General features: G+C 36.5%; 2 protein-coding genes across 3 annotated transcripts; one reads left to right on the top strand and one right to left on the bottom strand.

The window, feature by feature from the left end:
• Nucleotides 1–24,010: 24,010 nt before the first annotated feature.
• Nucleotides 24,011–142,126, bottom strand: LOC128869677 (uncharacterized). Of its 2 annotated transcripts, none has more exons than XM_054112290.1 (6): nt 142,036–142,126; nt 66,651–66,729; nt 26,575–26,868; nt 26,266–26,442; nt 25,970–26,084; nt 24,011–24,659 (listed from the first exon to the last, which is right to left on the bottom strand). In XM_054112290.1, the coding sequence occupies exons 3-6, from the start codon at nt 26,675–26,677 to the stop codon at nt 24,500–24,502; spliced, it is 555 nt and encodes a 184-aa protein (XP_053968265.1). In that variant the 5' UTR covers nt 26,678–26,868; nt 66,651–66,729; nt 142,036–142,126; the 3' UTR covers nt 24,011–24,499. The 2 variants fall into 2 exon arrangements, with proteins under 2 accessions (XP_053968265.1, XP_053968258.1); XM_054112283.1 differs by lacking the exon at nt 142,036–142,126 and adding an exon at nt 108,016–108,226.
• LOC128859893 (craniofacial development protein 2-like) lies at nt 49,564–54,820 on the top strand. The gene is made up of 2 exons (XM_054097071.1): nt 49,564–50,758; nt 54,690–54,820. The coding sequence occupies exons 1-2, from the start codon at nt 49,564–49,566 to the stop codon at nt 54,818–54,820; spliced, it is 1,326 nt and encodes a 441-aa protein (XP_053953046.1).
• Nucleotides 142,127–144,179: the final 2,053 nt, after the last annotated feature.

Genomic DNA, 144,179 nt, shown 5'->3' with positions numbered 1-144,179 from the left:
TGCCCAAAAATTGGTTACAAAAAATTGTCTGCTTATATCGAAAAAGGAGCAGCATTCCACTTTTTACAGTGTTCACGTTGTTATTTTTATTTACACTCAATAAAATCCCAGAGAAGAAGACCGTAGAGCATTTTCTCTGTAAATGTTCGGGTTTGGCAACTAGAAGACTAAGGTCACTGGGCGCTCCTTTCTTCGACAGCTTGGGGCAGTGCGTCAACCTAAATCCAATCAATCTTCTCCATTATATCAACAGCTCTGGTTGGCTGTAGGTATCTGCCTGTTGGTGGTCTCATAATGGTATTAAAACGGCGCTTTAGTGCTACTTGAGGAGTGTCAGGTGCACTTCAACCATTTCCCCTACCTACCAATAAAATCTCTATGTATTAAAAAATTACTTTTACTAGCCACTCCGCCATTTTCAACAAGTTTTTGTAAATTTTTTACGACTTCCTAATTTAATTTTTCCTTTTTATAAATTTATATATTCCGGTTCATATTCCTCTTTCGAGTAGTACGACCAGCGTGTCTAACAGCTAGGCTACTATGGCCGCAAATAAACAAGAAAAGAACAAAGGAATTGCTTAGTCTCTCAAGAGACAATATCTCGAAGGTCGTGGCTTGTTTAACCGGTCACTGGCTATTTGGCAGGCATTCCTCGAGACTAGGAGTTTTCTCCCATGAATATTGGAGAGATGAGGAAGAGGAAGAAACAGTTGAGCACTTCCTTTGCAATTGTCCAGCCCTAGCTAAAATCAGAGCAGGTTGTCTAGGTAAATACTTGTTTAATTCTCTTACAGAACTGTCTGGCGTGGGGTTGGCATCAATACTACGCTTCATAAGAGCCACGAAATGGTTCCACGAAGGAAGATAAATGAGGTTCCCGTGTAGCACAGTGGTATCACAACGGACCTGTAAGGTCTAAGTGAGTTGGTCGTGCAGACCGACTACCACCATAACCTAACCTAGCCTAGTACGACCAGCGGGATCATTCAAAGGACGCTAGGCGAGCTTAACTCCTGCGCCACAGGCTGTGACTTAAGTTTAAACACGCGTAAAACTGTAATTATGCACCAGATACAAGGTGCAAATTTTTACCCTCCAAATATTAATTGATCAACTCACTCATTTTCACCCAGTGCAAAGTACTTGAGGATAATTTGGGCTTAAAACATAGCTGGAAATTAATCATTGAAGAACGGGCGAGGAAAGCAGAAATTGCGTTACATGAGTATGCCTCTAAACGTATGATAGGAAGAAGGTGAGATCTTCAACCTAAGTATCATTATAGTTGTATAAGGCGGTTCGCGATCAATTCCATCATAGTTTGATGGAAAGCTCTAGGGAGAGATTACAATACCAAATTACTTCGCAGAATACAAAGATCAACCGATGCAATCAAATCATGTTCTAGGGAGGCTCTTAACGCACTGGCACACGTTATTCCGATAGATCTACATATCAAGAGGTGCTTTTAGATAGTTGAAGAGGGCTGCTGGGAGGACTTATGGCCATGCGACAAGCTCAGTACACCTCGGACAGACTACATCGCCAGACTCTCTTTCCATCTCCGAAGGAATAGAGTCAGGAACTCTCACTAAAAAAACTTCGACACTACAGTCTATACAGGTGGCTCTAAAATGGAATCTGGTGTTGGAGGAGGTATATATTCCTATAGACTTCAAATTTAAAAATCTGTATATCAATTTTTTTCGCTCTGGAATGTTGCTACAACTGTCCTCTATAGCAGGAGTCTCCAAACTACGGCCCGCGGGCCAAATCCGGCCCGCAACATCTTAAGACTAGTGCCATCAATATGGCCCACGACAGCTAATGTTTTATTCTTGTTACTATTGCTGTTATAATTTTAGTGGAGCAGAATGAAAACACAATGATAATTATTCGATTTTATTTACTTGCACGGTAAAACTTTACGACAGAAATATGAAGTACCTAAGCATATTAATAACTAAAAAATAATTATTTGAAATTTGTCCCAGTAATAAAAGAAAAAAATGCTAACGAGATTTATGTAGTTGTGATTTTCCACCGACCATTGTTTGTAGTTGTGGATTAATTTTACTTGTAGGAGTTATTAAAAGAAATTTAAGATGCTGATCGGTTAATTTAGATCTGTAAATATACTTTGTGTATTTCATCTTGGAAAACGTTTTCTCACACAATTACGTAGTACCAAAAACAGAAAACAATCCACGAGCAAACTTATGCAAATTATCAAACTGTGCCAGTGGAAGACACTTATAAAATTCTAACAAAGATGAATTTTGATATTTGTTCTTAAACATATCACTGCACTATAAATCAATAATTTCCATTTGGATTTCCGGAGCTAGAGTTTCAATGTCAGAATCAAAAGGATTTTGAAAAAGCTTAATTTCATTCGCAATGGCATGAAAGTCTGAGAAACGACTATCGAATTGTTCATTATTGTTCAAAGTACTTAAAGTTTCGACTGCAAAATCGACGGAAATTCCCTCTCTGTAGTGTGGCTGAATAGTTCTTCTTCTTCTTCTTAATTGGCGCTATAACCGCTTACGCGATTTTGGCCGAGTTTAACAAAGCGCGCCAGTCGTTTCTTTCTCGTGCTAACCGGCGCCAGTTGGACACACCAAGTGAAGCCAAGTCCTTCTCCACCTGATCTTTCCAACGCAGAGGAGGCCGCCCTCTTCCTCTGCTACCACCAGCTGGTACCGCATCGAATACTTTCAAAGCCGGAGCGTTTGTATCCATTCGGACGACATGACCCAGCCAACGTAGCCGCTGGATCTTTATTCGCTGCGCTATGTCTATGTCGTCGTAAAGCTCATACAGCTCATCGTTCCATCGTCTGCGATATTCGCTGTTGCCAACGTGCAAAGGTCCAAAAATCTTACGCAGAATCTTTCTCTCGAACACTCCAAGCGTCGCTTCATCGGATGTTGTCATCGTCCAAGCTTCTGCGCCATACGTTAGGACGGGCATGATGAGAGTCTTGTAGAGTGTTAGTTTTGTTCGTCGAGAGAGGACTTTACTGCTCAATTGCCTACTTAGTCCAAAGTAGCACTTGTTGGCAAGAGAGATTCTACGTTGGATTTCAAGGCTGACATTGTTATCGGTGTTAATGCTGGTTCCCAAATAGACGAAGTCTTTTACAACCTCAAAATTATAACTGTCAACAGTGACGTGGGTGCCGATACGCGAGTGCGCCGACTGTTTGTTTGAAGACAGGAGGTACTTCGTTTTGTCCTCGTTCACCACCAGACCCATTCGCTTTGCCTCTTTATCCAGTTTGGAGAAGGCAGAACTAACAGCGCGGTTGTTAAGGCCGATGATGTCAATATCATCGGCATACGCCAGCAATTGTACGCTCTTATAAAAAATTGTGCCTGAGCGATTAAGTTCTGCGGCTCGCACGATGCTCTCCAACATCAGGTTAAAGAAGTCACACGACAGGGAGTCACCCTGTCTGAAACCTCGTTTGGTATCAAACGGCTCGGAGAGGTCCTTTCCAATTCTGACGGCGCTGTTGGTGTTGAGCAACGTCATCTTACATAGCCGTATTAGTTTTGCGGGGATACCAAATTCAGACATCGCGGCATACAGGTAACTCCTTTCCGTACTGTCGAACGCAGCTTTGAAGTCGACGAAAAGATGGTGTGTGTCGATTCTCCTTTCATGGGTCTTTTCCAAGATTTGGCGTATTGAGAATATTTGGTCGATGGTAGACTTTCCAGGTCTGAAGCCACACTGATAAGGTCCAATCAGTTGGTTGACGGTGGGCTTCAGCCTTTCACACAATACGCTCGCTAGAACCTTATAGGCGATATTTAGAAGACTAATCCCGCGGTAATTGGCACAAATTGCAGGATCGCCCTTCTTATGGATTGGGCAGAGCACACTTAAATTCCAATCGGCAGGCATGCTTTCATCCGACCATATTTTGCATAGGAGCTGATGCATGCACCTTACCAGCTCCTCGCCGCCATGTTTGAATAGCTCAGCCGGCAGTCCGTCGGCGCCCGCGGCTTTGTTGTTCTTTAGCCGCGTTATCGCTATTCTCACCTCGTCATGATCGGGTAGCGGAACGACAATTCCGTCGTCAACGATTGGGGTATCGGGATCTTCACTTTCTCGGTGACATGCGCAGCTGTCACTGTTTAATAGGTTCGAGAAGTGTTCCCTCCATAATTTAAGATTGCTCTGTACGTCGGTCACCAGTTCGCCGTCTTTGTTCTTACAGGCTGAATAGTTCACATGTTTTAAATTGTGTGAAACATGTTTTACGTAATTGCGATTGAAATAGTATTATTTTCTGCCTGAACGATTTGATATTGGTGTATAAATCAGGGAGAAACTGATTTTCTCCTTGCAATCTCAAACTCAGTTCATTCATATAATTTGGCAAATCGACACAGAATGCTAATTTCCAAAGCCATTCACTATATCCTAATTCGGTGATGCTTCTCATTCAAAAAAATTTCGATCTCTGCCCGAAGTTCAAAAAAGCGCTTAAGGACTTTTCCGCAACTAACCCAGCGTACGGCAGTATGATATGGCAAGTCATTTTTTCCAATCTCTTCAATAAACTCCCGAAATTGTCGATGATTCAGCCCTGTGGATTTGATGAAGTTGATAACTGATATGACTGGTTTTAGAACTTCAGACAAATCCAAAAAATGTTTTTTATGGTGTCGCAGAGTTTGAGCGAGATCTGTCAATTAGCTTGTTTTTGGCATTTAATTATATCAGTCAACCGCAGGTGATTGCGATTTTCACTATGGATAAAAATATGGAACAAAAAATGGTCTTAAATTTTGTGTTTTGAACGGGATTTCGTGTGCCGAATCGTTGAAAATGTTGCAGAAAGCCTATGGCGAGTATGCATTATAAAAAACACGGTTCTACGTTTATCCTGCGTATTCAAACAGGTGATGATACGTGCGTATATGAGTTTGATATGCAAACCAGTCAACAGACCGCTGAATGGCGCTATCCACATGAGCCGAAGTCCAAAAAACCAGGTCAAAGTCGGTCAAGAGTGAAAGTGCTGGTACTCGTTTTCTTCGATTATCTTGGTCTTGTGCACTCAGAATCCGTTCCAAACGATTTTAAAAGGTGCTTTTATGACTTGACTAATCATTGGCATATGTGTAGTGCTTCGAATGGAGCCTATTTTGAAGGCGACTAAATAAATTTTGATAATTAAACAATTATTTTGCGTTTTATTGAACAATTCCCGGTACTTTCTTGACAGAATGTATGTTACTATTCGCAGTTTTCTCTTTTAAGGGCAATACCGCTATTCTTCCGGATAGCCAAGCTGCAATCCAGGCACTGGATTCAGTTATAACAACCTCGCTGCTGGAATAAAGTAAGAATAGCCTTACTATCTTGAGCGAAAACCAAAACGTTACCTTAATCTTGGTCCTGGGACATCGGAACATTGACGATTGATAACGAAAATAGCAGATGAACTGGCAAGAGGAGGATCTGTTATTAATAACGTTCTATTAGAATCGGTATTCATACCGCTGGGTGCAATCAAGAATACCATTTCCTTAAAATCGCTCCGAATCTCGGATTCTAGATGTAGAGACCATGGAGAGACATGCAAAATTAGTAAAAAGTTATGGCTCACCAAAAAACCTCAAGCAAACGTCAACATTGATAAACATGAAACGGCGGTACGCCTGGAGACTTAGGGCAGTCCTAACTGGTTTTTGGGCTGTCGCACAGTGCGGCCGATTCCCAAAAAGCTGGCCAAAAGTCGAAAAAAAAGTTTCTAGATAGAGTTTTTTTGTCTTTGGGTTGGCTACAGTAATGCCTTGAGTAGTGAAAACCGTACATAGCAACGTCCTGTACCGTAAGTATCCTCTGTATTTTCAGTCGCAACGTGGCCTTCGTTTGAGCATCGTATTACTGTCGATGAATAGTGAAAGTTGTACACATTTGAAAGATTTTGTAATGGAGTAAATTGAACAAAACCAAATGGAATCATCTTCGGAAGGTTAGTAAAATACGAGAAATCTTCAGTACATATCAATACCTCGACACAAAATTTTTAGCTGCAGCAATACGTAGATACATTTTTTGCAATTTTTTTTATAAAATTTGAGTTTTCAAACTGTATAGTAATACAACGCCGTCATATGCTGCTTTGAAATCTATTAAAGGTTACTCAAAAAAGTAATGGTTACTGAATAAAACAAGATTCAGCTGCTACCACTTGCTACCTTGCGACCCCGAAAACATATAAATTTACATGCATTTTGATTATGTTCTAGAATATACGCTATTTCACGTGAGGGGGTGGCCAATAGGGGTTGAAGGGGGTGGATTTTCAAAATTTTAAGATAAAATTCGTAATCAGCGACCCCGACAACCCCCGAGCAAGAAATTTTGAGTCAATTACTTAATTTGTTGAGTTTTGGACAGCTTTTCGGGAATCGGCCGCACTGTGTGTCGGGGAAAAAGCAGCCAAAATGGGCATCCCTCACAACATACACTGCCACAGTTGTAAACAACCTGAGAAAGAGGAATGGTGTTTCCATTTCCTCTGTGAATACCCTGCCCTATGAAAGGATTGAATGTTAATCCTGGGCAAACCGCTGTTCGAGAGTCTCGAACAACTGTCTGGCATAGACGTCAACGGTTGTCTGTCATAGCATAAAATATAGATAGATATAGACTTACTGTATAATCTCATAATTATTTTTACAATTTCAAGTTATAAAGTGTCATTAATTTCTTAGAAAATTAGTTTACCGGATATTACTTTGAATTTAATTTTTTTTGGAGCAAAACGCTTTCCTAACTCCTTCTATTTGATATTGTAAGCAAAAAGAGTTATTTGAACGAGCAACATGCACAAAACACAATGAAAACCAAAATGCGCCATATTTTGCGTTGTCTCAAACTTGACACCAGAAACTTACTCTCCGGTTCAGTTGATTAAAGGCAATAATTTTGATGGAAGAAAATGGTTTTTAAAGCAACGGCATTTGATGCTACACTAGAGTTTGAATAGAGGCACTCAGCATTAAAGCTGTGAAAAAGCACCGTTTTTTAAGCCTTCATTATGTTTTGTCGAAAACTTCTTAATTTTAATAAAATGCGAAAGCAGAAAGGTTTGACACATTGCGGAAAAGAATAAATCAATATATTGACCTCAGAGGGACTTTCAAATTTCGAAATTGCCAAAATAATAGTCCAAACGTTGTGGATATTTACGTGAAACAAGGCGACTCCTATGGTAAGAACTACATACAAAGGCAAAACTGCGATGACTTTGACACCCTTGCTTTGTATAGCCTGCAGTTGACATCTCCATCTGCCGTGATGATGCAGCCGAGGTAGCAGAAGCTTTCAATGAATTCCACCGGGCATCCAATATCTGCCTTGTGTTATTGTGGTTAACCTCCAGTTCGACAGTCGTTGCCAGCGCGGCAAGTTTGTCCGCCTTCGCTTGCATTTCAGAAAGTTTGTGAGAGAGGAGACAGATGTCATCGCTGAAGTCCAGATCCTCAAGATGTCTGGTGAAACTCCATACGACGGCTTTTTTGTGAAGGGCCAGTTGGTTCATGACGTCATCAAGGACGATGGCGAAGAGAAGGGGCGACAGGGGACAACCTTGCCTTACGCATGCGTTGGTAGTGAATGGATCGCTGATGTCGCCTTTGTGAAGCACTGCCATTTCGGAGCTTTCGTAGAGGGCTTTGATGAGGCAGATTATCTTGGCGGGAACCCTTTCTACTCATTCCAGCCATATTGCGTCTCGTTTGATAGTGTCGAAAGTGTTTTTAAAGCCTACGAACAGCATGTAGAGTGTGTATTGCCATTCAACTGATTGTTCTAATATACTATATTCCGAAGTGTGTTGTTGTGGTCAACACAGCTTCGGTGGGGGCGCAAACCAGCTTGTTCGTCTCTTAAAGAGCAATCGATATCTTTGAGCCTGCTTTGTATGATCACGGTTACAATTTTGTAGATAGTGCTAGGTAGGATTATTCCTCGCCAGTTGCCGCAGTCACGCAGGTCGCCTTTCTTGGGCAGCTTCACTTTGATGCCTTTTGTCCAGGACGGATTCAACTTTTCATTGCTCCAGATGGCGGTGATGTGGGGATGAAGAATTTCTGCTAATATTTTTGGGTCGGCAATCATTAGTCCAGGCTGTATGCCATCTTCGCCAGCAGCTTTGGGACTGGGGCAGGATATTGTTATTTTATTGCTGGTAGTTGTGCTGCCCACTTCAAAGCTAAAGTTTTCACAAATGGCGGACATAAATGGCATTGGTTTCGAAATCCACTTGAAAAGCTCTTTCGTGTCTAATATTTTCATATGAAAAGATTTATGGGACAACTTGTACAAACACATGCCCCACAAAGTCTGCGTTCACCCTACAATAACTTTTTAGTGAATGAAACACACAACCTGATTTTATAATTTTTATAAATTTGTATATATTTATATGTTTATTATATGTTAAAGTTTCAAAAACAAAAATAAATTTCAAGATTCCTCACATAAGTTTTTAGATAACGGTGAATAACGGCTGTAACAAGTAAATAAAGCGACCATAAAGTCTGCGTTCAGTCTTAAAGTCTAATAAAAAAACATGATATGCTATATGCAAAAATTAAATTGAATATTTAGTTGGATATCCACGTTGCTTCAGGACTTCACTCAGCCTATTTGGCATTGAACTTACTAGTTTCTCTGTTTTCTCTGCTGTTATCTTCCTCCATTCTGCCTGCATGACACTCCGCAAAACCTCTTGACTAGTAATCGCTTGCTGACGAATTCTTTTTTCCAATAGATCCCACAGATGCTCGATGGGGTTAAGATCTGGGGACTGCGGCGGTGTTTTAAGCTGTTTTGGGGCGTTGTACAAGAGCAAAAGCTTAACGATCTCGGCTGTGTTCTTGATAAGCCGAGATTTTCTGCACTTTGCTTTAAATTCCGTTTTAGTATGTTCAAGCATCCCCATTTATCCTTCGTCGAATCAATAAATTCTAACTGACCCACCCCATTTGCCGCCATGCAGCCCCAAACCATAATCCCGCCACCTTCGTGTTTAACCGTGCCAACGAGATTTTGCTTTTCAAGAGCAGTTCCAGGTCAAACAATTTGACGGCCTTTTATACCGAATATACAAAATTTACTTTCGTCTGAAAATATTACTTTCCTCCAGAGCTCGGGAGGCTTATTTATGTACTCATTAGCAAACTGAATGCGTTTACGTCTGTTCACAAGAGAAACATGGTATCCAGCTTGACGTAGAACTTTTCTGGCAGTTTCAGCGCAAATACTTTTTTCAAATGTTTGATTTATGTTTTCAACTAATTTTGAGGATGTAATCCGGGGGTTAACCTTTGCCAAGTTGATTATAGAACGCTCTTCCCGGGTCGATAATTTTTTCGGACGCCCTGACCTGGGCTTAGATGTAAAAATTCCAGTTTGCCGAAAATGTGTTACAACTCGCTGAATAGAGGAATATGTTCTCCCAATAGATTTTCCAATATTTCGGAAACTTTTTCCGTCTTTCCATATTTCTATAATTATTTTCCTCTCAGAAACCCTTATTTCTTTTCCCTTTCCTTCCATGTTCTTTAATTATCTCCAGTTATAAATAAAATGTTCAACTAAGCTTTGTTAACATTCTGTCGAAGTAATGCGCAATCAAAAATTAATATAAACAAGGAAAAATATCTTAAAATTAACGGTATCATTAAAATAAACAGGCTGAACGCAGACTTTTTGGTGCCACATTTACATGCTGCTGAAATTATTTTCCCGTTATCTAAAAAGTGAAGTGAGGAATCTTGTTTTTTTTTTTGCCCTTAAAAGCTGTGAATGTAGTGAATAAACAAAATGTAAAGATTTCAATTTAATCATAATATTCTATTTTGTTTTTAATAAATTTAAGAAGGTTATTCGGGTGAACGCAGACTTTGTGGGGCATGTGTATATAGCAAATTTTTTAGAATGAGAAGAGGAGTCGTTTTAACCATGTTTGCTATCCTTCCGTTTGTCCGTGCGCACGATAAGTCGAGTAAAATTTGTTCAAGATAGTTGACTTTTCATCTAGAATCTGGAACTTGAACTATCGACTTGTCAAAAACTTAGTTTATGGTTAGATATTTGCAGACCGGGTAGTAAACTAACAAATCTACTAAACTCACAATCTATGAAGATTAATATTTTCGCTATCCAAATGAGTTTAAACTATAAGGGAGAAGCCTTCAGAGCAGATACATTCGAAATTATGAATCTGTTAATAAAATCAGACCCAAATCTCTTTGGAATTACGTTGAATTTAAAAAATCATGCTTATAATAAACCCTCTGAAGTTTTTTTTTAAGCGGACACATGCCGCATCAACTCGTGGGGCTGCTAATCTTTTTGCCGCTCAAACTATGTGAAACAACCGCCAACCTCTAAAGGTTTCTTTTTAACTGTGAATTCCACAATTAATCTTGAGGTTCTCTCTATATCTCTTGGGCGGTGCGAATGATGACATTTTGCACATCAAAACATTTTTGTAGACAGATGTCGACGGATTTTAGTCTTACCTGTTTTAGTACTGTTTGGCTTTTCCAAACCCACTTCTTTCAATTCTTAGTTTTTTTTTAAGATCACTTTTTTGTAGAGTTGTTGTTATTGTAACATCCTACTGTGGAGTGTTTATCGATGCTTGGAAGATAACTTTCATTCGCCCTATTTTTAAAAGTGGTAACAAAAACAATGCTGCCAACTATAGGCCTATCGCCAAATTGTCAATTAATTTCCACCAACACGTTTTCATGCCCGGTAGATCCGCTATTGCAAATCTATCTACAGGGTGTCGGGTGGCATTACTAAATATCCGCACGAATAACTATTATACAGATCCATTAGTAAAAGCACTCTCAGCTTATCGTCAAAAAATGCCCACAGCTGAGATCGCCTGATTCCAAAACGCTCTTTTATGGAAAATGGTTGCAAAAGAAATGATTAAATTTCATAGATATTTGAACTGTTTTTTTTGAAAGTGGTATAAGCCCATTTTTTCATATATTGAGATATTTAAGGGTTTGCGTTTGAATCAATTTAAAAATACTGACCAACTTTAACAAATTCTAGAGATGTTTTTTACGCTATAAACGTATTAAATTTTATTATTAAATAATAATTACTAAAATTATTTGTCAAAATGACTATTTTTTTAGCTCCACATGGACTTATACCACTTTCAAAAATAATATATTACAAAAAATAAAAACCAGAACAAATTTAAGTCCATATTTTTATATACATTAAGCTTACCTGAAATTGATTTTTATGTAAAAAGTAAAAGCCAAAACGAAGACATTTAAATAGAAGAATAACCAAGAAGTTTATTTCAGTAACAATAAAAATATGAAAATGAAAAGATCTTCATTAAGATCTTTAAATAACAAAAGAAGATATTTTAAATTTAGTTTTCTTTAACAAACTTATAATATCATTATATTTTTCTCTAGTTATGCTCCTTGAACTTTCATAAAGTTGTAACATATTAATTGTGCTGAAATTTTTTCTACTTCCTCTTTTTCCAATTAAAAAATGTGTTTAAAATTACTATTTTTATAAAATATATTGTGAGGTTCATTTATTTTGATCCTCATCCAACATATTTTAAGCCAGTTAACAATTTCTCCGTCCGTATTTTTTTCTGTTTGATATTGCTTCTTCAAGAGGTTTGGTTGAAACAAAGTCTTCTCCTTTCATTTCACACAAAATGAAGCTGTTTTTTTCGGCAAGTCTTTATTGCATTATAATAGTCTTCAGCAGTGTATAATTGATCCTTTTTCTTTAAGGCTGTTTCCACAACTGCAAAATCTCTATCGTTTGGTGAAATGAATGACCCGACAGTAAAAATTTGTGGTCAATAACATTTATGTTAATATTGCGATTTTGTCCGGCACACATGTCAACTGTATGCTAGGATATGATCTTGAGTTGTTATTGTCTGAATATGCTTTAGACAGCAAGATGCTACTTCTTCTGCACCTCTAGATGCTGTAGTTTCGTCCCATGCATACATATGAATTTTATTGTCATGAAAATTATGAAAGCCTTCATTAAGAATATACATGATTCGCTTATTGTATGCCACAGAAACTGTTAATTCGGGATATGGAAGGGCCTTTTGTAGATCAAAGGAAAATGCAAAATATTTATCTGCGTTCGTTAACGATAAGTTCTTCTTCTTTTAAAGTTTTTCTAGCCAGTTCTGACTTTTTCAAATGTAGGCTATGCTCTTCTAAAAGCCTACTTTTTTCATTAGGCTCAGAGGTAGTTTTATTTTCATGTTTAAGTAATCGCAAGTATCTTTATGTGGGTGATGAAAACTTAAATTACAATTATCCTGAAAAATATTCCTGTATATTCGCTTGCTGAGAACTGTTGTATGGTTTTCATCGCACTTTTCAACATACTAGTTGTACATTTTCCTTAAGTTTAGATCAGAGCTCAGGTATTTTTTGTTTGGATTGTTAGAACGCGTGTAATGACTTTCATAGTGTGGAAAACCTTTTATATGATCGATTGCGATTTCCACAAGTTTCTCGTCACTCTTTCTGCAAGAGCCTTTCATTTTTCCACGTAAGTCATTTCCGATTATCTTTGCTTTGAGAAATCTATGTAGTCTGCCTATAGATATATCAAATGTATCTATAAACAACTTTTTACATACCTCAATGCTTTCCATTTCAATATTTAAAAAGTATTTATAACTACAATCTCTGGCTGACCCCTTCACATTTCTGACTCGCCTCCTTTTTATTGGCACACGCTGAGTAGTTGCACTCAAAAAATTTCTGTTTGTTAAAATCTCCCATTTCCCAAAAGGAGTTTTTTTTCTTTATTCATTTATAATTGGCGCGTACACACTTTTTTTGGGTGTTTGGCCGAGCTCCTCCTCCTATTTGTGGTGTGCGTCTTGATGTTGTTCCACAAATATAGGGACCTACAGTTTCAAGCCGACTCCGAACGGCAGATATTTTTATGAGGAGCTTTTTCATAGCAGAAATACACTCGGAGGCTTGCCATTGCCTGCCGAGGGGCGACCGCTATTAGAAAAATGTTTTGTTTTTATTAATTTTGCATTCACCGAGATTCGAACCAACGTTCTCTCTGTGAATTCCGTATGGTAATCACGCACCAACCCATTCGGCGACGGCGCCCAAAAGGAGTTAAAGATAGATATTCGCGAATTCTCTGTAATACGCTTCTAGCGCAATTTCTTACAGTTGCAATCCTTGTTTTTGAATTTCTTAGCAGGAATAATATTTCCAGTTTTTGAATAATATTTTTCGCCTCTCTTCCTTTTACTTTTCCTAATCTTCTGATCATTATTTTCAAAAGATGATCGAAAATCAATAGCAACACCTTCGTGAGTCGATGAATCACTTAGTTCCAAAATTCTAATTCTCTTCTTAGATTGTAGAAATCTTGAATTAATATTGCGCAAATTGCTTTCCTAATCCGAATCATAAATTCGTCCTCCTCATGTAATATTCACGGGTCTTACTTCTATAACAAACAAAATTTGATATTCCCGGAAAAAAAATTATTACTCTTACTTACCAACATCACTATGAGACCAAATTGACAAATTATCGTTTTCTTTACTGGCAAATGAACTCATTGTAGCAAATAATATAGTTACATGATCACCCTATATACTCTTAAATCTAACTTAATCTTACTCTTATATTTAATTACTTATGCTAACTCTTATTTAAACCAACAACTGCTTTACATACTTTCTCACACTCTACACCCACACGCTTACTCACGCCCTCAACGTACACACAACATGCATTCCTACATTCATTGCTAGTTTTACTTTCTCCCATTCTCATTAAATGTTAAATATTAGTTAAGCTTTAAGCTAAGAAGAGACTTTGTAAAAATTGGAGTTAAATAAAGTTCTTTGACACAAGAAGACGTTTTTACTTCTTTTCTACATTATTTATTCAAACTTCCTTCAACTTACTGCTTTAATGAGAGTTTTATTTAAACGTACTCAAGCCGCAATCTTTTAGTGTATGAACTGAACAGGTCGTAGTAGCATTGAAGAAGAAATAAGCAATAATAATTTCAATAAGAAAGTTTTTTTTTGTGGAATGGACTTATTCCACTTTCCAAAGAAATATTTGTGCGATAGCATTGCTCAGCAAAACTGTTTTGGTTTATTGTAGTCTAAATAGAGGTCTATTGAAATAATGATTTAACTGTGAAGGTTTCTATAGGTTTCCAAAATTACCATTAACTCATTTTGGACTTATACCACTTTCAAAAAAAAAGTTGATTTCTCAATAAAAAGTATTTTTATAGCTAAGAAATATATTTGTTATTGTAAATTTTCTAGGTCTAAGATATTATTTTGTATTTTTGTCGACATTCTAATGTTTTTAATACTACCATAAAAATTGTAATTTGTCATTGCAACCCAGACAATACGCCCACGCAAAAAGACCAAGCACTCACACTATGATATTACACACTTAGGTGCCTGTCAAAAAAATAGGAAGAAGAAGAGTTTTTTTTTACTTGTATTTCTGTACTATGCGAATAACGAAGCTAATGCGGTCTCCTCCCCGCTCGTACGCTCAGTGATTAGGGAGAAACTTTGAATTTACAAGCTAATTCTGCTATTATACAGGGTGAATGCAAGATTACGCAAATTGAAGTGGAAGCAGAGCTTAACTTTGTGTGACGTAAATGCAGTTGGGATGTGTTGGGGAATTAAAAGTATTGTACACAAAAATTAAAAGTTAGATTAGGTTAATGTACACTTACAAGAGGATGGAAAAGAGAATTGACTACCTTCAAAAGGAGAAGAGAAAGATGAAAGCGTTTCGATCTTAGTCAATATTATCCCTTTTGGCAGCTATATTTTCAATGGAATAACCGGAAAGAGCGTCGTCTTGAAGTTTCCAGGTTATGTAACGAGTCAGTGGATATACATTTTTCGATTAACTTGCATTTCTATTACCAAGCACAATTTTGCAAAGCTGAGAATTCGCCATTTTATTTATTTCAATAAGGTATTCGAGTGAAATTATGAATTTTAATGAATTTGAGATTTTCTACTTAACATCTGGCCAAAGCGACGCCATCAAACTGTCTACAGAAAATAAAATCTAACTTGAGAGGCCCTATATATTCATTATTCCCAATACTTTTACTCACCTTAGTTGAATTTATTTTCGGGAATGAATTCAAGAATGATGGAATGAAAGGTTACGCAAATTGAAGTGGAAAAGAGCTTAACTTTGCGTGACGTAAATGCAGAGAATTAAAAAGTGGGTGTCAAAAGAGTAAACTTTTGTGAACGGAACTGAAAAGTTAAGTTAGGTTAAATCTAAAAGAGGATGGGAAAGAGAAATGAAAGAGAAGAGTTCGAAAAAATTGTTTCGAAACAACAAAAAATTTAAGGGGTTTATACCTTGTGTTGGTCTAAAAAATCGTAAATTTCTTTTCTTCTTCTCCATATTCTAAAAGTACATCATTTTAAAAATATAAATTCAAAAAATCATAAAGATCGGAGCACTAGAACGAAAGTTACAGACCGTGGAAGAGCGTGACCTTTCTTGGAACGAGAAGTGCACGCAAAACTTTAGAGGCGACTATCTCGAAGTCGTGTTTTTTTGAAGATTACCGTCGCGGTGATCATTATTTATCAAAAACTATTTGACCGATTTGCATAAACTTTTTTTTAATTATTCGAAGTTACAACCTCGTGTATCTGAACGATTCACTTTTTATAAATAAAATCGTTTTTTGGGGCAGAGCGGTTTTCATATCGAGAAATTTTTTTTTTTTTTTTGAGTAAATAAACCGTTCAGATTCACTAAAAAACACTTTTCTACAATAATCATTTAATTTTTTTGATTTCAGTTGAGCTGCTCACGCGCTACCGTGATCACCGCAAGCCTCTTCTAAAAACGGCGTTTCGGGGGAGGGGCGATATTAACAATAAATAATAAAATTTTTTTTAAATAAAAACACCAAAATGTATTCTTCGAGAGTTACCCCCATTTGAATGAAAATTCTAAAACATATTTAAAAAAAATATGACAATGGCCCCTTTTTTCGGGCTCACCAGGTATATAACCCCTTAAGCAAAACTCTACAATTGCGTCAGCTCAACAGCTGATTCCATCAAAATCCTTTGAGAGCTGAGTCCGCAACTCTCTGCATGCTTTCAGCCGTGGAATGAATCAGGGCTCTTGCAATAAATAAAACAACCGTCAATTTTATTAAGTGGATATTTTTTTTATTTTAGAATTTTATGGATATCACGCGCTTCCTGTTTCAAATTGTTTACCTTAAATACTTATTTCGACTTGAATGTACTTATTTATATATATGTTAGTGTGTATACACTGCGTGTGCGTGTACTTTAAATGCAAATCATAACAATGTTTAATCAACAAACAAACGACTTAATGGAACGTTTAATGAATTTGCGAATAACTGCATTGAATATTTAATAACTAGGCAATGTGAATGTGTCCTTTTGAGTTAATCACTTAACAGTAATTTTTTGTTTTTTTTAATATTTTTTTTTTTTTTTTATTTAATAGTAAACGGTATTAAAAACTGTCAATAGTATAATATAATTCTTTTAATGTCGCAAATATTTTTTTTTAATTTGTGTTGTATTTGTTGCATTTTGATATTCGCTATTTTTGTTTCAGTTGCCGTATGACGCCACTTATTTTTTGTGCACTAAACTTTTTTTTTTTTGATTTGGTATTCTGCTTTATTTGATTGCACTTGATTAGTGTTGATTTGTTTTTTGTTTTTTGATTTCTGATTTTTTGTAATTTTTTGTTACAAATTTTTGTTTGAAGCTACAAATTTGATTATGCGCTTTTCGTATTCAACGTGTGTGTATGTGTGTAGGTGTGCACTTTGTGTGCGTAAATTCAATTTGCTCTTGCAAAAATACTTCAATGCAAAGAATGCTCATTTATTTTTCATATTTTTGTGTAATTAGTTTTTTTTTTGCAATTTTTTAACGCATTTTTTCATGCACGTTTGTGTGTATGTAGTCATAAGCCAAATCATTGTACCGTTGAATTTTGTTTATAATTTTCAAATATTAGAAAAATAGGCTACTTAAATCTATTGAATGCCTGCAAGTGTATATATATATTTTATATTTATGTATATACGTGTGTGTGTGTGAGCGATTTGCGAGTGCGCGAGTGGCGAAATCTTAATGAATTTTTTGTTTCATATATAAATTTTTATTTTTTAAATATGCATTGTTATTTATTATTGCTTGTTTCGTGCTTTTTGCGTGATTTGTTTTTTTTTTTAATTTATTTTTCATTTATTTAATTTTTTATTGAAATATTTAGAAAAAGACATTTATTGCTATATAAAGTTTAACAAAAGCCGCGCTTAGCTTATATACAGTTTCTGTGTGTGTGTGTGTGTGTGTGTTGAGTTTAGGAAACCATTAAAGCTCAATTGGTTGAAGCCTTTTTGACGAATATTTATCATTATTACATGAATTTAATTTTATATGCATTTAACGGGACTTTCAAGCGGTGTTTTTTCCCTCGAAAGACCCTCTACTTATTTAAGTATGTGTGCGAATAGTAAATTTCAATGTTTAAGGTGAGTTGAAAGCGTTCAAAGCTGGTTTTTTATTTACTTATTTCACAATTTTTACTTCGCCCGCGAGCCTCGGCAAGCATTTACTATAGTAACAGAGTATATATGTGTATAAGTTTTTGTTTTTAATGTATGTACATATACATATTTAAATCTATTTTAAGTGATATACCTTTTATTAGTTATGCAGCAAATTCTTGTACCTGTTTTGTGTCATAATTTCGGTTTCATCGAACTTTTTACTATACAAGTACATAGTTGGCGAAAAATTATTGTTTTACAAATCACTTAAAAATTGATTTTGAGTTTTTTTTCGTTTTTAATTTTTCTATAATCCTTTTTTAATAAAATATTATTCTACTAGCTTTACGGTTTCATTTTCGTTCTACTCGAAGTTCATCTAAATTCATGCCTACTATTCAGTATTCCAAATTCTAGCTAAATCCAGTTTAAGTTAAAATTTTAAGTGTAAAAAAATGAAATAAAAAAATAACTAGACGCATTTAGCTTTTGTTCTCTCACGAAAATGTTTACTAAATTATTGTATCATTTTAAATAACCCATTCTGCCACTTGAAGCAGCCTCTCCTTCGTCACATGTCTGATCACTGTCTATTGGGGACGCATGCCAATTTAGTAAATTTCCTGGCAAACGAAGTCTGGTTTAGGCGTAATTAAGGTTACGATTAGGCTAAATAAGATGGACTGCACTTGTTGGTATTAATTTGTGGGGATTGGTTAATGAGGCTTCAGGCATTCACTTTTGCTCAGGCACGTGATTATCATCGCAGTGCTGTCTGTTACTTATGCCTGAAATTATGCCGTCGCCCTGTCACCAAGAAGTTTAGCCTAGCTGACGATGTTGAGGGTTTTTATAATGTCACAGGACTTTCGGAACTCTTCTTTAACCAAAAACTAATTATTAGAGGGATTGGAAATGATTGTCTGACACTTAACTTGCGCACAACAGAATGCAATAAATGGAGTGAAATGGGAGCTATTTTCTGACTTTGCGAGAGTTGTCTAGACAAAAGCTACAGCGAAGTTAGTTCATTTTCGAAGCCTAGGAAATTATATATTGTAATTGTCAAAGTTTTATAGTTTTTCTCCGATTCAGGAGGTGCCCAAATATGAAAAATGCAAGAGCTTCTGATTTATTGCTAAAGCAGCAAGTGGCCGTGAAGCTGTTTCTATCCAGATATTCAGCATTACTAAGATAGCATCTCGATATCAGACTTGAGATCCAACGAATAGTCTCTCTTGCCAACAAGCGATACTTTGGACTAAGTGGGCTAAGTAGACTAAGTAGTACGATAAAGTCCTCTCTCAACGAATAAAACTAATAATCTACAAGGCTATCATCATGCCCTTCCTAACGTATGGCGCAGAAGCTGGGACGATGATAATATTCGATGAGGCGTCACTTGGAGTGGTCAAGAGAAAGATTCTGCCGAAGACATAGCCCAGTGAATAAAGATCCAGCGGCTACGTTGGCTGGGTAATGTCGAATAGAAACAAACTCTCCAGCTCTGAAAGTATTGGTTGCGATACTAGCTGGTGGTAGCAGAGGAAAGATCAGCTGCGTTGGAAAGATCAGCTGTAAAAGGACTTGGTTTCACTTGGTGTGCCGGTTAGCACGAGATAGAAACGACTGGCGCACTTTGTTAAATTCGTCCAAAATCGCTTAAGCGGCTAACGCGCTAATTAAGTAGAAGAAGAAGAATATAGCGGAATTTAACTGAAAAAATATTTACATATATAGAAATCTCTAAATATTCGTGCCAAGAACCATATTCAGAGTTACAAATTACTTTAGTTTGATGCAAATTTTTAGTTCTTGAGGTTTCGAAGTCAAAACGACACTTAGTTAGTATGGTAAGGCTGAGTTCGGAAAATCCTAATCTAGAACTAGAACGTGGCTAAAATTCAAGGGCCGATATTGAATGTAAACCACATCTAAACGTCAAGTTTTTTTCTGAATTTCGTTTGACATTTTTCAATTTCAGACTAACTCAATCGAGCAACGTGTTAAAGTTATTCAGGTTTATTATGAAAATGGGCGTTCAAATCAAAATGCATATCGCGCAATTCATCTTCAGTGACGAGGCACATTTTCACCTCAGTGGATTCGTCAATAAGCAGAATTGCCGCATTTGGGCGAATGATAATCCAAGAGTGATTACCGAAAAACCAATGCACCTACAAAGAGTGAGTGTTTGGCGCGGTTTATGGGCCGGCGGCATCATTGGGCCGTATTTTTTCCAAAATGAGGCCGGTCAGGCAGTCATTGTGAATAGTGTTCGCTATGGTGAGATGATAACGAACTTTTTATGGCCCGAATTGGAAGATATGGATGTGGACGATATGTAGTTTCAGCAGGACGGTGCCACTTGTCGTCACACAGCTAACGAAACAATGGCTCTTTTGCGCGAAAAATTTGATGGCCGAATAATCTCACGTCGCGGCGATGTCAATTGGCCGCCAAGATCATGTGATTTGACACCGTTGGATGCCTTTCTTTGGAGTTATTTGAAAGAAAAGGTGTTCGTCTATAAGCCAGCAACAATTCAAGAGCTAAAGGATAAGATAATTCGGCACATTAACCGCATAGAACCTCAATTATGCCTCAGCGTCATCGAAATTTGGACCATCGGATGAAGGTGTGCCGCTGAGGATGCGGCGGCCATTTGACCAATATTTTGTTCCATACGTAATTGAGCCATACAAATATTATCATAATAAAGAGAAATGACAATAATTTAAAAAAAAAAAAATTTTATTTTATTCAAAATCAACACCGGCTCTTGAAACTTAACCACCCTTTATAAAGAAACCCCGAATTCGCTTCGAATTTATTATTTTAGTTCAATAACCTTCCGCATTAATTATAATTTAAAAATTATCATATGTTATTTTGATATGATTTTCCACTATTTCTCTTAAATATATAATATATGCATATCTACGCAATGAGTAACAAGAATATTTTTTAAATAACTATAATAGTACGATTATGTATAATGAATTTCGTGTATTCTAACTACATAAGGACTAATATTTTGCTTAAGAAATATCATAACTGAAAAACATTTAAATGTATTTCTACAAATTTCGCATAATATTTATATTTGAAATTCACGCAAAGTCTAATCACTGTCCAACATGTGCTTTCGGTATGTGCTCTCAGAGTGTTTCTTAAACATGTGTCCAGTGTGAGCAACAGTGCTCCGCAACATTTGTATGGACCACCGTTTTGGGGAGCAATGTTCCGCAACATTTGTATAAGTCACCACTCCCGAAAACAATTACTAACACTATTTATACATACGTATCTGCAAGAATGTTCTGCGACATTGGTATCTAATTTAAGGATCTTAGCCACATATAGGCAGCTGCGGTGGCCCATTCTCTAGAAAACTTTTCAGTTGTATATGGATATCTATCGCTGATGACAAATTTGTGTAAACTGGAATATGCTGGCTTATATATTGCCGTTTATTGTAGTCGTAATAGAGAAAAACTCAAAATCAGTTTAAGTTTTTGTGACAGGAGACCCAGGAGTATTTAATTATCAAATTATGGAAATTTACTGACCGTTGCTTCTACATTAAATACAGTGATAAATTTTCACTTATGTGTAAATGCATCCAATAACAGCAGTAGTTCCTCAAGGCAGCGCACCAGGACCACTGCTATACGTCTTATTTATCTCTGACAGACCACTCCCAGACGAAACTAACTCAACTATAGCAACACGACACAATTTTATTCTGATTCTGACAAAAAGCTCTCAACCGTAACAACTAAATTACAGATCTACACCAACAATGTAAAGAAGTGGTTTGATAAATGGAGTTTAAAAATAAATGAGAAAAAATCTGTATAAGTAATATTCACGACCCTTAAGGAAGCTTTGCACGAGAGTGTTGACAAAATCGATGACTGGTGCTTGAGACAAGGTCTTTCCGTTAATCCGAACAAAACAACCATAGTCTTGTTTACGAGAAAACGGAAATTGAATGGACTCAGTCTTCCAACAATGAAAGGTGTGACACTTGGTCTTTCCGATGAAATTAAATATCTAGGAGTAACCTTGCATAAGAAGCTGACTTGGAAGACACACGTTTCACTGAAGGGGAATCGCGCATTGTGGACTTTTCAGCAATGCCGTAGAGCCTTTGGTAAAACCTGGGTCTGGAACATGCTGTGGTCCTATGGATATACACAGCACTTATCAGACCAATCATCACTTACGCTTCTGTGATCTGGTGGCGACGGAGCTTGGTCCAGTTCACAATCCGGGAACTATATAGGCTACAAAGAAGTGTATGTTTATGCATCACGGGTGCCATGTGTACAACCTCTGGTGATGCCCTAAATGCTATGTTTAATTTGCTCCCCCTGGATCTTAAGATAAACAGGAAGCAATAAAAGCAATGTGTAAACACCATAAATAAGGTTTCTGGCACGAAGGCAGAACTTCGGGACACAGAGAAATCTTTAAGTTGCTATCTGAGCAGTATCCACCGTTTTTGGCACCTAAAGATGACCTGATACCCATAGTTTCATTTGGAAGGAAATTTGATGTCTGATGCCCATTGCGGGAACAATGGAGCAATCCAGAATGCGTGCAGGGAGGTTTGACGTATATTTTCTTTACCGATGGGTCCAAGAATGAAATAGGGTCTGGAGCCGGATGATACTTAAACGATAGTAATAAGTATCACTATGCTATGGTTGAAATGGCAACTGTTTTCCAAACAGAAGTTTTTGCCATCCTGAAAGTAGCCGAATGGATAATCGAGAAGAGATGGAGCGGAAACAGATTGGAGTTTTCAGTGACAGTCAGGCTGCACTGAAGGCACTGGAGAACACGAAGCAAACCTCAAAGATTGTTCAGATCTGGTTCAAGGAAACGAAATTGCTGACGAATTGGCCAACCGTGGTTTAGCGGTGCCCCCACAGGGGCCAGAACCAATCGGAATCAGTTCCGAAGGAATCAAGAATTGGATCAGCGATTATGTAGGCAATCTACATAAAGAGCGATGGTCCGGTCTAGAACGCTGCAGAACTGCAAAGTGTTTTGTGACAAGTCCGAACGGAAAACTGGGAAACTTTCTACTAAAACTTAGAAGGAAAGACATTCGGTTGATGGTCGGTATCATTACAGGACACAACCCATAGGGTCAGCATACGACCACCATTGGAATCATTGAGGACCCAATGTGCCTGTCATGCTTGGATGAGGCGGATAGCACTGAGCACTTTCTCTGTGAGTGTCCTGCCTCTGCTAGAGCACATCTACGAGTTTTGGGTTCCGATGTCATGAGAATGAGTAATATTCGTTCTCTAAAATTGGAGGATATTTACAGATTTGCCAAAGAATCTGGAAAATTCTCACAGGACTAACTATCTCTATCTCTATTTCTGTCTCTACTCTTTCCTATCGCTTTCTCTGATACTTTTCTCCTCCCTCCTTGACTATTTACCACCTCTTCAGAGCTTTAAATACAATGGGCTTTTTAGCTGTAATGTTTTAGGAGCCACCAAATCTCCTAGTGCTCCTTGACTCGACCTTTTCAAATTTCAATTTCAATATTCACGACAAGTTCAAAGGTTGCTGCTATGCCGAGTAAGCTCAACAAGAAACATTACAGTTATTAAAGCATCTGCCAAATATCTTGGAATCCATCTGGATACAAGTTCAGTGATAGTGATAATGCAATTTTTGCTCACTATGAAAAGTTTATTGATAGCTATTATTATTTTTTTTTTCACTATCACTAAATTTTCAGTGATAATGGATTTTATATATTACCTATCACTGAGTAGACAGTGGTAGTGCAAATAGAGGGGCCTACAGTTTCAAGCCGACTCCGAACGGCAGATATTTTTATGAGGAGCTTTTTCATGGCAGAAATACACTCGGAGGTTTGCCATTGCCTGCCGAGGGTAGAAAAATGTTTTTCTTAATTTTGGTGTTTCAGCGAGATTCGAACCTACGTTCTCTCTGTGAATTCCGAATTGTAGTCAGGCACTAACCCATTCGGCTACGGCGGTTAAAAGTAAAGTATATTTTCGTAATTTACTTATAAAGTAAACTGATAGCAATTGTAATAATAAAATAATCTACACATTTCTTGCTAAAAAATGTATGAAGCTTGTACAGTGGGTACGCCGGCCGCACCCTTAGACTTTAGTTTAATTTGTTTCACTAAAAATGCAGAAGAAAAATGTTATACTTTGATGTAATATTCTAGTTATGCTAAATATTTAATAATTATTTACATTAAAAAAAACACATTTTATAATTTAAGAGTATCGAGTTGAAATTAAATATAATTTTCTAAGGCGATTATTTTTCGTTTTTTTGTTTTTTTTTGAAAGTTTGAAACTTTGTTATGCAAATCACATAGGAATTTTACTCTAGTGATTATATGTCACTCAATTTGTTGCTAAAATTTTAGAAAAGCTAATACTTTGGTGCTATTTGTTAGAAAAAAGTAAATTGTATGCTTTGATGTGAAAATATGCATACATGTATATCTATGTACGTATTTTATACAAATTTGATTTGATAAAAATTAATTAAATAACTTGTCAATTCGAATTGCTTGCAGTGAATGTGGTTAGTAGTATACATATATACATTGTGTATGTGTGAGTGTGAGTTTGCTTGTTTTTCATCTACTTGTACAGTATAGCAATATAATAACGCTTAAGCCTATTTGTAAATTCACATTGTGTTCGTTACAATTTCTCGCCATACCCTCAGCAAGGTGCTGCCAACCCAACCGCTGGATTTGATCAACTTTCTAGTTTTTTGTATACTCTCTCGCCCACTGCTACCTGATTAGAGCGAACAGATGCTGGTGTAATGCTATGAATGTTAATAACGCTAAGCTGCAGTGTTGCCACAGTGTTTGTGGGGGGCTTTTATAGCTGGTCGCTGCATGGTTGCATGCGTCCGCATCGTGGCAACTTTGTAGGCAGCCGTGCACATACCTGCGAATGAATGGACAAGAGGGGAAATAAGAAACAAGAAGTATATGTACATAACGGGATGGACATGTAAACAGGAATAATGATAGCTTGCAACTCATACAACCTTTTTGACTCCCCTCCTTAACCTAGCTACAGATGTGCAAGTACAATTGTGTTCATAATAATAGCAGTGCGGCGCATTGCAAAGTTTTGACTATTTATTTATTTTGCGTTTAATTTTTTTTATTTTCTAAAAATCAAGCTTATACTACAACAAAAACAATTCAGTTCACCTTGAAAAATTGGAAAAAATGCAACAAATTTTCACAAAAATTTCAAACCTAAAATGTTTTTTAGCGAAATTTCGAGAAGGCAGTTTTCTAGCATATTGAATTGCGGTATACAACTTGCCAGTTTAAAGTAACTCAAAAGTCGCGCAGATTTTTGAATTTTTTTTTACTTGGTAGTCTTGCGAATTCTTTTTTAGTTTTAGTGCGAATTTGTACAAAAATATTTTACATACCATAAGGCTTACATTTTTTGATTACAATTGATAAAAAAAACATTTGATCGACAGTTAATTTAGGGCAAGGTTTGCTAGAAAATGCAATAGAACTTTCACAAATACCGTTATTTTGAATCAACTGATCGTCGGGTTCAAAAAGTTGCTTGAAAATCACGCTGATATTTGATAGTTTTTTCCTGGCCCTACGCTTTACCCGGAGTTAAAGGATGTTATATGTATATCTTTCTGGCGGTCTTGTGCACTTTCTCCAGAAAAAAAATTTATAGAAGAAAATATCAGCGAATTTTGAGACACTTTCAACTTGCATTTTGTTATACCAAAATTGAATTGAATGCATTCCCAGAATTTTTCCAAAAATTCTGTCTAAAAAATTTGAAATTTAAATGAACATATTTTGAATTTTCGGAATTTTTTAGCGAATTTAAGTTGTATGGTTTTGATGGAGCTTTTCTTTTTTTTTTTTTTTCTTAAGAATATAAAAATGACATAAGAATAAATAAATAGTAAACACATTTTGTTTTTTGTTTTTCGAATTTTTAGTTGTTATAAGACATCAAATGGTTTTATTCTTATAAAAAATTAAACAAAAAAAATGTAATAAATATTAAAACAATTTTTTGTTATAAGATTGTTTTTTAACGTTTTAGTCGTTGGAAGTTACAAAATTCCAAATCAAATATTTTGTATATATTGCAAACCTAAAACAAACAATTTACAATATAATAACAGTAAATAAATAAACTATGCAACATGCCGCACTGCTATTATTTTAATCACCGGTGCATGCACCACATCTTCAACTTACCTGTTGTCATAGTAGAATTTGCCACAATGTGACATCCGTATGATTTCCGTGTCCGTGGTGAGTGTGCCGCTATCCAACGCACAACCCCGCACTGTTATCGATTCGCCAGTGTCATCTGCACAAGTGCAGCGTCAACAGAACATGCCAAGGATGAAGCATAAAGAATGTGGATTGTGTATGAGCGTGTGCGTGTGTATGTGTGTGTGCGGTAAACGGAAAGAGTATCAAAGTTGTATCAACTAAATGTTCAGGTCTATCTAAACTACATAATTACAAATACAATTCAGCTGACCTACCATAAATCCCCGCAATTTTGATACAGGCCGTCGCCGGAAAGAGGCCGTCACGTCCCTTCCGTCCGCCCATGCATGGTGATTCTAGTATGGCGGTTGAGTAGTTGTTGTGAAAGGGATCGTCGCAAGCCTTGTTGGCTCCGTTGAAAGACACGCATTTGAAACAGTCAATACAGTTAGCTGCAGAATGAGAAAAAAAGTAATGAAAAAAGGATATGAAAAAACGAAAACCCATTAGAGCTGTTAGGCAGTATGACATTGCAGACCATATTGCATGTAAACTGCTGTAGGTGTGTATGTGTATGTGCTTACCTAGTTGTATGCTATGCACTGCGAGTAAGACGACGACACATGATATGATTTGAAAATTCCAGTTCGCTCGTAGTATTTCGTTTATAGGCGGCATGTTTTTCATATGCCTCTGCGTCGCTGCGTCACTGCCCTTCCCGCTGTTTTATTATTTTTGCTGTGTTTTCAGTTCTTCCTATAAATGCAGTGCACTTTTATTTAAAGCTGATTTAAGTCTCTTTTTCAACATCCTTTGTGTTACTACAACTCTCTTTGGCGAATTTGAAAACGTTGCTGATGTTGCATGCTTTTGGTGAACTGCAAGAAGAAAGGAGAAAGTTGTATGCAATAATTTGGTTAAACACAATGAGTGTCGTGTTATGTGTGTAGAATGCGGAAATGCTTTGGACTGTCACTTAGCAGGAAGGGGCTATACATGTTTTTACATAAAAGTGATTTGTAAGCCCACATGGCCTTAATTCGCCAACGACTTTTCACACATCATTTTATAGTGTTTTCCAATAATAGGTGTGACAGGTGAATGGATTGCGCTATCGAGAGATGATTAACGATTTTTTATGACCGGAATTGGATGGTATTGATCTGGACAACGTTTATTTTCAACAAGACGGCGCTATGTGCCACATAAGCAACGAAACCATTGCTTGTTGATGGGAAAAGTTTCCGGACCGCGTTATCTCTCGAAGAGGTGATCACAATTGGCCACCGAGATCTTGTGATTTAACACCTTGAGATTTTTATCTTTTGGGGCCGCGTGAAACAGCCCAGGATCGATTCAAGACCTGAAAGATGGAATTCGTGAGGCTATCGAGGACATAGGGCAGCCACTTTGCAATTCGCTTATGGAAAATTTCATGAAAAGGATATTGTCCTGTAAGCGTGGTCGTGGTGGTCATTTGCCTGATGCTATTTTCCACTATTAACGGGATGCCTTCCTCTTTATAATGAAATAAACATCCGATCATTTAGATTAAAAAATAGCATTTTTCTTTAAATATCAAAATAATATTTGAAAGCCCTGTATAATTTTTGGATAAGTATTTTTTGATCCCTTAAGGGGGGAGCCTGCTTTAGAGGCTTCAAAAAATCGATTTTTTTTGCATAAATGTCTTCCCATACTATCCAAGAATGTGTCCTCATAATTTCAGAAGCAAATTCAAAATATTTTCGAAGTTACAGAAAAAATTGTGAGCAAGCGTCGAGCAGGTATACGAGCGGCCGGATCGCCCGAAATGCGATTTCTCGGTTTTTTATTTTTACGAGTTTTCCTAATTGGTGGGAAAGATAGGGAAAAAGTTAAACGTCCTATCGAAACGAGATAACGTTGATTGTATTCGGAACTAAATTCTGTTCTAGTTGCACCTAAAAAAACTTAAGAATGTTATGATTAACCCACTTTTTAAACAATCTAAAGTGAATTTGTTTTTCCAAAAAAAGATTTTTTTTTTAATATAATTAGCGAAAGATTTTTGAATTTCTCACTTTTTGTTTAATTTTTTTGGTTTAACTAGAAGCATAATATGACATATATTTTAATGAAAAAATTTGAGAAGACTGTTAAAACATATAACAATAAAACCTGAAAGTTTCGTTTCAATCGAATATTTCTTTCCTTCCCAAAAAAATCCACGAAAAAATCGATTTTTTGAAGCTTCTAAAGCATGCTCCCCCCTTAACAACTCAGTAGTGTGTCACGGATATGATACCGATTTCTTGCCTTTATAAAAACGAAAGTATTAATTTTTGAAAATTCACTTTCTATGTAATCTAACCACAGAGTTTATAAGTCTAAAAATGCAATTAAAATATTGTTTAACAAATATAGTTTGGTATTTATTGACAATAAACTAAAGTACTAACTCACCAACACACAAGTGTTTGATAGGCACAATAGGGGAATTTAACAAAACTTGTAAATTTCCCATTTATGTAATTGGGAAATTTTGCACAGAGTCTGGTTAGTACGCACTTTCGATTAGTTTTCTTCTTAAATTCAAATTCACTCATGAAATGGTAAAAGGAGTCAAAGTAGGGATGTTGCTGTTGCTATACACTAAACACACTTGACGCCTTAATGGAAACAAACCGGTAAAATAAAGGGTGATTTTTTAAGAGCTGTAGGAATGTTTTTCTAAAAACACACGTAAAATTCAGAAAAATTTATGCAATTTTTATTTAAATCGATAGTACAGTCCATATAATTTAATGGACGGTTTGATGTCCACTAATGTAAATTTGGTTCTAAATTTAGTCACAATAGCTCGAATAGCGGTTTCAGTGGGTCGATTAAACTGACCATAAAATGGAAGAAGCGCGCGATAAACTTTCTTAACAGAGCACCAACTGTTTAAAAAGATGATAGCTAAAAAATCACCCCTTAAATATATAAATATATAATTGGGTGTTTAGCTGAGCTCCTCCATCTATTTGTGGTATACGTCTTGATGTTGTTCCACAAATGGAGGGACCTATAGTTTCAAGCCGACTCCGAACGGCAGAAATACAATCGGTAGTTATCCATTGCCTGCCGAGGGGCGACCGCTATTACAATTACAATTGCGAAAAATATTTCAAACATTTACTTCTTTAACCCTTAACTTTAATTTAAAAGTATATTTCATTCAATTTAAAATTGTAAAACAAATTGTTATCACTCGTATATGCGGTGCGACTATTTTTATTACCGTAACTGTACACGTGCGCTTTTTCATTGTTATTGGTATTGCATTCGTCATCTGTTTATAACCGTTACGCATTATAAATCACGAAATATCTAGTTAGGGATTTTACTGCCCCTTTCTTCCAGTTGCGTTCATTTAATGCGGAATGTCTGCTTCGAATGTTCTGTTTGCTTCCATCCAAGATGGTTCTCTTTGAATTCATTTTGTTATTTTCATGTTTCCATTGTTGCCATTGTTCAACATAATTTTCAACTCCATTTAACTTGATAAGCGCACGTTGCGAGAATAAAAGTATTTAATGGATCCTAGAGTGGTAACAGTAAATGGCAGGTTCAACCACCGGAGCTGCGTGCCATTCGCTATTTACTGTTCTGTGATGCATTGTTTGCGAGGAGAATTAAATGAAGAATAGTATTTGTGCACAGAAGGTGACATGTAACTGGAAGCGCAATTGGTGACTTTGAAATTCCTTTAGATAGGAATAAATGATTTCAGTATAAGGATTTCAAGGAGTTGTTAAGGGGCCCCGGTGGTCTAGAGCTCGAAAATTTATGGTATATTAGGATTTTTTTTTTTTGCAATAAACTTAACTTTAACTTCTTTTACATGCAAATTGAAAAAAAAAAAATTAATTTTATAATTTTGAAAATGGCGCTGAAATTGACCTTCCCGTAAAATTGGACCTGGACGGCGTTGTCTATTTTGCCTCTTCTATTTATTTGAAATACTAAAACCAAAAAAAAAAATATTAATCAGTATGACTGTAGCTATGTCTCGTACTAGAATAAAAAGAAAAATTTGACAAAATGGTGCAGTTTTGAATTTGACACTCTAAAAGTCGGGCTTTTTTCAGTTTTTTAATAAAAAAAATTCGAAATAATTGAATTATTAATATAATATGATTCTAGTACGGGCGATAGCCATTGATGTTGTGAACAACATATTGAGGGTAAATAGTTTGTTTTTTTGTTGACAACACTAGGCCGAAAAAAGTCGTTTCGAGATAAATAAGTTTAAAGTTTGAGGTACAGGGGCGGACGGACCGCTCTCTTCCTAGTTAATGGGATGTAGAAGTTATAATATTGGGAATTTCTGCATGAAAATTTCACAGTGTATTCTTTAGATATTATAATATACTTTCGAAATATCGAAAAAGAAAAAAATCGATTTTTTGAAATTTCTACACCACCGGGTCCCCTTAAGTATCCATTCAACTCAAACAAAAAAATATGACTTAGTGCTATTTTTCCAAAGGCTATGGGTCTGTAGTTTCATTGCGGACCAGAAAGAAGGAATTCATGTTTGTATTTTGATTTGCTGTTTTCTGAATTTCACCTTCGTATATAATTTTAAGGATAATAAATTCCATTTGAAGCAAGTAACGTCATTAACTTAATGGCTCTAAGTTCCACCATGGGGTCGGATCATTAGCTGATAGATATTCAATTTAGAAGGTTTTTACCCTATGATCAGAAAGTATTGGGAATGTTTAAATAAAACAAAACAGAGTTAAACTTTAGGCAAATTTATTTTATCTCCTTCAAAATATGACACTTCTGAAGCAACACACATGTACCAACGTTTAGCTCAGTCCTCCATGCACCCCTGGTAGGTCGACGAAGGCATGGCATTCTCTTTGATATCCTCAATCAACTGAAACCTCCTTTCACGAAGAGGTAGCTTCAACTTGGGAAATAAAAATAAGTCGCACGGGGCCATATCAGGGGAATACGATGCTTGCACGATGGTATTTACTTGGTGCTTGGTCAAATAATCCAACACAATTTGGGCTCATTGCGATGGCGCGTTATCATCACGGAAAATCCAAGAATTGTTTGGCCACATTTCTGGCCGTTTGTGACGCACAAAATCTCGCAAACGCTTCAAAACGGATAAATAATATTCTTTATTGACTGTCTGGCCCGATGGAAGGAACTTAAGGTGCTCTACGCCTTGGTAATTGAATAAAACAGTCAACATCACCTTCTTTTTACTTTTTGATCATTAGGTATATGCATGAGTATTATTAAGAGCATAATTATATATATATCGCAATATATCTCGAATAAATTGTTGATAACAACATTACTGATACACTTTTCCTTTCCCATCGTCAGAATCAAAGCAAAATATCGGAGCGCCCATGGAGGATGCACATAAAATCTCTTCATCCTGCGTCGCCATCCGATGAAGTTGTTTTTCAGAATGTTCACAGCACACATTTCGGTTGCATATATCACAACATTGTTTCTATGTTCGGGATATTTTTGAAGGACAAATGTGACAAGGCTCCGTTCTTTTTGCCACAGTTTCAGGTGATTGTGACTGATTCCTGATTTGATCATACCAGATTTTCCATCGCGACTAAGCGATATCGCGATAGTCCTTTCTTATTTTGTCTCCGTATGTGAGGGGTTATCAATTCGATGGCAATTTCTCGTAGAAAAAGCCTTCTGTGAATTATTTTTCTATTGCTTCCAATTAGTATTAAAATTGTTTCATAAAATTAGCAATGGAATGCCAAAAATATCTATAATATTTTGAAAAAATACAATCGGTCATTTATTTGATTTTCGCCGAACGGAATATTCATGAACTATCTAGTTGAGGGTATCTGCACCTTCCTTAGTGGAATTATAGTACACATTTTTTTTTTCAAATTTATGTGTGTTGTTCACACCTGTTTATTTTGAAGTAGATACGAAAATTACTGCACGATTTTTTCGGTACATACGAAACCAATGTCATGTTTTTATCAAAACCAAAGCCATTAGATTCAATGACACGATTTCTATTGGGCTACAAATTTTTTGGTACAACAACTTTAGTTTTTTCTAAATGCTCTAGTAACAGTTAGTTCATTTTGTGTCAAAGATTTTACACCTTCAAGATTAGTAAAATAATTATCAAAAGCAAAATTTCTGTTACTTCGGAGGTATATTTCACATAATTGCTGGACTATATTGTAAGCTAAATTTACAGCTCTGTTTTGTCCTTCTTTTCCAAGATATGGTATACCATAAAGAGAATAGTTTATTATTCTAATTTTTAGCTAGTATCTTTTTAAACAGTTGATTTAAGCAGCTGACGCACGTTTCGTGTTTTGTTTCACTGTCAAACATCTTCAGTTTAGTCTATAATTTAACCACGAATCGTCTTACAAACGAACAACGCTTGCAAATCATTGAATTTTATTATAAAAATGCGTGTTCTGTTAAGAAAGTTTATCGCGCGCTTCTTCCATTTTATGGTCAGTTTAATCGACCCAATGAAGCGGCTATTTGAGCTATTGTCACTAAATTTACAACCATATTTACATTATTGGACATCAAACCACCAACACGCTTACGTAGAGTGCGAACTGAAGAAAATGTCGCAGCTGTGTCGGCCAGTGTTAATGATGACCATCAATTATCGATTCGTCGCCGTTCGCAGCAATTGGGCCTCTGTTACTCAAAAACATGGAAAATTTTGCGAAAGGATTTAGGTGTGAAGTCTTTTAAAATACAGCTGGTGCAAGAATTGAAGCCGAGCAACCTACTGCAACGCAGAATTTTTGGTGAATGGGCTCTTGGAAAGTTGGCCGAAGATCTTCGAAAAATTGTGTTCAGCGTCGAAGCTCATTTTTGGATCAATGGGTACGTAAATAAGCAGAATTGTCGATTTTGGAGTGAAGATCAGCCAAAAAAATAGCAAGAGCTACCAATGTATCCAGAAAAGCTCCCAGTTTGGTGCGGTTTATGGCCTGGAGGTATCATTGGGCCGTACTTCTTCAAAGATGCTGCGAATCGTAACGTAACTGTGAATGCTGAGCGCTACCGTGAAATGATATCCTACTTTTTTTTGCCCATAATGCAAGAGCTTGACTTGCATGATGTGTGGTTCCAGCAAGACGGTGCCACATACCACACAAAACGCGTAACAATGGACTTGTTGAGAGGCGAGTTCGGTGAACATTTAATTTCACGTTCGGGACCTGTCGATTGGCCACCCAGATCGTGCGATATAACGCCTTTAGATTATTTTTTGTGGAGCTATGTTAAAGCTCATGTCTATTCAGACAAGCCTGCTTCAATTAACGCATTGGAAGACAACATTGTAGCATTTATGTGTGAGATACCGGCCGAAACATTGGTAAGAGTATGCCAAAATTGGACTAAGCGGATGGACCATTTGAAGCGCAGTCGCGGTCACTATTTGCATGAAATAATTATCAAAAATTTAATTACATGGACTGTACTTTCTATTTAAATAAAAATTGCATACATATTTCTGAGTTTTCTTAAAAAATCACCCTTTATATGTATGTATATGAGAGCGGGTCGATTTAAAAATCGCTCATTGCTCTGTGAAAATCGTATCCTAGGGATCAAAATAAAAAACTTTGCCGAAGGAACCATACCTCTAAAACGAATTCTGATGTCCCCAAATTTCAAAATATCACCATGTTTGGCCTTTGCATGAAAAAATCAGCTAAATGACTATGTTTTTTCTTTATTTTTATTTATCCATAATAATATTTATTATTTACGAGGGGTGCCTTTTATATGTCGGGATTTGTGTGGTATGTGGTATGGTGAATTCAATCGTGGTCGTAGTTCTCTCCAAGACGAATTTCGTGAAGGTTGTTCAAAATCAGTTGTTGTTCCGAAAACCATTGATGCTGTGCGCGAACTGATATTGCAAGATCGTCATGTGACCTATCGTGAGATTGAGACAATCTTAGGCATTAGTGGGATCAGCATACATTCATTATTGCATAAACATTTGACTGTCAAAAAAAATTGTTCTCGTTGGATCCCACACAATTTGTCAATCGCTCAAAAAAAGGCTCGTGTCGATTGGTTGAAGGAAATGCTCTAAAAATACGATCGCGGGGCTTCGAAACACGTCTATGACATCGTGACAGGTGATAAATCATGGATTTACGCGTATGAGCCCGAAAGTAAACAGCAGTCGACTGTATGAGTGTTTCAAGATGAGCCAAATCCAACAAAAGTTGTTCGCGCCCGAAGCGCTTCCAAGCAAATGGTCGCCTGTTTTTTCGGAAAAACTGGACATGTTGCAACCGTACCACTAGAACAACGCAGAACAGTAAATATGGGGTGGTACACAACCATTTGTTTGCCAGTTGTCTTCCAAGAAATTAGGAAAACCAATCGCCAAAGACGGATCACTCTTCACCAGGACAATGCGATCTCTCGCACATCGGCTCAAACAACTGCATTTTTGAGCACCCAAAACATCGAATTAATGAGTCATCCGCCGTATAGTCCTGACTTGGCACCGAATGACTTCTTTTTATTCCCGTACGTAAAAAACAAACTGAGAGGTCAACGTTTTTCGACACCTGAAGAAGCGGTTGCGGCATTCAGAACGCATGTTTTGGAGGTACCTCATTCAGAGTGGCAAAAGTGCTTCGACAATTGGTTCAAATGCATGCAAAAGTGTATAGATCTTCATGGAGAATATTTTGAAAAACAATAAAGTGATTTTCGATGATTAAAATTGGTTTTTGTTCTCTAATCCCAAAATATAAAAGGCACCCCTCGTATTTATAATAATATCTCTTTTTTCTCTTAAAGAATTTATTTAGTCAGAAAATATGTAATATAAATGAAAAAATTAATTTAAGTGAGTTATAGAAAAGAAACTAAAAAGTTCGACCCAAATTGGGGGGCATCAGAATTCGTTTTAGAGGTATAGTTCCTTCAGCAAAGTTTCTTATTTTGATCCCTAGAATATGATTTTCACAGAGCAGTGAGCTATTTTTTTGCCTCCCCAAAAAAGGCACTAAAAGTTCGACCCAAATTGGGGGACATCAGAATTCGTTTTAGAGGTATGGTTCCTTTGGCAAAGTTTCTTATTTTGATCCCTAGAATATGATTTTCACAGAGCAATGGGCGATTTTTTTTTCTCCCCACAAATCGACCCGGCCTAGTGTATATAATAATATATAATATGTACATATAATATATAGTATATATATAATAGTAATCGCATTAGTATTTTTATTCGCTTTCGCAGCCACATTTGTACTCGTATTCGTATTCGGAATCGTTTTCGTATTCATATTTGTTTTCGTATCCGTATTCGTATTCGCATATGTGGTAGTACTTGGATACGCATTCGTATTCGTATTCATAATCGCATACATATTTGTATTCGTATTCGTTTTCACTTTCATAATTCCACTCGTATTCGTTTTGGTATTTGCATTCGAATCCTTTTTTTTTCTGTTTTTCGTTTTTCTTTTCGTAATTGATCTCCTAATAATATTCGTATTTCTATTCGTTTCAGTATTCGTATTCTGTTACGCATTAGTATTCGTACTTGGATTTGTACTCGTATTCATTTTCGTAATTTTAATCGTCTTCGCATTCATATTACTAGGGGCACTCCTATTCTTTTCATATCCATATTTGTATTCGTATTCGTTGTTCTTTTCGCATTCGTACTCATAGTCATTTTTGCATTCATTTTTGATTTCGTAATAAAGCAACAATTTCCTCTTCGGAAAGTCACAGCATTAAGGCATAACAGCGTCGCCTTTTACAGTATTAGATGGATTTTATTTTTATTTTTTGTGGTATGCGGACTTGGAGGCTAAATCTTATAAAGATACTTATAGCCCGTGCTATAAGCGTGTCCGATTCGCAAAGCGGCTACGAACTAACTCATTCCCATGGCAGCCGGTTCTACGTTACCGGAATGACTCGGGTTTTTCCCGACCAAGGGCTGCCGCCCCAGTATACTAGCCCTGTCTAGTGTACCGTATCCCACCCACCATCCCACTAAAACTTCCTCTCCACTCATTCCTCTTAGTTAGTCGCTGGAGCCATATTGAAAGTTTTCTTTCGCAAGGCAGATAAATTAACCTCTTGTTACGTCATGGGTTCGTGCAGTCTGATCATCTTGCCGCAGTCCTATCATTACTGATTTTATGTAGTTGCTTCCAGTTTCGCACTTTTCAAGTGAAGACAACATTTGTCATATGCGTTCAGTCTGCAGTTCAGTTCTCGTCCGACCAGTCGCCGCAGTTCTGTGGATTGCCAGTATTTTTATACTGCAAATTCATGCCCTTCGATTTTATCGACACAGAATTGGCAGTATGGATCGCTGATATGTTTAAATCCGTGCAGTACTGTCTGAAAGACGCATGACTAGCAAGGAAGTCTTCTATGCGATTCAGTTTCCCATATTTCCGTTCACCCTAGGTTCGCAGTCTGGAACTATGTCGTGCGTCTACGTTGCGCTTTGTACTGTGTTCCAACGGCTTTATGATTCACCAATGTTTCTTTCTGCCAGTCTTATCCTAACCTGATCATTCTGTTCGCGGCGAAGCCACGTTGCTTCCGCTAGTTTAACTTCGTGGTCATTGGGTAACCTCCCAGCGATTACAGCGGCTACTTCGTCGGAGACTGTACGGTAAGCCCTACACACTCGGAGATTGGCAAGTATTAACCTTGATGTATGGTTAGGCTCTCCAACGTTCGGCATAATTCTGGAAAGGCAGTTAGGTACACACCTTAGCAGCTTCGTGTCCAGCCTGCTTGAGTTGCTCTGTGAAGCATAGCCTGTGGTCTATGAAAGTGACAAGGTACCTTAAGTGGGTATTGAACTCTATTGGTGACTTCCTACTTTGCTGGACACCCGTTTCAACTTTCTCTGGCTGTTTAGTAGTACTAGTGCGGTTTTGCGCTCCGCTAGTTCCGACTCCTTTCCTTGGAACTATGTCTCCACCGTCGCGATCATTTTGGTGCAGTTCTAGCATGAATTTGGTGAATGTATAATATTTTTAGGTGCGTTTATTATTCGGCTCCAGTTCGCAGAGCTAAATACATTTTGTACGTACAGGGAAATAACCGCGCAATATTGTTTTGCGTTACCTAGCCAACTACTGCCCTGTAGGGTATGTTTTGCGATACTGCACACCTTGGCGATCGCATCAATCGCGTTTCGGTTTGGCCTATTGATTAGATTAAATGGATGGACGGATGCATATGCATGTGTTGAAGTGTGCACTGGGGTATTAAAATCTGTTAGGTGCTGTAGCTCCAGAAACGAACTATCTGCCAATCTAACTAGGCTGTGTGAATTACGTGCTTGTATTTACTTATATACACTGATCTGTTAACATTCTTAAGTTATTTTTAGAGAGGCTAGTAAGCTTTTGGAATGTGTTCCTAATATTTCCTCTCTTTTATCCATTATTTGCTTCGTTTTCTGTATTCCAATGCACTTTTCTAGTAGCTTCTTTTACTTTCTAAACTCTCCAATCTAGCAAATGAAATATTATCATCGCTATGCACGCGAATCACAGCGTCCATTGAATACCCAAAGAATTTCAAAGTCACCTGATTGATTTTTCATACAAATCGCTGAACATTGGAGCTCCTGATGGCAGTGCAGAAAATTTGAAGCACATTTAGACAATGTACGATTCTCAAAGCTTATCCATAACAAATCTAGGAAACTTTGATGAAATCTCTTTATAGCTCGTAAGAGAAAACTTCAAGTTTCCCAGCGCACATTTCCTTGTATCCGCATAGGTCTGATATCTCTTACATGTCTTACGTGATCCGAAGGCGGTGGCGTATGTCGATACAAGAGAATCTCGATTCATACGAAAGTATAACGATTCATAATAAAAAAAACAAAAAAAAAAAACATAGAAAAAAACAAAGCAGTCCGCACATGCTAAGGTTTTTTCGACGAGGCTTAAAATATTAATCGACATGATTTCCATAAAAACTCTGCGGCGACTCCAATGTTTTTTAGAGTTTTTAGCAGTGCTGTACTTTCATACAGCACCATGGCGGCAACAGATTTTCCTGGTACAATAAAATTCAGGATATTGTAGCAGGTTAAATCTCTATCTATCCAGAATCGACCCAGGCATGCTCAATACATATCCTGCATGTGAAGGTAACACGCCTAATATTAACCTCCTCTTCACTGCTTACCCACTCATGCATCTGACACCTCTCTCCCTTCAGATTCACCCCGTCGAAAAAGTATGTTTACTGAATCTCTCCCTGAAATGAAAAACGAGGATGGCAATTGATGTCTTTAGCAAAATAAGTGTGGTTTTGTAAACTACAACAACAGTAAGAACAAGAGATTGGATGTTCGAGAATGGGCTTAGATATACAACCTCGAGCCTGTTGTCACCACATCTTAGGCATTTCATTACAATATATGTATGAGACATTGTTAAACGACAGCCCAGTAAACATTTCTATCATTTGAGCCATACATACATACAAATTTTTTCGGTGTTTTATGGAAAGCAAGTAGGAATGTGCGAATTCATGTTTCCAAATTGATATACGGCATCTCCACATATCATAGCCTATATGACCGAAAAAAAGGCTTTCTATGCAAAAAAAAACTCGCTCTGAATGAAATAGCATTCGAGTTTTAGAAATGCTAATAAATTTTACTAATGAGTTACGCATGAACACAGTTTATTACATACTTATACATACATACACCCATCCATCTCAATTGCTGATAAAATGGCCAAGATAAAAAGCTGAATAGAAAGCAATTATATTTGTAAGCAAAGCGTGGAAAATAAATTGCTCTGGAAATATAATAAATCACGCTCACGCACTCAGCGAAATAAAGAATAATAAAAAGCAGAAAGATAAACTGTAGTACGTCACAGTTCGTCGTTAACCTTGAATGTGATTTTTACTGCCAGCGAATTGGAAACTTGAAGAACATAAAATTGGTTGGAGACTTTGCGTGTGTTGCAATAATGTCAGTGTCGAAAATGCCTATACATCTTGTAATCACCGTAAAACGAGCGTCATTAGCATGAAGTAATAATCGTAAGCGTTGCAATGAATATGCTTATCGGTGCTTTCTGCAACTTAAGGTGGACTAAGCACACAAAAGCAGCAAATACGGTGGATTATGTAGTAGCATAATGACTGTGCTTGTAATAACTGGGCTTTGTGAGATTAGCTAATGTGCTGCAGTCACTAAGAAGAAAAATGTTTAATATAAAGTCAAGAAACTCATTAGTGGGAAGGGTGGGAAGATATATCAAATTTTCGCATAAAACTTCAAAAATGTAGACATGAAAGTATGCTTTGATTTTTACACTAAGTGTTTTAATGTTGGGACAAGTTCGCTTGGTAACTGTGATTTTTTAATATTTTTTTTTTAATAATATCTAAAATAGTAAGTAATCAATAGGAAGGACTTTTTTTGTTATTAGGAAAAACTTTCATATGAGCCTGTAATTATAGATTTTATGTATTACTGATGCATGGTTGGGTTTGGTTGATGTAGTGATTCAGCAGGAATCCAATTAGCGCTTCCGCACCATTTTGTTGCCACATTCTCGCTACCAACAAGTTATACGGTGATTTTTTTACGACTATATCCAGTCTGTGCAATTGAGAAACCTCATGAGGTTATTTACCTCTATACCGGCCAGTTCTTCGAGGTTTTCAAGAAGCGCTTAGCCAAGGGTTAACATACATAGGGTAGGTCATTCACAGAGGGGGCGGAAGATAGTTTTCTTTTTCTCCAATTAATTACAGTTATGGCAGTATATATAATATAAGGTTGGAAAGCTCCTTTCACGTGCTAACACGTGTTTGATTAATTGTTGTTTGCTTTTATTCGTTCGTGAGTTATAGCGTCGCAAACATGGAGCAAAATAAAGAGAAAATACGGCATATTTTACAGTACTACTACGATAAAGGCAAAAATGCATCTCATGCTGCCAATAAAATTTGTGCAGTTTATGGACCCGATACAGTTTCCATTTCCACCGCACAACGATGGTTTCCACGTTTTCGTTCTGGTGCAGAGGTGATCGAAGATGCGCCACGGTCCGGAAGGCCTGTCGTCAAAAATTGCGATAAAATCGCTGAATTGATCGAAAGAGACCGGCATAGTAGCAGCCGTAGCATCGGCCAAGAGCTGGGCATGAGTCATCAAACCGTTATAAACCATTTGAAGAAGCTTGGATTCAAAAAGAAGCTCGATGTATGGGTGCCACACGACTTGACGCAATAAAACATGTTTGCCCTTATGGATGCATGCGAATCGCTTCTGAATCGCAACAAAATCGACCCGTTTTTGAAGCGGATGGTGACTGGCGATGAAAAGTGGGGCACTTACGACAATGTGAAGCGCAAACGGTCGTGGTCGAAAAGCGGTGAAGCTGCCCAGACGGTGGCCAAGCCTGGATTGACGGCCAGGAAGGTTCTTCTGGGTGTTTGGTGGGATTGGCAGGGAATCATCCACTATGAGCTGCTCCCCTATGGCCAAACGCTCAATTCGGACCTGTACTGCCAACAACTGGACCGCTTGAATGCAGCACTCATGCAGAAGAGGCCATCTTTGATCAAAAGAGGCCGAATTGTCTTCCATCAGGACAACGCCAGGCCACACACATCTTTGGTGACGCGCCAGAAGCTCCGGGAGCTCGGATGGGAGGTTCCTTTGCATCCACCGTATAGTCCGGATCTCGCACCAAGTGATTACTACCTATTTCTGTCCATGGCGAACGAGCTTGGTAGTCGGAAGTTGTCCTCAAGAGAGTCCTGTGAAAATTGGCTCTCCGAGTTTTTTGACAATAGGGAAGCGAGCTTCTATAAGAGGGGCATTATGAAGTTGGCATCTCGTTGGGAACTCGTCGTCGAACAAAACGGCGCATATTTGACTTAAATCGCATTATTATAACCAATTTTATGAACAATTGAAAATTCAATAAAAATGCCGCAAGACTTTTTTGCCAACCTTGTATTATAAGGGATACTCATTTTGGCTGCCTGTTCTCCTATGGGCCAGAATCCAGTTATCACTGTCGTAAGCCTGCAGGCATCCCTTCGTTTTCGTTTCATGTTTATCAATTTGAGCCTTTGTTAGTGGTTGTAGGTTGGCCATAATGTTCTACTGACTTTGCAGGTTATCTGATCCTAACATCTACAATCTGCGAATTGTAGGTATTTTGAGCCAGCATGGTGCAATCTTGATTACACCCCGTGATGGGAATATCGAATCTGTAAGAGTGTTAGTCAAGGCAGTTCCACCTCTCGCGAGTTAGTTCTGCTTTCGATTTCTTCAATGTTCCGATGTCTCGGGACCTATATTAGTGTAACGTTATGGTTTCAGCTTAAGCTGGTAAGCCTATTCTTACTTTCCACCAGTTGGTATTAAGGAGCAGTCGAGAGAGTTTGCAGCCTTGCTGAACATCTAAATTTCTTAAATTTCTTCTTCATCGACATTAAAATATTTTAAAATATAAAACAATTTGTCATGTTGCAGTGTCTCAAATGTTTTTTCGTAGTCTATAAAATATAAAATATCATCTTTTTGCACCCATCTACAATTCTCATAGGTGCTTGTTTACAAAAAAGATACCCATTGTTTCATGGAAAGCAAATTGAGTTTGTCACATTGCTTCTTCGAATTTGCTGTGAATTTTTTTGTGTATAAGTAGAGCTTTATGAAATATATTTAGAGCGTGACTCATTAGACTTATCATTCTATATTCACTGTAGTGATTAGCAATAGATTTTTTCGTTATAGTTTCACACCCTTATTGTTCCTGGATATCTTTGACGGTTATCCGAAATATATTGTAAATACCCGCCATGCGCTGCTCTGCCGTTAAGGCAACACATTTGGTTCTAAGCCATAGTCAAAATCTTTCTCTCAGATGTGAACAATAGAGAGCTTCAATTTTGTATCTTTACTTTGCGTGTTTATTCCCACTTAGTGGAGTTTGCTAAACCGCGAACATTCACTTAATTAGCAATTTTGTAAAAACTGTGCTTTTTATTTTCACAATTTTAGTAGTAATACGAAAAAAATGATAAATTTGATTAATGCAGAGTGAAGGTAGGCATTTCAAATTGTATTGCGAAAAAGCATTACTAAAAGTGATTGGGTAAAGTTTGTCTTCTTGCAATTTGAAAATTAGTTTTGTGACTTTTGAACACATTTTGGCTTATAGACACGCCCACACTTGTAAGCTTATGGATTTTATGTCAAACAAAACCTTCCAGGGAAGAACAGCTTCAAATGAAATAATCCTTGTGAAAATCGAAGCAGTCTAGCAGCTAGGAATCTATTTTAAAAGATGTATTATAGAAATGGGTAAATGTCAAAGTTATTTTAGAATGCCAGTCTGTTTCTGGAGGGAGTTGTTAATATTCTCAACAACTTCTGAGCAAACATTTTTCATAACCGCTAACTATAACCTATATCCTCAGACAATTTCAGTCGGTTGCTATACTAGCAAGGGAGCGCAACTTTTGTTAGCAGAAACTTTTTTTCCTAACTGTAATTAGAGAAGGACGCAAAGCTCAATTTTGGATCCCTTCTTATTTGCTTTGTATTTTGGGCTATGCCTTTAGCAAAATGTATCTTTAAATATCCTTCAATTATTTTTAATATATTTGGATATGTTAAAAAAAAAAATATACGTATATATAAACATACAGTATACGTAGTTATACAAAGGGGCGCAAAATTAATCACCCTATTGGAAGACTTATAAGTTTTGCAAATGCCATCGTACGGCAAACATATTTGACACTTATAAACTAGATTGCTGAAATATGCAAACATACAAACAACGAAGCTCGGTGAAGTGATAATAAAGATTTTCATGACCCAAAATCGTTTCACTTTTAGTAAAAAATTTATTCAGAAGGGAGATTGGATGATTAATTTTGCATGATTTTTTATACAGTTGCATATGTTTTGCACACATTGATTCAATAGACTATCAAATAATAGACGACCAAATACTATTTTTTATAAACAATTTTAGTATAATTAAATTTGTTGTTCTTTTTATACTTAGAATAGCATAAAGTAAATCCACAAATTATGAATAAAAGTATAATTATAAAAAAAAAATACTTTTCTCCTATGAAATAAAGTATATTGAAGGTCAAAATTCATTAAAAATTTAAATTCATGAGAAAATAAAAGACTGATAAAGTATTTCCATATAAAATTTATGACTTCAAATACAAATGAAATTTTTTGTGGATTATAGAAAAAGTTGATTTTTGTTATTATCAAAAAAGTATGAAAGCAAAACTGCTGCGATTCTCCGCAATCCGTTGATTATTTCAACAGAATTGCCATTTTACTTCAAAGGGTTGCTGCTCCTGCTGCGTCAAATCAAAAGGTCACGTGCAAGAAGTTTGCGGGATTAATTTAGAGTTGGCGTATAACGCACATGGAGAAATTTATGTCGCGTGTTCACGAGTCGAGGAGTCATTACCTTTGCTTATTTATACAGGTAAATAAAACTAAAAACTTAGCTTACCGCAAACATTTCCACTTAATTTCTTTTCCTTATAAATAAAAGGCAGAAATTCGGAACGAGTTTCATAAAATCAACAAAAAAAATGCGGAAAATGTTGCCGCTTTCAAAGAATTGGAGTTGGAAGGCTGAATGGGAAGCATAACCGTTTATGAAGCGTTACAATTAAATCGATTTTTGGTGGCACGCAGGTAAGTAAATAAATTAGAATGAATAAATAGTTATTCCTTCATAAGCAAATGTTACGTATACGCCATGTATGGCGAGACTTTTTTTAAATGATTTTTTATGTACACTCTTGCCACACTCTCATGCATGAAAGGCAATATTTAAGTTGCAAGTAAAATCCAAGCACCAAAAAGGGAGAAAATACTTTCGAGAGTTTTACGGCATTCTTTTACAATTCGTTTAACTGCATTCGGCTGCATTCTATTGGCATTTCTTTCTAACAGGTAAATATTCTACGTAACATGTTTTTGTTTGTTGTTTTTGTCTATGCCACATTTTTTCTGTGCACCAAAAGAAAAAACACTAAATAGTCATAAATTTTGAGTTCCCAACAATAAAATTGGCCACAGAAATTTTTTACTCACCTCTTTGCCGTTAAATATGTGTGCGTAGTCGTAAAGTCGCCAACACAATGGTTTGAAAAAGAAATTATTTATTCAGTGTGTAAATAATAAAAGCATTGCGAAGACGGTTGGCTAAAAACTACGGTCAAAGTTTTATGGAGTAGCTTAAAAAGTAAATAAATTCTGAATCATTTTATATAAGTGGAATGGCTGTGTGTTTCATTGTCGGAAACGTTTTAATGGGCATGAAGTTAAAGGCCAAAGTGTATAAATTAAATTTATTTAAATTGCTTGTGCGCTTAAAGGCATACGCAGTCCTTTCTCTCAGGCAATCAATGAGAAATTACCCACTATGGCTCAAATGCAGAATATCAATGATTAAAAATCAGCTGGAGTAGGGTAAATAAAAATAATTTGAGCAATTTTTGTTGTACTTTTATATTTCTTGATAATTTAAAATAAAAATATTTCTCGTAAATCTTTTGTTGAATGCTGCTGAACTGGTAATCATTGGTCGTAGGGGGAGTAGTACTTGATAATTTATTGTTGTGCTCAATGTGAAAAAAAGTATGCTAAATTTGTTAAACTAAATTTCAGCAGCAAATGTTAGAGCATTCAAATTAGAGCTCTTGATTTAGTACGCATATTCCTGAACAGCCCAAAAGTATGAGCAACTAGTACCCACGCATTTGTTATCATGCTCATGGGGCAATAATTTTTCAAAGATAATTTTAGATCTTCTTATTATAGGTCTTCTTTAAATGAACATGGTAATATATAGCTCCATTATCGGCCGCCGTAGCCGAATGGGTTGGTGCGGGACTACCATTCGGAATTCACAGAGAGAACGTCGATTCGAATCTCGGTAAAACACCAAAATTAAGAAAAACATTTTTCTAATGGCGGTGACCGCTCGGCAGACAATGGCAAATCTCTGAGTGCATTTCTGCCATGAAAAACTTCTCATAAAAATATCTGCCGTTCGGAGACGGCTTAAAACTGTAGGTACCTCCATTTGTGGAGCAACATCAAGATGCACACCACAAATAGGTGGAGGAGCTCGGCCAAATACCCAAAAAGGGTGTACGCGCCAATTATACATACATACATACATTATCAAATTAGATTAATATATCAACTAAACTAATTGGGGTTAAGTGGTGCACTGCCTCTACGCATTTCAAATGTCTCTCTGCTGATGAAACTGGAAAGGAAATTCAGAGAACGGCCAGTTATTTAAGTTGTAGAAAATTATCATATAACCACAAATTCTTCACTCTAAATCTGACGTGCATGCTGCCAAAACAGGTGGATTTTCCACATTTCTGTGGGTACCACTTGGAAGCTGTATTCCTTGCTGGTTTAAATGCAGGTTTTTATTTCACCAGCTCGAAAAACCTTAAGTATATTCATAAATTACAAGTCTAAGAAAGATCAGATGAAGAAGATCTAGTAATTTGACCAGATACTCAACAGCTTGAGGCGCTTCTAAGAACAGGTGTCTTTTGCAGCCGTTCACTTCCAGACAGACTCTGCATGCTTTGGGAGGCCTTTAACTTGTATATGTAAAAGATTTTTCGGAAAAGCTTAAAAATTCCTTTTAGGTAGAAAATTTTAATATTAAAGTGCTCTATAAAAATATTTGCCCGAAAATTTAAATGGAGGCTACAAAAGACTTACTTGTTACGTTTAACGTCAAAATTGTGAAAATTTACATCGAACAAAATAAATCTGTTCGCGAAGTTCGTAGAGCAAAGTTGTAAAAAAGACGCCGAAATGTCGATTTGTTGTCGTTTTCAACTGGTCTTTCGACTACGTCGAAAATCTTTCCTAAGGATCATGGCTTACATGCCTCCCATCACGTGCAAGAACTCAGGGCAAATTACCATTATTTGCGTAGCATTTTTGCTGATAAAATAGTAAAAAACTGTACTGATCGAATGGACCATGCAGCTTATAGGCATGGCGGACATATGGGAGATATCATATTAAAAAAATAAATGTCTAAAATTATCTATCAAATTTATGTTAAAAAATTATTCCAGCAATATTTCGTTTTAAATTCTTAAGCGCTTAAAAAACAAAAATTTTATAACATTTGTTCGAAGTTTATTTTGTAATGTAGCCCACACAGGCTTAGCAATTAGTTAAAGCGCCTATGTACATGCCTCATACAACAAATAAACCTCCCTCTATATTTTCTGTCAAATATTTTTGTAGAACCCTTTAGTCAACAAATATCTTACTTAAAAGGGCTTTAGAACTTTTTTGTAAATAAGTGTCAAGTTTACCCATAAAAATACAAGCTAGGGGGCCAAAATGCTCCACAGAAATATTCCTCTTAAAATTCTGCTATAGCATATTGACAATAATACTTTTATGGAAAATTGACTTACAAGAGTTTTTACACTTCATTATTACTAGGACCAAAATTGTGACCCACTACAAATGAAAATTAGATGCCCTGTATTATAATTTTCTTCTCCAAAAGATATATTTTCAGGGATATTTATAGGACGCTTCTTGATTCTAGACATGCTGTGTAATATTAGAGAGTTCTTCTTATTTCCCTTTGATTTTTCGTTCGACTTTTATATTAGCATGCTCCGAAGATAAATGTTGCTAATCGCTTTATTATGAGCAATGCGACTTTTTTGTTATAAAAAATTGTTTGCATCCCCACACGCTTTCCCTACAGGGTATTTCTTAACTTTTATACCCATATAACCTTCAACATCTTTTATGCCATTACTTGCAGAATTTTACTGTTCGTTATTGCGGTGACAACTTGTTTATCTGTGGGCATGTATATATTGTCACTTTTACAAATATTTTGTGTGGGATGTGGTAGGTATGGTGTGAAGCCAGTGACAGCTATGGTTTCGGTTATGACAGGAAACAGGTGTCAGCTCATAAAATAAAAAGACTGCTGGGACAACTGTTTTGTTCAAGGTAAATTGTGATAAAAAAGAGGGAAATGATGTATGTGGGAGAAATATATTGGGAAAGGGGAAGATACGCGGAGGATTCTACTCTTAGTACGAGTGAAAACGGAAAATTGCTAATGACTAGATTTTTATGGAGTTCAAAATTAAGTGACGAAAATTAAAAATGTGTTCAGATGTTCGGTATAAGATCTGAAGATAAGATACCTTTATATAATATTCCATCAACAAATTTTTCGGTACCAAAAGATCCTTCAAAGTTGGGTTGACATTTGTTAGAAAAATTGGAGAAATTAAATTTTGGGATAATTTTAATAGCTCGGAACAGTTGAACTTGCATTTTCATATTATTTGAGGATCTTTTCAGCAAATTGGTTTATAATATAAACAGAAAAAACTTCAGTTTAACCCTTTAATGGGTCTTAGACATATTTCTGCCAACCACAAAAATAGTTATAAATTGATCAAATTAGGTTGCATTACTTGACCTATATTTTTGTAGAAAGTTATAGAAACTACGAAAAATACTCAGCACGCATGAACAAAATAGAAAAAATATTTAGCGCCTAATAAGCGGAAAATAAGACGACAAGTATCTTATGAAATGTTTGTATTAGCGGTTTTTTCATTTTATGCCACTTTGAAATTTACAGTTCTCCTTTAATGTAAAATTCTGGGATTAAAAAAAATTAAATAATTGGCGCGTACACTTCTGTTTGGCCGAGCTTCTCCTCCTATTTGTGGTGTGCGTCTTGATATTGTTCCACAAATGGAGGGACCTACAGCTTCAAGCCGACTCCGAACGGCAGATATTTTTATGAGGATCCTTTTCATGGCAGAAATACACTCGGAGGTTTGCCATTGCCTGCCGAGGGGCGACCGCTATTAGAAAAATGTTTTTCTTAATTTTGGTGCTTCACCGAGTTCGAACCAACGTTCTCTCTGTGAATTCCAAATGGTAATCACGCACCAACCCATTCGGCTACGGCGGCCGCCAAAATTCTGGGATATAATGGCAAAAACCATGTCTGAAATCATGCAAAATTGTTTCGAATATTTATAAGCAGGGACCGAAAATAATCATGATTTTTAAATCTTCAATCAAAAAGTTCAAAAGCTTCCTAATATCGTAGACGAGTTTTGAAAATACATTTTTTATATATTTTTTATGAATATTTTTTGGCACATCAAAAACTCAAGAGGCCGCGCCGCGCCTTATCTAAACTAAATAGAATTCACTGCAACTCACCTCACCTCAACTGGGTGAGTTAGGGAGAGTTGAGGTGAGACGTACTATTTTGAGTTTTTCAATAAGCCGAAAAAAGTAAAACTCAAAAATTAATTTTTATTTCTGAGAAAAAAAAATCGCTCAAGAAATGATCGAACAAAAAAAACAAAAACTCGAAAAACAATAATTATTTCTGGTTAAAAAAATAAAACTCATAAAATAATGATTATTTCTGATCAAGCAAATATGACTCAAAGAGTAACCATCATTTCAGAGCGAAAAAATTACACGCGAAACAATTTTTATTTTTTATTAAAGAAATATAACTCGATATACGATTTTTATTTTTCTTAGCAATATTATCTATGGCGGCTTTACATAAAGAATCAACTATTCTGAATTATGAGTACAACGACTCTGCGCCTTCAATGCCAGATTGGCACTCAAACGCCAAGTACAGCTTCCGTCTTTTAACGTTCTTTTTCTTTCTTTTGCAAACAGAAGGGCAACTATAGTTGAAATTACCATAATACATCAGCTAAAAATTAAACTGAGAAATATCTTATTTTCATTCAGATTATTTAGAAATATTACTATGTTATCTTTAAGTTGAGCTAGAGGTAATCCCCTGAATAGTTTTAGAAAACTGTAAAAATCATATGCTAATTCTATGGATCAATTAGCACTAATGGTGTAAAGAAAAAGGTGTTTCTAAAAGCGGTCGCCCCTCGGCAGGCAATGGCAAGCCTCCGAGTGTATTTCTGCCATGAGAAAGCACCCCATAAAAAACCATCTGCTGTTCGAAGTCTGCTTGAAACTGTAGGTCCCTCCATTTGTGGAAAAACAAGACGCAGGCCACAAATAGAAGGAGGAGCTATGCCAAACACTCAAAAGAGGGTGTACGCGCCAATTATATATAATATTATATATACATAAACAAGTGGTGTAACATAATGTGATAGGAGTATATCATAAGTCGAAAAATTTCAATGATTTATCAGCTTTCTTGCTTCCTAAAAAAATTTTCTAATAATGCTATATCTAATAAAACGTTTTCGAAAGCGGTTTTATTAATCTATACTCTTATTTGAAGTACCTTCTTTATTTAAATCTTCTATACAATTTTTAATAAATCCCATTTGTAAGCGCAGTGGTTAGTTTTAAGAATATAATATTTTTGATTAGGATGATAATAGGGATGTATGGGATTTAGGGGATGTATGGGATTTAGTAGTACAAGGCTGGGTTTCGGATAATGAACCCCTCGGATAATGAACCCCTCAACGTTGACGACCATCGCAAACGAAAACCGGACTACGATTTACGGATATGCACCTGGAATGTCCGAACCCTAAATAGGGAGGGTGTCTCTATCCAGTTGGCGGAAGCCCTCGAAAAAATTAAGGCTGATATCACCGCCATCCAGGAGATAAGATGGACAGGACAAGGCTGCTCTAAGCAAGCAGGCTGCGATATCTACTACAGCTGCCATGCGGAGCGGCGCGAATTAGGATGCGGATTTGTTGTAAGCGGGAGGCTTCGATCCCACGTCTCTAGGTTCACACCTGTGAGCGATAGGCTAGCCACAATCCGTATCAAGGCACGGTTCTTCAACATAAGCCTGATTTGCGCGCACGCCCCAACGGAGGAAAAGGACGATGCCATCAAAGACAATTTCTATGCGAGACTCGAGCAAGTATATGACCGCTGCCCAGCCCACGACGTGAAGATCGTACTCGGAGACTTCAACGCAAAGGTTGGGCGAGAATCTGTCTTCGATCCCACCGTCGGTCAGTTCAGCCTCCACGAGACCTCATCGAACAATGGTCTAAGGCTGATCTACTTCGCTGCGGCGCGAAACATGGTAGTTAGTAGCACCAGATTCCAACACCTCAACATCCATAAGGCCACCTGGCTGCCCCCTGATCAAAGAACGCGCAACCAAATTGATCATGTTGTGATCGACGGAAGGCATGCTTCATGTGTGCAGGATGTGCGAACGTTCCGTGGAGTGAACATCGACTCTGACCACTATCTTGTCGCAGCCAAGATACGCATGCGGTTATGCAATGCGAAGAACGTGCGCCCCACTACCCAACGAAAGCTAGACGTCGCTAAGCTGCTATCACAACGGACTGCCGAAACTTTTTCCGCTCACCTCTCGGAGTTGCTCCTCCACAATTCTTTACCTGCAGACGCAGGCGGACTTTGGGCACATATATCCCGCTCTATGCGAGCTGCCGCTGAAAAAACCATTGGGTTCCAACGCCCACCTAAACGAAACCAATGGTACGACGAAGAGTGTCGCGAAGCTACTGCAGCGAAGAATGCAGCTTACAAAAGAACTCTGCAGTCAGCTGCAACGCGGGCCGTGCGAGATAACTACAGGGAAAAGAGATCGGAGAGGCGCCTCTTCAGACGCAAGAAACGAGAACAGGAGAAGCGTGAGCGTGAGCTGCTAGAGGAGTACAGGGGCAGGAATGATGCTCGAAAATTCTATCAACAAGTCAAGAGTCTGACACAAGGTTTCAAGACCGGAGCATCAGCCTGCAAAGATAAAAACGGAAATCTGGTTATGGATACACAGTCCACACTGGGCATATGGAGGGAACACTTCTGCAATTTACTTGCTGGCGATGACGCACACAATTCCGACCTAGTAGAAGATGACCCGATACCGCCAATCGACGATAATTTGGACGTTCCACCACCTAGTCATGCCGAAGTCAGAGTTGGCATTCAGCGGCTCAAGAATAACAAAGCGGCTGGCGCTGACGTCTTGCCCGCTGAATTGTTCAAGACTGGCGGCGATGTGCTGATAGGGAGCATGCATCAGCTCATCTGCAAAATATGGCTAGCAGAAAGCATGCCCGACGATTGGAATCTCAGTGTCCTTTGTCCAGTACTGAAGAAAGGTGACCCGACGATCTGTAGCAACTACCGGGGCATCAGCCTTCTAACCATCGCCTACAAGGTCCTGTCTAGCGTCCTATGTGGAAGACTTAAGCCGTTTGCCAACACACTGATTGGGCCTTATCAGTGCGGCTTCAGAAGTGGTAAGTCCACCATCGACCAGATTTTCACATTACGCCAAATCCTGGAAAAGACCCATGAAATGCAAGTCGACACCCATCATCTCTTTGTCGACTATAAAGCTCCGTTCGATAGCCCGATAAGGGATTGCTTGTACGCCACCATGTCTGAGTTCGGTATACCAGCGAAGCTCATACGGCTTTGCAGAATGACGTTGAGCAACACATCCAGCTCCGTCAAGGTAGGAAATAACCTCTCCGAGCCATTCAGTACCGTTCGAGGTTTCAGACAAGGCGATCCACTGTCATGCAACCTCTTCAACTTCGTGATGGAAGGGGTGCTCCGAAAAGCAGGTGTGCATCGTAATGGCACTATTTTCTACAAATGTGTCCAGCTCCTTGCGTACGCCGATGACATTGACATTATCGGCCGCTGTAAGCGAGATGTCACGGCTGCGTTTTCTGCTATCGAGAAGGAATCATCAGGGGTGTGTCTGGCGGTGAACGAAGGTAAAACGAAGTATATGTTGTCTACAACGCGGAACACACGGCGTGTAGGAACGCACGTCATTGCGGACAACTATACTTTCGAAGTTGTGCCAGAATTTATTTATCTTGGCACCGCCGTTAACAGCAACAACGATATCAGCCTGGAGATCAAACGGAGAATCACTCTTGCTAATAGGTGTTACTATGGGCTAAGTAAGTGTAACAACCTACCTATCTGATAATTAATACACATCAATTAATTCTTATTTTTGACCGCTCGTCTCTTTATTTACGTGTTCGCTTCGCCACTGTCTGACAACGAATACCACTCTCAATACACTCTTTATCGACTCTGACCGCTCTGCACATACAAGTGCATACATACAAGGTGACAGATGTTATTACTTATAAAATGTCTAAACGTCGTTTTCATTTACGGATCTCCACAGTAAGCAACTGAGTAGTCGAGCCCTCTCTCGCATGACCAAACTGACACTTTACAAGACGCTCATTATACCCGTGTTGCTTTATGGCGCAGAGGCATGGGTAGTGTCACAAAGCGATGCAGCCGCTCTTGGGGTGTTCGAGAGAAAAGTTCTTCGTAATATCTTCGGTCCTGTGCGCGTTGGCGTTCAAGAATGAGCCACGAGCTGTATGAGCTCTACGCCGACATTGACGTAGTTCAACGCATCGCCATTCAACGCCTGCGTTGGCTAGGGCATGTCGTGCGTATGGATGAAGAAGCTCCAGAAAAGAAGGTGTTCGAGGGCGAAGTCCAAGGGAACCGACGAAGAGGAAGACCATTGCTCCGATGGAAAGACCAGGTGGAGGAAACCCTATGCTCGCTTGGTATACAAAATTGGAGAAGGCGCGCGCGGAGCAGAGGCGCCTTGAGAGAGCTAGTGAGGTCGGCCGTAACTCGGTAACGGGTTGTTATGGCCACCTAAGTAAGTAAGTAAGTAGGATGATAATATTAATGCTATTTTATCTATATAATTTTTTTCATTTTACTTCACTGCCTTATAAACATTCTAATCTATGTATAATACGCCACAAAATATGTATTCACCTCAAAATGAGTACCATCTGCATTAAGTAATAATCACTCCTTTCAATTAATATGATTACGAGCGCATTACGATTCAACATTGACAAGTGTCAGGCCATAAGGCAACAGCTGTTGCGGCAGTTTAATGACCATCCACTTAATCATCAAGTCATTCGAGATAAGCTGCCAAGTAACTGGGCTTGGAATAAAAACAACAAGTTGGGGAACTCATTTGATAAAATATTCTGTAAAAAAGCAAAAAAAAAAAAACACGAGAGGGAACCATTCAAAAGCGATTAAATTTTTGTTTACACACGAATGTTACGTATACGACGTGTACATCCTTATTTACTTATTATTTTTTCTCTGATGACCATAATGTAGAGAATACAAATACCGCGCTCAGTGAATTAAAAAAAATCGCTGTGTGTGTGCCATCACACTTGTGCGTGGGTGTGTAGGGTGAGTAGTTTATGCTTCTTCTTGCATTCTTGTTCACATTTCTGCACTAGTGAGACGTAGGCGCAATATTGTATTCTATGATTCTTGTCTGATGACAGATTTACCTCTAAGTATTCATTATGTAAGTTATACCAATTGAGGGTTTCAGGGGCACTGTACATAGTTTGATGGCACTTCATTATTCTTAAGAATATCTGATTTATTGAAACATTTTCCTCCATTGCATTTCATTTTAGTGGATTTTGAACAGGCAAATTCTGTTTACTAGTTTATTTTATTTAACTATAAGCTATGAAGTTTTTCAAATGAAATAATAATAATATAATAAAATAAGTCTTGCTAGGACTCTATCTTTGAGTTCGATTGTTATTAAATGAGTCTCCATATAACATTTAAAAATAATTTTGTTGAACGAAAATGGTTTGTATATACATAATTAATCTCAAAGAGTCACTGTCTTTTTTTCTTAATATAATATTATCAGAGGGAATATTTACTCTTCCTCTCTTTTAGAAATAATTAACTTTTCGGTCGCTTGTAGTATGTTGTATGCCTAATAAGCATATGCCCACAGTATTGTAGAGTATACAATACATCAAGTGGTCATATGCCATACTCACAACATAGCGACACTTTGTTGCTATGTTTATACAATCAAATATATAAGTGCAGCAATATGATCCGTCACTTATGCGGACTGGCCTGCAGCGTGGGATCTGCAGTGCAAGCACTTTGACGCTTCGACCGTTCGGTCCCAGCGCATTATATATATGCCTTCTGCATGTATATACAATAACATACATACATACATGCATACTACGCTCTCCCGTTCTGTCGCTGCTCTCAGCGGCAGAACTCTATGTATAAGCAGCATGTATTTAGCCTAAGTAATTTTTGAAATAAAAGATTGGATTCAGTTCCATATCAAAAGACAAAGAGAAAACGTGTTTAAAGATAACGAACCACCTTTTTTCCTACACGCTACCAGGTCTTTACGTAATAAATATCCATTCCATTTGAATAGGTTCAGAATAAACTATACCTGCAATGCTCCTATCGCTCGCTCTGTACAAGAACTCAATGAGGTATCAAATTTTATTGTATTAAATTTTACATTATCTAAACTATGTTTTTCTGCTCAATTAAACATTTTATTGTAATTTAATTTTTTTATACCTTTTTTGTCCTATTTAGTGAGTAAGAAAAATGGTAATTTTACTTAAATTTCATTTCTTTGTTTTGTTAAATTTACTTTTGTAGTAAGTAGTCAGTAAGTACAAATGTATATTAATTTCTAAAATTAGGTAAGTAAATAAATAATATTTGTATCATTGCGAAATTGACATGTAGCATCACTCAAAGAACTAGAAAACCCAAACGGACCAATACAATACTACACCCCTGAAATGTCTTTGACAGCTTGCATTTGTTGCTCACTGCAATATCTGTTTTATGAAGACACCAGAAGTGGTGATATATGAAGGCAATGAAACTTAGGTACGCACTATAATCTTGACCCAGACATATCGATTGCGGATTGGGCGTCAGCTGATTATAAGTATAAAAAACAAACATAGTAGTAGTGGAGCCAAATTGATGCAACTTCTCGCTGAGTGCAACGGGACTGAAACAAACGTCGAGCCTAACACTCCCACCAGACCCTAATGAAACACTTAAAAAATGTTCAACAGTGATGGCATTAAAGGTTTTCAAGCTTCCTTATCTGCGAAAAAAAATAGCTCAAATATGCTTAAACTTACTTTAGTCATTTTAAAATATAAAATTAGTAAAAGAAAATTTTAGACTTGGATAATGATAACGAAAGATGGAAGACAAACAGTATTTCTGATAGAGGTTATTTCAAAAGATGCGCTTAGAATTGTTTTCAAATAAAACATGTAAAAATTTAAATACCTTTAGGTTTCACTACTTTTACTAAAAATATGGCTCTTAATAAATACTCGTATATGTGAAAAATTACATCATTTAAATGTCCACCATGAGCACATCTACAGGCTGGCATACATGACTTAATGTTTTTAAAGATTCCCCTCATTGAGTTCAGCAATATCGATCCGGATCCGTTCGCAAACATTGCATTCTTGCATGCCTAATTGTTTAGGTATCGATGTTGAAGGTTGCCAAAAAACACTTTGCTTTACATTAGCAATATTCTGAACAGCACGTCCGGTTTTTGGCCTGCCAAACCTTTTGCTATCCTCAACAGAACTAGATTCTTGAAATTTTTTCACCAACCATTTCCACCAAAAACATCATGCATTTTGCGATATATTGGCCTTAGAGATAAATCATTTTCAAACTAAGTTTCAATACTGCTTTTGACTACTCCACTAACGTCAAAAATATCATAAAAAAGATATTATATAGGAATAATTAACTTATGATATGTAAGTGTCACTTTTAAAAGTCTCTTTATAAGTAAAATTATACCTACAGCACACAACGCGAGATAATCTGCACGCTTACTTTCTGTTATAGTTTAAACAGTCAGTGATTTCATCCCTTTCCAGGTAATATAGTCAACTTTAGAGGCTCTTTTCAAAATAATTCAAAGCACTCAAGTTCTTTTCCCACCTTGATGCCATCCTTAGAGTGTTCGGAAGACCAAGCTGTACAGTTCCGAAATGCCCGTTGTCACGAAAAGTACATCATTGCAGTTAGTCTAGAGGTGGCAGTACACACTCAGATGCGTACATAAAGATGCGAGAAAATATCTGCTTTTTGTTTTGTGAAGGGTTGAATACCTCAGTTAGTCTTGAACCGATTTTTGAAAATAAGCATTAATTTTTCTTGATATTAAAGTAGTTTTTGTATTATTTCAGTACTACAAGGTGGGGTAAAATTAATCACCCTACGTCAATCATATTTGACGCTTGTAAACTAGACAACGGCAGTGTACAAATAGACAGACGCTGCGACTTTCAGATAAAGACTTCCATCACTCAAAACCATTTTTTTTTTGTAAATTTAGTAAGAGATTTATTCAAAAACCAAAACTGGAGGACTAATTTTGCGTTCTTTGCAGTATAACGCCTTTTACAAGTAATGTATAAAACATGGCGAAAGTTGAAAAATTTTAAAAAAAGGGAAACAAATTTTTGTCTGCTGAGATAATACCTGCAAAAATACCAGAAAAGGTTAAGGTTTCTTCTTTTAAAACTGGTAAAAATTTGAAATTATTTGATAATTAATTAAACTTTAGCTATATAGATAAATAGGAGGAGGAGCTCGTCCAAACACCCAGAGACGGCGTACGCGCCAATTACATATATTAGGGCCTGCGTCTTGATGTTGTACCGCAAACGGAGGAACCTATAGTTTCAAGCCGACTACGGCCGACAGATGTTTTTATGAGGAGCTTCTTCATGGCAGAAATACACTAGGAGGTTTGCCATTGTCTGCCGAGGGGCGAAAACTATTAGAAAACACTTTTTCTTCATTTTGACGTGATAACGTCTTATAATTCGATTTAGCCGGCTGCACGCACGAAAAAATGTGTCATTACCTTGCTCATTAGTGCTACCTTGCTCATTTGTCGTTACCTTGCTCATTGCCGTTACCTTGAATGAACTGCAAGCGAAAGCGCGGAACGAACAAAGCAAACGAACGGCAACGTTCGACATCTTGCTCTCTCCTACTTAAGTGAGCGTATATATGTATGTATGTATGTATGTATATGTACATATATAAATTCACGTATTTGTATTTGCATATGCCTTCTTATTGACTATTATTAATTTGATTTACTTGAAGAATTTAAAGTAAAACCAAGTTTGTTAATAATACCTGTTGTTTTAATGTTATTATTATTAAGGAAAAAATGTATGGTAATATTTACCATATACCTTATAAGATATGTTGTATACTAATATATGTATTGTATATAAACATGCATATACATATACAATTTCGCGCAATTTTCAAAAAGAATATATCTATATGTAAAGATGCATACAAGTCATATGGACATATCAAATATACGAATCTATTCCGTACGCAAGCAAATGTAAGCTAATGTGCTTGAACTGCAAGCGAGAGCGCGGAACGACCGACAAAGAGCACAATCGGCCCCCGCGTTCGGCAACGTTCGACATCTGGCTCTGTCCTACTTGAGTGAGCATATGTATGTATATGCGCATATGTAGGTATATAAATTCACATACTTGTATTTGCATATGCCTTCTTCCTGTGTGCATGGTAATGAACCATTTCTCTGTTGAGAATAGGAAAAAGCTAGCTTTTTCTATCATCGTCCTATGAAATGAAAGGGAGTGTTTCGAGTGTAAAGTGTCTTGAAAAAGGCAAATCGATGATGGTGCCTCTTAGTGTTGTTGACTTATTAACGTCTGATGCACAATCGAAATTGAAGATATCTTTCATGAATTTGATAAATGTTTCGTCAGTTTTCACGTTTGTGTAAATGTAACTTGACCTATTCCATTGCAATTCCATTTACCTCCTCCTCTATATCCATACAAAATATCTATCAAACAAATAAAATTAAAATTTTGTTTTGAAAATTGCAACCATTCCATCAATATTTTCTTATGACGTTGTCACGTTAAACTATCGTCAGTAAACCGACTTTACAGACAACCTCTTTTTGTTTATCTTTCACCGAGATTCAAATTTTTAGGGGCACATTTCATGCCACATTTGGTACATTTATGTTAATAAGACACGGCTATAATACACTTACAATTTTGGAAAACCACTGTAGTATTAAATACCTAGCCAGTGCAGAATTGTAGGAAGGGGGGTCACCGACCGCGAGCTCTCTAGTACCTGGACTACTTGCCTGGTCTAGGACAGAAAATCAAATATCAGTGAAATGAGGAAGATACCAACTCCATTTTCAATAACCTACAATAATCTGTACATAGATTCCTTCTGTGTATACACCAGATATTTTGGTCCTTAGCGGCAACCAATACAGAGATTAAAATAAGCAATCTCGCCAGAAAGGACGCATACTATGAAAAACCTATTAGGGTATTGCGGAAATGGCACTCGAGTTTAAGCCGCAGGGCTCCCAATGCAGCCGTCGGCTACCAAAAACAATTGCATCAGGAGCTTATATTCAAAGCATAAGAACGGGACAAGTCATGTGTAGACTGTCAGAGGACCTTAAACGCTGGTCGGGGTTAGTTTTTATCCAAAATATGCCGACTAAGAGCGATATCTTTTTATTTAATAATTCTTCTCTATTGCATTGTTAAATATGATATATCATGAATATAAAACATAAGCGTGAAAGTGAATTCAGGCTGGTCAACGTGATATTGTACCACTGTTATAAATTGCAGTACACTTTTGCTCTTGTGCTATTCAAATAACTTATTCCCATTTCTTGCCTACTTTAAAGCCCATAAAAAGTATTTAGAAATAGATTTAAAGCATATCTTTTTGAGTTTAAAATGTATGAACTTGTTAGAAATTGAAAGGGGGAATATCATCTAAGTAATCTCCAAACTACATCATTACGCCACATCCTCCTATCCAAGCCGCCTCACCTGCATTATACAACTCTGAAAAATTTGACATTGGGTGAAGTGGTTGACGAGAAGTAGGTACATCGCCACGTTTTCGAGTGTACGAAAGTAATTAAAAAATAATTAACAAAATGCTTAAAGTGATAGTAAAATAAAATATCAACCACGTCATTAAATATGTGAAAGCCATATTTTCAGAGGAAATGTATGATATATTCCATTTATTCCACATCATAACCCAATAAACCTTAAGCTTTAAGATTTACTTGAAGTAAAGTTGAAAACTGTGGAGGACCCCTCAAAACTCAAATGGTGACTTTCAACAGTAAGGCCAATTGAGAGCTATAGTGTTCTTAAGAGAAAGAGTATATATCCATGTACTTATATATATGTTGAGACCAATTTTCGGTTATTGGAGAATCAAATTTGCGAATAAGTTTGAAACTATATTTTTCTCAAGTTGAAATTTTATTAGCAAGTATGATCCTCCAATTGGTCCCAATATAATAATTCGAAACAATGTAAAGTATTTTAAATATCTTTTAAGATAAATTTTGAATTTTGAACTGGGAATTTATTGAGAGGTATAGATAAGATTTTGCATATCTTATTATATATCTGCCAATCATTAAAATATCTCCATCTTTACGCGGATCAAATCAAATGCAAGAAAAGGGGTATTCTTAGAGTTTTTTCATTGAGTTAGGTTAGGTTAGGTTAGGTTGGTATGGTTGCCCAAGGAGTGAGCACACTTGGACGAAGAAGGATTCGTCCTTTGTGTTACCATTGTCAAGGAAGTGAGGTGAAGGGAAGGACCGATGAGGTGCAGGGAGAGGGCGGGGAGAGGTGGTGATGGAATGGTTAGGAGCGTGCGGATTATGAACGATGACTATGTTTGCGTCTACCGCTTTGTGCTGCTGATGAAACTCATCATCATTTTTAATGTCAGCACCAGCTATATCAGCAGGCGTGGCAAAGAAGTAAGAGCCTAGATGCCTGAATCTTAGCCCCGCCAGAGCAGGGCAGCAAGGAGAAGATGCTGAGATCATTCCACCTCATCCTCCATACATCCAGCACAAAAAGGACTCGAGGTGATTCCAAGTCTCACAGCATGCATTCCTCGCGCATTGTGTCCTGTGAGAGAACCCACTAGATTGGAGAGCTGATATTTTGTCAGCCTCAGAAGCTCGCCCGAGCGCCTTCGGTCCACACGTGGTCAGAAGGATTGAGTTATATTTAAAACTGTTTTTTACCGATTATTATATGTGCCCATAATTATGTTAGTGGTTAATTCATATCTTCCTTGTTTCGAGATATTGAATGAATTAAATTTAAATAAATTAAAAATATAAACATTTTTTATGTGCGACCTTTTTATTTAGAATTTTATTAGTCTTGATCAACCGAAATTAATTATGATTACAAAATTTTATGTGAAAATGAAAATGTCGTTTTTGAAGTCGGAATCAACTTATAAAGGGTTTTTCAGTAAGAGCGCTTCAACTTTTGAACTTTTTTGAATAAAACACAAACGGTTAGACTTTTATAACTAATTTTTTTTTATTATCGAGTTTGAACATATACATTTAAGTATGAAATTCGATTTCTTTTGCATGACCACCGCGTGCACGTTTTACGAAGTCCAATCGTTGAACCCAATTTTCGACCACTCTTTTGCATAAATCGGCCGAAATTCCAGCAATTTCGCGTTCAATATTGGCTCTGAGCTCACAAATCGTCGCCGGCTTGTTACTGTAGACCAATGACTTCACATAACCCCAAAACGGGACGGCTTGTTAAATGGACCGTAAAATGGCCGTAATGCTCTTAAAGTAGCAGCAACAGAACGATTATTTTCATAAAAAATTTGCACGATTTGCAATCGTTGCTCAAGTGTGTAGCGTTCCATGATGAAATGTATACTAATGAAGTTTACAAATGGCAAGCGAAAAATAAAAAATATTGCGTCGTTCGCCCTCCCTATCGGAAAAAAGTTGAAGCGCACCTATTGAAAAACCCTATAGTAGACCATTTACAAAATTAACGGAATGTCCTATGAATGATTTAAAGCAATAAAGAACTATGCGTTTTATTTGAAACAATAACTTTAATGAAATAATTCATGAACATTTATTCATTATTTTGAAAAAATAATCCATTTTTATCATTTTGAGGCTTTGAGACTCCTCAAATTGGGTAATTTCTACTTGATTGCTTTAGGAAATCATCGGCAACTCCTTGAAGAAGTCGGGCCGCAGCTAAGCAACTCAATCAAAAATTACTTTTGCCACACCACTTGGATCATAGGGAATCTCCCCTTTCCGCAAAACACGGAACGGTTAATTAGATCTGTTATACGATGTATGTTTGCACCGTAGATTTTCCGACTACTTCAGGCCCGGCATTTGGTGCTCTTTTTAGTCTACCACCACTTGATGTTTTCATCCAAGGTGAGGCCTTCAAGATCATCTGCAGGCTGAAACACAATGGGAATTAATATGGACAACAGAGAAAGCATGGACTTCGAACCAATGATCCTCGCCATGCCCCTTGACTCTATGCTCGTATTTCAAAAGAGATACAGTGTGATATTGCCACTCTGAAAATAAGCTCGGCACGCACTGTTTTCACATTTTCACGGATGGCTCCAGGACCGAGCATGGTTCCGGCTCTGGTGTCAACGTGGAATCTAGCGGGACAAAACTACACTTTGCTCTTGGAATGAACGCATCTGTGTTTCAAGCGGAGGTGTAGGCTGTTCATGAACCGATGAACTTTGTTGTGGAAAACAAATGGAGAGGCAGATGATGCCTGCAATGACAACAAAGATGATCTCATGGCCTTAGACTGCTCTTCAACCAATTCAAGGGTACTTGAGTCCTGTAAATCTTGGCTGAACTATGTCGGGAGACATAATATCCTAATGCTAACATGGGTCCCGGGACACGTGGGTATCGGCGGTAACGAGATCTCTTACTCTTTAACACAAAATGTATCTGTGCTACCCTGAGATGTCACTTTGAAAAACTTCATGAGTCAATAATAAAAAGTTATGTAAAGTTTGACCACTGATTCCGGATGCTACTTCATCCATTGATGCAATTTGGAAGTGACGAAAAAAGAAGCATACGTTTGTCCCCTTTCTGATAAGGTAGCAAAAAAATTGAAAAAGTTCGAGTAAACCATAAAATAATTGTAGGTTATTTTATGAATGGTACTCAATTATTTATATTTTTAACTAAACTATTTCGGTTGATTTATCACATAAGGCTATGAACAGAGAGAAAGCACACTTACAGTGTCCTCTATACGAAATGTTACTTCTTCGAAGATTAACTGGTATTACTACATATTTGTATACCAATGTTATGATGCAAAAAACTTCCCTCTAATAATTGGCAATAAATCCCGCTAACTTTTTAATGTCGCTATTTGCCGAATACAAATATAACAGGTGAAGTCCAAAATAAATAATACTGAGCTAAAATAGAACGGCAGGAGCTTTGTTCTGATAACTTCGAGTTTATTCATTCAAAATAGTCCCCTTTGGCTTCGATGCACGGTTTTGCGCGATCTAAACGCTCTTCGAAGGAGTGTTTCAGGTCATTGACCGGAATGTCCTTCAGGATGTCGGTATAAGTCTTTTGGGTGGGCTCTACGGACGCAAAACGTTTTCCTTTCATGGCCAAATGCAATTTTCTGAATAGGTAGAAGTCACATTGTGCTACATCAGGCGAATACGGTGAGTGATTGATGGTTAAAATGCGATTTCCAGTCAAAAAATTAGTTTACAAGAGTGGATCGATGAGTTGGTGCATTATCATGCAATAAGCGCCAGCCAGCTTTCTCCTTCGCGGTATTCAGGGCGAATTCAAAACGCCAAGATAGAAAAATGCATTGACGGTTTGGCGCGTTGGCATAAACTCCTTGTGGACAATTCGCTTGGAATCATAAAAATAAAAGAGCATCGACTTGATTTTTGACTTCTCCAAACGCGATTTTTTGGATGACGGCTCGTCTGGGGCCTTCCATTCAGCACTTTGACGCTTAGTTTCAGGTTCATCTTGGAAATACCACCCTTCATCACCAGTTACAATGTTGTAAAGCAAGTTCTTGTGATTTCTCGCCTTTTTAATGAGGCATTTCGAATGTTGAAATCTGTTCATTAAAAGGATAGCGCGATTAAAAACATTTTTATGACGCCAGTCTTGTTTATTTTTGACTTCACCTTGTATATAACTGTTTCTTTTAAAATCATTATTGGCACGAAAATGCAAAGATAACCTCACTGCCCCTGTGCGAAGAAAAAATATTATTATGGACGTTTATGGAAAAAGTACATAACAAACAAAAATTGCAGAAATAATGAGTTATTTACGTAAAATGGTATATTTCTATGCTTTTGAGTCCCTTTTTCTTTAAAATTTGCTCTGAAATAAAATGTAATTTTTTTCAGAAAACATCGCGAAATTATTAAGTAAAGAAAATTGAACATCTTCTATAATATCACCTTTAATTTGCTCCTCATGGAGAAACTCCATACCAAAACTGTCAACATGGAATAAGTCTTAAAATTATAAAATGTTTTCAAAAATTTTCAGTTACTTTTTATTATGCCCAAGTCTAAGACCTAATAAATGTTTAGAAAAATTCTCGGCAATGTATAAAAGAATCATCACTTGACACTGATTTGCCTTTTTTTGTATTATAAATATAATTATTAAGCTAGCAACCTATTTCAAAAAAAAAAAATTTAGTTTTAGCTTTCTAAATATTATAGTTTTGTTTAAGAAATATCTTGCATTCTTATAAAATGTTCTATTTTACTGCAGTATGTGCTTAAAAGGTGTTCAATGCTGGGAAAATAATTTTTAATTTTTCGTGCCTTGAAAAACTAAACCAATACATTTATTGGGCTGTTAACGAAAAATGTATTTATTTCGTCAATTTTAATTTATGATAGAATCTAAAAAAAAAAAAAAAATTTCAGTTACTTCTCTATTTTATTGCATGCGTGATTTGCTCTTACCTCATTCCTCTCACCCGCATAAACTTAAAAAAAAAATTACTGGGTGTCTTTTGTGACTGAACGCATTCAAAGCCGCGTAATAATTTAATTTTATGTTAACGGGGTTGTTATCATTACGAAAAGCGCAAATATTATTCAGAAAAGTGACAAAGCTGAGGAGCAGTGAAACAGCGAAAATCTTGCGGTGCTGTATGTGTCTGCAGTAGCCAATACCACAGCAAGGGTTTCATGCAGCACAAACGGACAAACAAATACGAAGCGGCAATTAAATTATTTTCTTTTCCTATGATTTTTTGTCTTTGCTTTTCTTTTTGTTTTTTTATTTCGATTTTACTGCACATTTCACTGATTACCGAGTTGCCGTGCGCATTGTCTCTCACCCCCTAGATGACTTGTTGCTTTTGTACAAGCTGCACATTAAAAGCTTAACGCTAAAATGGTTGGATGTGTGTGTCCTTACACTTAATGCCGTAAGTTAAATGCTTCCTTTTTCGCTTCTGCTTTTATTGCGATATTAATGTGCTCAGTATTCCAGCTGCTGCTAGGGCTAAAATCCTTTTGATGGATAGAATTTAAATAATTCGCAAGCTGAAAGTTGTTCTTTCGATTGATGGAAGAAGAGAACGTGAACGGATTTCTGCAACAATAATTAATCGATGGTAAGATGCATTTCTCTTCCGAGTGGTTGTGGTGCGACCTATTATTCTTTAAAAATTCAGCAACTATTTTCTTTCATTTGTTCCCATCCTGGCTGAAGTGACTAATTCTTGTGGTGCATACTTTACGTTGAATTGAACAGCAAAGATCGAAACTTTGCTCGATTACGAGCGTAAGGCATTAATCATTTCCGCTTGAAGTAAATTAATGAGCTTTTGTATGTACAAGCGCATGTAGCCTTACATACAAATGTATTTTTAAGTATACACAAATAAGTTGCTCATGCGACATGGACAGAAAGTTTGAGAACCAGTGTCATTAATTACAAAGCTCAAAATTCGACAGAAACCAATGGACTTTTGAAACGCAAGAGAAAATAATTTCAATTCTCAGTTGCTTTGAAATGATAGCGAAAGGTTTCTACGGTATCTTATATTACATAAGAATAACTGATCCCGTTCAAGTGCATAGGACAGAACTTCGCACATAAACCCTCAACCGATACGACGGCCCTTGGAGTGTGCGAAATAATGGCTCTGTGGAAGACTTATAGATCTTTCTGCTGCATGAGCTTTAAAATGGTACAGCAAATAAAGACTAAGCAGCTTCGTGGGCCAGATCCAGAATACTCGTAAATAGCAACGCTCCACTGAATACCTTTAATACCTGACCTGCTGGAGGGGTTACGTACTCGCTCTGCTTTATCTTTTTTAAAACTTCTAAGTATTTTTTTCTTTTTGTGCTTTTGTAGTATAAAATCTAGTTATATATTTTTGGAGTGCAACTTCTTAGGCGTCTTTGGACGAGCGAGAATGGAGATTAAATTTCAAGGCCATGCAACGTTTTGGGCATTTTCGTTCTGCGAGAGAGAAAAAAGTTATAATGTAGAGGAAAAGGAGAGAGAGAGAGAGCTATACCATATATATATATCTTACATACACTTTAGGCTATTTTTCTTGAGTTTTTCCTTGTGGTTGCTAATTTATGGTGAGAAATAACACTGCCTACTTTTTGGCGCTTGTTTGTTGGTGCAAACTTGTACGAAAAATATTTTTGGTGCATTATATTTCCTTGGTGCCTACTCTTAGGGCCGTTTTTTGGTCCCAATTTTTTTTGGGGTTTTTTTGTTTTTTTTTTTGGTGCCTAGTTGTTGGCGATTATATTCGTTTCCTGGCTAGTGCTTGTGCGTTCTATAAAGTGCTATCCATTCCGGCGTCGGATTTATTGGTATTGCCTTGCGATAATTTGTGCCGTTGCTGCGGTCCTGGAATCGCTGCGTTTGTGCGGGTGATAAACGCTCAGAGTAGTGTGCGTTGTTGCCACGGTTTGTGTCCGGCGTTTACCTACACCAGTCGACCCTTCTCCGTTTTTTGTAAATGTTGTCTATTTGTATTCTCTGCAAATATTGTGAATTTATTTAGATATATATTCTTTCTCTCCCTCTTTCTCTCGTTTTCTTTCGGGTCTCTCTCTCATTCTTTGTCTGCCTTGAAAGTTTCCCTTCTGTTACGTGTATCTACTACACTACACGGAATGTTTTTTATTTTTTATGATTAAATTACCTTTTAAAAAAAATTTTTTTGTTGAAAAAATTCTGGTTTTTAACATTCTAGCATTTATTTATACTTTTTTTGTTTTTTTTTTGTAATATAATCTGCTAAAATTAAAAAAAAAAAAAAATTTTGAAATAATTGAAGTTTTTCGTCAACATTTTTGGGCAAATATTTATTTTCGCCATCTGTGACAAGCACCCACCAAAAATTTATTTCTTACATTTTTTATTAATAGCTGACTAAGTTCAGTAATCCCTGAAAGTTTCATAGTGGGCTACCATTAACTTTTCGAGTTTAAAGTTGCTATTTCTTTATTTTTATGAGCGCATTACCCTCTCTGGCAGTTATTAATTTTTGCTTTAACTAAATAATTTTGAGTAAGGAAAATTTTTATTTTGGCCTTTACGGGCTCCACTGTCTGCTTATATGCCACAGCTGCCTAGCTCACAAGTGTCACATATGATTGAGATACAACGCCATTTGCAAAAATTATAAATTTTCCAACGGGCTCATTAATTTTGCGCCACCCTATAGTATACATTTGATGTAAAAATCTTACCTTAATATAAACTTATTTTTTATTTGAACTCCTGTTCTTAAACATTTTCAGCTAAGTTCGTAAATTATCTGCAATTAATCTGCAATTTAAAGTGAAAGAGTTCATTAAAAAATTGTCACTGACTTTTGCTTTGACGTCAAATTCTTCAATAAACGTTGACCACACATACATATATATATACATTTATACATATATTATATTACATATACGTTTTTACATTTTTCAAATAAAGTTAGTCTCATTCACAAAATTTTGAATGAATGTTTACGAAGCGAGGGAAAAGCTTTTTCTATTGATGTTGTCAACAAAATAATTTACTGTGCGTTGAAAGCCTTTGGTGTGGGCTTGAACCAACACAACATTCGCCACTTGAATAGCTTTAATAAGTTGCATACAAATATGGTTGTGAGTGCATGAACTTTTGCATATGCTTGCTTTTACACAGCTACATACCCTGCAGGGAGAATATCAACTGGTGAAATAAATTACTGGTTCAGAACTACCTTGATTTCGACAACTGCAACCTACTTCACTAACCATTTCAGCGGCAAAAAAACCGAATATTATAAGTGTATTGGTTGAACCTGGCTATGATCTTTATTGCTGTATGTCGCTGGGTTAGATTTGGATGGAAAAATTATACTACAATATTTTTCGAATGGATTGAACCGCTTGCTATAAAATTTAGTTCTGACCCTTTCCTTCATTCAAGTTTAGAGAAAAAAACAATTTAGTTAAATCAAAGATAATTTCAAGCATTTGAAATCTGTTATTTTATTACCTACACTACAATTTTATAGACATTTCAGAGTTTTTGAAATCATTAAATAAACTTAATAAACACTGATTTTCTTTGGCTCTTTGGAAATGCAATGGCGTTATGAAAGTATATAGCTTTTTACAAAGCGGTTACTTCTAAGTTATGATAAGCATCGAAGTTCTATTCGGAAGAAATTAAATTGTTTGCGTAAGTGAGAAAAAATGTCAAATTTAATAAATTTTTTGTTTGCTTAAATAAATTTTCTTGAAGTATGTTTAAAGATAGATTTTAAATTTAATTTTCTGTAATTTTTTCTTCCTTTTATATGGGCTGAAAAGTTCCGGGCCTAACACATAGATGGCACTAGTTTTATTGCATTACTCTCTCTCTTTTTGAGTTCACTTAACTAACCTTACAAAGACAGCTGTTTGATTTCATGATATTCTATTCACTAGTCCGCGAGGTATTGTGCTAAGAGTGGCACTACTTTCGTTCTTTTCAAAAAATGGATCAAAAAGAGTTTCGTGTTTTAATTTTACACTGCTTCTTGACGGGAAAAACTACGGTTCAAGTGAAGCAATGGCGTCCAAATGAGGCGGTAACACCAGAAAACTTAAAAAAGTCCACAAAATCGTTCGGAATGTTCGAAAAATGAAGTTGGCTGAGTTAGCTGACATCATAAAGATATCAAAAAAACATTTCAGCTTTATATTTGACTATGAGAAAGCTGTAGGCGCCGCGTTTGCTCATCATTCCAGTTCATCAAGACAACGCACTGTGTCACAAATCAATATAAACAATAGCAAAACTGCATGAATTCAATTTTGAATTTCTCCCACATCTCCTGGCTCCCAGCGACTAATTGCTGTTTGCACACCTAAAAGAAATGATCGCCGGTAAGAAATTTCGGTAAAAAATTTCTCCTAGAAATTCGCTCACTGAGGTAAAAACTCACATTTTGAGGTAAAAGATAAATCATTTTACAACAGTGGTATTGCAATGTTAGAGCAATGCTGGAATGATGGTTGCCCTTGATGGAAATAACATTGATGAATAAAGCTATTTTTGAGCAAAAAAGAAAACGTGGGAATTTCCAGCCCATGTGTTTGTATGAGAAGTTGAAACGAAGTTTTACATTTTTTTTTTAGTGAAATAAGCTAATTAAAAAATCGATTTTCTCTAAAAATTTACGTCATCTAGTGGATACTGTTTAATTAGGTAGACTTGCCTCTAACCGACAGAATCTACTCGAACGTTGATACAAAAATTTCGTATCGAAAACTAGAACTGCGTGGTTTTTATTTGGATTTAACTTAATTTACCTGGACGAACAAGCATTTCGTAACCTTTTTTGTTTCTTCTTCTTCTTAATTGGCGCGATAACCGCTTACGCGATTTTGGCCGAGATTAACAAAGCGCGCCAGTCGTTTCTTTCTCGTGCTAACCGGCGCCAATTGGACACACCAAGTGAAGCCAAGTCCTTCTCCACCTGATCTTTCCAACGCAGAGGAGGCCTTCCTCTTCCTCTGCTACCACCAGCTGGTACCGCATCGAATACTTTCAAAGCCGGAGCGTTTGTATCCATTCGGACGACATGACCCAGCCAACGAAGCCGCTGGATCTTTATTCGCTGCGCTATGCCTATGTCGTCGTAAAGCTCATACAGCTCATCGTTCCATCGTCTGCGATATTCGCCGTTGCCAACGTGCAAAGGTCCAAAAATCTTACGCAGAATCTTTCTCTCGAACACTCCAAGCGTCGCTTCATCGGATGTTGTCATCGTCCAAGCTTCTGCGCCATACGATAGGACGGGCATGATGAGAGTCTTGTAGAGTGTTAATTTTGTTCGTCGAGAGAGGACTTTACTGCTCAATTGCCTACTTAGTCCAAAGTAGCACTTGTTGGCAAGCGAGATTCTACGTTGGATTTCAAGGCTGACATTGTTATCGGTGTTAATGCTGGTTCCTAAATACACGAAGTCTTTTACGACCTCAAAATTATAACTGTCAACAGTGACGTGGGTGCCGATACGCGAGTGCGCCGACTGTTTGTTTGAAGACAGGAGGTACTTCGTTTTGTCCTCGTTCACCACCAAACCCATTCGCTTTGCCTCTTTATCCAGTTTGGAGAAGGCAGAACTAACAGCGCGGTTGTTAAGCCCGATGATGTCAATATCATCGGCATACGCCAGCAATTGTACGCTCTTATAAAATATTGTGCCTGAGCGATTAAGTTCTGCGGCTCGTACGATGCTCTCCAACATCAGGTTAAAGAAGTCACACGACAGCGAGTCACCCTGTCTGAAACCTCGTTTGGTATCAAACGGCTCGGAGAGGTCCTTCCCAATTCTGACGGCGCTGCTGGTGTTGAGCAACGTCATCTTACATAGCCGTATTAGTTTTGCGGGGATACCAAATTCAGACATAGCGGCATACAGGTAACTCCTTTCCGTACTGTCGAATGCAGCTTTGAAGTCGACGAAAAGATGGTGTGTGTCGATTCTCCTTTCATGGGTCTTTTCCAAGATTTGGCGTATTGTGAATATTTTTTTGTTTAAACTATTTAAAAACTAGAGGTTAGAGAGAGGAGCTAGGGGCAGCAAATCTCATCGCGGTGAGCCCAATTTGTCAATTTGTTCAATTTATTTGAGCCTTATAGCTCGGCTACCTGGTGCTGCTATCTACCATCTCTCAAATGTATTGAGTTTGTCTGTGACTCTTTACTCCTCTCTTAAAATTCAGGTTTTATTTATATATGCACATATCATCGTGTTCATATAATTAAGTAATTTTATCTTTATGCAACATCCGTAATTTTCTTCCATATAAAGTACATATTCGAAAGTAGTTCATATGGAAGGAAATGCTTAACCCCGCATGCAAAAAAATTGCAAGGAAACAACACAATTTTCGAACGACTTAAAAACTTACACTTTACTGAACTGAAATTCAATGATCTATAGAACTGCTGACGCGTAATAATTCTGGAAATTCCGGTTAAAGAATTGAAATGTTTGATGAAATTTTGTAAAATTTGTTAAATTTTTGTGAATTTCATGCAAAGATTCATACTTTTATTTATATAATTTTTTTAATGCATCAAACTATATTTTCATAAAAAATAAACAAAAAACTATTTATAACAAAACAATATTGTAAACCGTGCTTCTTTTTTGTTTTTTTTTCCTTGTTCACTCCACTCGGGAGTATAGGGCCTCGACAAGACTCAGTCTTGCGTTGGTTTCGTTAATCTATTTGCTCTCTGACAGGGTAGGTGATTAGCCTGCCGTGCTTCTACCGAGAGTAAATTGTTGCTATACAGCTATATACTACTATCTAGACAACAATAGCATGCAAATCAAGCAATGCTCAGTGAGGGCAACGTTGCCAATACTTCTTAGCGGTGCATCCCTCACACTCCTTTTAAGGGTTTGTGAGGCAAAACCTGATTCATCGATGATGTCAGTATCAGGTTGTAAGCCTGGCTGTGACCATCTATCTCGCAATGGCCTGGCACTCAGACAATATGCGTACGAGATGTGTTAGCCATCTCTTTAGGTGACATTTCTATGCCTCAACGTAGGTATGCCGCAACATTTTCTGAAGGAATTCAACAATCGCCTGGTTGCTAATGAAAATGTGGATCTCCTGGAATATAATCAAACCACATTGTATTACTTTTACGGTCTTTGTGATATCCCTTCTTTCGGCAGGAAATACGTTGCAGTAATCAGACAGCTAAAAAGCTGGCATTGAACAGTGTTCTGAACATCCAGTCCTTGCCTCTAGCTCCGCCCTATGTGTGTACAGATGAATGGAATGGCTGCCCTCACTTCTTAATCATCACCCGGATCGCCAGTTTTGAATTCGTTAGGAGTGTTGGAAAGTAGAGAAGTTGATTACTAAAGAGAGATCACGGAATCAATGCTTAGAGTAGCCACCACTTTAATATATACCTATATATTATATATAATTGACGCGTACACCCTTTTTGGGTGTTTGGCCGAGCTCCTCCTCCTATTTGTGGTGTGCGTCTTGATGTTGTTCCACAAATGGAGGGACCTACAGTTTCAAGCTGACTCCGAACGGCAGATATTTTTATGAGGAGCTTTTTCGTGGCAGAAATACACTCGGAGGTTTGCCATTGTCTGCCGAGGGGCGACCGCTCTTAGAAAAATGTTTTTCTTAATTTTGGTGTTTCACCGAGATACGAACCAACGTTCTCTCTGTGAATTCCGAATGGTAATCACGCACCAACCTATTCGACTACGGCGGCCGCCCACCACTTTAATACACCGTAAAATATAAGTATGATTTCTATTCCCATTGACATATACATCCATGAAATGGTTGAGTATCTGGCTTCATCAATGTTGGATTCACAAGTTAACTTGCCATCTATCCATTCCATCCACATATTTTGCCGTTATGTTGTATTTAGCACAGTTCTATTTAAGGAAATACTTTCCTTAGGAGAGTAACAGTTCTTTCTGGTACATTCGGACTAGTTCAGATTTTGTTTCGTGCCTTCATAAAATACAAAAACAGAGACGAAAACCAGTACTATTTTAAATTCACTAGCATATTCGCTTAGTTCGAGTAGATTTTCCTACTGGGAATCAACTCTTAAGCTGACATGCGAGTCCACAGCCAACTATTGCATATCTCAAAGCGAGTTCTTCTCTTTAAGCCAAGTCAACATATATAGAATTGCTGAAGCATTCGCACATATGCCTGAATGGCGAAATCCAAAGCAAAAAACCACTTGAGTTTGTAAACAACTTTTTTGTATGTATTGGCATCATTTTTTGTACTCGCTCTTGGTTTTCTGTTTTTTGTTTCTGTTTTTATCACTTTTCACCTCACTGTTTGCTTATGTATGACCTCTTTGAGGTTTGTTTTGTTTCTATTCATTACTGTTCACTGAGCTGTACTAAACTAATTATAGCGATGCTGTCTACGTTTGGTATTTTTGTACTTTCATGTGCGCGCGTTTCACACCGAACGACGCGGAGTATGCATCACCAGCCAGTTACTGCGTGTTGCATGCACATAAATTCGCCGCCATAGATGCACGTGTTTACTTATGCTATGTATGCATTCATATACATGTATATGTACTCAAAAAGGTATGTGTGTATGTTTATGCCCTCATGCAACTTTCACATAAACTTATTTGCACAACATTCTATGCCATTGCATTGCTGCAGGCGGCTGTTGGAGGTTACTAGGTTGTCTAGGTGTGTTGCTTGGAAGAGGGCGCTTTAAACCAAATATGGTGTAAACATATATACATACATACATGTTTGTTGCACATTTGTGTGAACATGCGAATATAACAAAAATTATTCATAAACAGATGTTTTAAAGGCGGCTTCTTTACTTTATGAATTCGAATGAAGCTTTCAATTACGAATGAGTTTGTTTTTGTGTGTGAGACTAAAGTCTCGCACTTGGCTTTAAAGAAATTTCTCCAACAGTTGCGTTTTTGGAATTATGCCTTTAGAGTACTACTTAAATTTGACATCTCAACAGGTTCAAATGTTACTTGTATAGGCCATAGCGCGGTCTAGGAGGATTTCAAGGTTTTCAATGAATTGAAATGGTATAGAACGCAGCTATGTGTGAGATATTAACGTGCCTTCAATTAAAAGGATCACTAAGTACGAAAAAGTCATTCATACAGATACGGACCAGAAAAGTCGGTAAAACTTCTGCTAGCTGCAGCTGATCTAGTGATACACAAGCAAGAATTTTTTTTGCTGTAATGATATATCAATCGCTAATTCCTCTTTGGCATTTAAAGATTTATTGAAGATTTTCTTGCTTTTGCTTTGAACTTATTTAAAAAGAAATAATTTCATTTGTAAATAATACTATTTTTTTTTTTCAACATTACTTTAACTTTATATATTAGTTTGTGGAAAAAGAAATACATTATTTGTACCTAAAATTTTTGCGCAAAGGGCTTAAAACTGTCGATCTTTAGCTCCAAGGCGATGCTACAACTACTAACATGCTGATCAACTTCGAATATTTCTGTGATTTTATCGACATTTTCTTTAATATCAAAAATGCTAAACGGAACTGACGAAACCAAAATTCCACGTCATCAGCTGTTACAGTAGCATCTGTTACAGTGGCACCATAAACACCGTTCACAATTTCAGCGGCCTGACTTGCATTTTCGCCCTTATCAAAGAAAAACTGTAAAACGTACCGAATTTTCTCTTTTTTGGCTTCTATTGTTAAAACCCTGTAACTTAAAACTGAATGGAACAAACCAAAACAGCAAACGATGTTTTTAGTGTGAATTGTCACCTAAAAAACCAGCGCACACTTTAAATTGTTTGAGCAATACTTTAGGAAATATCGACCACTACAGCCATCTATCGAGAAAATAGTAATGGATTTTTTTCCTCCCAAGCTAAGAGTAGTGCAGGGACTTATTGAAAAGCTTCCACAACTTGTTTGTGTCTCATTTTATTTTAATAATTCTTGCAATGGAAATTTAGTTCATTTTCTTACAAATAAATCCAAGCTTCCAACTTTACACAAAATTTCGAGTGAGCAATTCTATAGACCATTGAATTTTGGTAGCTCAGAAATCGTTAAATTTTTTCGCAACCTACCAAATTCGTTAAGAAAATATTTTAATATGCTCAGAAAGTGTTTAACGGCAGAAAAAAGCAGAATTGCCACATAATTTTAAATTCAAAACATTAACATTTTTCTAGTTAAAAACTTAGTAGAAATTAACTATTACTAATATTTGAAAATGATACCCACAGGAAATACAATTGTTTTCACTGTTCCGGGCCTAAAACCTAATAACTAATTAATTGAGTTGGAACACGTAAAATTTTTTAATAGAATTTTTAAAATTTTAATATGTAAAGCAAAGCTAAAATTTTTTATATATTTTTCTACACAAAGAGTTAAAAATTACTACTAAATTGGTTAATTAAAATATTACACGGTTACCACTTAATATATAAATTATTTTTTATTTAAAAAGTGAAAAACAAAATATTATGGGTACTCAACGAAATGCTTTTACAATTATTTCCATTGTACCGGGTTGCCATCTAAATATCAGGTCAGTCCATAAGTTCGTGCGTTTTTTACCCATAATTTCACTTTTGTACGATTTTTGCATACAAAAAATTATTCGCGGAATATAACGGAACTATTTATGGGATATTGCACCTTGTGATTATCACCTTTCCCGTGGACTTCAATCCCATATAAGTAACAAGAACTACTCCTCAAAAAAAGCTATAAAAAGGGCTATCGAAGCATATTTTGGCTCCAGGGACAAAAAAAAGGAATTAAAAATTTGCCTAAACGTTGGGAAGACATTGTAAATAATGAAGGAAAATATATTATTGAATAATAAATACGATATGGGTTTGAAAAGAAAGAAAAAATATTTAAGAGCACTTAAATTCATAAAATGTTTGAACAGGGTTGCCGTTTTATTTGTTTTTCTTACCTGAATAGATAAATAGAAATTACAAAGTGTAAGCCCAGCTAAATAAATTTGAATTGTTTCAATTTAAGTAAAATATTGCAATATGGGCATCATACGTACTAAAAATATTTCGTAAAGTATTTGAACAGGGTTGCCGCCTAATTTTTAAAATACATTTTTTAAAGTTATTTCTATTTATTTATATTTAAGTTAATACTTAAGAAAATTAACATATATTATAAAATGAGTGTCAGACGAAATATTTATATTAGACAATTTTTTAATTGTACCAGTTTTTTTTGTACCTAAACTCATTAAACGGATCGGAGGGTAGAAAATAAAATATATTAAAAAAACACTTTAATGTAGAAAAATGTTTCAACAGTGCTGCCACTTAATTTTTATTTCAACAGTATTGCATATCTTTCAAAGCAGCGGTCCTTCAACTGGGGAAGAAATAACATGGTCAGTAGCAATGGCAGTGTGGCATTTAAAGTGACACTTTGAGAGATAAAAAGCAAACAAAAGAATAAAATAGAGTTGAATTTTATAAAATATCTATACTTTTGCATGATTTTTAAATTTGAAGCACTGTTATAGTCCTTTGTTATGCGATACATATATATATACAGGATGGGCCATATAGCGTTTGCTTTTTGAACCACCTATTTTTTTGAGAATGGTAACACAAATGACATGTCAAATGTGCTCATAATTTACTTAAAGGTTTGACATTTACGAAATGGGACGCTATACGCTTGAACAAAATTGGGAAATATTGAAAACCTATTTCCAAAGTGAGGAATCTTCTTCTTCTTTTCTGATTTTCACATCGGTGGCTATGTCAATAAGCAAAATTGTCGGATTTGGGGCTCAGAAAATCCACACGTTACTGTAGAGAAGCAAATGCATCCACAACGAGTCACTGTTTGGTGCGCTTTTTGGTCTGGCAGGCCATTTTTTTCGAAAATGAGCGAGGAGCCGCGGTTACAGTAAATGACGAGCGTTACCGTGACATGCTCAACGAGTTGTTTCCAAAAATTGAAGAGGATGACATGGACGACATTTGGTTTCAACAGGATGGTGCAACTTGTCACACTGCCACAGTTACACTCGAACTTTTGGCTACCGTTTTTGAAAACCGAATAATCAGCCGAAATTCCGATATCAATTGGCCGCCTCGGAGCTGTGATATAAACCCGTTGCTCTATTTTTTGTGGGGAGCCGTTAAGGACAAATGCTATGCGAACAGTCCAGAGACGATTGATGTTTTAAAACACGAAATCGAAGTTGCCATTCATGAAATTGGAGCCCAAACAATCGAAAATGTGCTTAAAAATTGGGTTGATCGAATGGCCTACTGTAAAGCCAGTCGTGGGAGTAATTTGAACGATATTATTTTTTATTCGTAAATTACAATGTACAATCTTCAAAATAAAAAAGATGGTTTGAAAAAATACTAATTAGTTTTTTTTTTATAGCCGATGCAAAAGCAAATTTTACATGGCCCACCCTATATATATAATTGGCGCGTACACCATTTTTTGGGTGTTTGACCGAGCTCCTCCGTCTATTTGTGGTGTGCGTCTTGATGTTGTTCCACAAATATAGGGACCTACAGTTTCAAGGCAGATATTTTTATGAGGAGCTTTTCATGGCAGAAATACACTCGGAGGTTTTCCATTGCCTGCCGAGGGGCGATCGCTATTAGAAAAATGATTTTCTTAATTTTGGTGTTTCACCGAGATTCGAACCAACGTTCTCTCTGTGAATTCCGAAGGGTAATCACGCACCAACCCATTAGGCTACGGCGGCCTACGATACACAGTGAATAAAATCAATGTGGTAGTGTTGGTGCAAAAACTTTGAAAGGCCATTTTCCATTCAGAGCTATTCTTACTGCTATATCTCTTCAAAGCTAATCTTCATATATTGTGTTTGAGAAAGACTTTTTTTACCAAAATACATTCCTTGACCGAAGGCGATACGAGACACATCCTTTGCCAGTAGTAGTCAAAAGATAGTAGGGACCCTTCCTAGTGAGCCTAAGAATTGCAAGGCATATAAAAGTTCATATAATGGCAAGGAGCTGGTGCTGCTTATAGCAAGGGATAGATGTAGTGCAGCTGAACCATATGCTAAGTGAGAAGAGGGTTAAAGAGGATCAAAATGATAATAGTAATGAACGTTAAGAATTATTCACAAAAGTTTATAGAACCTGATCAACCTTTTGTTCTTTTGGTTCACATTAGGCCAACTGTTGATTTCGGCAATTCCGTTCAGGCATTTTTGATGATTAAGAAAATGTCAAAATGACGAAAAAATGAGGAGATAGTCGGAATGCTAGTGGTAGCATAGCCCGAAAGCTAAAGATCGACCATAAAACAGTTTTAAACCATTTTACGCACAAATAATGGATTTTTTTTCGCTAAACTAATATATAGACTGTTCAGGAAAAAAGACCCCAGAACCAATGTTATAAATACTATTTAAATATTTATTGATTAACTCAAACCCTTCAAGTAAATACATATTTTTCATTTATTAGAAATACTTAGTTAAACTTTTGTGGAAATGTATTGACTTATCCCAAATTATGGCCATTAAAAATTTCAATTGATTCCAAATGGCATTTATTAGAATTTGCAACAAGAAAGCAAAATCACACAGCCACCTGCATACACATGCAAATATACACATCTTAAATGCTTATCAGCTTCATGCTTGTGTTGCATCCTTCCGTTCAATAAAGCGATGGCTATGAAGTTTTGAAAGTAGCCGCCACATGCACCCAAAGTTCAAAGATTGATGCGTAGGTATAAAATATTTACTATTTAGTTATTCTTTTACTGCGACGTAAGGATTACAAACATATACAAAAAAGGGTCGCAAGCTTTTCAAACACCCTTTTTATGACTAAATTGGATTAAGTAGGCTCGATGACCGGACAAATTGGTATCGAAATTTTGTTGGCAGCTCTTAGGCGCTTCACCACGATAAGGGTTGGGAATACGCAATGCGACAGGTTTTTGATGTTTGCCATTCATTGGTGAAGGATATTTGTTTAGATACATTTTATGGGACTTAAGAGCGCTTATTTGTGTGACATTGATTACTTGCAGGATGTGTTTTTGCATAAATTTTCTTATTTGCCCTCAATTGTTGTGAGTTTATTTGTTTTGTATTAAATAAATTCGTTAAAGGGTTTGGCTTGGGAGTTTAAAAAAATAAAAATATAACTAAATTAAATTAAGCAAAACACAAACACACATCCGTAGAATATTTTAGAACTTGAACTGAGATGTGACTGCTACTTTAAATAATGGCCTGCATCAGATCATGCAAAATATAATTGAAATCACGAATCATTTTTAAAATTGAATTCAATTTCCTTCTTTAATATTAGAGCGCCAAAATATATCTCATAGTGACTGTGAATTTCAAAGGCGCTGAATTTCCAGGAATCTAAAGTTTTCGTATTCATGAAATACGTTTTTAAAAAAATTTCTGCCCCTGCGCCACATACAACTTAAATTTCTTCTTAACATTTGTTCTCATTTCGTTAGTAGTAACGTGTTCTGAAAATTTACCAAAAGTAATGACTTTTGAATTATCTCAAATGTAAAAGTATGCAAAAAGTGCACCTACACCTCAAAACTTTCGTTCTGGCTTTTTTCCATGGTGCTTACATATGAGCGCCACTGCTGGCCAATTTTACCTTCAATTAAATTTTCAGCTTTCACTTCAATGAGCAAAGCCCAAACAGTTTGACGTTTGAGCCTTTATTTTAGTTCATTTAATTGGAAACAAGGAATTACAGCTAGCAAAAGCAAAAAGTTAATGCAACTAAGTCAAAGTAAATGTAATGAACTGAGCCAACAATTTCAACTTCTTTTCAGAGTTTATGTTCGATTAGTATTTTTATTCCCAGCCAGTTCACAGAAATTAATTTCTTTGTCTGGATTTTATTGCCTTTGATAGGCTGTTGATGTTGTTAATTAAATTGTTTCTCTGGGGGCCGGTGCGGATACGTAACATTATGAACCACTAAAAAGAAGAAGAAATGGGAAAAAGAAGACTGCTTCTTTTAGTAAAAGAGCAAATAGGAAAATCAGTCACGAAGTGAGGTACTCGTACAGTGCTGTAGATGAAAACTTAACATGCGTTATGCGTTTGCGGTTTTTTTTTGTTTTTTCATTATTAACTTTGCATTGCGACTCGTTACAAAATATTTAAACCTAACGAGCAATTTAAGTGAGTTTGTATAAAAGATTGGGATACTCTTCTTAAATACTATAGAAATAAATAAACGAGTTTTTTGTTTTGTTTTTTTTTTTCAAATAATCAAGAGGCCATTGTTTATGGTGTTTATTCAGTCTCTCTTTATGAGAATTGGCTATCTCCTTTTTGTGTCTGGAACTGAATCAAGAGCGAGGTCACGTTCGAGATCAGAGCTGCGGATATTGGATAGTTTGGAACTCCAAACATATATCGCACCCTAAATACAAAAGGGGCAAAACTCAAAATTTTCCACTCTCGAGCTTGACTTTTTTACAGTAGCACAGAAAACGAACTATGTGACATATCACGCTGAAATTTGCCATGTCCTACCAAAAAACAAAAAATTTATTTTTGCCATATGTCATCCGCGGACCGTTTTATTGATAACGTCTCGTTTAAATTTGAGCAGAAGTACATTTTGAGTTGTGACCCTTTTGTATTTAGGGTGCGATATCATAATGTCAAATAATATTGAGTGCGCAACTAAGTTATCGCTGTTTTTTTTTTATGTAAATACAACTTTATTCTGAAAAAAAGGTTACAAGTGAATCATTGAAAGTATTGCCCATTGCTGGCTGCTTTTCCCCATTTTTCTGGTAGATCTCGTATACCGTCACGATAAAACTGTTTATCTTTTGAGGCTATCCACGGATCAAGCCATTTTCTGATGTCTTCATATGAATGGAACTGCTGGTCAGCTAGACCATGTGCCATTGATTGGCACAGGGGATAATAGGACGGCGCAATATCTGGAGAATATGGCGGGTGGGGTAGGATTTCCCATTTCAGTGTTTCCAGGTAGGTTTTAACGGGCTTGGCAACGTGAGGCCGAGGGTTGCCATGCTGCAGAATTACTTTTTCATGCCTCTCCGCGTGTTGCGGCCGTTTCTCGGCCGAGCACTGTCTCAATCGCATCAATTGAAGTCGATACAGATCCCTAGTGATAGTTTCGCTTGATTTTAAATGATCATAATAAATAAAACCAACTTGGTAACACCAAATACATAGCATAACCTTCGCAGCTTAAATATTTGGTCAAGGCGACGATGTAGAAACATGGCCGGGAAGTCCTCATGACTTTCTTTTTTTTGGATTCCTGTAATGAATCCATTTTTCATCACTCGTCACAATGCGATGAAGAAAACCCTTCCTTTTTTGCCGCTGACGCAGTTGTTCACAGGCGAAAAAACGACGTTCAACATCCCTTGGTTATAACTTATAAGGAACCCAATCCCTTGTTTCTGAATCATTCCCAAAGCATGCAATCGCTTCGAAATGGATTGACGGGTAACTCCTACTACTGACGCAAGCTCGTCTTGCGTTTGGCACGGATCTTCATTGAGCAGGGCCTCCAATTCAGCGTCTTCAAAGGTTTTTGGCCTTCCTTCACGCGGACGGTCGTCAACATTAAAATCACCGTCTTTGAAGCGACGGAACCAATCTCGACACGTTGTTTCATTTATAGCAGCATCTCCATACACTTTTTGTAGCTCTCGATGCGCTTCTGACGCCGTTTTTTTTGAATGTAAGAGGAAAATCAACACTTCCCGCAAATGATGATTCTTTGGCACAAAATCTGATATTTTCACAAAGCCAAAAGTATATGATACCAAAACAAAATCACTAATGCCTCGAAGCAGTTTGTTTACCATATGTCTAAGCTTGGTTTATGACGTTTAGGTTATGTGAGAAGCGACTAGCACGCACTTCTGGCGGCATCTATTGACAAAGAGCGGGAACTTAGTTGCGCACCATATAACATAATTGTACATGATTTAACATAACAAAACATTTCATAATAAAAACATAATATAGTATAACATAGCATAACAAACATAACTTAGCGTAACATCTCATTTAATTTGATCCGTGATGATATTGAATGCCCCCCACAGATATGCTTTAATGTTCCCAATAGAGTCTTGCGTTTAAACCTTCTTTTTGTTCTAGTATTAAATTTTCACCGCAAGGGTTGTTATATAAATAAAATCTCTTATTCTTAGTTTAATTTATATAACCCACTACTTAGTATGGAATCTCGCCTAAAAATAAACGAAATTAACTGAAATAACATAACACCACATAATATGGCGTAATATAACATAACATACCATAATTTACTAAAATATCAAATCACAAATCTCAAAACAATAACAAAACATAGCATTAAAAAAAAAATAAATAATTGGCGCGTACACTTCTGTTAGGTGTTTGGCCGAGCTCCTCCTCCTATTTGTGGTGTGCGTCTTGATGTTGCTCCACAAATGGAGGGACCTACAGTTTCAAGCCGACTCCGAACGGCAGATATTTTTATGAGGAGCTTTTTCATGGCAGAAATACACTCGGAGGTTTGCCATTGCCTGTCGAGGGGCGACCGCTATTAGAAAAATGCTTTTATTAATTTTGCTTTCACCGAGATTCGAACCAACGACCTCTCAGTGAATTTCGAATGGTAATCACGCACCAACCCATTCGGCTACGGCGGCCGAAGCATTATAAAACATAATTTAGCATAATCTATACTAATATTATAAAGAGGAAAACTTTGTTTGTTTGGTTGTAATGAATAGGATCAAAAACTACTGGACCGATTTTAAAAATTCTTTCACCATTCGAAAGCTACATCATCCACGACTAACATGGATTATATTTTATTTTGGAAATAGGGCTCGAGATATAGGTCGAAACGTGGACCCGGGTAACCTTCGGATATGTATGTACAATATGGGTATCAAATGGAAGCTGTTGGTGAATGCTTTAGTTCAGAGTATTTTTCATGCCGCTCCGTGACTAGGGTCTCGAGATAGAGACCAAAACGTGGACCCTAGAATGTGTTTGTACAATATGGATATCAAATTGAAGCTGTTGGTGAATGCTTTACTACAGAGTATTTTTCATGCCGCTCCGTGACTGGGGTCTCGAAATATAGGTCAAAACGTGGACCCGGGTAACCTTTGGTTGTGTATGTACAATATGGGTATCAAATGAAAGCTGTTGATAAGTGCTTTAATACGGGGTAATTTTCATACCTATTGATGACTAGGGTCTCGAAATATATGCCAAAACGTCGACCCGCTGTGTCTTTGCACCGAATTAAACCAAACTTACGCACATTGTTAAGTAAGTATTGAAAATGGGTTTCGTAAAGTTTGGTTGTAATTCGGAGCGCTGGCAACGGGTACAGCGTTCTTTTGAACCAACCATAATGTCGCTTACTTTTTTAACGCTTGGGGTGGAACTGAACTGTCAAATTGACAGTGTGAGTTACAATGTGTCAATATTTTTTTCTGATTTGGATGCCATAAGGAAAAAACGTAAGTGCAACATGTAAAAATTGTTTGTGAATTTTTTTGGAGTGGATTTTGGAACAGTGAATAATTTTTACGAAATTTGAGAATTTAATGTGAAATCCGAATGAAATTATGTGTTCGTGGAAAAAAATTTTTTTTTCGTTTTTTTTTTTTAAATATAAATGGATAATGGTTAAAAAAGCTCCAATGCTTAATAAAACATATAAACTGAAACGAAAAATTCATGGATGATCAGGAAAAAAGATGATTGTTTATTCATATGCGTTGATTTGAAATTTAAAAACAATCTTCTTTTTTCCTGATTTTCAATTTATATTTTATATTTACTCAAAAACAAATAGAAAAACAAAAAATATTGTTTATGCCAAAGCGCTTGAATAAAGAAATAAATAATATGAAAATCATATATTTTCTGTTCTAAACCATATCTGTTCTATTTTAGTGTGCCCAGCGAAGGGAGCCGGGTTTGCTAGTAGAGCATAAAAAGCATAGCATAACATAATATAACTTAAAATAATATAACAGCGCATTCTGTTATTTATTTTAACTACTCAGAAACATCCTGTGCATAAAAGTATGCTCGCCTACAATAGTAACATCCGGCGGGTTCCACATATTTTATGCATCCCATTTCCGAGACTTAAACGAAAAATGAAAGAAAAATGCTCCCAAAACAATCTGAGATAATTGTGCTCAGGAAATATTTTGCTGTTCTATACTCCCTCTAAAAGTTATGTGTTCAGCAGCACTACGAAATGCAACAAGTTCTAAATGCCACTTCATACCTCTCCTTCATGTCTACTTTTTTACACTTTTAAGCCTTCTTGCCCAAATCGGTTTCTTGCCTAACTACTATTCCCACCAATTGCATTCACATCTACATAAACACATACATAGTCATACTGAAAATTTCCTTGAACAACTTTTGGAAAGTTTTTCCCGCAACTACTCACAAATGAAATGGTAATAAAAGGGCAACAACACCAATAGTAGCAAAAAAAGTTACTTCAGAGCAAAAAAGTTTGCAGTTGCGGCGAAGTAAATAAAAAGATAAAATTAACCAGAGCAACCCAATTTTTAGTCGGCATTTTTACAATGCTTTTTACTGCTCTACAAAACAAATGCACCGCCAAATAGTTTACACGCGTTTAAAGGAAAACTTGCTAAGAATTTTCCTGCTTGTTTTTTTTTTGTTTTTGCGGTTGCAAAAACTTGCAATGAATGCTGAAAAATTAGCAAATTGCATTAGGTATAGTTTTCATCACAGCTGTTGCAATTGGCAAGTTACCATTTTACTACATTTCCTAAAGCGTTTTTTTGTCTTTGCAAGCTACAAAGGATAGTAAGAAGCATAGTTTGAAACTAATTTAATGTAGCTAAGCAAGATTCAATTTTTCTACTAAATTGGGACTCCGTATTCTAACACACAATATTATGTTGTGTAATAAAAATAAGTAAAATTATCAAAAATAATTTTATTTTTACTTCTCACAGCGTCTCTATGTATCATCTATGTATCTAAGTGTACCATATATTTGTTGCCGTCAGGGACTAGTGGGATGCAGTGAACAAATCTGCATATCAGTCAGTGCACTGAGCGTACTCACGGAGTACTTTTTTTTTAATCAGTGATGGTATGTGGGATAAACTCCCATTAACACTATAAAATGCCTCCTCCTCGGCTGGTTTCCACCCTGGGATCGCGTTAACGTAACTTCAAGGTGGAGCCGCGCTTGTGTCAATAGACGGGAACAGTTTGGTGCTATTGTGGGTGTTTGACTCAAGCGTCTGTACCTGTCGTCGATCTGTCTAAAACAGTTGATATCCCCTGTCTACCTCCTAGCAAAGGTACAACAGCTTATTAATAAACGATTAGACTATATGTAAACTGTATTATTTATAAGGTTGTTTCGTTTTTTCCCCCTTTATCCGCAAAACTGTGGAATGATGATTTAGCTGGATTAAGTACATTACGTAAGAAATAATCTAGCTGGTCTTGCTACCTATTTAATTAAATATTTTAATAGTATTGAATACTTAAACTGTCTTTCTGTTTCAACAGCTGCTCTCATTTTTGGGCTTTCCACTCCCAGTCAATGCGGTTGAGCCTCGTCACGACTGTAGCCGTGAACGTTTTTGCGGCGTCCCATTTAGTGATGGTCGAACACATATCCTGGTCAAATCTTGAGTATGAGGGTGGGTGTTCAAATACCTTCGCCAGCATTGCTCGTTCTTTACTGCAATGTTTGCAGTGAAAGGCCACATGCTCTGCGCTCTCGACTGTATTCGAGCAACTCGGACAAAAAGGGGCTGTCGGCCAGCTGGAAACGGTGTAGATATTGAGGGAAGCTGCCGTGTCCGGTGAGTATCTGTGATAGGTAGTAGTCAATATCGCCAGGTTTACTATTCATCCATCCTTAAGATTTGGTATGAGTTTGTAAGTCCACCGGCCTGTGGCTGACTCATCCCATTTTCTTTGCCATTCGATCATCGATTGCGTTATTTCTACCGCCTTTTCTGCTACCGTCGGTTTTACTCCTTTTCCTCCATATAGGCAATACAACTCCATCGCATGAATATCCACTGGTATCTTTTTAGCAACAACGCATATTGTGTCGTCTGATACCGTTCTATAAGCGCATGCAGTACGTAGTGCGCTGCGCCCGTGCGTGGCTATATTTACCCAAAGCCTATATCGACGCTGCATATAATACGATAGAGTCCATCACAGTCGATATGAGACGTCTCCTCTCTTCTTGCGGGCCACCTATGTTAGGCAGAATTCTTACGAACGCGCTATTGACAGCCGCTGCTTTACAATTAACTGCTGCCAAATGATGCTTGAAGTTTAGCCTCGTATTGAGCATGACTCCGAGATACTTAATCGCCTACTGTGAGAATATTTCATGCCCACCAACCGTGACCCTCATAATCCTCTTTTGCTTCCTTGCGTTTATAAGCATGGTCTCTGTTTTCTGGGCTGCCAGATCCAAGCCCGCATTACCAAGCCATCGCTGTACTCTTGCTGCTGCATCATTACATTTTGCTTCCAGCTGATCTAGCCGCTTGCCTACAGCTACCAGTGTAATATCATCAGCATATCCTACGATCTCTACCTTACGGTGAGTTTCAATTTTAAGACCCCGTCATGCATAACGTTCCAAAGTGTTGGCTCCCCGACCGATTCCTGAAGGACCTCACCAGTAACTTCATAATTTTTTGGTCCATTATGAGTATCAGGATATGGTTGCTGAAACAGCTTCTGATGATGCGCAAGAGATAACATGGCACTTTTAAAAGTTTTAGGGCTAGCAGTATGTTAGACCATTTGGCCGAATTCAAAGCATTTTTTACATCCAATGAGATGACTGCGCAATATTTCATGGAGGTGGCTCTCCCGCTGATAGCTTCCCGAGCTATGTCTGTGGCTATTCCGATAGCATCCACGGTTGACCTTGCTCGTCGGAGACCAAACTGTTTATCAGAGAGTTCCCTGGGGCTTTCTGAGTTCTCCTCCAGGCGATCACATATGATAAGTTCAAAAATTTTCCCTACTGTATCTAATATACAAAGGGGACTGTACGAGGATGGTTGGTCCGGTTGCTTGCCTGGTTTAAGTAGCAACATAAATCGTTGCATATGGATGTTTACTGTATGTTACTACTGTATTCGAGCATACTTTCATGCACAGGGAATCTGAGTATTTCAAATTAATTAATAATAATAAAACAACGATTGCTGTCATGTGAAGCTAGGTGCGAGTTTTACCTGAAAAAGATCTTAAAGCATTGAGTAATATGCAATTCTTGCAAAAAGTTTATATGCAAGATTGCAGTTCACACTTCAAACCCTTTATGGGTTTTTCGCCGAGCTCCTCCTCCTCTTTTTGGCGCGCGTCTCAATATTTTTCCACAAATGGAGGGGCGTACAGTTTTAAGTCAACTCCAAATGGCAGATAGTTTTTATGGGAAGCTTTTTCATGGCAGAAATACACTCGGAGGTTTGCCTTTGAATAATAAATGTAATTGAGCGCAATCAGGAAAAATGTGACGCAAGCGGTGGTCATTTGGCATTAATTCTTGCACGAATTGTATTTTATAGGCACGTACGCCATGATCCTTATGAAACATTTTCGAAGTAGTCGAAGGATCAGTTGAGGATGAAAACCAATCGGTATTTCGGCAACATCTTCATGACTTTGCTCTATGAACTTCGTGAACAGATTTTTTTGTTTTTGTTTTTTCAAAGTAAATTTCAACAATTAGAAAGCGTTTTTCTGGAGTTAAACGATTCATGATAACTTATCAAACATTACTGAACAGAAATATCAACACCATTTGCCATTCGCAGCTGTCAAAATATAGTTATCAACAGTTCTCATATAGCTAAGAAAAACGCCCAATATATTTAAATAACTAATATTGTGAACTTGTAAAATTTATACCTGACAAAAAATTGTTAAAAAAGTCAATAAAATATTTTGGAATTGAGTACTGAATGGGTGAAATTGCAACCAGGCTGCAGGTTATTATGTTTGACTTTTTGAAGATTGGATGATAGTTAAAACCGTGCCATGCCAACTAAGTGTAAAATAAATCCCATTTCATTTGAACATCCAAAAATTTGCCGGGCTTTAACGCATCATTAAACGCTGAGGTCATTGCCATTGGGCATCTCTGCACCTCCGTATCTCTTAAGTCATATTTAGTTTAAGTTGTAAAAAGTCTTTCCAAATACGTTTAAAAAAGAAATAAAAATACCACAAAAAGAAACATTTTCAACCAGTCAAGCGTAGCAAAGCATTGCCTTTCAGTGCCGTCTACCTGCAGCTGAGCTCATTACTTATGTATGTATTTAGGCAGTCGTAGACATCGTCCGCTACAAGGTTGAATTTGACGTTCAATTTGGTGACTCCCTCGGCGAGCGCTTTACTACATCACAAGCACATAGACTTTAAAAGTCTCAAAAGCAGTTAACTTTTTGTTCTTTATTTTGTAAGAAAGCTACGAGGTGGAAGTTATTCATGAAGTCATGCTGGCATATATGTAACAATATTTGAACATTTGTGAAGTGAAGTTCCCAAAATCGCTGTACTATGGAAGGATAGCACAGAAAAAGTACAAATTAATATAACACAAACGGAACTAAAATCGCACCGGACCGCTGTGGTTGGAAAAATTACTTGTAATTCGTTTCTGTATAAACCTAAGCAATGCAGTAAGCCAAAATATTGCAACATATCAACTTGCTCTAATGACCATAGAAATATGTGTTTACAATGCAGCTACACCTCACATTAAACATTGGCTTGGACAAAGCTTTCTTGCACACTCAGCCTCACCCGAACAAATTTTTTGTCTTTGATGGCTGCAAGTAAAATTATGTGCTTAAAATTTCTATGGAGCTATTTAACCCTCTAACAGGCTTTTTAAAACTATTTTGCAAAAGTGTCAAAAATACTAAATTAAGCAGGAGTTAGTGGGTTGAAATGCGCTACGCACCAATTTCTTGTTGAACTCTACCATGCAAATATGAGTACAAAAATTAGGTATATTTGAAATCATTTTAAGCATAGTATTTTTAATAAAATATCTGCAATTTTGCGCAAAATGTTAAAATTTCAATCCTTCGTAAAAAATCGGGTTCTCCGGACCAGTAATTTCTTCGGCACAGTTGTTGGTAGAAATATTTTCTTTCGTAATTATTGCCGCTTGTTCGTGTTAAGTTACTGATGTTGCATGATGTTATTGTTTTTTGGTGAGTATGTCAAATGAATGAAAAAACAAACTCTATAAACCCACTCGCCTAAACCCCGCGTCATAAGTTCAGTAATTAATTGTTGTAGCTGACGAACGAAACACTAATGCAGTCTATATAACCTGCCTTGAATCATAGAAATGGACATCACATCAAAATTAAGGAAAAAGAACGGTTGCTGCGAGAAATTTGCAACGCCGTGAACTGGATGTTGACAACAGAAATATGTAGGGGAGGGGGCCCAGTTGTGACGCAGCTAAATATTTTTGACATGCGGTATGAAAATGACAGTTTGAGCCCTGCCAATCATGTTCGTTTGACGTTCAGCAGTTTTTGTGCAGACACCAACGTTAGTAGTCGCATTGTGTATACACGCACCAAACATCGTGTTGAAAATCGTGCGAAAAAGTTATTTTGATTTTTTTCAAAGTACCAAAATTTTGTGAAATTAACAGTGAAAAGGCACGTGTAATGCATCAAAATATTGTATTTGCCGTATATTTTGTGATTCTATATGGATTTATGTGATTATGTGGTGTCTATAAAAAACTTGCTTGTCATACACAAAATAGCATCGTGACCCGGTTGTGACTCAGCGGGTGGCCCAGTTATGACGCACCTTTTTTTTGCACTACGATCATATAGAACTGCCGAATTCCTACATTTTTGTTGTTGTTTAAAAAAAACCAACTGCCAACTCGATCAATTGCAACGTATGCAAGCGTCCAGTTCATTCGAAGTGCGCCAACATGCAGGCAAGTTATTTCACTTGCAAACACTGCGAAAGTGACGTGGACGACGACTAGGAATATTTAGATGACGATGATGAATAAAAATCGTTGTCATTTATGGCCATTGAAGGACATTTTCTTTTGTATTTTTCATTATTTTTGCCATTGAAAGCCTTCAAAATAAATAAATCATTAAATCACAACAATTGGTGTGACATTCCTTTCATATTTTCTCATTTCCAGTAAATTTCTTGAGGTGCGTCACAACTGGGCCACTTTTTTTTTGTCCTAAAAAAAGTTATCCTGAAAAAATTTGTTCCAAAATTTTTTGAGTAACTCAAATAAACATACTTTCTTTGGAGAAAAGTTGCGTTTGGTTAATAGTTAAATGTTAAACTTCTTCATTTTTCAATTTGCGGAACTGAGGAAAAAATTTTAATTTTTTTCAAAACCCGCGTCACAACTGGGCCCCCTCCCCTACAAAATTAATTATCCACTTCACCTAATACAATATTAATTCGGAAACAGTGAAAGAATGTATCGACGTTTTGACAGAACTATCAGAGTACTTTACAATAAACCTGCTCTGGGTGCCGGGTCACAGCGACATGGCAGACAATTGCAAAACAGGTGAACTAACGAGATTGGGTACCACATTACCGATCCAACCAGACAAAGGGAACATCGATATCTTTAGCAACTTGTAAGGTGCTTATAGACAAGCATACTATCAGAGCTGCCAACGGGCTATGGACTCAGTCCCTGACCTGTGCAACAAGTAGAATGACGTGGCCGAAATGGAACATCGGAGGTGCAAACCAACTGTTGAAACGGAACTGGCAGGCAGTAGATTGGAAGCACCCTTTGAAAACTATTGCAGAAGCTATAACGACATTGAAGAAGAAGATAATATAGAACACTTTCTATGCGGGTGCATGGATCTGGATAGAAGGTTCAATATTTTAGGAAAAAGTTTCTTGAATAACGTGGGAGAAGTAGGCAATTTAAAAATAGCAAGCCTTGTTAGATATACCTAAAGCCACAGGTTGGTTGAATGAGGGCAATGTAGAGTGAGAAGAGGGGACAGCCCTGGTGGTATCACAATGGGCCTACAGCAGACCTAGGTCTGCCATTTGACAACCACTACACTACTACTACTAATCATCCACTTTTTTTTAAATGATTTTCAGTAATCAAAATCTGTATTTTGACCTTTACGTGCTCCATTGCTTGTCTGTTTGTATACTGCAGCTGTTTAGTTCATAAGTGCCTCATATAATTGACATACGACGCCATTTGCCAACTTGTACATATACATAATGAGGAGCTTTGTCATGGCAGATATTCACTCGGAGGTTTGCCATTGCCTGCCTAGAAGGGACCGCTATTAGAAACAACTTTTTCTGTCGTCATGCACCAACCCATGTAACTACGGCGGTCTCTGATGCGGTTGGCAGCAGATGCCAATGTCATAAACGCACGTGATTGATGCGACTTGAAACGAGTTTTTCTCGTTATTGTTTTCTTCAGCAAACTTCTTCAACTCTGAAGTGCGGTGTAGCGCATTTGCGTTTAAAATTTTTGGTATAAATCTTTTGACTCAGTTAAATTCACACGCGCTAAATCTAGTTTTTGGTAATAAATTTTCAAAATAGTGTGATTCAAAAAGAAAATATTAAAAAGTTGGTTGAAGATGAAATTTTTATTGAAAATCATTTTTTCAGATAAAGCTCACTTTCGTCTCGGCGGCTATAGTATTAACAAAAATAATTATTTTGTTCCCTTTTTTCTTGTAATTTTTTTTGCGACCTCTAGGCCGATTTTACAATAAAACAGCAAACTAAAATTTGGCTGAAGAAGGGAACAAGTTTCGTTCTTGAGACGAAAAAACCACACGTTGTCATATAGAGGCTGATGCGTCCAAAACGTGGGAATGTGGACTGCGAAGAAAAATTATATTTGAAATCGTATTCACTATTTATATGAAAGTACATAGCCCCTTTATTGTTGTGTGTAAACTATTTTCACAGTTGACTGTTACAATTTCGAGGTTATAAAAGACTTCGCATATTTAGGAAGCAGCATTAACACCGATAACAATGTCAGCCTTGAAATCCAACGTAGAATCTCTCTTGCCAATAAGTGCTATTTTGGACTAAGTAGGCAACTGAGTAGTAAATTCCTCTCTCGACGAACAAAACTAACACTCTACAAGACTCTCATCATGCCCGTCCTAACGTATGGCGCAGAAGCTTGGACGATGACAACATCCGATGAAGCGACTTTGGAGTGCTTGAAAGAAAGATTCTGCGCAAAATTTTTGGACCTTTGCACGTTGGCAACGGCGAATATCGCAGGCAATGGAACGATGGGCTGTATGAGCTTTACGACGACATAGAAAGAAACGACTGGCGCGCTTTGTTAAATTCGGCCAAAATGGCGTAAACGGTTATCGCACCAATTAAGAAGAAGAAAAAGCTATCTATTTTAAAAAATTTAGTGCTTAGTTTTTTGTCCAAAACTAATTTTTTTTTTTCTTTGTTAAACCCCTCATTGAACTTGTAGAACGAAAATAGGACGAGGAGCTCGGCCTAACACCAAAACCGAGTGTAAGGGCCAATTATACAAGGTGGCGCAAAAGTAACCTTGCGATGTTTTTTGGCTGTTATTCAAAAAAAAAAAAAATGAAAAACTTTGATTCTTCTTGTGGATTATTTTTATTTGGTCTTTTAATTTTTTTCACATCAAATCGAGAATATGATGTCATGTAAATGGCCGCCGCCACAGTTGATTGCCATTTCTAGCCCTTTTTATGGCATTTTCCATCACTTTGGCCAAAACTTCCGGCGATAGGTCCTCATATTCTTGACGGATATTGTCTTTAAGAGCTGCAAGAGTCTGAGGCTTGTTGACATAAGCCCGCGACTTCAAAAAGCCCCACAAAAAGAAGTCTGGAGCGGTCAAATCAGGCGATCTTGCTGGCCAGTGCAAATCGCCAAAACGGGAGATTAGGCGCCCGGGAAATGCATCCTTCAGCATATCGGTTGTGGCACGTGCAGTGTGTGCCGTTGCACCGTGCTGTTGGAACCACATGTTTTGCAATCCCAGTTCATCAAGTTGCGGTAAAAAGAACACGTTGATCATTGCTCTGTAGCGCTCACCATTCACAGTAACCGTTTGGCCCGCGACGTCTTCGAAGAAAAAAGGTCCGATGACTCCTCCAGCGAAAACAGCACACCATACAGTGACTTTGAGCGGGTGTAATGGCTTTTCGTGGGTTACACGCGGATTTTCAGTGCCCCAGAAGCATAAATTTTGCTTATTTACGTACCCGCTAAGATAGAAATGGGCCTCATCACTCATGATTATTTTTGATGAAAAATCATCTTCCTCTTGGTGGTGATTAAGGATGGCTTGAGTGTATGTTAGACGCGATTGGCGATCAGCAGCTAACAGCTGATGCACCGTCTGGACATTGTACGGAAACATCTTCAAATCTTCTACCAAAATTCGCTGTAAAGACCGTCGACTGATACCCATTTGCGTGACACGTCGTCTGGTCGATGTCGACGGCGCTTCCATGATATCCTCGGCTACAGCAGCAATATTCTCTGCAGAACGGCTACTCTGGAGTCTGCCACGCCTGGCAGCATCTCGTGTTGTGCCAGTCTCTTCAAGGCTAGCGGCTAAACGGCGCAGTGTTTCACCAGTAGGCGTTGGACGGCGAGGAAATCTGCGACGAAATTGACCGACCGATTATTGGTCAAATAAATAGTCAGCAATATTCCGCGTTCTGGAGCAGTGTAGCGTAACATTGTTTATTAACGTGTATTTCGCATGTGTTTACTACACAAATGTCAAAACAGAGCTGACATTAGGGGCCAATCGCAAAATTTATAGTATTTCCGATAGGCGTATTACTTTAGCGTCACCTGTTATATATATATATATATTAGGGCGGGTCGATTTAAAAATCGCTCATTGCTCTATGAAAATCGTATTCTAGGAATCAAAATAAGAAACTTTGCCGAAGGAACCATACCTCTAAAACGAATTCTGATGTCCCCCAATTTGGGTCGAACTTTTTAGTTTCTTTTCTCATGTAAAGGTCAAAAATGGTGATATTTTGGAGTGATCCACTGGCATGGGTGGATCGGCCGTCCAAAGTTAGTGGGGGTCGGTCATACCATTGGACTCGATTGGAGCACTCTAAATAGGTAAAAGTGGGATTTTTCAAAATTTGTCCCTACCCAAAAGTTCGACCCAAATTGGGGGACATCAGAATTCGTTTTAGAGGTATGGTTCCTTCGGCAAAGTTTTTTATTTTGATCCCTAGAATACGATTTTCACAGAGCAATGAGCGATTTTTAAATCGCATTAGCGCATAGATTGTACAAGTTTCTGTTTTTTGTTTTTTGGTCCAGGACTTATACTACACAAGAAACTCCATTCGCCTGTAAAAGTATTGGAAAAGGCGGTTTTGGAGAGTGGCCGTTTGGATCTTTTGTACCTTCATAATGCTTAGAAAATATTTTTTTGCACTATAGAGATTTTCTTATAGCAGAGTTCCATTATTAATTAATTTAAGAGCTGTGACAGATAACACCATTATTGTCACAAACATTTTTATTTATTTGTTTATTTACTTTAATATATCAAATGAATTAATGTATGAATCAAACAATTGTTAACCATAATTTTTTATAAATTAAATAAAGAATTACCTACCTACTACTACTATTTTTTGAACTTTCAGTACATATGAAATACATCTTCTGTACCCCAGAATGAATCGCCAACTGTTGTTAACTGCTATTCGACTGGTGTTACTTCCCAATATAAAAAAATGTTGCCTCACTGGCATATCAACATCTGCCTGGGTTTTGCTGGTTATTTAATATTCTTCAACTAAGCATATTACCTGAATTACCTGGAAAAAGGCATTCAATTGACTGTAGCTGGTTTAATTATGTATGTGAATGTATATGTGAACTTGGCTGCCTTTCGAATGGGAAGCATCTGCACCACAACATATAATATTTGCTTAAACTGCGCTGCTGAAATGGAAACTTATGTCGACGATTGCTGGCGTAGGCAGTCTAAATACTCGTTCAGTATATGTGCATACGTGTTTATGTTTGCATAAACCATGTAGTAAATTGGACTAGTTTGGAAATAGCCTAGAACAGGTTCCCATAAGGATGCATCTATTTATCGCGGAATTCTCGTCCAGGGATTTCAAATGTCTACAAGTATTCATGACGGATCCAAAACGGATTGCGGCATCAGAGCCGGCGTATATTCAAAAGACCTCCGAACTTCCAAGTATTTTCACCTGGGTCATTGGAATAGTTTCTTTCAAGCAGAAGTTCTTGGGATAAGGCAAGTTTGTAGGATAATTAAAAACCATTCACAACAACTATTGGAAATATGTATTTTCTCAGATAGTCAAGCGGCCGTCTTGGCTTTAAATTTACCTACAAGCAATTCAAAAATCGTCTGACAATGCAAAGAAAAACTTAACGTTTTAGCACCCATGACAGACATCACTATCATCTCTTTAGCTGGCCATGGAAACATAAAAAAGAATGAGAAAGCTAATGAACTGACGAGCCCGAGGGCTATCTATAATGAATCCGAAGCGGTACAAATCGCTACTCTAGAAGCTTCTCGCTACTTCAGAAGCAGGCCATTGACAGATGGACTAACAGGAATACCTGCAAAATAACAATTTCAACAATTTACAATAATCGGTCACTCGCCTTTGCGAGACCATGCCAAGAAGATGGGGTGGCCGTACAACGATAGATGTAGAAGTTGCTAAGAAAGAATCTAAGAAAACAGTTTGGGTGCTCTACGATATGCTGGGTAGATTCTCGGTGGTTAACTTGAAAGAAATTGCGGCAAAGAAAATAGACGACAAAGGCAGATTCATAGTCTACTGAAGATGGTTTGAGTAATAAAAAATAGTGGTTGTGCAAGTGGAGGATCAAAATGGCCAATTTGGTACTAATAGGGGAAAAAGAAAACACCTCCTTCACCACTTGTAAACGAATAATGAAGGATGTTTTAACGGGTTTCGTTTAATTTTCTCCTCGCTAGCAAGTATACATTACTGTTTTTGCTTATCATTTAATTGGTCTAGCAAATCGCAGCTTCTCTCAAAAGAACAAAAGTTCTTGAAAGCGCTCTTCCGACATGGCGCTGTATAATCGATCAGCGTAGACTTGATGGGAAAACCCAAGAAAAAGATTAAAATTCATACATGAAATTTTGTCGCTCCTTAAACGGTTAGTTACCATTTTAAAGGAAATATTCTCAACTTTAATTTGGGCATAATTAAAACAAATTGTGCATATGTAAATTTGAAAATATTTAAAAAAGTTTTGAAATACATTTTTTAACACAAAATTAGTAGCATTTTTTTAATACTTTCGCCAAAAAAAGAATGAAATTCTATAAAAAATGTGTTTTATTTTCTCTTGGATCGACAACTCTTTGGCCTACAATTCACACCAAACAGACTTGAACAAAATCAAAATATAATTTTGCACCCCTTTATCTTGGCAACCACCCAATATTTGCTCAGCCACTTTTGATCACTTTATGATGATCTACCTAATTTGACATATTTTATTTTTTATATTATTAATATGAACCAAATTTAAGTGCAGAAATATTTTTTAAAAATATCTCGACTGGAAAGCAAAAGCTGTAAAGTAAAAGCACAAAACATTTATTCTCATCTGATTAATATAAGTGGCGGATCTGGAGCTGATGTTAATCACATACTTCAGAAAGCCAGACAGGCCTTCGGGCGACTACAACCAGTTTGGAAGTTTTCCTTTTTGTCAACAGGCATCAAAAAAAAAAAAAAATCAACTCCAATGTAAAGTCAGTACTCCTGTACGGCTTTGGGGTCGTGGAACATGGCTGCCAGCGATACAAAAAATTTCAAGTGCTTACGACCTATATAGTGCATTTTCTGGTCAGAAGTCATTACGAATAAATAGTCTATTATAACGCAACAAGATGCTATTAACGTTGAAGTTAGGTGAAGGATATGGCGATGGATTGGCCACGTCTTGCGTATACCAACGGGCGACGTAACTAAAATGTCTACCGAATGGAGTCCGCAAGGCAGCCGCAGGCCAGGACGCAGAGCACATACTTAGAGAAAGCAGATCGAGCTAGAAATTGCAGCCCAAAACAAGAGCTGGGGGGAGGTAAAATCTCTAGCTTTAGACAGGGAAAATTGGAATATTTTTATAATGGCCCTATATTCCTTGAAGAAAGAATGGCGAAATAAAATTATTAATACAATAGTATATTCTGAATATGCACCGAGGCGCAGCGTACAAGCCTTGAAGGCAATCCACATCAAGGACGTCCAAAAACAGCAACAACACCAGAAATCGTAGAAAAGATACAGGAAATCGTATTGGAAAATCACCAAGTGACTGAAAGAGTTTTAATAGAAACCCTAGACATCTCATTGGGTAGTGTAAGCAATATTTTTACTGAGATATTTAGCTTCAGAAAGCTGTTTGTACGACGAGTGCCGCATTAGCTAACAATGGAACAGAAACATATTCGAAAGCGACTTTTTCAGTAACATTTAGAGCGCTTTCGAAAGGATTAAGTGGACTTTGTGCGTAAATTCATCATTATGCATGACACTTGGGTTTATCACCATGATCCGAAATCAAAACAAGAAGCGAAAGAGTGGTGTAAATCTGGTTGTTTGGCTCCAAAACGAGTTCGGGTCCAGAAATCGACCAAGAAGGTATTAGCATCAGTTTTTTGTGATGCGAAAGAAATTTTGTTTGTGGATTACTTGCAAGCTGGTAACACAATAAATTCTGAATATTATTGTAACCTTTTTGGACCAACTGAAGGAAGGAATTCCTGAAAAAAGACCCAGTTTCTAAAAAAAAAATCATGCAGACAATGCACCATGTCAGAAAAGCATTTTGACAATGGCTAAAGTTCGAATTGTTGGAGCATCCACCCGATTCCCGAGACTTGACTCCTAGCGACTCCCATCTGTTTCCAAACCTAAAAAAAATTCTTGCGCGGAAAGCATTTTTCATCAAATGATGAGGTCAAGCAGCTGAGGAAGCGTATTTTGCAGCCCTTCCAGATTCTCAATTTAGGGATGGAATTCATAAATTGTAAGTTGTGTATTGTTGTTCAGGGAGACTATACTAAATAATAAAGTGTTGAACCACAAAACTTTTTGAATAACCTAGTACATCATATTGTACTTCACATCCGCTGTGCACTAGTTCGCAATCAGTCCTTCAGAAAGTTGCCTTCATTTGTTTCTAGACGGTATATAAAGGCATGACCAGCATATGTGTGATCATTTTCGCATGTGCCAGTGTAGGGGGTATGAACTAAATTTACAGAATATGTGAATTTTGTAATTACTATCAAATTTGTTTACCATTGCGTTGTTCTCATTTCTGGCGTCGACATAAATCAGCTTATAATAATATTATTTCAAGTAAGCGTGAATAATTCTCTCTTTATATGCTTAAAATGAACTGATATAGTTATCTATGTTATGGTTGTTTGCGAACAGAAAATAAATCGATTTAAATCGTTTGTGCGAAACTGTAACTGTGAATGTCTTGGCAGAAGAGCAAAAGGTCTACATTTTGTTAGACAGCCAAGCACTTGAGATGTCGAATGGCATTTGTAATTAGTGTATGTGTAATTGTAAATTAACTTTAATTGTAGGTGAACTAAAGCTGACAAAAAGAATTTGAAACTAAGATGCTAAAAATTGCGAGAGAAGTATTTTTTCTTTGTTTATAATATTAAATAACATGTCTTTAATATTTAGTCTACTTAACGTCTGTGGCAATTGGCATATGTTTATCCAATGCAATAGCGGGAGGGCAAAGGTAATACATTTATTTAGATTTCACTAAACTACACCATTGAATTGCACTTCAATGCGTTTTTCGAAGAAGTGACTTATGATAAGGCAGTTGGCTTGCTTACAAACTTCTAAGAAATACAATTTCCTTGCATATTGAATATACAGTGTACCTAATAGAAGCATGACCGCCATAACTAAGAAACAATTTGCCAATCCGATGCTGACAAACTGCGTTGTATGGACATAGAATATTTATTATGCGGCGGCCGCCGTAGCCGAATGGGTTGGTGCGCGACTACCATTTGGAATTCACAGAGGGAACGTCGGTTCGAATCTCGGTGAAAACACCAAAATTAAGAAAAACATTTTTCTAATAGCGGTCGCCCCTCGGCAGGCAATGGCAAACCTCCGAGTGTATTTCTGCCATGAAAAAGCTCCTCACAAAAATATCTGCCGTTCGGAGTCGGCTTGAAATTGTAGGTCCCTCCATTTGGGGAACAACGTCAAGGCGCACACCACAAATGCGAGGAGGAGCTCGGCCAAACACCCAAAAAGGGTGTACGCGCCAATTATATATATATATATAATATCTTCAATAAAAAGTATAGTCATCATCATTAGCCATAATGAGTTTACATTTTCGTGTCATATTTTCGGTTAATTTCTGCGCCAGTTGTGGAGTTAATCGGCTCCAAATTAACCTACTTTGCCTTCATACCCATGTTACCGCTTATATTTGTTTTCCTTCGAGTTTTCACTTAACTATTTTTCAAAAGTTTTCAGTAAGGTATGCATCAAGTTAGTGTGTAGGTCAATTCAACATTTCAATCCCATTTTGTTTCCGACGGGGAAAATCAACACTTGGCGCAATAGAGGAGGTAGTAAGCAGCTCTCAACGCAGACGCCACTACCCGAACCGCATCACCGCCCTGGCAGCGCTTGAAACGCCTTTAACAGCCTACGATGAACAGACATTATAAAGGCACTACGAGAAAGATTTCGAATACCTGCATACCTGCTAAGGATTCTCCAGAGCTACCTGAGCGAGCGCGACTGCTGTACGACACACCAGATGGTCAGAAAACAAAAGCGATAACTTCTGGCGCAGCTCAAGGATCTATTCTCGGCCTCGATCTCTGGAATCTGAGCTACGATGAGATATTGAGCATAGAAATGCCAGAAGATACATATTTAGTGGGATACGCGGACGATATAGTGGTGGTCATACCAGCTCGGGACACTGAGGACGCTAGAAGGAAGCTGAACCAAGTCATGATAAGGACGCAAATATGGCTTGAGGACCACGGCCTGGAACACGCCAAACATAAAACCGAAGCCATCTTTATGACACGAGGTCATATGCCGCTCGAGGTCATCATGCAAATAGGCGACACGTCCTTAGGGACCCAAAAAGTAGTAAAAGGCTTAGGTATTATACTTGACTGCAGGCTTACTTTCTGGGTCCAGATACGGCATGCAGCTACCAAAGCAACAAAGGTCACGGGTATGCTAAGGAGATTAATGGCAAACATCGGAGGGCCAACACAGAGCAAAAGAAAGCTTATTATGGCGGTCACAAGCTCAATTCTCCTGTACGGCAGAGAAGTATAGGGAATTGTGCTAAACTGCAAAGCTAAGCGCAAAGCACTGGAGGCTGTGCAATGAACAGCGGCACTCAGAGTTGTCTCAGCCTTTCGCATTGTCTCAGGCGCTGCAATTTTCGTGATCAGTGGTCATAAACCCATCGATCTCTTAGTCCGGGAACGAATGGATGCGTGGGACTCCAAGAAGAAACACGTTATCACTAGCTGTGGTGACAAAGCCTATAGCATGAAAGCTGGCTACAAATATGGGGGACCCAGACGTGGGTGAACAGAATTGGTCCTTTATGGATGCCGTTCTGGGCCCTCCCGAAGTAATATAGAAAGCAGTTCCGGGAAGGATGTTTCTTCCTAGAAGAAGAGGAGGGATCGTTTTAGTGGTCACACCACACGACGCAGTAGACGACGGTCGCTGTAAGTACGAAGGCACCAAAAAAAAAAAACCATTTTGTTGTTTCCACTCTACAGACTTTCAGCATTGATGCTTGGGTTCGTTGGCCTCTTGTTAAGCCCGATGTTGACTAGTTCTTTTAAACATCTTTGCAGCAGACGGTAGTAAGGTTACAAACACAGTGCACGCTGAGACGAAGACGAAGATGAAGACGAAGCTGAAGACGAAAAACAGTGCAGAACAAATCGTATGAATTCGCTCGCTCGTACGCATAGTGCGCGCTGTGACGAAGACGAAGATGAAGACGAAACGCAAGCAATCAGCTTCAAACGCTGCTGTACTGAATTTGAAGACAAATCGCTTGCTAGTTACCGTGGTTTTTGGTTTGTGGTTTGTTCTGTCTATGCTTTGGCACGTTAATTGAGTTAAGACAGTCGATAAACAAGTAATTAAATGAGAAGTAATAATCAATAAAAGGCATAAAACTAAATATATTTTAAATTATTTTTTACCTTAACGTCACAATTAGCCTTTCAGCACATATAATTGGCGTTTTATTAAAATTAGTCCAATTTTTAATAATAAGTGGCTCAATTTTAATTAGAATATAATCAAATGTGCTAATTGTCATTCTGGTATATTCCACAAATTTCTTTTCATTGTGGCGCAGCTCATCATACAAATGATGAAATTCACCAAATGCTTCTCTTCCCAAATGTATAGGGTGTACTTTTTTATTTACTTTTATACGTTTTAATTTAAAATATAAGCTTTGCTCAATCAGAAGGTCATTATCTGATGAGGAGTCCATTAGACTAACATAACAAAAGCGCAACCAATTCGTCTTGCACTGTGCAACCTATTCGCTTACTCGCAACGCAAGCAATTTCTCTTCAGCTTCGTCTTCATCTTCGTCTTCGTCTCAGCGTGCACTGTGTTCGCAACCTAATACTTTTCGGTAAATTTTATTCATCAAAACTACATTCAAATTGCCGGTAAACACAAATAAACGGCCAAGTACTTTCGCAGAGAAGCATCCACAAACTTGAACCTAAAATTGATGCAGTTCGTTGAAATGATCGATTATCAGAAAGATCCATCCACAAATACATTTCACTCGATTTCATTCGGAATTTGCCTTAGCCCATGCAAATCCTTTTTCAATGTGCTCTGGAATTTGAGGTCTGCATACCCCTAATCTCTTCAAGTGTTTAGAATAGCAATACTCAGACAAATTTTTTTTGGCTCAAACTCATTAGGGTTTTGATCAGTAACATAGCGTAGAAGTATAACTAAAGAGACCTACTAGTTTTTGAATTAATTTGCCGAATAGTCTCCAAACAAATGTTTTTGTTTTCAGTAGTCATGCACCAATCCATCAATCAGAAGTTACCTACATAATAATGCCCATAAATATCGAGGACGTTTCCCATGTATACATCATCTATCTTGTTTTATTATAAGTTTCGAAAGCGATCTGAAGTTTATTGCAGAGACAAATTTCAGGCATTTTTTTTATTGGCCTTGCCTGGTATGTCATTACACATGCTGCTCTCTGAAGATGAAGCGCCTATAATTTTGCCAAGTAACGTTCTTGGCAATTTAAAGTAACTAGAAACAAAAGAGAGAGAGAGAAAAAGAGAGAGAGAAAACGAAACAAAAAATAACACCAGAATTACGAAATGTTCATAATATCAAGAATTTTTATGAACCAGCGCCAAGCCACTTAACTTTTAACTCTCGCAGTCACAATAAACAAAGCACAACGCTAATAGCTGAAAACTTGTTAATGTCATTCTCCGAATACATGTGCTTCATATGCGCAGTTTGTTTGTTTATAAATAAGTTTGAAAAAAATTAGTAAACCTCAAGCATTAGAGGAAAATATCTCTTAAATTTACTTGTACTTAATAATGCTGAGGTCGAGTTTTTTTTAGTCAAAAACAATAATAAGTGTTGTATTGGGCACACTTACGTATACAGACTTCAGCTGTAGGATGAATCAAAACAATTTCGAAGAAATTTTCATTAAACACATTTTGTGAAAACATAGAAAGGCATTTTATATTTAGAGAATTTGCTAATTTCTCAGAAAATAGAATCATATTTGTATGCAATTTCGGCTTAAAATAAATTAAAACCTTTTATGCTTAGTAATTTTGTAATTTTCTCTTTAAAATCGTTTGCTTTATTAGATACGTCAATAGGAATTATGAAAAATGTCTTTTATGCATATGTACAGTCAAACCTCAATAAGTCGAACTTCGATATCTCGAATATTTGATATCTCGAATCAAATTGCTTGACAATGGCGTTTAGAGTGAGAATTGTGTGTAATTTTTACTTGATAACTCGAACTTCTATCACTCGAATATCTTGATAACTCGAACAGAATATTTGGCGCCAGCTTTGATAAGTCGAATTTCCGGGGAAATCCCCTTATTACGTGTTGCTTATTTTATAGCAAACAGATGTCAGCAGTTGGGTCGCTGCACTATTTAAGTCCACAGGTATTTTATTAGTAGTTCTTACGCGAAAATAAACTCTGTTGACATGTCATCAAAACGTTGTTTAAAAACTTTATCTATTGATGAAAAATTTAAACTAATAAAGGAAGTAGAAATGGGTGCGCGAAAAAAAGATGTAGCTGTAAAGTATGCTATTCCGGCAAATACAGTGTCAACTATTTTAAAAAATAAACAAACGGTTATTACTGCAATCGAAAGTGGTGGTGCAAGTGGGAGTTCAAAGAGACTAAAAAAGCCAACATACGTAAATGTGGGCGAAGCAGTTTTAGAATGGTTTAAATCGACAAGAACACGGAATTTGCCTATATCCCGAGGATTACTTAAAGAAAAAGCATTGGAATTTAGTCAAAAATTAGAACAACCGAATTTCAAGGCAAGCACTGGTTGGCTCGGTAATTGGAAACGAAGGTATGTACATTCATAAAATAAATGTGCAAGCTGGCACCTAGTTATTTTTTTTTCTAAGATCTGGTATATGTCATAAAAAGGCGTGTGGTGAGAGTAATGATGTAAGCGAAGGAAACTGTATGAAATGGCAACGTGATGTTTTACCTCATTTATTAGAACGTTATCAAGCACGGCACATATTCAATGCAGACGAGACGGGCTTATTCTTTAAATGCCTTCCAGATAACACCTTAACTTTTAAAAACCAGAAATGCCATGGAGGAAAGCACAGTAAACAGAGAGTTACGTTGATGATTGCCGCAAACATGGATGGATCAGAAAAATTTAAATTACTCTTGATAGGTAAAAGTAATCAACCCCGCTGTTTTAGAAGTGGTTACCTCTCGACTATAAAGCAAATTCAAAGGCGTGGATGACGGGAGCCTTTTTTGAAGAATGGCTTCTTAACTTAGTCAAACAATTTGGAAAAGCCGGAAGAAATATTATACTTTTTATTGACAACTGCACAGCCTATCCTAAAGACATCCAACAGAGATTAAAGTTTATCAAGCTTGCATTTTTCCCCCCGAATATGACACCAAAATTACAACCACTCGATCAAGGTGTCATACAAAATTTAAAATGTCATTATCGTCGCAGAATTTTAAAAATACTATAAAATGCTTTGAAGTAAACAAAAATCTTAACATTACATTAATGGACTGTGTTGATGAAATAACTAATGCATGGAATATCGATGTTAAGCCTGAAACCATCTCTAATTGATTTAGAAAAGCCGGCTTCGGTCAATATGCTGAATGGGAGGAAGAAGATGACATTCCTTTGGTTTTCATAAGCGAACGCATAAAAGAAAGGAGTAAGGAAGAAATTCAACTGCAGAATGAATATGAAGCTTGGCAAAATATCAAAGGTACAGAAGGTGTCACCTTTAATGATTTTATGCATGTATTGCTGTGTTTCCGCAAATGGAGGATCTACAGTTTTCTCCGCCTCCGAACGGCTTTTCATAGCAAAAATACTCTTGGAGGTTTGCTATTGCCGAGAGGCGACCGCTATTGAAAACATTTTTTCTATAATTTTTGGTGTTTCACGTCCGGTAATTCGAACCCGAGCACTGTCGAACGGTAGCCACGCCCCAATCCATTCGGCTAGAGCGGCCACCAGTTTTATAATAGGATCTCAGAAAAACCACCTCTATATGAACTTTCATTGTGATCGCTACTTTAAAAAACATCTGACTCACTCACTTTGAAGCGCTTGGAGCATAGTGGATCCATACGACGTGATTTACCAATAAAATAACTATTTTTTCTTTTTTCTTTTTTGGGTTTTTTTTTTTAGTTCAAATTGGTCACAATTGAGAAAGAGGTAGGCCTTTTTGTTGCTGTTTTATTTGTTTACAATGTAATTTTTGCAATCAAACCACCAAACTGCAAGAGCAAAATACATGTGAATGGATCACTGTTTTTGTATTAGCCTAGGCTGGAAACTATGAGAAATTACTAGTCCGAACCAGTAACCACAACTTTGGGAGCGCTTGCACCAATTTTTGATTTTAGTAATCCACCTACGAGACTATATACTTCTGCTATAAGGAATTCTAGTCCCCAGAATAGTAACTGAATACCACCGTGTAAGTGAACAAAAGCACCGATGGATGTACGGAAAATCTCGTAGTCGCCAGAGCGTGAGTGGAGACTGAGCCAAAACATTTCACTTCACGATGCTCACAAGAACTGAGAGTTTTTTATAAAAAAATTTAAGTTAAGAATTATTCATAAAAAGGATTTGTCTTTACTCTTACAAATTGCATTCAAATTGGCACAAGAATATACTAACATGAAGCCCCTGCATCACTTGAAGTTTCGGGCCGCCTCCTACCGGAGTGCAGGTATGCAAATGTTATGTTATGTCCGTATTGAAAAGTTTCATATGAACTAAATAAATTTGAATCAAATATTAGTTATGTATTTACAATTTTCCAACTTCACTTGTAAGGAAGGCAGAGAGCTTTTATGAGGTCAGCAGTAGTTGATCGCTATTAGTGATTTTTGTATGCCTGTTTTTGTATGCCTATGAGATGTTCACTATAGGTGCAGATACCTGCCCCTCTTTTGGGAAATTATTGTTAGCCATAGGCCTTTGTGAAAATTTGAAAATGATTACTAAATATTTTTATGTTCTAAGAAAGTCTATGAAATATAAGAGGCAGAAGAGTAAAGGAATATAAAAGCCTTTCAGGTGATGGCTATTATTATTTCTTGCCCTGTATAATTCATTTGTTAATAAGAAATTTTGATTTTCTAATATATAAAAACACACAAATTTGGTGTTTATTCATGGAGACATTGATGGTTTAAGGATATTTATCCAGCAGCAGTTGTTACTTTAATGAAAAGCGGTAGCTAATAGTTACTTAAAATTACTGTCTGAATTCGACGTTAATAGGTATATATTTCAAATGAGTTTCTTATTACGACTAATAATTTTTGAAGTTGGAAGACTTTTAAAAATTAATGTATACACTTCAAGTTTTTAACCACTTTTAGTTTTCAATTCCCTTTCTGATTTATCTAACTAATAACACCGCGTTACACACATTCTGTCCTATGAACCAAATATACTTTTTCGGAAAGGGGATAAAAAATAAAAATACACGTGTATCGGCGATTTTCATGTACACGTCACAATTTTTTTTTTTTTGTATTTTATAACTTTAAACGAGCAATTCTTGTATGCATATCTGTATAGCCACACGATCTCAGGATTAGCTTAACGGATTTGAATGAAATTGGGCACAGAGATAGTGTATTACATTTCTAGACTTTTCACCTAGGTGTTGCCACTGACAATGTTTCACGGGGTTGCCACTTGTTCGAAATTAAAAAAAAAATTGCATAAGATATGCCGATATGGATATCAAAAGAATGGTATTTCACTCCGCATTACTATAGAGATATAAAACCCCGATTTTTTATTAATTTTATTATATTAAAATTAAAAATTGTTATATTAAAAATTTTCCTTCAAGTTATGCCGAAAATTTAGAAAAAAAAATTCTGACGTGTACATGAAAATCACCGATACACGTGTATTTCTATTTTTTCTCCCCTTTCCGAAAAAGTATATTTGGTTCATAGGACAGAAAAAAAGTTCCTTTTTGTAACGCAGTGTAATTAGTGGCTGCTGGAGTATTTACTTACAGAACCTTCGGACATAACTCAATAGAAAAGAGGAGTATAAGTTACACTGACTACTTGACTCCGCGCTTTAATTGAGAGATAAAGTTCCACACTACAATTTAAGAGGAACGATAGCACGAGGCACGAAGTCTGGCCATAGAAAATTTCATATTTATAGTATAAGGACGGTTCGAAAACTCAATAATTATCATAATATTTATGTGGCCAGTCAAGTAGCAATAAAAACAATAACCCCATATTGTGTTATGTCTCAAAATGTTCAACGGAGCAGGAGAGCCATAAAAAGGTTAGCCGCACAGAGAAGGCTGTACATCTATTGGGAAACGGGTCACAAAGTCATTATAGGAAACGAAATAGTAGATGAGATAGTTAAAAGGGCTGTTCCCAATCCATTGAAGAAAGGAAGAAAAGAATGACAACAAAAACCGCTAATTATAATATACAACGAGATGGAAACTAGGCAGACTAATCTGACTACATGCAAAGCTGCAAAAGTCCGGTGAAGAACTAATAATAAGAAACTGCTCAATTAGTGCTTACGCTCTCCTATAAAGACTGAAGAACTACATAGTAATAGTTGTGCTGACAAGTCGTAATCTATTGGCTGCACAGCTTACAAGGTAAGGGTTCCTAGCAACGACAAATGCAGGAGGTGTAGAGATGATATAGAGAAAACTTTAGAACATCTTCTGTATTTTTGTCCGACATTACCAGAAACGCACTCGAAATGCCTGGGAGACTCACAGTTTGAGGATCTGGAGGGTATTTGTAAAAATTTACCTTCCAGCGTTGATTAGATTTACTAAAAGCATTAGCTTCAAACGTGATGTCTATTTTAGATCTTAATAAAGTCTCAGTCTTCATCTGGTATCGCTAGGAATCCACATTGTCTGTGCGTGGCTTAATGCCGGTCTGGTTAACCTAATCTGAGTAATAATACTTGAAACAAACTCACCCAGCAGATTTTTTTAATATTTAAAATTTTAATAACTTTTTTTTTAATTTTTACTTAACTTTCATTTTTAATACAACTGTTTTTTTAAATATTATTTCCACCAAGTCAATAAATAAACGCGACCGTTGTGGCCGAATGGGTTGGTAAGCGACTACCATTCGGAGTCATCTGAAATCTGTAAGCCCCTCCATTTGTGAAACAACATCAAGACGCACACCACCCATACGAGGAGGAGCTCGGCCAAACACACAGTAAAGGGTTTAGAGGCCATTATATATATATAATATATAATAAATAAACTACAATAAAATATTAAAAATAAATCATAGTTTAATTTCGACAGCAAAATTATATTTTTTTTAATTCGTGAAACCATTTTTCGAATAAATTCTCCTGAATCATTTATTTGAAATAAACTAGGATATAAGTTAACTCTTTATGTGGGCCTATATATGGTATTGCCGTACGATTCAATTTTATTTCCAAATAAGTATTACAAGATAATACAAACTATTTTGACCCATCAAATAAATATTTGGCAGTAATAAAATGCAAAACTTGTCTATGATTTTATGACATTTCGAAATATTCTCACTTTTATGCAAGTGGGTGAAAAAGCAGAATTGCAGTGTGAGTGACTTATTTTCAAAAAACGATAACAGAGTAAAACGTAAGTACTTTTTGACAAAACAACCAAATACGTTGATGAAGTCAATATACTCATCTATCTCGACAACAAATATTTTTTTTTTGCTTTTCAACTTTTTTCTCTACTTTACAACTAGTTTTTATATATGGTTCCGAAAAATAAAAAAATGTGTCCTTAATTCTTTATTATTATAGTAACTAAATAAAGCTATTTCCACCGTGAAACAATTTTCATCTCATCGTTTTATTAATTCATGCAGTAAAGGGATAAAAAGAAAATAATAAATACAAATTTTAGTATAATTTCAAAATCGAACAGATATATTTTCAACTTTTAACACTTTTTTATTTTTTATCATAATTTTAAACAAATTCACATCTCAGATTCGGCAAATTAAGTTTTACCATTATTAGAAAGATTAAAAGACCTTTTTTCTGTAATTCTTAACCGTGAACTTTTTCTGTTCAAATAACTTCACTTTTTATTTTAATTAACTGCTCACTTTGTGTTGATTATGAAATATTTTTTTTTGTATATTTATCGCAAATTTTAGTGCTTCACTTTCTTTCAATCACTTGTTGTACACTTACGCGTCGTTCTCCGTTTGCATACGTACGAAAAATTGAGCTCCCAAACTCATCAAGTACCGCCAAGTGACTGAATAACATTCGATTTGCCTATCACAGCAGGTGTTCCCTCTATTGCTTTCAACTGCGCTCTCTTTCCCATACACAGTGAGAGCACTCCGATGTAAACAAACCATGCGCAGTATGAACTACTTTACTAACTAAATATGTGTGAGGTAAGTGTATTCAGTCAGATTATGGTATTCTCATTGTATTGAAGCAATTAGAAAAAATATTGAAAATATAGGGTGTTTAATTTAAATGCAATCTTTAAATTGAAGGAGATCAATTAAAAAATTAAGAAATATTGCCATCAATAACTTCTCACTTTTTCTCAAATTCATGGTGCACGTATTCTGGTATTCCTCCCATACTAATAGGTAGACTTATTAAATACGTACATGTTTATCTATTAATACACTCCATCGGAAGATTTTTAATTTATAATATAATATATGTCAATCATATTTGACACTTGCGTACTGCAGTCTGTATACAAACAGCCAAACAATGTAGCGCGTCCACATAAAAATGTCCATTTCTTAAAATCACTGTTTTTTATCTACCTTTCTTTGTCCCACCTACCTTAATTTTGTGCCACCTTTCTATTAAGTCAGTGGCATAATGATAAGGCATACTACTAAATTTTGACTAGATTTTTTTTTCAAATATACTTTAAATATTTTTTATCAAAATACATTTCATTCGAACCAAATCCGCATAATTCCAATTTTCACACTTTGTACAAAATTTTTCAATATTCATTGAACTTCCATCAAACGTTCATACTTTTTATTTAAAGTTTTAGAATTCTAAAGCACAATTCTTAACCGGCTGAAAACTCTCGTTGAAGGAAAAATAATAAAAAAATTAATGTTTAGCCACTCTGTTTTATTCTTATTATACTTAAAATTAATGGGATATAAAACTGCTCTCCGATTAAAAATGTGTAAATTTGGATGCAAATTGTTTTTATAAATCTTACACAAAGTTTGAAAACTGAATTAATATGACATTTATTAAAGAATGAGTTTTACTTTTATAGATAAAACAATTCAAATTAAAAAACGAATGAAGAAACGGTCACTACTTGCCACTATGTGGTGCTTTTGTTATTGGTAAGGTATTAAGGGTAAGGATATTACAATGGGCTTTGCACTGTGACTTGCATATCAGTTAAGACTAAGAATTCATTAAAACTGTTTGGTTTCATCAAAATTGTAGTCTGCTGTATCACTTCTGAGCTAATCTCAAAGTTCCCATAAAAGAAAAATGGAGTCTCCCTTGCGAACATTGTAAGGTTCAAGATGTAGGAGCGTTTTTTAATATGATTATTTAAACAAGCAAAACAAAAACAATTATAATATATTACATTAAAATTGATCATTTAAAAGTGTAATTTTTCATTTGCAGCTCACAAGCTTCATTTTTTTATAAACATCAATGATCGGTAAGTGGCAAAATTTTCGGAACAACCTCAATGTGATTAAGAATCAAAATAGACCTAGGAGAAATTATGTTACAGTTCTTGGTCAGATTTAAAAACGTATTTTTTTAACTTATTTTTATTTAAGTAATTGATTTGTACTAGTAGACCTGTGTGGTAAATGTTTAATTCGGTTTTTTTTTAGATTTATTGAAAGGGAGACATAGGGGGTTTATTCAAATTTTTTACCTAATCATGCCTATATTCCCACTTCTCAATAAATATCAAGCTGCTTACTTTTGTGTATCCCAAATGTATGTATTTCTGTATGAATTTATTTTTACCCAACTTTCTTCTGCACTAGTCATACCCAGCCCACTTAAATTGCTTTCACTGGCATTTTGCATTTAAAAATTACCCTGCGTCTCATAAAAATGGCAGATGGACACCACATAGCTATTCGTCATTTTGCAGTGAGTAAATGGAATCAATCTGAGAAATATATGTGAAATAATATTTCAGTTAAGTGAAACATATGATTCAGAAACAAGGGACTTGGGTTTCTTATGAGTTAAAGCCGATGGATGTTGAACGTCGTTTTTTCGCCTGTGAACAACTGCTCCAGCGGCAAAAAAGGAAAGGTTTTCTCATCGCATCTTGTTGAAAAATGGATTCATTACAGCAATCCAAAGAAAAGAAATTCATGGGGACTGCCCGGTCATGCTTCTGCGTCGTCGCCTTGACCGAATATTCCCACTGCGAAGGTTATGCTATGTATTTGGTGGGACCAAGTTGGTGTTATTTATTATGAACTTTTAAAATCAAGCGAAACCATCATTGGGGATCGGTATCGACTTCAATTGAGGCGATTGAGCCGAGTACTGCGCGAGAAGCGGCCTCAATATGCGGAGAGGCATAAAAAAAGTGATTTTACAGCATGACAACGCTCGGCCTCACGTTGCCAAACCCGTTAAAACCTACCTGGATACACTGAAATGGGAAATCCTACCCCACACGTCATTCTAGGCGTCTGGGCCCGAATCATGAGTATATGGTTATGACATCGAAACCAAAACCCAATCGTCCCAATAGAGGAGACCAGGAGAGACAAGACCGAAAAAAGGACGCCAAGTTCGATCAAACATCAGGGGTTTGCTCACTGTTTTCTTCGATTACCATTGGCGTTCCTTATCAATTTTCTTGAAGTTTTGCGCCATTTGCGTGAAGCATTGCGAAAAAACGCCCGGAATTGTGGAAAAAAGTTCATGGCTTTTACATCGTGATAATGCACCTGCTCACTCATCTTTCCTTGTGAGGTAATATTTGACCAAAGAACAACACCGCTATCATGCCTCAGCCACCGTATTCACCAGATTTGGGCCCCTGCGACTTTTCCCTGTTCCCAAGGTTGCAGAGAGCCATGAAAGGACAGCGTTTTGCGACAACTTTGAAGGAGAAAAATTAGAAATTGATAAATAAATAAATATTTTTTGAAAAAAAATTAAAATTCACCTAATTTTTTGAACACACCTCGTATGAAACTGCTTTCGCTAAATTTATATACGAAAATTAAATGCTACATCGGTTTGGGAAACTTTTCTTTAGTTGTTATTTTTTCTAAAAAGTATCAGAACTAAAGATTGCTAAGAAAAAAAATATAAAAAATAAATAAATAAATAACATTTAATATTAATAAATATTTTGCGGGCATGTTTTATTCCATTACAACAACAACGTAGACTTGGCTATCTCAAAAATATAGACTTCTCTAAAGATAGTTCACACTAACCAGACATAGGCCTTATTAAGGGCTAGAATTTCAGTCTGAAATACGCTACTGTAATTAGAAATACGAGACGAAATGTTTGTTCCTTGGTTTCTTACAGGCGCCATAGTCAACTTCATAGCCAAGCTTTGACCCATTGGTAAAGAATCGTAAGCAGTTTTGTGACAACAGCAATAATATGATAAATTTGAAGGGAAAATTATATTGCGACATCAGAAACAATTGCGCTCCAAATCGGCATAGTCTTTATATACTCGAGTTACGATAAATAATCTAAAAAAATCTATATTTTTAATATTTGAAGACTAACTATTTGAAATATTTTTTTACTGAAGTATAAGCGCACGCTGGACATGATTCGCAGCATTATAATTATGTAATACTACATAAAATCAACGTAAAGCATATGAATTACGAAAAAAACTATTTATATCCTTCGCTCCCACACTCATTTCATAACCATTCACATAGAATGTAACTTATACGCCCCGCACAACCAGTATACTTTACATACCGACTCTGCTCCTACCACATCGAATGCTACTTTAATTGTGTTGCCTACATACAATTTGCGTGTTTGGCTGCATAAACAATTTTTAAGTAGAACACAACTTTCAAGTAACCACATCAATGTGCCAGTCTGCCAACCTCCATACGTTCGACGTCCGTCAGACCGTCAATCCGCCAGTTCGCCATTCAAACTAACGCCAACTGCATTGTGCCCCACTGCGCTGCACATTGAATGCTACTTTTTGTTAACATTTGACAGGTAAACATTTCATTTCATTACATTTTGTTGCAATCGCTTATGACTTGGAGCCCTAGAGCACAATCTCCCCTTCGCCAAATGGGCGAAGAGTGAAAACGAGAAATAAAGGCAAACATGCAATGAATGGCAGTGCGATGAAATTTGCTAATTTGAATTTGGCTACTACAGGAACCAAAGAGGACCGTGCAAATGCAGTGTATACCAAAATTGTTGGCGAAGAAATTATTTACTCGCCGAAAGTAAACAATTGTTAGGGGAACAATTCTAAGTGCCAGTGTCGATCAGCAGGGGTATGGCCATAGAGTGATGTGAGTGAGATGTTCATATACAAAATTTGCAGCTTATTAATGTATACAAATTTTAATTCATTTTAAAGTAGCGAGCTGTCAGGTCTGCTAGCGCTGGGGTAGACACATGACGGACGGTTATTGTTGGGTGCTGGTTGAACTAGAATTATGTGTTAATATATTTGTATTCTAGCATGCTTGCACTAGCGCTCTGTGGTGTCATAATAGCAATAATTTTATTCACATAACGGTTGTTCGTAATATGAACACACATATCAATGAACCTATATACACATTAGAGTGGTTCACCAAAAACTGGTGCTACTTTTAAACCGGAATTTTAAAATCTATTATATTTTGAACCTTCCGCTATAATGTATTGGACCGATTGAATAATTGTAATGATGTGTGGCGTAGTACTTTTACATGGGCCATAAGTTATGCGGTGCTTATGTTCATAAGTGCCTTCGTAACTCATTTAATTTTTATATATTTTTATTATTATTTTTTTTTTGAGTCATGTAGTTCACAGAAGAGTTGGTTAGTTTTGCCCGGAACTTCTTCATAACGGGTATGTTTAGGCTTCATTCCCGAATGAAGTGAATTTATGCTAGTGAATCGTCTCGAAACAGCGATGCATTTCGGTTGAAATATACAGGGTGAACGATATGAAGTGTTACCAACTTCACACTGCTTATATCCGTAAAACAGTGCATGACATCAACGTTAAAATTGTTATAATGACAGTTCAATATATTGTTTATAAGCCATCAAAAGCGCTTGCATCTCAGTTTTGTTGAATTTTTTTTCTGTGATGGAATTCAACTCTAATAGTGTGATTGCGTTATATTTGGCTGGAAAATCACAACCAGCCATTATTCGTAAGCTCAGTCACCTCAAAGTGAATAAAATGTTTGTGTATCGCACTATAAAACGTTACAATGATACTGGCAGCATTGCAAAACGCTATGGAGGTGGACCAAAACAAACCGCAACAACGCCAGATATGGTTCGGAAAGTGAAGGCTCGATTTGGACGAAATTCACGTCGAAGTGGAAGAAAACTGGCCAAAGAACTGAAAATACCGCTAGACAGCATTCGAAGCATATTGAAAAATGAGCTCAAGGTCAAGGCTTACAAGTTCCAAAAGGCACACGATCTTTTCCACCGAAAAAAAAAGTTCGGTGCGAAAGAGCAAAGAGCAAGTTGTTGCGCTTGCACGACCGTGGCGAATTTCCTAACATTGTGTTTTCTGATGAAAAATATTTCCCAATTGAGCAGTTCATAAACACTCAAAACGATCGTGTTTACTTGACCTAACGCTCATACGAGAATTTGAGCCTACGTATGGCCACTCGAAGCAATTTCCCATCGGAAGTAATGGTTTGGGCCGCAGTGACCGCTGATGGACGCTCTCCAATCGTTTTTATCGAGCCTGGTGTCAAAGTGAATGAGACTTATTATCGGGAAAATGTTTTAGAAGCTACTTTAGAGCAGTGAATACGCAAACATTTCGGTCGTAGACCATGGACGTTCCAACAGGACTCGGCACCGTCTCATAAAGCTCGTGTGAACCAAGAATGGTTAAAAAATCATGTTGCACACTTCATTTCGTCCACACAATGGCTTTCGAATTCGCCAGACGCAAATCCGATGGACTATTCCATCTGGTTCATTTTAGAGAGCAAAGTGAGGACTAAAAAATATTCGAGTATGGAAAAGCCGCCGAAAAAAGCGATTATACGAGAATGGGCCAAAATATCTCAAGATCACATTCGTGTTGCATGCAACTCATTTTTTGACCGTTTGAAAGCTATAGTCAAGGCAAAAGGTGGTCATAGCGAGCTAAAGTTAATATACCTATGTTAAAATTGTAATCATTTCTGAACAATTTTGCCTTTGAAATCAATAAAATCTAATTTCACAAAAAAAAGTTATGGTGTTTTGAATAGGTAACACTTCATTCATTCATCGTTCATCCTGCACTTTAAAAGACTCAGTAAATTTTGTGTACTGGCTTCTCAATGGAGAATTTAGAAACCTCATCTCAGCTTCTTATAATGGCGAGTAATTACATTGCTTAATACTGGTCATTTAATGTGAACAAACGATTTTTAAATCAGCTTAGATAGACACAGTTGCATTCCTAGCTTAAAAAAATAAATGCTCAAGACAACCTGCAGCATACTTATTTCGAGCAGCTGATTTTTGTGTTTTTTTGTTCTATTTATTTGGCACCAAATTTGTATAAAATACTCTAAACTGTCAATCTTTGTTTATAGATCTTGATATTCCAGGAACCAGTAGCAAAAACAAAGTACACAGCGTTTGCTATTTTTGATTTACTTGCCACAAATTCATTTTTATTCCAACCTATGCGGCAATACAAAACAATAAGACCAAAATTATTTTCCCTACAAATCCACTCGCCTTAGTGTTTTTAAAATTATGTTTTTACAATGCTCCTTTAACCAAACATTAAACATAAGTTCAGACAAAGCACCCACTTTAACCCTCACAAGTTTTTATCTTTAGTTACCTCCAGTGGAATTTACTCCTTAAAATTTCTGTCGAACAATTTAACAATATCTGCCTTTTTAATGAACTCTCATTTTAGCAGTTTTGAGAAAAAGTCAATAATATCTATTTGGGTAGGGGGTAGAGGGATGAACTGTACCTGCAAATTTTGTTTTGTTAAATTCTGCTGTAGCAGCCTGAAGACTAAAATTATATTTGAAGTCGTTTTATACATAAAAAAGGGTATTCCAAAAGTGACGCTTACATATAGAATAACTTTTAGCATCGATAACTCGACATTCTCAAAAATTAGGCATTCACGTATTGACTGTTTGATGTATTTTACCTAGTGAGGTAGTAATAGTGGACATTTAAATTATGCAATTTGGCATATATAGCTACTAAGAGCAGTATTTTGAATAAAAATAGTAAAGCTTGAAGAAATCTAAATTTTCGAATATCTTGGTTTAGGTGAATCTTTTGAAAGACCTTTTCTTTTACAGTTTTCCTTGTACTTTCAAGCACTCTGAAACGCCTTTTCAAATTTGCGTGTAACTTTCAAAATATTCACCGAACGATATTAAATTTTCTGTGTGTATTCTTAAATAAATGTACATTAAGAAATAAATCGATTTTTTGAAAATTCTAACTGTAAATAACCCCTTAAGTAAACTGTTGGCAGTTTCGTCCAATATTTGGAAATTCGAGCTCTCCGAGCTTTTCTCAACTAGCATTGTCTTTGTATCCTCTTTCGTAATTATTATTGCTTGTTCATGTTGTGCAAAATCTTTGTAAAAATTGTTGTTGTGTTTGTTAATATTGGAGTTGCTTTACTGTTTTTTCTCTTCTCAGTCAATGAAAACGAGTTAAACTGTGATCAATCTTGAAAAATCTTTGGTATCAATTATTGAATACCTCAAACTCTTAGGCGATTCCACCAATACCACAGTGATACGCAATAGAGGTTTATGTCTCCGTATTAGAAAGAAAACAAGAGAATAGGTTCGTTGAACACTGCCGAAAATCAATTGCTCAGCGACAAACAATTTCTAGCGCCGGGCACAGGCTTTTTTAATAAGCTACTTTTGCTGAACAGAGTAAATTTAAAACTTTCAACTGGTTACTTTACATGCCACTGTATACTGAGATTTGTCTGATAATTCTATGAAATTGTTACTGAAAATTCAGAACACATTTTTGCAAACGTCCTGGACTCGGGAGAAAAAGGCTGTACGCCCTTGGTAGTATTGCCGTGCATCCTAGAAATTGTTGAATACTAAGTCCAAGAATGTGGTAAAATTTTTAAAATGCCTTAAAATATAGGGTACTTCAGCTCGCTTTGCACAATAGATCTATTTGGGTCACAGTGCGGAGTAGCATAATAGTAATTATAAGAATATACGAAACCAAAAGTTTATAATAATTTATACCTCCAAGACTAAACCTCGAAAAGTTCTCCTAACTTATATATGTTAGTGCTTTTTTAAATTCCCATATTGAAAAATTTAGTAGAACTGATGGAACAATGATGAAGTTTTTTCGATTTAATTTTCATAACGTTTTTTGCAGTTTTTCTCCTAATACTTTTTTAAGATAAATATAAAACTTGTTTTGTAATAAAATATTTACTTTTTTGGTGAGAACATTAGTCTTGCTCATAAAAACGTTATTTCTTCTTATTGATGCTGTAGCAACATAAATATTCCCAAGGCATTTACGAGACATGCTGGACCGGATATAGAACCGGTACCGTAGAACTGACTGTTTCTTCTCGTAAAACATTTTTTCTCAAGAGGAGGCATTAATAAGTGGTTTAGTTAGCGTTCAAAAACAGTAAAATATAAATTTGAATGAAAATTCATGAAAAGAAATACACACAAAAATGTACGGTAGTGCTACATTGCAGGAATCAGCAGATGGTTGCCCAGAGAGTGGGCCCACTTGGACGAAAACAAACTGGTTCGTCCTTTGTGATACCATTCCAAGAGGGGGAAAAGAGGTGAAGGAAAAAGGACGATAGGACAAAAGGGAAAGGGGTGGGGAGGGTTGAGTATTTGTGGACTATGAACGGTGACTAGTCTCCGGCTGTGTTAACCCCTTTATGCTGCTGATGAATTCATCAGATTTTTGTTATCAAGAAGTGCTATATCAGCAGGCGCCGAAAAGAAAAAGAACCAGGATGCTTGAATCTTAGTCCCCCGAGAGCTGGGCAACTGAGGAGCAGGTGCTGAGATGATTCCACCTCATCCTCCATACAGCTGACACAAAAAGGACTCGAAGTAATTCCGAGTCTCATGGCATGTATACCCCGCGGACAGTGCTCCGTGAGCATGCCCACAAAATTTGAGAGATGAGATTTTGTCATCCTCAGAATACCCCTCGAACACCTCCTATCCAAACGTGGCCAGAAGGACTTCGCGACCTTACACGTTCGTGTACTTGCCCAGCACTCGCGGGATCCCGATCCTCTCCTTTCGCGGGCACACCGCCCCACAGGTCCCTTGTCTGGCCAGCTCGTCGGCTTCGCAGTTTCCAGCAATATTACTGTGACCAAAATAGTGAGTTATCACAAATTTCCGGAAAATTTTCAAAAGAGTTCCTGAAAAATAACATTCGTAGATGAAATTCTTACTCGATTTTTGCTGTATACTGGGTAGTCGTGCCCCAGCGACGCTCCTGTTTTCGTATCTGCTGATATTTTTGTTTTCGAAAAGTGAGCAACCTATTTCCCAACAACATCTCTCCCATTAACCGTTGTCTGCGCCGCTAGTCATTTCACTATCGAAACGAAAAGAGAGGCCTTAACGCATTGCATTCTACGCTCCCACTACAAAAGCTCGCTCCCCCCAAAAACATCACTTCTTTGTTTTAGTAATCGTCTCTGCTTGCATGGCTGCAATGGGAGCAGCTTAAGGCCCTCGCCTCATTTGAAATGGTGTTTTCTTGGGTGTTTAATTAAAAGCGTATAAAATTGAAACGAAAAAAGATTTCACAGGTGTCTGAAATCAAAAAGACAAAAGGGTTCTTATTCAGTATGAAAGTCTTTGTCGTTATCGTGTAAACTACGATGTTTAACAAAAAAAAAGTTCATAAAATGTCAAACGTTCAAAAAGAACCATTTTTAAACTTTTTTTTGGATTTTAAAAGTCTGAAAAAATAATACAATTTTTCCCCCCGAATGATCATAGTTCATCTAATTTTCACAATGAACCAGAAAACAAAATACTGAAACCTGAAATAAAAAATCTTTTTTCGTTTCCATTTTACACGCTTTTAAATAAATACTCAAAAAACACCATTTCAATGAAGCGAGAGCCTTAAGAAAAATACAGTCAGTCGATCTAAGAGATCTGTACTTAACATAACCTTCGCCTCGTCTTTTTCGGTGTATTTACATTCCACACATATGCATAGTTGAACTAAACAAGGTTTATATAAAATACAAATTGCATTATTTTATTTTTACAAGCAGGGCCTTAAGCTGCTCCTTTAAATTAACTTAAGGCAAGCAACCAATTGGTAGGGACGTAACGCACTCAGCATATTTTTCTAAGAGGCTCGAAGCAATTGAGCTTGAATTTCAGGCTCTTTACGCAAACATAGTAATTTCAATAGTAATAAATATACTTAACATATCTACCTAAACTAAGATAAAAATAATTCGAACTAGTTACAGTTCCATAACATTTACGATTTAATTCGTTTTTGTGGATATTCTATTTTTTACGTTTTACTTATAATTTTAGCTTGAACCAGCAGATACTCCGTGTATATTGAAGCATTGCAGTGCAATATTTACCTGACGTACCGTAAAGGCCATGCATTAGTGTGAAATTTAAACTAAAATCAAAATAACACACATTTCAGCCACAAACAATGAAATTATTTACTATAGTCTACTATCCTATTAATTATACCATGGATTCCTGCTGCTCCAATTGGCGTATCCCTTTCGGATAATGAGAAATTAACTACACGTGTAACTGTATCTTACTAAAGTGCAAAATTCTGTTTGTGCGTTTTTCCACGAATCCGCAATTTTCTATTTAATACGACTTAATGCTAAAATTCCAATATGTTAACAAAATACATGGCGTATACGTGACATAATCAGTTCCTAGGCTCAACTACAGCTGTATTACATTTTGTTTGTACCACCAGAGCTAATTAATTGATACAAAACTCGTTAGCTTATACAATAAACTTTTTTGTGCATAGAAAATTTTCAAATGTCACTTTCAGCGCCCACTTTACATAAGTGCAACATGGCGTATACGTGACATGGACATATTGCGAAAATTGTTTATATATCAGACATATTTTCTTTGCAAAACGCAGGGGTTTGTTTATTATGAAATACTGTTACATTCATCGACACGTCATCTATGCTTGTACGCAGCTGGAAGTACTTATAAAATATGTGCATATATAACGGGTGGGTTTTTAATGGCAAAGAACTTTTTGTTCCAATAGAATAAAACTTCGTGAATAGCATGGTAAGCGAATAGTGGGCTTTATTGCGATTTGCGGAAATCCATTTTAATGATATCAGAGATTTGCTTCAGATATTTTTCGCTACACATCATGGCAGCTGTCCTTAAAGTGTTTGTTAAATATCCAAATTTATTAGCAAGCTATCTAAACCTATATAAATGTGCTACAGTTTATGAACAGACTTCCAGACTTTAAGGGTAGACATAAAATTCCTTAATGCATGCCCTGAAAAGCAGAAAAATATTGACGTATGTTGTGGTTCGGGGTTTGCTTTAGAACTTTGAAGATCTGTAAAATGTAGCCCTATTTGGGGAATCAAGCTCAGTAAGAAGCTATGACATTATTGATGGAAACTATGACCAAAAATAAGAGATCCGTCCCATCAAACCTAGTTAAAAGCAGAAATCTGTCTTTATATAAGTCTTCATTTTCATTCTTAAATAAAACAAAGTTCTTTTGGTACATTGGGAAGAAATACAAGGGTGCAACCCTACGAAGTATGAGGTCAGTCCATAAGTTCGTGCGTTTTTTAAAAGTGGTTTTAAAATTAATTAAAAAGATGTTTAAAGTATTTATTTAACAATAATATATTATCCATCATTATTTACAATGCCTTTCCAACGTTTAGGCAAGTTTTTAATTCCCTGCTCAAAAAATTTGTTGTTTGCCTTGCAGTATGAGGTCTTGCGTTGTCGTGTGGCGAATCAAAACTTTACGTCTATTCACTACTCACGAAGAAGGTCGATTTTTGTTAAGTGCATCATTCAGGTTTGATAGCTGATGGGAATAATAATCATCAGTTATCATCTCATTTGGTTCAAGAAGTTCATAATAAACAATACCGGCCATATCCCACCAAATAGACAGGAGAATCTTCTTGGGGTGAAGGTCATCTCTAGGGGTCGGTTCTGGTGTTTGCTCTTTACCTAACTATTGGCCTTTGCGAACAGGATTATTGTAAATGACCCATTTTTCATCAGCAGTAACGATACGGTTCAAAAAACTTTTATTTTCAAGCCATTGCAGCTGCTGAGAACCCTCATTCACTCTCTGCTGAAGGTTGGCGTTGGAAAGTCTATACGGAACCCATTTTCCCAGCTTTGAAACCTTTCCCAACTGAACCAGATGACTGTAAACTGTTCCATGCGATGAATTTAACTTCTGAGCTATCATATCGACTGTCAAATTTGGCTCAGCTTCCACGAGTTCGAGCAAGACGTCGGAGTTAAAGACTTCAGGACGACCAGGACGCAGTTACCACTTCGGAATTTTCAAACCCACTTTTGCACAGTCCTTACACTCGCGGTATCCTCTCCTACTAAAAATCCTCCTAAAATAATACAAAATATGCCGCTTATACGCGTTCGAAGATTCCATTTTATTTTTCACAACACGTGCTCCTATCCCCGATTAAAGTCACTTGTTGAATGCACAATATATCAAAGAAAATATAAATAGTTCCGTTATATTCCGCGAATAATTTTTTGTATGCAAAAATCGTACAAAAGTGAAATTGTGGGCAAAATGCGAACGAACTTATGGACTGAGATGATACTTTGTAGAACTCTACAGAAGTTAATTATAATATACCTATAGGAGGTGTTAATACAATTCGTAAGATGCTTTTCTGCTACAACTGCGAAAAGTAACCACACAAATCCAACATTCTCTAAGTGCATTAAATAGTTTCAAAGAGAAATCGTAATTGGGAAATAACTCAAAACTTTTCTATAAAAAAAAACTAAATCTGATATGAAATTATTTTGAATGCTGGCCATAAATATTTATGTTCGAAACATGTTCGAAAATCCGTAGGCTAGCTGCGTTTCACATGGTAGTCAATTTAGATGCCAGTCAGTAGCTTCAAGCGTCACATGATTTCATTAAGAGCAGAATGTAAAATTGACATTCGGTTACACAAAGCCACAAACTGCAAATTAAAAAAAATGTTAAGTTTAATCCCTGTAACGCTTTTAGGCCGGCGGGCCATTTAAAAGGTCAAAAAAATCGATTTTTATTTTTTCCTGAAATCAATAGCTTAGATATTCAAGAACATGAGACACAAATTTTCAGAGTTAAATTCCAAGTATTTGCAGAGTTACAGAGCCGAGCGTAGTGCGGCGTCGAGCAACCGTTCGCTTATTGTTGTAGTGTATTGTTTCTGTGTACGTCTCTTTGAAGCGCGTTTTCTCGGCTTTTCATTTTCACGATTTTACCTAATTTATGTACACGATTGCAAAAAAACTAAACGAGCTTCCATTTCATTCAAAATGCGTTATCTTCAGTATTGTTTTCTCTTCTATGTGAACTAAAAAAAAAACATTCAAAAACTTTTTTTAAGCGACTTTTTTACCCAGTTGAAGAGTTTTTTTTTTCCTTGAAAAACCACTTTTTTTTCTACCTTCCCCAAAAATTCGAATTTTACGTGTTTCTCCCAATTTTCTTAGTTCACATCGAAGATAATTACATCAAAATTAATAATTTTTTTTTTTTGTTTTCAGATGAAAATTGCAAGTTGTATCTTGTACAGAAGTTGGATACTTCAGTGGCAAGGCGCTCTGGGAATCTATTGGTAACTCGGCTTACAATATATTGTTGGAGATTGTACAAATTTTTTTTTTTTAGTTCAAATATATATTAAACTATCCCCAAAACTTCATTTGGCTAATTGTTTTTTTTCTCATCCTACAACGCTTCGCGAAAACTACTGAATTTAGGACATCTAATTGGCCCGCCGGCCTTTAGTTAAATATGAAGGATATTACGCTAGTCACACATAGCCACATATTTTGTGTAAAATATCCAAGACATGATTTAAGTACCCCATAATTTATGTATTCTCAAATAACAATTTAAGAAAATGCAGGAAAATTAGGCATTGACTACTACTTCCAACAGGGTGATGACTCTAAGTATACAGTGAAATATGTTGCCTTGCAGATTTTATACAACACCCTCCGTACTCTAAAATCTCCACGTAAGTTGCCATATCTTCAGCCAACAAACTATTCATCCATATTTTCGAAGAACCTCATTACTCTGGGAAATGCACTTACTATAAAAAAGCACGCCTGTACGAATGGCGAAATATTTAGTCAGGTATACCAGCAAATATACTGTATTCGCTGCTATAATGTTTAGAAAATGTTATAAAAGATAGTGAAAAATATCGCTCCATCGTCTAGAAAATATAAAATCCACAAGAATTCCTTGTTTTTTAACAATGAGTTATTCATATAAGTAATTCGTGAAAAACTATATTTTCAATATGTTTTTTGGTGATTAATTTTAACTTTGATGTTTTTGCAAGATAACTCTTTACTGGTACGGGCCGCTGACCATGCCTGAAACAATTCTGTTTTAGGAAACATAAACTTCGGACTTATTTATTGTTTTTGCAAGCACTACAATAATTGGAAATTGACGTAAAACGTGGTAAGCGTCATTAAAAAGACTGGGCTTTAGATTTAAGGTAAATTTGTATATAGATGTTCCACAAACAGAGCAATACTCTGCTCAATACGAAACAGAAATGTAGAAGAAAGCGAATAAATGGAGTATGTTACGCTGAGTAAAAATTTAAAAATCTTTTCACACAAGAATTTCGAAAGTTCATCATTGAATTTAAATCCAAAAAGCTTGTACAAAGTTTCATATTGAGCACTATAATTTGATATATACGAGTATAGTAACATTTCTCTTCGCATCCTGTTCGGGGACTAGCACCTTGTAATGGAAGGCTCTTATATAAATAAAACACAATTTCAAACGAAGTTGCTCTTTGTAGCCAAAAAAGTTGTACTACAAATATAATAATAACTTTTGTGTATGAGGCAAAGATTGGTATTTTTTTGTAACAGAAATAGATTTAAAATTATTTTTAACTTCTGTTGAAAATACAAAATTAGGTATTTCAAGTATTTCCTGAGCGTGATGGTATTGACCAAACGATGGTGACTTCTGTCGATCAGTGTAAATCTACATGTTTTTAAGTCACCTCTTTTTTAGGAAAGAGAGAGAAATTGTTCACTAAAAACAGCTCTTAGACCCATGACAGATGTGTCAATATATTTCGACCAGCTCGGGCGCGGGAGCAACGAGCACTCGCATACCTGTTCAATACAGAATATTTGAGAATTTGCTAGCTTGTACCTAGAGGAGAGGAGACATCGAACTTTATCGAGTCATTTAAGCAATGCTTCTTTTTATTAATATATTTTGACTTTTTGTCGTGACTTTTTTTTAACTTTTGCAAATTATTCAAACACAGTGCTATCTTCGTTGAATAGTATAAAAGTGGTAATTTTTCTTGAACTGCTTAAATATGCAAAAGGCTTGACATTTTCGTCTTGCTGTTTTCCCGTTTGCAGCAAATTTTAGGCTATTTCTCTTCCTAAAATAATGCTCTGCTGGTGGCGCTGGCGCTAAAATATTTTTAAAAATCTTCCTTTAGGCCAGAATTGTGGCTAAATTAAAAAAACAGGTTATTCGAATTTATTTAAAATCTTTAACTAATCTAGAATATATAAATATATTAAATGAAGAATATTCAAAACATGTATGAGGAAAATGAAAATAATTTTTTTTTTTTTTCAAAAATGAGCACCGAGATAATTTGAAAAATCGTATTTCCGGTCTGTTTGAGACTTGCCTCTTTGCGAATAATCAATACAATTTATTTGCCTTTTCAAAAATAAAAAAAAAACAAAAATCTTCAATATAATAAAACCAATTTGTTGACCATAAAATAAGATTTTGGGGGTGCAGGACAGATTTCACGTATTTTCTAAGTTTTACTAGACCTTGTGATAAGTCTCCATAAAAGTGGATGGACTTTTTTTTCACACAGAGAACATATGTACAATATAATTCATTTTAAATAAGCAAATTTTTCTGCCATTGATAAATTGCTTCTCCAAACATAATTATTATTCTTCACTCACAAGGTAACGACAGCACCTAACAAAACAAAAACAAAAAAAAATCGTTGTACATCATTTTTCATGTGCACCTTGACTGCCCATTTAGTGCACTAAAAGTAGGAGCTATTCACAAGTGGACTGAGCTTGAGTGAGAAAGTCTGCAAGTAATGAATATAGAAGTAGAAAAAACATAGTTATGACATATTGATACAAAAGCAATCAATCACAATCTCAGCAGCAGCTCACCTAAGGGGAATTTATGAAGCGTGAATTTGATGATTTGTAGTGAATGGAATACAAAATGGAAGCATGCGAGTAAACAAAATTGTTGAATAAATAAAAGAAGTTAGCCATACAGGTCACTATCCATGAATAGAAAGAAAATTGAATCAGTATTCTAAATTTTTGATTAAATTTTAAATAAAAAAAAAACTGTTGAATCATTTTGTAAAACTTTCGCACAGCAATACACGAATATTTTTCGGGGTAAACGGGTGCGCAGAATACATGATTGGCTGTCTGTGCGTATAATTATTTTGCCCTTAATTTGTTTGGCATAACAAAGGCTCCCAACAATGCCACTGTCGCTGCTGTAAAAGCAGGGCGTTTTGGTTGCAAAAAACTACGTACGATCGTGTCCTCGTTTTGCTTTGTGGTCGCAAATGAGGTTGAGGTTTGGGTTTTTGAGTAATCTGTAAATATAAACTTCCAACCCTATTTGGAGTACTTTTCTTTTTCGGATGTAAACAGTGCTTTGTGCATCTCCTTCGCTCTATGTTTTTTTGGTCCATGGAGGCTGCGTTTCAGCTGTGCGGTGGCGAATGGTACATAGCAGTTCAAGTCTTCGTTGCAAGTTCAAACATTTGGCAACAACGGACGTAACTTTTGGATGTTTTTTGCTGAAGCTGCGTTTCTGAAATCTTTAATAAGATTGACATTACGGGTGAAATGTAGTTTTGCTAAAAGTTTATGAGTGCTGTCTTCGATCCGATCCGGAATCTTTGACAAACCTGTTTCCGCAAACAAGTTTCGAAGTGGTGTAGTTGCTTCAGCGTATCGCAGAGTGATAAGGCGATGATATTTGGCTAATTGAGCCTTTATCTGCGTTTCCGTATATATAGGTCGGCCGCGATATGGTCGGTGTCGAGCTGACATTCTATATTGGGATAGTTCCCTGACAGTTTGGCAATTTCATCGAACGCTACTCTAAAAAAAGACGCGCAGAGAGTGTTCCTTTTTTTTTTGTTTTTGACGGTGAGATAGTTTAAAAATGCTTTGGCACCATATAATAACCGTCGCTACTACGTGTGTGGTGATTCCACTAAAAATATGCCTCCTTTTCTCTTCGATTTTTCCCTCCTCCCCCCCTGCGTCCAGGGTCGCCTGTTTTGAGAAACCTATGCTCAATACTCTTTAGCATAAGTTTCCATTTCCCGTCTCTTTTTCGTATAATATCCTCCACAACGGCATTCCCTTTTTCTTCGCTTATCATCATTTTCTTGATTATTTCTTCAGGTGCACATAAATACCCCAATAGCTCGTTCCAGAGCTGTTCTCACTGTGTTCCACCTCTCGCATTTAAAGAAGGTTTGCTCCGCATCATCACACTCAGTATCTCCATAAATGCAGTTTGGTAGGCTTACCTTTCGCATTCGCCATAAATGTTTGCGAAAGGACTCATGTCCGGACAAAAACTGTGTGAGGAAATACTTAACGTCACCGCGCTTGCTTTCTACCCACTTTTTTAAGTTAAGTTAATTTAAGTTAAGTTCAGTAAATATAAGCAAACTTTAGTTTAGTGAATATAAGAAAAGTTATATTTAATTAAGTTAAGTTAAACCAATTCAAGGTCCCTTAATCGATGTTGAATTCCTCTCAGTTAGATCATACCATGCTAAGTTAATCTAATCGAAGTTAGTTGGAGTTAAATTAAATTAAGTAAAGCTAAGTCAAATTAAGTTAAGCTATAGTATGTGTTTACAAATTGTGCCTTTAAAAACAGGAGTCTTTCCATAGAGCAGACTTTCTAACAAATGGTACACAAAGAAATTCTCGTCAGGTTTATAAAATCATTAGTTTATATGGAGTGTGGTGCATTCCTCTGATCTGAACTTGATCGGGCTATCCTTAGATCGGGCTATCCCCCTATTCCTTTCTATAACTAGCGCCCACTCTCTCTTTTTATACACAACACACTTTTTTTAAAACTTTTAAAGTAAGAAACAAGATTGCGCCCATCAAAGAGTGCGTGTCATCACATCTAGTTGTGCAATGTTGCCAACCCTTTGCTCTTCGCAATAAATGTAGTGCTTTTTTAAACCCAAATGAAGAAGTTTATGAGTTTGGTGTTTGTTTCTTTTCTTACTTTGAAGCTACAAAAGTCGTAAGTTTCAAATAGAAAATTTGTGTAATTAGAAAAAAAGAAACTTCCATTTTCAAAACATCAAATTTTATAAGAACCAATAAATTTTCAATAGCACTAAAATTTTTTGGCCTTTGTTTCCATACAGTCTATTTAAAGTTCTTTAAGTAATTCAATGCAAATTTGTTATTTTCCTTTCTATAAATGGGCAATTTATTCCTTTTTTATATCCAAAACTGTTCAACACTGCGGTTGCGACAGATAAATGAACAAACTTGGAAAAAAAATTTAGATGAAGGGAACAAATGTCATACTCAAATAAAGCAAGCCACAGGCGGAATACAAATTGAAGCAATCGGCTAAAACCCATTTCGCGAAACGCGTGTAGATTTTTTGGTGATTTTAATTTCACACCGTTTATGGCTGAGTGGACATGGAACGCGGAAAACAATTATTGTCACTATGCATGATTTATTTGTGCGTGAAGAGAAGGGAGAAGAGGACGAGGAAAAAAGTCGTTCAATAATTAAAAATCAGTTTTCTTCTTTATTGCACCATTTAATTTGTTAATATAATTGTATTCTTTTTAATCAAGTTGTACTCGGATTTAGTTTAGACTTTATTTCTTTTTCTATTAAAATATTTATTTATTCATTCTTTTATCAATTAAGGGGTTACATACGTCCAGAGTTTTCAAAAAATCGATTTTTGTTTGTTTCACAGACTATTATTCTTTATAGTTTTAGGCGTATTTTTGTGGAAGTGGATTGTAAAAAATCCCCATAGCGGTAAAGTTATGGCAGGAAATGTAACTGCCCCTCGGTAGTTTGATGCGCGCACTTTTTTCGGCATGGTCTGCCGAATATTTTTTGATGCGGTTTTTTTTTAATATTCGGAAACGTTTTCCTATAGTCTGTCGAGCCGGATTTTCGATATTTTTATTAAAATAAATTAAAATTTTATAAAGATACTTAAATTGCGACATTTATGATCTGAAATTTTTCGAAATTCAAAAATTCGGCTCGACAGACTGTAACTACAATTTTATTTTACAAGCATTTCTTTTACTTTTTACAGATCCATCAACATTTCAAGGAAAAATGATGCAGATCGTGGAGAAACTTTTTGACGTGATAACGTCTTATAATTCGATTTAGCCGGCTGTACGCACAAAAAAATGTGTCGTTACCTTGCTCAATCGTCGTTACCTTGCTCATGGTCGTTACCTTGCATGAACTGCAAGCGAAAGCGCGAAATGAACGACGAAGCAAACAAAGCAAACGAACGGCAACGTGCGACATCTTGCTCTCTCCTACTTAAGTGAGCGTATATATGTATGTATATGCGCATATGTATATAAATTCACATATTTGTATTTGCATATGCCTTCTTCCTGTGTGCATGGTAATGAACCATTTCTCTGTTGAGAATAGGACGATGATAGAAAAAGTAAGAAATGAAAGGGAGTGTTTCGAGTGTAAAGTGCCTTGAAAAAGGCAAATTGATGATGTTGTCTCTTAGTGGTGTTGACTTATTAAAGTCTGATGCACAATCGAAATTGAACATATCTTTCATGAATTTGATAAAGGTTTCGTCATTTTTCACGTTTGTGTAAATGTAACTTGACCTATTCCATTACGATTCCATTTACCTCCTCCTCTATATCCATACAAAATATCTATCAAACAAATAAAATTAAAATTTTGTTTTGAAAATTGCAACCATTCCATCAATATTTTCTTATGACGTTGTCACGTTAAACTATCGTCAGTAAACCGACTTTACAGACAACCTCTTTTTTTCATTATACTTTGAGCCACGTGATTTTTGACGTGATAACGTCTTATAATTCGATTTAGCCGGCTGCACGCACGGAAAAATGTGTTGTTACCTTGCTCATTAGTGTTACCTTGCTCATTTGTCGTTACCTTGCTCATTAGTGTTACCTTGCTCATTTGTCGTTACCTTGAATGCACTGCAAGCGAAAGCGCGGAACGAACAAAGCAAACGAACGGCAACGTTCGACATCTTGCTCTCTCATACTTAAGTGAGCGTATATATGTATGTATGTATGTATGTATATGTACATATATAAATTCACGTATTTGTATTTGCATATGCCTTCTTATTGATTATTATTGATTTGATTTACTTGAAGAATTTAAAATAAAACCAAGTTTGTTAATAATACCAGTTGTTTTAATGTTATTATTATTAATTTTTTTATTATATATGAAGGAAAAAATGTATGGTAATATTTACCATATACCTTATAAGATATGTTGTATACTAATATATGTATATAAACAGGCATATACATATACAATTTCGCGCAATTTTCAAAAAGAACAAACCTATATGTAAAGATGCATACAAGTCATACGAATCTATTCCGTACGCAAGCAAATGTAAGCTAATGTGCTTGAACTGCAAGCGAGAGCGCGGAACGAACGACAAAGAGCACAATCGGCCCCCGCGTTCGGCAACGTTCGACATCTGGCTCTGTCCTACTTGAGTGAGCATATATATGTATGTGTATGTATGTATATGCGCATATGTATATAAATTCACATACTTGTATTTGCATATGCTTTCTTGCTGTGTGCATGGTAATGAACCATTTCTCTGTTGAGAATAGGACGATGATAGAAAAAGTAGGAAATGAAAGGGAGTGTTTCGAGTGTAAAGTGTCTTGAAAAAGGCAAATCGATGATGGTGCCTCTTAGTGTTGTTGACTTATTAACATCTGATGCACAATCGAAATTGAAGATATCTTTCATGAATTTGATAAATGTTTCGTCATTTTTCACGTTTGTGTAAATGTAACTTGACCTATTCCATTGCAATTCCATTTACCTCCTCCTCTATATCCATACAAAATATCTATCAAACAAATAAAATTAAAATTTTGTTTTGAAAATTGCAACCATTCCATCAATATTTTCTAATGACGTTGTCACGTTAAACTATCGTCAGTAAACCGACTTTACAGACAACCTCTTTTTTTCATTATACTTTGAGCCACGTGATTTTTTATATACTAATTTTTGTAAAGAAAACTTAGAATCAAATTTTTTTAAAGCTTAAGTACTAATACACAATGCACAAAATTTTAATATTTATTTCTATTGTTATCCCTTCTAAATACAGTTTTTCACTTATCGCATTTTTGGCGCTACTAGACGTATATAACCCCTTAACCCGGGGTTTGTCTCTAGGCGAATACAAACACGAAGTGTCGCAACCGTGTAAAAATGTACACATAAAATATAGGTGTATAGTTAATTTCAACATGTGGAACAATGTGGAACGACATCAAGACGCACACCACAAATAGGAGGAGGAGCTCGGCCAAACACCAAAAAAGGTGTACGCGACAATTATATATATATTATATATATATAGTTAATTTAAATATTAAATTTTACGTAGGGAGCGCATCTTTTCTTTCTATGCAGAAAGGTACTTAAAGCGTCAGGTGGCGATATTTTGTAGTAAAAAAATTAGTACCTGTGTGCTATTTTTTACCCAATGGCGACGAATGCTGGGTTAAAATACAATTCAAATAGATTACTGATACTAAAGGTTAAATATAATACAATATATGGCAAGCAAAACTGTGAGATACAGTAGTCACAATTCAAATTGTGTATATGAAAATTAAGTTTTGACTTGAAAATCCCTCGTGAGTTAGAGAATACATCTAAATTTTTACAAAAATGGTTAGACGGCCTTATGCAACGTGCAAGCGATTCATTACGACTAAAATTGGCCCTCTGATAAGGTAAACGGAAAGCATAAGGTTACGAATAGGGCAATTAAAAAGTATTAGCTCCAGAAAGAAGCGGTTCATAGCTACGTCCCTTATAAACATTACCGATGAAATTTTTCTTCGCATTTCTTAAGTTGGCAATGCTAACAAAAGATATCTACTTTTATATGCAGTCAAACTAATATTGGCTGTAAGTCAATAGTCAGTAAGAACGGTAATGGTTTTTGAGAAAATTAAATAAATATAATAAAGGGTTTTCCAATTAGAGGTGTTATTCCCGTAAAATATCAATGGTTTCGTTGCTTGTGTGGCACATAGCGCCATCTAGTTGAAAATAAACGTTGTCCACATCAACACCATCTAATTCCGGCCATTAAAAATCGTTAATAATCGCTGGACACCGCAATCCATTCACCGTAACTGTTGCTCCAGCTTCATTTTCGGAAAAGTAAGATCCAATGACTTCGCCGGACCATAAACCGCACCAAACACTGACACGTTCAGGATAGAGAGAGGCTTTTCAACAATAACTCAATATGATTTTTCGATGGAATTCCGTATCATTTTCATGCATTTCAGCGACCCAATCAGCAAAGACACGACGTTATTCATGATCGGCCGCCTTGAGTTCTTGTGTTAACTGGACTTTATAAGTCTTAAGATCCAAATCTTTATGCAAAATACGATGTAATGACGTTTGTGGAATGTCTAATTCCAAAGAACGACGAGGAGTGAACAAACCTGAGATTTCTTTAACACTTTCGGCTACAACAGCAATATTTTCGGCTGTTCTTGAGCGACGTGCACGGTTTTTATTCTTCACATCACTAACTTATTTCAACAGCTCGAATTTTTTCACCAATTTCTGTGTTGCGATCCAACAAGGTGCTTCACGATGACCCAAAAATGTTCGAGTTTTACGAACCGTCTCTGCCAAATTTTCACAATTTTTATAGTAAATTTAAATAATTTGAATGCATTGTTTAAGCATGTGTCATTCCATTTTTATTAATAGCGTAGTTTCTACTTGTCAAATATCAAAAAATAACAGCTTCAAAAGGGGCATCTACCGAAATAGCGGAGTATTCAAAATAACACCTGTTATTGGAAAACCCTTTATTTGCCGCACAGTGTTAAATTCATAGACTAGTAAACTCAGGTAGTAAAATATTGCCTCCTACAAATAAGTGTTGTGTTCCAGATTGCCTGTAATCTCCAAATAATATCAGTGGTGCATAGTATTTCGAACTGTAGAAGAGATACACAAACAAAATAATGTCCGTCAATATGTGTGCGCATTCATTATTTTTTAATTACACTATCTCATTTTCTTCCCTCTATTTTGCAACAGTTTATCGAGAGTTTTCGTTTTGAAATTTTCTTCAACAACTTTATGCTCGCGAAAATTCCCCATGTAGCCAAAAGCATTTCCGACTACAAATACATATATGCATACGTGTGTATAGATACACGTTTCCCAAAGGCTGTGATAAAAATTGTATGCTGCACAATTGACTCATTTTTTTACACGAGTAAGCGGTGTATGTAGTTGAAAGTTGTGGGAGGTAAAAAATGTCTGCAGTAAACAGAAATTTCTTTACACATTTCACAAGAATACTTTACCAACACTCTTCAAGTTCCTTCATCCGTCTTTATATTTGCTTCCTCCAACAAACTACATTACGAAGTTAGTTTCAGGGAATGTGTTGATAACCTTGCATATTTAAAATTCGCAGCATTTCAGACAGTAAATAGCTGAGTGTGTACAGCTATACTTTGCTACTAACTTTGTGGGAAGAAATGCACGGAAAGAGTTCTCGAAGGCTGATAGTTATTTTACAAATTGCAAAAGTTTATAAAAATGTATGTATGCCTGACGGCAGAAGTTGCCGAAACATGTTATTACTATTTCAGAGGGGGTGTCAGTAATCTTCTGATTGGTGGTGTTGAAAGGTATTAAATCTATCAAAAATATAAATTAAGAGATACATAAATTTACTTTTTTTGCTATTCAGGTGTGTGACCACTACATATATAAAACGTGAAGCAAACTTAAAAACAGTCTAAAAGTTAGCGAAGTAAAAACTACCACGAGTGGTTCTCTCAAAAAGAGTAGGAACAAATTGAATTAAATTAGAAACTGACTCCTATTGTGATAAGTAATGATTATGTAGAAGTCTCCCCAAGAGTTATTTAAAATGCATTTTTTAGTATTCTTCATGCTCTACTTTCCCATGTTTCCAGAGAGAAACAAATAGCCGCTTGAGGTTTCTGTAACCAAGTTATTTTAAGATTGGCCTACCGCATAGGAGTGTGGTTTCGGGATGCCAGCCGATTCCCTAGAGAGAAGTAGGGTTGCCTGTGTGGCTGCTTAATACAGAATAATTGTTTTATGTTTGATGAAAAGATTTTGAGATCAGTTATGGAAAGCGAGTATCCATCTTGCTGGATTTGACATTTTGTAGTACTACTCAATAACACCTTCAATTCCTATGAAAATGAACTCGACTGTTAAAAATCCACAACATGACAACTATCAACATCAAATCAGTAAACTAGTCTATATTGAATGTATCAGATATTTTTCTACCAAGCAGTATCCTGTGTTTCTAATACTACCATCCAGACACTACAACTAATCAGTTTCACTTAGTTTGTTACTATCCAACTACTATCCGAAGCATGATTTGTAAACATTTAAATTGTATTTGTCTTTCATTAAGACATCACATTGAATCTACCTTTGCTAGTCATAGTTTAAAGATGTCATTTAGTTTCTGCTTAGAGAAACAAACAACTTCTTTAACTCTACGCTAGAGCAGAGGACTCACATTGTCGAACCATTTCTTGAGCCTGCCATTATCGAATGCCTATGAATGTTTGATTATCTGGAAATAATAACCTAATACCGCCGACATTACTGGACCATTTCCATATCACTGCTAGGTGACAATATGAAGAAATATCAAAAGCCAGAAATAGCATGGAAAGATCTCTGCTCTTTGCTTTATTGAGAAAAGAGAAAGTATACCAAAAATATTCGCAAAAACTTCGTATTCATAGAAAAGTTCAAACTTTTATTAACGCAGTAATAGGGCCCACCGGGTCTGCTGTAACCCTATGAATTTTGTAGGTTTATAGGCGATACTCGCTTTGAACATGAATGATCAAATAATAGAGGTTTTTCTATAAAACAGGGGTTTCTCTATCTCTTCACTTGGTAAGCAATGGCAAGTTTTTTCACAATGAGAAACCATTGACCGGAGACGGTTTAAAACCCCTCTTTCCATTTGTAGTACAACATCAGGACTCATGTCAAAACACAAAAAAAAACTGGATAACCAGGTGTTCATGAAATTTTAGATGCAAACATCTGTGTACGACTTGGCAAAATATTAAGAGACTCAATTACATACCTAGCTTAAGATTAAAAGTAGAAGTATCTACTTAATGCCCCGAAAGAAGGCGAACTCAAAAATAAAACCAGCTGTCATTCTGTCATTGAGCGTCATCTTGAGCGTATTTGACATACTAGGAAGGATGGAAATGAGATGAGTAAGAGATATTATAATTTTTTTTTTTCTGTTTCACCTTATAAAAGCCTCGTTACTAACTTTGTTCGCTAACGGCAACAGCTTACAGCTTACTACTCGTAGAAGCGGTGATTTGATTTCTTCATTTGTACTATTTTCACTCCTAATATGAATTCACCTTAGCTTTTGCATGACCTGAGAAGCTTGTTCAGTCCATAGCGAGATGTTAACATCAACAAAGGACGATTGCATTCATTATTGCAGGGCTCTAGGTTGTTGCAGTTATCCTACATCTAGTTATGGTGTGTAAATAGGTTAGGTTAGGTGGTGATGGTTGCTCAGAGAGTAGGGGCACTTGAACGAAAAAAGGTGTGTAAATAAAAACTCTCAGTTTGATGGATTTGTCTCCTCTTGGCATTCACAAGGAGCATTGTGCAGTATTTGTGAGATTTTCCATTAAATGCGCCACAGTGACGTAGACCACTATTTAACCCAAATATTGAGCGGTCACGGATGTTTCTTGGAGTACCTCCATCGTTTTCACATGGAGAACACTTCGTTCTGTCCAAGCTGCAACAATGCAATAGAAAGCGCGGAGCACGTGTTCTTCTACTGCGATCGTTTCAACGAAGAACGCCGAATGCTTGAGTTAGTCTTGGGTGAACAACTGAGCCCAGACAGCTTAGTCAATAACATGTGTGCATCACATGACTGTTGGAACGCAGCTAAAAGTTTTGCAAAGAGGATAATGCTGCACCTGTAATGCGCGGAATGGCAGCACAAAACGCAGGGAAAAACTATTCAGCCCTCGATAGGAGGTGGACTGTCTACAAACTGACGACAGGCGGTCGAGTCATGTGCTTATGACGGCATAAAACGGTACAATATTATTGCAACACCTTCTTTGGTGCAGATGTAAAAGAAACCTCGATAGCGTATAACATCCATACGCCCAAGTGAGAGGAACCTGAGAGCATGTCACACATGCCACTGGTATGACGGCACTGAGACATTAGAAGATGAGCCTATAACATCAAGCTGGCTACAAATATGGTGGACCCAGACGTGGGTGAATAGTATTGATCTATTTAATGGACACCGTTCTGGGCCTTACCGAAGTAATGCAAGGTAGTTCCGGGAAGGGAGTCTCCCCAGAAGAGGAGGAGGAATTGTTTTAGTGGCTACACCATTCAACGCAGTTGACGACGGTCGCTGTAAGTGCGAAGGCATTTTAAACCCTCCTCACCCACCACAAAAAGACAAAAAAAAAAAGTTTTTCCGTTAGATGCGCCTAGCCTAACTTAACCTGGTTCAAGCTGAATTTGGTAGTCACATTGAGTGAGACAGACCACATTTTCCGCTTCATATACCTACCATACCTCTACACCTTAGGCCATTTCGTACTTTGTAGCCTAGATAACAAAGATTTTCTCAGATGTGTATTTCATTTATATTCTGCAGACTAGGTAAGGAATAGTTTCATTAATGCTCGTTGTCAAAAGTGGCAGTAAATAAATACTTCTATTTATAAACCAATCCCCAGGTTATAGTCGGTTTCAAAATTATTTGTGCTTATTGTGAAAGATAAAATTTATTTTACAATTAATAGTTTAATTCCCGTAAACCAACATGGTTTCACAACTGGCAGTATTTTATGAATATTATATTTCTGCTTTTCAAAACCGAGTTTAAGTTGAACTGTGTATAGACGCATTTAAAAACACCTGACGAGGTTAGTCACAAAGTTTTAATTTTCCAATTGAAAGCTTCAGGATTTCACTTCACTCTTTAAAAATGGATTAAGTCCTGTCTCCATTTATTTCATTGCGACCTCTGGTATTCCCCAGCTAAGTATACTTGGCCCCCTATTTAAAAAAAATGTTTAATAATATTTCCAATTGTTTTAATAACGCAAATTTTCTTTTGTATGCTGATGATTTAAAGATCTACTTGGTGATTGCAAGCATAGCAGACTCTGTAAAGCTTCAATCTGATTTAGATAACGTTGTTGATTGGTGTAAAAGAAATTAAATAATTTAATTATTTATGTTTCAAAAGACGCGCCAAGATGTTGGTTTAAAGAGTACAAGTTTGGATTTCTTCAGTTCTCACCCTTTTTATGCCAAATACGGCCCTTAAATATTGTATGTGATAAGTTAGATCATTCAAATGTCCCCCATTAGGAAGTCTGGAGGTCAAATCCGCCTAACAGTCTATTCATGAGTGCCTAATTGTTGATAACGTTGAGATTTCGATGTTGGTTCAACAAAACTTTGCGCTACAGAAGCAATATTTTGAATAAAACGTCCAGTTTTTGGTCTGTCTGTCCTTTTTCTATCCTCGAAAGAAACAGTTTCTTCAAATTTTTTTACCAACCTTTGAATTGTCGACTCATTCGGATGTTCATTTCCACCAAAAAAAAAATCCGAATTTTGCGATATGTTTTTTTTTAAAGTTCAACTATTTTCATAATATATTTCAATAACTTTAACGCGTTGTTCTATCGTGTAAAATTTGTACATCTGTATGTTTGACAAATGGCAAAAGTAAGAAAAGTTAATTTAAAACTTTTTTTGCTTCTGTAAAAATAATTAGCATGCCTTTTTTTGGAAAATTTAAAAATTGTTAGTTTAAATTATTATTTTTATTTTCTGTTGTTTGAAGTGTACTTTTTTTCTGCCCATAACTGTATAAGTATATATGTGTACACAATGCCCTATTTGCCATGTTGTGGTTAACCTCCTTTCACTGCATTTTAATTTCTACCTGCAAACTTTTTACACAGCTGCACACAACAGACACAGAAATACATTTACACGGGCGTGCTTTTAAATACATACATACGTATAAGCTTATGGGATGTACGGATAACTATATAAATATGTATGTATATGCGCATACTCATACATATGTTTTTGCTTAAATGGGCAAGCCACACAATAAAAAATTAACGCAAACACGTGTGCCCTTCGGCATAAAACTCGATAAAAGTCATTCATGTTGTCTCTTTTTTTGGATAATATTTAAAATAAGTCAGCATTACTGGGCCATAAACGTGAGTGTCCTCTTTTTATATCTACACGACCTGCAAGAAAGACTTCCAAGCCTCTCTGATACTCTAACTTGATAGAAGGCAAGATTTCGCAGATTGAATTGGAAAAATGAGCGTAACGTCGCCGTCAGTTTTTGTAAATAAAAATGAAAGGTTAGATTAGATTAAAGTAAGCAAGGAGATTAATAGAAAAAATAAAAGAAAAGCTGGTTCTGTAAGAGCCATATACATCTGGTTTTGCTTAGCTACGCGAGAACTATCGATTTCGATAACTATTGTTTGAGAGCTGAGAATAGCAAACAATATTAATATGATGTTTCTATTCAGTAAGATTTGGCAAGTCCTGATAATTCGTTTAGCGCCAAACAACGCTTCCAAATTATGCAAATTTTCTTTGAAAAAAAAAAAATTATTTTGTTCGCGAAGTTCGTTGAGCGAAGTGTTGAAGAAGACGTCGAAATGTCGATTTGGTGTCGTTCTCAACTTGTTGACCTTTGTCTTTGGACTACGTGGAAAATTTTACTACGGAATTAGCTTACATGCCCCTCACCTCGTGCGAAAATTGAAGCCAAATGACCATCGTTTGCTGATTTGGCTCGTTTAGATTTATAATTCCCATTAATTAAAAAAAAGTAGTAAGCAACTGGACTGAACGAATGGACCATGCAACTCGTAGCCGTAGAGGACATTTGCGGGATACTCTATTGAAAAATTAAATACGCTGAAACTATCTAACAGCACTCCTTAATCTCCCACCACTTCATATAGCAATCCAAGAGGAAGCAGCTACGCAAGCACTCATGCTACACATGAAAGAAAACTTCTAATTTGGCAACCTCAACGGTCACCTAAGTATCCTAAATAAAATCAAAAACACCATAAGCATGGCTCAAGTTTCAGACCACATTGACCCAACCCTCTGTTTCACAAACGGATATACAGTTACCTTTCCTGAGAGGAACGAGTGGAAAACAAACCCAAAATGGATGAATGATGGATCAAAAACACTTTAGGGTGTAGGAGCAGGAGTAGTGGGGCCCAGAATCCACAAATCATTCATTCTCACCAGGGACATCACCATCTTCCAAACGGAATTAAACGCAATAATGGAAGCAGCAAACATCAAGCAACATAGAAACCAAAAGAGCAAAGATTAGAAAACTCTCGCACAGCCAATCAGTTCTAAAAGCTTTAGGCTACAAAGCTATACCTACAACTCAAAAACTCTCTTAGAATGCCACAAGGCTCTCAATAACCTGGCATCCAAAAACAAGATCTAATTAATTTGGGTACCAGGACATGAGCGATATGACGGCAACAAAAAGGCAGACTTTCAAGCCAAAAAAGGGGCAGATGTAAATTTCATCGGACCTAGTCCCATGTTTGGATTTAACAGAAACAGCCTAAAACAAAAAGTAAAATACTCGGCCAAAACTCTAATAAATCAGCATTGGAACAACGTAGAGGGTCTTAGACACTCCAAAAAGTTCTTAAGTTTCAAAAGCTAAAGAGCTGGCATGGCCCTCACGTTAAACAAAAAGAGCATTTACACTCTCACAGGCACCCTCACGGGTCACTTCACCAGCAACAAACACTTACAGAAATTAGGCATAACTAACACCAGCACCTGTAGATTTTGCTGCGAAGATGAGGAGTCTATAGAGCATCTCATCATCGAATGTCCGGGGTTGACGAATAGAAGGAAAACGTTTTTAAACAAGTTCGTGCTTACACCTACAATGCTGAAGACCTACAATCACTCCCTCAGAAGGAGCTGTGTACAATTCATAAGCATACTTAACAGTTAATAGACAGCATATAGTAGGGTGCACAACAGATCAATATGGTAGCAGTGCTAAGGGCTCATACCTTAACCCTTTACTACCATTAACCATTAACCATCTTCTTCTTCTTAATTGGCGCGATAACCGCTTACGCGATTTTGGCCGAGTCCAGTCGTTTCTTTCTCGTGCTAACCGGCGCCAATTGGACACACCAAGTGAAGCCAAGTCCTTCTCCACCTGATCTTTCCAACGCAGAGGAGGCCTTCCTCTTCCTCTACTACCACCAGCTGGTAGCGCATCGAATACTTTCAAACCGGAGCGTTTGTATCCATTCGGACGACATGACCCAGCCAACGAAGCCGCTGGATCTTAATTCGCTGCGCTATGTCTATGTCGTCGTAAAGCTCATACAGCTCATCGTTCCATCGTCTGCGATATTCGCCGTTCCCAACATGCAAAGGTCCAAAAATCTTACGCAGAATCTTTCTCTCGAACACTCCAAGCATCGCTTCATCGGATGTTGTCATCGTCCAAGCTTCTGCGCCATACGTTACGACGGGCATGATGAGAGTCTTGTAGAGTGTTAGTTTTGTTCGTCGAGAGAGGACTTTACTGCTCAGTTGCCTACTTAGTCCAAAGTAGCACTTGTTGGCAAGAGAGATTCTACGTTGGAACCATCTACCAGATTATAATAAAAAAAATTGTTTCCACAATATTTCTTTTGTTGTCAGCTGATAATTGATAAAGAATTTACCATTGCGTGCAAATATGAAGCAATTCGACGATGGGATGTGCGACGGTAGGCTTTTAAATAAACTCTTACACTTTTTTCGTTTTGACTTATTTCTGGCAATCAAGTTAAATTTCAGCAAATATATTTGTAGTACATTTTAATCGATTTCATTTCTCTATTTGGGTATTTTTACGCTTTAAAGGACAAAAAACATCCCTCTATTGAGGAGTTAAATGGTTAAAATATTCCACTAATATGTTTCTTATTGATTTTGATGCAGAGATGTGGAACATATATCTCTAAAATGTAAGAATCATATACTTTCTTTTACTGATTTACTGAAGGCTGTGACTGTGCAAAATGATGAAGACTTTGAATTCAAATCGTCGATACATGCAAATGTTTTTTTTTGTCTCCTCTACCATAATCCTGTGCCGGAACCTTATCAATTTTGAAAGGTCTTGATTGTATCGCCCAAGGTAATCGTTCTATATTCACTAGTCCAGTGCGACACTAGTTCATTTTCCTGCAGGGTATGTATATACATACATACAACTGTGCGGTTTTGAGTTTGCATTTCCTCCATTCCTTTCACTAACAATTCCATTTCTAAGGGCAGTGCAATAAACTACCGAAGTGTAACCTGCTCTCGCATAAAAGTTAGCCATTAACCTGCTCCTCCTTTCAAGAGAGCGTTTTTATCTTAAATGTTGTTCTTTTATTTTGTTGCTGTCTTCATAGACTAAGTGGCTACAGTATTCCTAGGACAAATGCTTGAGTATTCTTAGTCTACCTGCAGCATGGATTGTATGAAGAATAAATTATAGCATTTTAAAAATGAATGGTGAATTAGTTATGCTTTGTTGTAGTGCGCTGAGAGCCCTCAGGTGCTCAATTTATTGGAATATCAGACAGCTATGCCATTCCTAAACAAATTTTAGTACTTTTCAAGCACATTTTTTTAGCATAAAGAGAAAAAATAAATACATAGAGCTTTAATAGACAGAAGGTTACCAGTCCTCGCAAGTTGGCAAGCTGTTATGGAAACCATTGTAAGCCACTTTTCTATGATTATTCAATTTCCATTCGCTTAAGTTTCTTTGTTTAGTTGATTGGTTTTTGTGATGAGTGATTTATGAGCACTAAAAATTTACCATTTCAAGACGTTAACTCGCGGTATAACTTAAAAAGGAAAACAATGACGGAAGTGATTTCTAGGTGACCTGAGCAAGAAGCCTTTCATTTCCATTAAGCCATTTAAAAGCCTAAGCAAACGTTAAAGTTGCTCAGTTCTAGTGGCTTCAAACTTAGCTCCAAACATTCCATATCATTCCGACACAAGGCTGAGCAGCTGAAGAAAATGTGACCACGAACAAGCGTACACATTCTACAAGGTGGAGCAAAATTAATCATCCCATTTTGTTGTTGAAAACTTTTTACTAAGTCCATAAACAAAAAAGGTTTTGAATGATGAAAATCTTTATTTTGACCTTTATTGCTTGTCTGTTCTGCAACTGTGATTTACACAAGTGTCAAATATGATAAAAGTACAACGCCATTCAAAAAAAATTTTAAATCTTCGGATGTGGTGATACATTTCTCGACACCCCGTTTTACTTTAAGATTATCTAATTTAAATTAGGAAAGTTAGTTAAAGTTAAATTGAAAAGTCATACCGGAATTAGTGAAAAATCAGTGCAAAATCGCTGTACGCAATCGAATATAACCCGAAAGGTTATAGGGGAATACCACCATGAAACTTTCAAAGGCTACTGAGCATAATAATGCGCATATTTATGCAAAAAACCAAAACAAAAAAAAAACAAAAAAAAACAGAAATGTGGTGGAAGGTATGACAATGTCAATAATGGCAAAAAAAAAACTAAAAAATATTTTAAACTTAAATTGTTTGTTAAAAAATATATTTCACCCTGAAAAATTAAGAAAAACAAATATTAAATTAATTTTAATAATTTTTTATGAAAACATAGTTAATTCTCCTACGAAAACCATAAAAAGCAAGTTTCAAACATTGTAAACATGAAAAAAAAAATTAAAAAAAAATAAATTTTCATAGCAATGTCATAACATAAAATGTCCTTTGTGAAAATTAAAAAGAAGTACGTGAAAGAAAAAACCATTTTCATAACAAATTTCAAAAATATTCTTAAAAACCCATATAAATCGATGTTTCAAACTTTGTGCAATATAAAAAAAAACGTTTACATCTCAAACATTTTCATCACAAGTTTTAAAAAAATTTCGAATAAGTAGAACTATAGCTCATTAATTTTTTCAACAATAAAGTGTATTTCAATATCGTCTCATTACTCTATTCACACACTGCACTGCTGTATCAGATATATTTTTATTTTGCTACTCACCTACATTTGAATGACGCTTTTGATGGGAGTAAGCACTCAAGTTTGAGGAAATCGAATGATGCGTAAAAGTAAGAAAAGCGTTTAATTTATTTCATCAACCTGAAACTAAAGAAAAACATATTTTAAAGGTCTTTGTAGCATTCAAGAAGGATAAGAAATGTACTTATAATACCAAAAGATCGACGGCGGACAAGATATTAAAAGTAAATAAAATTACGTAGTTTTAGCATATTTTCATAAGAAATCAATTAAAATTAATGTATGTAAACAAATTTTATTCGAATGCAAAATCATGTAAACGCAGCTTCTTATTTAGAAACTTTTATTTGTTTTGACAAATATTTTTAAAGGGATTTATAACGCACTGGCTTTTGCCCACTAAAATCTTACTTATATTGTATTTAAATATATTTTTATTTAATTTAATAATATATAATAATTTATTCTGCTACATATTTTTTTAAGTTTGTTGTGGTTATACATATGTATGAAAAGAAATGCATTGAATACTTCTGTTGATTTAAAAATATTTTTACTCTTGTTGTGTAAACTGAAATAGAAGCAACATAAATATCATGATAGAAAAAAATGTCACATGCGACAGTGATGAAGTTTTATTTGAAAAAAAAATGTATAAATAATTTTTGTGTAAAATCAAAACTATTTTTAAGAGACATCAATGCGCAACATTCTAAAATTAGTGACAATTTAAGTTTTGGGGAAAGAAAAAAGTCTCAAGGGGCTAAATCCGGTGAATACGGTGGTTGTTCGATGATACTTTTCGAGTTTTTTGGCCAAAAAAGCGTTCACATTATGAGCCTTGTGAGACGGTGGATTATCATGGTGCACGATCCATGAGTTTTCTTTCCACAAATTGGGCCGCTTTCTAGGCACGTTCTCTCTCAAACGTCGCATAACTTCCAAATAATATTCTTTATTTACCGTAGAACCATTTGGAACGAATTCCAAGTGCACAAAACCATGATAATCAAAAAAACAGAATAGCATGCCTTTCACTTTTGACCGACTTTGACGTAGTGTTTTGGGTTTTGGCTCATGTGGATAGCGCCATTCAGCCGCCTGTTGACTGGTTTGCATGCCAAACTCATATACCCACGTCTCATCGTCTGTTTGATGCGCTGGATAAACGTTGGGTCCGAATTCACTTGCTCAAACATGTCTTCAGCCAATGAATTTTTTGAAAGAAATTCAACTCTCTTGGAACGAGTCGGGCAGCACGCGTCTCATGCCCAATTGAGACACGCTAAGTTCACGAGCTATCTACCTCAAACTTAAATGATGGTTTTCCAGCACCATTTCCTTGACTTTGTCGACGTTTGACATTTTAATCCTTTGAAGACGTTGATGGGCGACCAGATCGGGGCAAATCTTCCACGCCTTCCAGCCTATGATGTAATTAAATGCCGAAAATAAGATAATTGACAGATCACGCTCAAACTCGGCGACGCTATAGAGGACAGTTGTACCAACATCCCAGCAAAAAAAATTTAGACATATTACACATTACACGCACGCTTTTTAAAAGAACAATTCCCGATATTTTTTTGACAGAATATAAGTGAGCTGAATCAATTCAAAAAGCGAGGGTGGTATCAATTAAATATGTTTTTTAAAAAAAATTTCCCAAAAATCCCCTCATGTGATAGAAGGTGTAAAGCTTAAATGGTCTGCATTATAATGTTTCACAATTCTATCAATATTTTTATTATAAAAGTTATAATTTCTGGAATCAAAGGAAACATATTGGAGGAAAAAAATACCACGAATGCGTTTATTTACCAAGAAGTGAAAAACTACCTTTCCAGTGATGCACTAAAAGTCGAAATCACTCAATATTTGCTGGAAGAACTGTCTTAGTTTACCCTAAATGCACCAGGTTACTTATAAAAAACAGTTTATTCAATTTTACAGAAAATTTACAAAAGAGTCCATAAATTACTATTTATGTGAAACCTTTGATCACTTTAGTAAGCTAAAAAGTTCAGGGCTAATGAATTTGTATATTTTTTATTTCTATAACTTTCAAGGGCAGCCGCCGTAGCCGAATGGGTTGGTGCGTGATTACCATTCGGAATTCACAGAGGTCGTTGGTTCGAATCTCGGTGAAAGCAAAATTAATAAAA

This window comes from Anastrepha ludens, chromosome 2 (assembly GCF_028408465.1).
Source record: "Anastrepha ludens isolate Willacy chromosome 2, idAnaLude1.1, whole genome shotgun sequence".
NCBI lineage: Eukaryota > Metazoa > Arthropoda > Insecta > Diptera > Tephritidae > Anastrepha > Anastrepha ludens.
This window is presented reverse-complemented; position numbering and strand designations above follow the sequence as displayed.

What these genes read in the sequence shown, in the direction of transcription:
- LOC128869677 (XM_054112290.1), bottom strand. Translation starts at nt 26,677, where the DNA reads ATGAAAAACATGCCGCCTATAAACGAAATACTACGAGCGAACTGGAAT. An exon ending in AGTGCATAGCATACAACTAG is followed by an intron (nt 26,443 to 26,574) that starts GTAAGCACATAC and finishes CTCATTCTGCAG; the next exon opens with CTAACTGTATTGACTGTTTC. An exon ending in AAATTCTACTATGACAACAG is followed by an intron (nt 24,660 to 25,969) that starts GTAAGTTGAAGA and finishes ATTCATTCGCAG; the next exon opens with GTATGTGCACGGCTGCCTAC.
- LOC128859893 (XM_054097071.1), top strand. Translation starts at nt 49,564, where the DNA reads ATGAACCCCTCGGATAATGAACCCCTCAACGTTGACGACCATCGCAAA. An exon ending in AGAACAGGAGAAGCGTGAGC is followed by an intron (nt 50,759 to 54,689) that starts GTGAGCTGCTAG and finishes ATTGACATGTAG; the next exon opens with CATCACTCAAAGAACTAGAA.